At 33.4% G+C, this 116,986-nt stretch overlaps 1 protein-coding gene and 1 non-coding gene across 2 annotated transcripts; both read right to left on the reverse strand.

The window, feature by feature from the left end:
* Nucleotides 1-5,988: 5,988 nt before the first annotated feature.
* On the reverse strand, nucleotides 5,989-6,061 carry Trnar-ucg (transfer RNA arginine (anticodon UCG)). Its single transcript has one exon. It is a non-coding gene; the product is annotated as a tRNA-Arg (tRNA).
* A 28,417-nt stretch (nucleotides 6,062-34,478) lies between these two features.
* Nucleotides 34,479-85,224, reverse strand: LOC126781231 (transcription factor Sox-21-like). Its single transcript, XM_050506121.1, has 5 exons — nucleotides 84,995-85,224; nucleotides 74,449-74,708; nucleotides 62,571-62,765; nucleotides 46,357-46,499; nucleotides 34,479-35,139 (listed from the first exon to the last, which is right to left on the reverse strand). Exons 1-5 carry the CDS (start codon nucleotides 84,997-84,999, stop codon nucleotides 34,702-34,704), a joined length of 1,041 nt encoding a protein of 346 aa, XP_050362078.1. The 5' UTR covers nucleotides 85,000-85,224; the 3' UTR covers nucleotides 34,479-34,701.
* Between the last annotated feature and the right edge of the window lie 31,762 nt (nucleotides 85,225-116,986).

The raw sequence follows: 116,986 nt of genomic DNA on the forward strand, positions 1-116,986 counted from the left end.
TATAGCTATTTATTTCCTAATTAAAAATAAAAGCTTACATTATATATATATATATATATATTTTTTTTTTTTTTTATATTCGCCGGGAGGGCAAATGACTCTACTCCACCTGTTGGTAAGTGGTAGTAGAGTCCAAACGCGACGACGGCCAGTACAGACGGGAAAAACGTTCTGCACTAGCCGCCTTCGCCTTGCCGGCCCGCAAGATGCCTCTTCACGCCTCGTTTGAAGGAACCCAGGTTGTAAGAGGAGGGGAACACGTGAGCTGGTAAGGAATTCCATTTTTTGGAAGTGCGACAAAGAAAGGAGTTGCCAAATTTCTTTGTTCGCGATGGAATTGATGTCACAGTTAGGCGGTGACATCGAGAACCAGCTCGCGTGGACTTAAGAAGGAAGGGGGAAGCAGGAATTAGAGAGAATAATTCCTCAGAGCACTCGCCGTGATACAGTCGATAGAAAGCGCTCAGTGCTGCTATCTCACGACGCAATTGTAAAGGTTCAAGGGTGTTTGTGTTTGATATTTATATAAATTAAAAAACAGGCAGTCATAGGGACTACCGATTGAAGTGAAAACTGTAAAATATAATTGTCCAATTTCCACATCTATTGGCACTTCAAGTAATAATTGCATCCCTTTTTATTATATAGCTTTTTATTCATCAAAATACACAGTACGTCGCAATCTTCGTAAAAAATATTAATACAGCTTAAATTTAATAAATAATAGTTAAAAAACACTTATTATTTGTATTACTGTTAGTATTTACATAATTTTCAATAATTATTATCCAAAATACTTAAATTATTTGTGCTTTCAACGATTTCATTATATTAATATTAGCATGTCGGTGACGCGAAGCCACGAGTCTATCCATAACTATAAACCAACGCAACGTGCCTAAAGAAGTTTTCTCTTCAAAAAAAATGTTTTAGAAATTAACAAAAGAGGCCTCAAATGTTGAACTTGAATTCACCAGAACCTTCTTTATGACATAATCGAATCCTGTTCGTAGATAAACTATCGCTATCCAAAAGGATACGTAATAATTCGAGCTGGGTCGTAGATTTATGAGATTTTTCGATCAGACGGCCGTATGCCTCACCAAACAGCGGATATGAAGGCTTTTGACCGCGACGGGTGAGTGCGCTTTTACCCCGCTTGGAATATTTCATACTTGAGACGACGATATAAATTGAATTTTTGATATTTTTACATGACTTCGATCGAGTGTGAATTACATATCTTTAATATATCTGAATTTAAATTAGAATAGTATATGGCGTATCGAAGTACGCTGAAAAAATGATAGCGTAGTAGCTGTTTTCCCTTTTTCTGTGATTTTTGATTTATAATTCGAAAGAAGAAAACACAGTATTAGGCCGTAATATTTTTTCTTAAGTATTAAAACTTTATAGAAAAAATGCCATGGACAATTTAATCCTAACATCAAAAACCATCGTAACATCATCTTTACTTTCAAAAACCGCAATACCTTTCGGTCGATCGAATATTAAATGGAATTAAAAATACCTACTATATAAGTTACCAGTATGTAAGGTAAGAGGGGGGGTGGGGGGAGATGTTGTTGTTGGCCTATGTCCTTCCTCGGGATTCAGGCTTCATATTAAATTTCATCGTTCTAGACGTGAAAGCGTAACAGACAAACAGACAAAATCACTTCGCATTTATAATATTAGTATAGATGATAGCATGAACTGGTGCATGGCACACTAACTTGGTAGGGCTTTGTGCAAGCTCGTCTGGGTAGGTACCACCCACTCATCAGATATTCTACCGCAAAACAGCAATACTTGATATTGTTGTGTTCCGGTTTGAAGGGTGAGTGAGCCAGTGTAATTACAGGCACAAGGGACATAAAATCTTAGTTCCCAAGGTTGGTGGCGCATTGGCTATAAGCGATGGTTGACATTTCTTAGAATGCCAATGTCTAAGGGCGTTTGGTGACCACTTACCATCAGGTGGCCCATATGCTCGTCCACCTTCCTATTCTATAAAAAAAAAAAAAACAGCATTTCTCGGTTAAATCGTAATTCCAATTATCTAAAATTGGCGAAAGATAAACCCTATTGTTAGTCAACGTAATATGTCACGGTGTTTTATGTTTTGCACTATAACTCAAAACTCCTTGTTTTTCAACTATAACCAACTTATAATGTGGATAGAGCGACGAATATATGCGCTATTTTTTGGTTTCAAAGTTTGCCACGATTACGGCGACTGGCAGTTAATATTGTTTCAGTGACATCAGACGTAACCGATGTGTCCATCGGACGTAGTGACATCACTACGTCTAATGTATGTGAAGTCCCACGATTCGAGCCGTTCGCATTCCCAGGGAATCAGTTGTTAGTTCACCAGGTTTTTCAGAATTTGTACGAGAAAGCCTATCGACATTTAAATCGAAAGAGTTCACCTTACAGATTTTAAATCATAGCGTAGTTCGCAGATGAGAAAATATTGTTATGTAATAATAATAATTATCTGTCAAACGGTTTCCTAAGATTTTATAATGTATAGCAACCAGAGACCTGAACTCTTTAGTTGATTTTAGAAAAAGGGTCACGAGAATCCTTGGCCTATCCCAAAACTCCTTCCCTTCCCTCCTTCCCTCCCTCTGTGGTACTCCGCTGGTGATGCAAAGCAAAATCGCCATGCTGGGGATTGACGTTCGCTGCGACCTTAGTCCAAGGGATTACATCGAGGCTGTTATAAAAACAGCTTCACGGAAACTCGGAGTTCTGAACAAGGTGCGGCGCTTTTTCACGCCACAACAACTGTGCCTGCTGTACAAAACACAGGTACGGTCTTGCGTGGAATATTGCTCGCACCTTTGGGATGGCTCCGCTAAGTACCTACTTGAGGCCTTGGACCGGTTGCAGCGACGTGCCGTACGCATTATTGGCGACGTAAAGGTCACAAACACCCTTGAACCTTTACAATTGCGTCGTGAGATAGCAGCACTGAGCGCTTTCTATCGACTGTATCACGGCGAGTGCTCTGAGGAATTATTCTCTCTAATTCCTGCTTCCCCCTTCCTTCTTAAGTCCACGCGAGCTGGTTCTCGATGTCACCGCCTAACTGTGACATCAATTCCATCGCGAACAAAGAAATTTGGCAACTCCTTTCTTTGTCGCACTTCCAAAAAATGGAATTCCTTACCAGCTCACGTATTCCCCTCCTCTTACAACCCGGGTTCCTTCAAACGAGGCGTGAAGAGGCATCTTGCGGGCCGGCAAGGCGAAGGCGGCTAGTGCAGAACGTTTTTCCCGTCTGTACTGGCCGTCGTCGCGTTTGGACTCTACTACCACTTACCATCAGGTGGAGTAGAGTCATTTGCCCTCCCGGCGATATAAAAAAAAAAAAAAAAATTTTTGTACGATAAATTCCTTGGGGATGTCTACATCCGGACTCTTAGCCTTTCACTTTTCTATCGTCTTTGTAGTATCTGTGATATGGACGGAATCTGATTTTAAAATTTATAAACAAAGCCCTTTAACATTTGGTACAAAAGCCAGAAAGGCCGGAAGTGTTGGCCACGCTTAAAATTCTTATAACTTACATTATGTTTAGCTTTAATAAAATAATCATCTTTGTTTCCTAAAGTTTCATCATGTAGACATTTGGAGTCAAGTATCTATCAAGTACTAAGAATACGATCGGTGTGTGTCACATTACATAGAGAGTGAGGCAAACTTGTTAAAGTTAAATGATTTGTCAACTCAGACCAACTTGACAACTGGCTCACCGCGAGGAGGGTGACCCCAATAGCGACATGTCAATCTGAAAAAATATATATTTTGAGTTTAATAAGATAATTCGCTGTTCATTTGTATTAAGACTACGTAACATATGTATAACAGCGCCACCTGTGCTTAGTGGATGAAACTAGCGTAACTCATTATAATTTAAGGAGTATTCGTACTACATTACAGATGTCACTGTCATCGTATCATAGTTTCTTATTTACTAGGAAAGTTCAATAACTTTTAATATTTAAAAATAAAAACCAAAGTATTATTTAATAAGCGTAATGGTTGTATTCTTCATTAAAAATAGTTATTTAATATTTATTATTATTTGATCGCCAATGTCCAAAACAATTTTAAAAAAAAACCTTTGACTTTACAGTCTACTTATTAGGTTTTTTAATTTTACATTAAAAATTTAAATAGATTAATTCATTGAACATAATTATTCAGCAAATAAATAAAAAAAAATAAGTATTAGTAGTTCTAAAATAACAAATTTGAAATAGCTGCGACACCTATAACTTTATTGTAGAACAATTATACTGCACCATACTTTATAATTTGTAACGTAGTTTGTGCCGAGTTTAATAGATGGCGCTGTAACGAAATAGTTAGATATTTATTTTTGATAAGGATTAAATTAAGGTTTCTATAAAATGTACGTGATATTTATTTTTTAATCTATATTTAAATATTATACTGAACTCATTAATCTAATGAACTAAATATCAGTACCATTTGATTTTTTTATGTAACATGGTCCATATGTCGAGGAATATTAGAGGATATGTCGGATTACGTATAGAACTTCAGTCTACATCTAGGAACGACACACTAATCGCAAACATTAATCAATATTGCAAGCAGACATGTACCTATTGACCAAATTTTTATTTTTCATACTTAATTTTCGTGTAGTTGTCGTGTAAACATTAGGTTTTATAACCTTTTCACCAAAAAATCATTTAAATCAATGTGCCACTTAAATAGGATAGGCTAATGAACAATACCGAGACAAGTGTGTATGTGTGAGTAGCACGTAATGGCAACATTGCTTTAGCGATATATCCAGGTGGCCTGGTTCATTGATGGACACCCCGCCATATATGTATACGTTGCATTTCACATTCCACATGAGTGGTCGTGATTCGCCTCGCCACTCGATGAATTGTTGGGTGAGACATTAAATAACTACGATGTAACGAGTGACTGTTTACACATTCGCGTGTATTCACATTCAGGTACTCTAACATTCCAAAATGGACGACGGCGCCGTTCTAGCGGCTAATGCATAGCAGCGGTAATAATATTATAATTGTTAGCTTGATAAATTAATCATACTGTAATTTCAAATAAGTATTGAGCATTTTGTAAAGAATATCCGTGCCCATTAAAATAAGTCTGCATTATGAAAAGAATTAAATAAATTATAATTTATATTATTGTCATATTTACTACAAAACGTGATTTTTGCTTGTTTATTTTTTATATTGTATATTTAAATATTTCGTACTTTTATTATTTAGTAGCTCTATTTTGACTACCGGTTCCGAAAAATATTATATTATGATTAGTCAGTTGAGTACTAGATAAAAGTTCGCATTGTTTGGTTTTTTAAAAAGAGGAACGGTAATTTTCGAGTTGTGAAACAAGTTGTATTACCACTGTGGATAATATTGAGTTATATTAATATAATAAAACTGTTAAGACGGAGAAGTGTTTGTATTTTAATACCTGCGAAATTACAATAGTTATCATAATATTAATAAAAAATGTGTAGAATCTTATACTTAAATATATAAAATAATTATATAAATGTTGCTTGACGTAGTGTTTGCTACGAAATGAAGAAGACGGCTTATATGTAATGATATGATAACTATACAGAATTATTCGTTTTCAATGGTATTGCTGTCCTTGTATGTAACCGTTCTCTGATGAATCGTCATCAGAACTGTCTTGTAGTAGATCGCTATAATCGTAAATAAAATTTCATTATCTTGTCGCAAAAAAGATAAAAGTAATATATGTGATTGATTTTCCTAATTTAAATTATATATGTACGTTGTATGTAATTTTCCATTGATTTATATTATAACTGTCACATCGAGCTATTTTATGACCAGTACTAATCTTTAATAAATAGAAATCATAAAATATCAAATTAATTTTATTATATAAAAATAAAACATAACAAATGCAAAATGACACATGTTCCGACCGTGACAGGACTCGAACCTGCAATCTTCGGATCCGAAGTCCGACGCCTTATCCATTAGGCCACACGGTCCTTGAAACATGAATTGAAAATGATGTATACAATTTATTATTATTGATTTTTTTTTTATAATATTTGTATATATTTTTTTAAATATTTTTTACTTAACTTTACTTAATAAAGAATACATAATCTTCATTAACATATATAACTGCTACTCTACGAAAAAAGAAAAATTAACTGGAAATCAATTGCTTACAGTAGTTACACTAAATATTACTTGTTACTCTTATTATGAACATAAAAAAGTCCATGTAAAACTATTTAAAAATGCAAAAACGTAATAAAACAGCACAAACTGTAATATAATTTTTAAGCGCCATCTATGTTTTGGAAGTGAAACCAATACAATCATTCTGAATAATAATTCTTATCAATAGCAAGTAATTGTGGCAGCAGTTGCATAGATGGCGCTATTGACTTACAAAAACATTTCTTACTTTTCAAATTGGTACCATAATATGTTTAAATTATTATTATACTAATCAGAGTTATACATAAAAAAATATAATTTCATAAAGACAAATAAAAGATTATATATTTTTATTCTCATTAGTTATTTGAGGTTAAAAATTAAAAATATATTAAGCAATTGTTGTTACTTTTCAATATAATAATCATAATAATATCTTAGGACATTTTTTTCACACACGGCCATCTGATCCCAAATTAAGCTCGTACAGAGCTTGTACTATGGAAACCAGATAACTGATATGGTACATATACTATTTTCCTTTTGTAAATACATACTTATATAGATAATTACACCCAGACTCAGGACAAACAGACATGTTCAGGCACACAAATATCTGTCCTGGGTGGGAATCGAATCCACAGCCTTCGGCGTGAAAGGTAAGCATCCACCAACCACGCCAACCGACTCGTTATATTTATCAGTATTCCACAATTGATTGCACTTTAACACATTTTCTTTAGTGCTTAGCAATATAGTACATTAACAAGCTATTACTTACTACGAAGTAACTAAAGCACTAATACCTAAGCGTTTAAATCGGTAACCGGACTAAATTATTAGACTCCTCCGTCCCAGGTCGGCTAGCGCCTCGAGAGGCAATTTGTCGGGGTCGGGAAACACTCAAATGTGTTTGCCTCTTGCGTACCAGCGTACTCGACTCGCCAATTTTGCCATTTTCAAGTATCTTTTCGTCTTGAGTTCGGGTTACAGTTAGAATTTAGAAGGATTTAGCATTGAGGTAGTTTTATTTCTTCAAAACTATCGGTAAATTTAAATATAAAAAATATAAACTATTCATTGAATAAAGCACTCGAAGACGAAAAATTATTTTCTTACCAAGTAGGTAATAAAAAGTTGTCATAAAATTTCTTTATAATATACTAGATGGCGCTACATGTAAATGTTGTGCAGAAATATAATCGAATACTATTTTAATCTTGTCCGGAATAAAAAACCTATGTCAATATAATGTTATTTATTCTCTGATATAATCTTATTCCAAAAATAATTTCTTAGATCCTTCATTTTCTTAAAAATCGCTACCATGACAGTTGTCCTCTTACGTAATGACAGTTAATGGCCAGATTATAATTTTATTACAAGTCATATCAAACCGACCGAGAGCAATCAATAAAGTGCTAACACTATTAAAAAATTAAGACTTGCATAGTATTAAAATAAATAAATTTGATAAGCTTACTTAATTCTTTTATTTAAATGATTTTTAATAGACTTTGGTTTATTTTGTTTATTAAAACACTGAAGAAGATATCTACAACAGCCTACAACAGCCTTAGTTCAGACTTCAGTTCAGTTCAATTACCTAGATTCAGTCATAGTAATATTTTGATTAAATCTTGTTCCTTTATAATATCAACATTCTGACAGTAAGTATAGTAACAGCCTGTTAATGTCCCACTGCTGGGCTAAGGCCTCCTCTCCCTTTTTTGAGGAGAAGGAATAAGCTCCAACATTCTGAAATACCAAATAAAGATTGTTTACTTACGAGAGATCTTAATTCTAATTGTTCTAAGACAACGGAATTATATGAGATTTGTGTGATGATTTATTGTCCGAGTTAGAAATGACTAAGTAAGTTAGTGAGTTAGTGAATATAGTCACCATTATAATACCGCTAAATTAAATAGCGTATTGTATATAGTAAGTCGAGATGGCCCAGTGGTACGAACGCGTGATTCTTAACCGATGAACGTGGGTTCGAACCCGGGCAAGCACCTCTGAATATTCATGTGCTTAATTTCTGTTTATAATTCATCTCGTGCTTTTCGGTGAAGGAAAACATCATGAGGAAACCTGCATGTGTCTAATTTCATCGAAATTCTGCCACATGTGTATTCCACCAACCCGCACTGGAGCAGCGTGGTGGAATAAGCTCCAAACCTTCTCGTCAAATAGGGAGAGGATGCCTTAGCCCAGCAGTGGGACATTTACAGGCTGTTACTTTTTTTTACTTTTATATAGTATTAAAATAATAATATTCTGCGACATTATTCACACACGGCCATCTGATCCTAAATTAAGCACAGCTTGTACTATGGATACCAGGAGGGCAGCAGGTATTCCTTAAGTTCCAATTGAGGGCAGAAGGTTTTCTCCAGCTTAAAAACGCCGTAAATAACAGCGGGCTTTGATTAAAAATCATTCGATTCGAGTCGAAGCGATTTCTATGGTCTTTCTTTCAATCATTGATCACGTGCTTATCAATTTTTGGAAGTCTCCGGAGTAATGTTAAAACTAATTTATCGATTCTTATGTAATCTATATATACGGGTAATTGTGTCATTAACGTAGCGATGATATACATAACATAATACATAAATACTTATCTCTTGTTTCTGAAAATGTTAACTATTATTATTTAACTTTTCATTGGTTAATCCGAACGCGTTGAGTGATCAATGAGCGATCAGTTTTATTATTTATTATTATATTAGTATTCAGATTAAGTAGTAAATTGACTTTATTCAGCGGTTCAGGAATTGGAGAATAAAAAAGGTTTTAGCTAGGTACTTAATTATTCGGTAGATGAAAAACGCCGTACCTAACAGACATCTATCTTTACCTAAGTACCGACTTCGTAGGGATAAAATTACATCAATTAAATTTACGTATATCCTGCTTGGAAATCAACCCTTTTTTATTATAGGCGAACGAGCATATGGGCCACCTAAAGGTAAGTGGTCACCAACGCCAATAGATATTGGCATTGTAAGAAATGTTGACCATGACTTACATCACCAATGCGCCACCAACCATGGGAACTAAGATATCATGTCCCTGTGCCTGTAATTACACTGCCTCACACACCCTTCCAACCGTAATACAACAATACAAAGTACTGCTGTTTTGCGGTAGAATATCTGATGAGTCATCATATACCTACATTACCTAATGGAATGGGTACCAATCGATATAGGTAGGTAGGTCATTTCTTCAAGCCTACCTACCATTAGTCGGTATACATGTTTGTATACATACAATCAAGAATCTACCAATATACAACCCGACCGTCGCTCTTTATTTTTACATTAATATTTTTCAGTTCTATTTCACTAATTATACATTAAAATCTAAAAAACTTAGTAACAGTAACTTCAAACATAACCCTTCCTTCCACAGTCGGATAAGAAAACAAAGCAAGAGTCAAAATCGAATCACTGATAGGAACCACGTCGATCTAAATCCAATTGTCACGCTCACTTAAAAACGTCCTAGAATCTTTCACCAAGCTAAATCCAATCTTAAACCTATAGAAATAAGATAGAAATTTAATAAAGCACAGAATAAGTAGTTCCAAAGATAAGGTCCGAATTTTTTCGGTGCATATTTCAGCCCCGGGTGGTCAAATGTCTTATAGCTCGTTACCCAAGTCTCGGCCAATGGGAGATGCGTTTGGTGAGATGAAACAAAGCCGCATTTGTCGTGTGGGCGTGGCCTCCTTTGTTCGGTACAATGGGAAGACAGAATTCTCATTGTACCCATTGTGTGGGGCGATTGTTAGCTATTGTGTGGGTGTGGAAGCGAATCACGTCTGAAGGTGTGGTCGTTATGCTGAAACGGATTTTTTTTTTACCTAAATTGTTTTCATTGGTGAAATACATGTGTTATTAAATGTGTAATCTTACTAAGATAAAAATACGGATTATTTGTTTAATTTCAATGCAATTTTATGATATTCAATTAAATTGGATTTTATGTTAATTAATTTTCAGTATTAATCAAGAATTAATTAGTTATAAAGTCATTCGTTTTTTATTTAACTAACGTAAGTACCTACGTATGTATAGGCTTAACAATGACATTTATATACTTACATATTTATATTAAATAATGCCTAGATTATTTTACGTAGTACCTAAAGTATGTAATATATTATGTATGTAACATTACTTATGATTTGTAAACGATTTATGTTGCGACGAAGATTTTTGATCAATTTTTAAATCGCCAGCTATCCATGATCGGTCTACTAATGGCTCTAGGATGAATAGGCTCAATATAGATGTTGTTCAGAGGTGTACAATGATGATAGAAATTAGTGCTTAAAAAAGCATTCGCTGAGCAACGTTTTTTGTTCCGAAAATATATGTAGGTACCTAATAGAACTACCCTTATAATAAGATTTATTCTCGGAAAATAGGAACATACCCCATATCTTTAATTTAGGTATGAAAATGGTATTTAAAATATGGATCTACTTGTAAATATTTTATTTATTAATCCTTTATTATAATAACAAGTAGAACAAATAGTATGCAAAGGCGGCCTTATTACAGTGGCCTCATTTATAGTGATCTCTTCCAAGCAATCAGGCAAAAGTATATAAAATGTACCAACATTTAGTAAGATTTCGATATATAGGTATATATTGGTAAGTGCAATACAACCAGTCTAAATGAGAGATCTCCGAAACGATAGGTATACCCGATTGACTTAAAATTACTTTGTATGAATTTTATCCGTACAAAGTCGTGACGGGCAGTTTTTTTTAATTGTGTGTGACCAAAATTAGATCATATCCCGTGCACAGCTATGACGTAGATTATGGGATCTATCGAACAATAATACCTAACTCTAATAATACTATTTACTTATAAATATCTACATATATAATAATAATGAATAATGACCTCCAGACCGATTTCGGCCACGTCATCCAATCAAAGAAAAGTATATATAAACAAACTTTAGATTTACATATTTTATACAATTTGCCAATATTATACACTACGAACAGTTCTTGTATAATATATCTTTATTTATAATACAACAATTGAACACATAACTAAGTATCTCCACTTTAAAACTACTTCCAAAGTCCCGATAACAACTTCGCGGACATTCAAACGCCATTTTTTCACGAATGCATATTAAATATCATAGATTATTCGAGATTTCGACCATTGATATCGCGTCAATTGAATGTCAAATTGGTTTGTCTGTTATATTTTTAGCTGTACCTACCGAGCCGCACAATTTAATTTACCCGTAAGTAGGTTAGTCCATAAATATTCTACATGGAAATCAACGAATACGAAGATGTTTTTTTAAATAAGATTTATATTATAATAAGTATCATTTGACAAAAGTAAAAAATGAGTGTAGGTACAACCAAGTCTTGAGTAATTCTACCGCCAAACATCAGGTACTTCGTATTGTTGTGTTCCCGTTGCAAGTATCAGTGAGCCAGTGTAAATTATAGGCACAATGGATTTAATATCTTTGTTAGATCCGATGGATGAGGCTGTAGTGACGTTGTGACCGTCTTTCAGTGCCCTGTTTATAGATGAAGGTGACCAGTTACCATCAGGGACAATTGTTAGTTTTCCTTCCTAAAATAAATAATTTAGTTACGTACCTTTAAATCTTTAAAATTATTATGTATAACATTTATTTACTATTCGATAGTGACGGGTCATCCGTCACTATCGAATAGTAAATAAATGTTATACATAATAAGATTTCATATTAAAATAGTTTATAAATTGTTCAATAAAATACCTATATTTTTTATCGTGGTAAGTTATTACCTATAAAAACATTTGATGGACGATGCGTAGATGGAACTTTCCTTAATATTTATCAATTTTACAACTTACTTTTTAAATTACTTATAACGGAATATCAGAAAATAGACGTGAAAGCCTTATTTTCATTTCTGAATGAATTTAAATAATTATAAAACATTTATTTAGAAAACAATAACAGCCTCTGAAACGTTCAGCGTCTGATTAGTTAATAAATGATGTGTCTTCTTCTTTCAAATGTCAAATCAATAATAACAGAAAGAGATAAATCAGTGTTTATCAAAACAGTCGCTAATCAAGGTTTATAAGTAGGCCGTTATTAGATATACTATAAAAACGTAAGAATCTAGGTTTAGTTTTAGTTAAACTGAGATAGGTATATCTATGTTCAATTTAAAGATGATATCTTACACGAACGTAGGTGGCCGGTCGCCGGTTCCGTTCCCGGATCGATAACATTGTCTGGCTCAGTCGTTTTATTGCGAGCTTTTGTGCCATTTACATCGGACTTTATTTAAACATCCTGTAGTTTTTGAAGTAAAATCTATTGTATATATGTTTATATTAATTTCACTTGTTATCATGTTAGCCAATGTATATAAAATCTAGGAAGTTGATTAATCAATTTCTAATTTTGTACATAGATACGTTTGCGTTATATTTGGTTCTGTCAAGCTGTGAAAAGAAATAGTGGAACTCTTCAAAGGGTATGTGTGATCCCTTCGAGTTTAGAAAAACTTGTTTTGTTTGTCAAGTTCTATCATTAGAATATTTAATATTGAAATATAGAAACGCTATTCGTTTAACGATAAATAAATTGAATTGTTATAAGGTTTATCAGTAAATAATGAGCTACTTTTGCCCGAAGCCTTTCTACCATTATTAGAAGGATGTTTGGGTTTAGTTTAAGTTTACTTACGAAAAATGTTGAGTAATTAAAAAGGTTGCGGCTTGGTGATCGTAACGCTACAGATCGGGTTGGTCGATAAAAATGTTTTTGTTATATAAAGAAATTGTTAAATAGTTAATTTAAGCCAGCTTACATATGTAATATATACAATCTGAATCGTCATTTAAAAAATATCACTTGGATTACGAAACATAACAGTTACTAATTTATACAAATTCCAATAAATACATAGATAACAGATATCATCAATAAACATTCTTTTTTTATCATAAAGGGAAAAATGACTATCAAATTATAACAACCATTTCTCTTGATCCGTAATATGTATAGCTTTTACATGACCGGATATATCTTGTTGAATGGTCGCTTTTCGTCGAGAGCCCCTTCGGTAATCCTGTGGGTCACCAAGCTAAACTCTATTGCGGAAATCAATACGGCAAAACGTAATACGGATATATAATAGTTCTGGACTCTAAGGATATTCCAGCATATAATATATTATAATAGAATGTTATATTATTGTTATAGTGTCCTTTTTGCCTTCCTGGAATATTAAGTAGCTTGGGAAGCTGTTGATTTTGAGGCTTGAGATTGAAATGTCAAATCACTTGGTGGGTTAGGGCTTTGTGTAAACCCATCTGGGTAGGTACCACCCACTCATGTCATATTCAACAATCAAACAGCAAAAGGTACTTAGCATTATTGTGTTATGGTTGGAAAGGTGAGTGAGTTAATATAACTAGAGGCACAAGGGACATTACATCTTAGTTCCAAAGGTTGGTGGTACATTGAAGATATAAAGAATGGGTCACCTGATGGTAAGTGGTCAACATCGCCCATAGAAATAGTCACTGTAGAAAATAGTAAACATCCTATTAATGTGTGATGGGTGAGTAATACCTACCCAGACAAGCTTGCACAAAGCCACCAAGTAAATAAAACCCAATAGACACGTAACCTTTATTGTCCCGACCCGAAAATTGAATACGAATGTATAATCCGTAGCCGTTTAAACCAGTCACGAAACAATCACGTATAAAACAATGGCAATATTTTTAGTTGAATAATATTATCTTGCTCATCAGAAAAACGAATAACTTCATATTTACTGGTGGTAGGGCTTTGTGCAAGCTCGTCTGGGTAGGTACCACCCACTCATCAGATATTCTATCGCTAAACAGCAATACTTGATATTGTTGTGTTCCGGTTTGAAGGGTGAGTGAGCCAGTGTAATTACAGGCACAAGGGACATAAAATCTTAGTTCCCAAGGTTGGTGGCGCATTGGCTATAAGCGATGGTTGACATTTCTAACAATGCCAATGTCTAAGGGCGTTTGGTGACCACTTACCATCAGGTGGCCCATATGCTCGTCCACCTTCCTATTCTATAAAAAAAAAAAAATTCTCGTCTAATTTCCTTTAATACTTCAATAATAATTATTTTCAAATGAAATTTCCTGAAATATCTATAGAGAATACGGTTAGAATCGATCGTTTAAAATAATATGTACTTCGTAATAAGTACTGCATAGACGTCCGTCTAAAACAATTCAATTAATTAAAAAGCGAACTTCGAAGAAGCGGTTCCATCGGTTTTAATTATTGGCCCATTGAGCAAGGCCTGGCTGTGACGGTGTACGGTAGGGTTACCATTCGTGGAAATACACTAGATTAAGAATCAGGGCTGTCGATTTCATAGAATCTTTATTATTATATTGTTACGATGTTATTTATTTATTCTAGTACCGAAGCTACTCGAGGCAAGGTATCTTGAAGATCTCGACATTATTCATTATTCAAAATAAAATAATTATTGTGATATAGAAAATAAATTCATTATATTCACATATTTTTAATAAATACAGGCCTCTGCATATTCCACCAACCCGCACTGGAGCAGCGTGGTGGAATAAGCTCCAAACCTTCTCCTCAAAAAAAAAAAGGGAGAGGAGGCCTTAGCCCAGCAGTGGGACATTTACAGGCTGTTACTGTTACTGTCTGCATATTTGACAGATGATTTAAGCAGCATCGCGGATACATTTGCGTTCGTGACTAAAGAGAGAGGATCCTTCGGCCGCACTTCCGACAAGTGTATGCGCCCCCAGATGGGTGAGGGTTTGAAGCCCGCTTATGACGCCTCGTGCGTTTTTCTTTTAGTAGTTAAAGCCAGGCATCGTCATGCTTTGATTGATCTTCATGAATAAGGCGTAGCCACTTGGCACGGTCCTCAACCAGCTCCTCCCATTGGTTGCTTGTGATGTTAAACGCAACCATATCACGCTCAGCGCAATCTTTGAAACGGAGCATAGGCCGCCCAACATTTTTTAATATAAATACAAATACTTAAAAAAGACAAATTGATATTATTTTATTACAACTACACGTCACGCATAGAAAAGAAATAAAGAAGTAGGTACCTAGTTATTATAAAATAGGTATAAATATACTATATACAATACCTTATATACTTATGATAGATGCATGTATATAAATGATATTTTTGTAGACGTCGACTTTGTAACTGCAAAGTTTTGTCTTAGACTAATTGTTTCATGACTTGACAAATATTGGAGCAGCGTGCTGGAATAAGCTCAAAACATAATCCTTAATTGAAGAGAGGCCTTTGCCCAGACGTGGGCCATTTACGGACTAATAAATCTATTTATTGATTATTACGTTGAATTTTATTATCTTTAATAAGATTAAATATTGATATACGGAATTTCGAATTAACTTGAAACATTATTACAAACATTAGTGATTGATTTACTTGAGCATTTTCTTCGAAGTTGTAAGCTAAGCACCTGAGTATCTTATACATTTTGCAGACTCATTGGACAACAGATCCTGAAGTTCTGGGCTCTAAATGTAGGCGAGAGTAGGAACCTCTAGTTTACGATGTTTTTAATGATAAGTACAGCTTGCTCCGGATAGCACATAAAGCCATTCCTGAGTCTGATCTCCCTCCGATCGAGTCGAATTGCAGGATCGCAAAAAGTTTCACTTAAAATGCTTGTATACATGCTTCACTTATGTACATCATGTAAAATAAAATAAGAATAAGCTGTAAACACTACGGAAATACGTTAAATACTTATATATTATATATAATAATAATTGACTAGATTTTCTGAAGTGAAACTTCGCAAAATTCATGCGGAATAAGATTTTTGACGAGCCGGTTGGCGTGGTTGATAGATACTTGTCTTTCACGCCGAAGATTGTGGGTGGGATTCCCACCCAGGACATATATTTGTGTGCATGAACATGTCTGTTTGTCCTGAGTCTGGGTGTAAATATCTATATAACTATGTATTTACAAAAGAAAAGTAGTATATCAGTTGTCTGGTTTCCATAGCACAAGCTCTGCTTAATTTGGGATCAGATGGTCTGTGAATAATGTCCCAGGATATTATTATTATTATTATTATAGATTTCTCCGAAAGTTAACAATAAAAATGATGTCATATCATTGTTATACATTGCAATTATTTATTCGTTCTTAGCATATACAAATGTAAGCACGGATTCGATATCATCATTGGTCCTACGCAAACATAGACCTTTATATATGTATACTTACACGTACATACGCACTTACCTAACTTTGATAATTTGAAATATACGGAAGTTAAATAATCACACAAAATTTCAAACAAAAAATCGTCACAACTCTGCGTTTGCTCTGCTTTTTTAATAAAAATAGATTCTTTATAAATATCAAAATGGTAGCCCTAAGTCCGATATAATTGGCGCGTTGTATTCATATAATTGGCCGGTTGAGTCTGGGCCAATCAAAGTTTTCGCTACGACAATGCGCCTCGCAGCCTAATTGCCAATTGATTAAAAACAAACCCGGAACGTTGACGAGTTAAGAAATGTTTGGTTAAGCGTGAGCGGTCGGAACTTTTTTTGCTCGACTGATTACGTAAATTCTAGGCAAGTATTAGTTTTTGCATTTGAAAAGGCTTAATATAGTAGTAATAATGAAATTGAACATCTGATTATATTTTAATTTTATTTTTGTAGGTATAGGCAAGAATGAAGTCAATAAAAAGGTAAAAAGCATTCGTAAATATACTGGGTAGTATTTTTCATTTAATGGGTGCAGTATGAAAAAATATGGCGGCCCGTCGTAAAGAGGTCCCATTGACAACAAACTAGCTACCCATACGCCTAATCATTCGGCTCACTATAAAATAGCACCTGCTCGTTTATTATCGCAATATGCTACAAATAAAAAAAAAACGTAAGTCCATGAAAGAAGAGGAAGTGGTAAAAAAGTTTTTCGGTAACCCTATAAAACACCTTCGGGCCAGTTTGACTTTATTTTTTTTAATTCATTGACATTATTATTTGTTAACAGTCCGAACTCCTAAATTCTGCATTCGATTTTCAACTTTAACCTTTTCACTAATAAAATCCATAGACAATTTATTATACTTTTTATTGACGTAGACGATAACTGGCAGGTTGTAATGAAACTAATCGTTCGAACGAAGGAGGTGCAATAAAAAAGATCATTCATAACAAAACAAGATGGTGGCGAGGAATTTTCGGCTCCCATGGCTTTTTTGGTGTTTTAGATGCCCGTAACTAAATGTCCTTGTAACCATTTTGCGGTGACTCAGCATTTAACGATCAATGAGATGCTTTAGATAAAATAACTGAGCGGCAGCTATTTGAGGCATCCCATCTTTAAGTGGAACTGACTAATGGAAACTTTAATCAATAAAAAACCATTTGTTAACGCATAACGATCATCATTAATTAAAAACTTACAGTTATGTTAATAACATACGTATAATATGTTGTTTTGTTCGAGGACAATATAGTCAGAGTTTCAAGCTATTTTTTCACTAGCACTTTAAAACGACGAGGTTTGCAAGACAATGGCGCATTTACGCATGAATAGCATTCGAAACAAATGCGTTTCATAACTTTCATAGCGAGATAATAATCGCGACGGCACAATGTTCGGCGCACCTAGCAATGAAAATTTTAAATTTAATTAATAGCAAGTGGCGTCGTCGCCCGATTATATTATTACGCAGGCTATTGTGCGCGCTCCCTCCCGACACCCCCGCGATAGGGTAGTCATGGTTTATGTGTACGGAGGAAAGTCCTACACCCTGTTTTAAAATATTGTTCGTTTATTTAAAGAGAATAGAATCACTAATCCAATTATATTGAATTACATTACAACAGATATAAACACTTTACTCCCAATAACGATTAGACAATCGTATGTACGTTTTTCACTTTATTAGTAGTCGATATGGTGGGACTGCTCACACGCAAGCATTACGTAATTTATAGAAAGACATATACTGTCTGTTTCCATGCATCACATCGTAGAGACTAAATGAAGAACCGGGTGCAAAATTTGAGACTTCAAACTTTACTTTTTAACTTACATTCTAACCCCTAAATACAAATAAATAAAGGGATTGTATCTTATATATGTATTGTATGTATTGACTTAGGGACAATTCGTGAAATATCCTATTAATGTGCATAAAAATTAGTAATAATACTCTCATAGTTCGATGGGAGGTCAATTTCCTATGTCTCGAAAATTATCAGGCGCTAGACCACTTTATGCGCTTTTCGAAGCACGAGAGTGTATAACTGCTAACTTTTAAACTTCCTCTTACCTTCTTTTTATTGACTAGGTCCCAAATTAGAACCTCTAGTCATTTCCCCCAATGAGGCAATTCATAAATAAACTGTACTTTTTTATAATACAGGTAGGAGGATAAGAGGATGGGTTACCATGGTAATTGGTCACCACCGGCCATTGACATTGTCACCATAAGAAATATTAACCATTTCTTACATCAACAATGCGCGACCAACCTTGGGAATTTAGATGTTATGGTTCACTCACCCTTCCAACAGGAACACAACAAGCAATACTAAATATTGCAGTAGAGAATATGATGAATGGGTGGTAGCTACCCAGACGGGCCGGCACAAATACCACCGAATGAATATATACTACAAAATATAAATAGATTTTCATTTTCAAGAGAAAAAAAAAGTGTAACAGAGACAATCTCAGATTTGTCTGTATGATGGCGACTCTACCTCAGGGTACATGCCCCGCCCGAGACGCGTCGCGTTAGGCGCTTTGTTAGGCAAATCCAAGTCTCGTTGCTTATGTATTATGTAAGTATTACGGGGACTACAATCGCTTCAAAATAGATATAGAGTACTCTATTGTTAAATATGGCGTTTTGTTGGAATATTTTCGAATGTTATATACTGTGTGGGATTTGATTATAAGCTCTGGGCGGTAAAAAAGTATTTGATATGGGTGGTAAGTTTATATATTATATGTATATTTATTATAATATTTTTTTATTATTACGGACCACCTGATATCTGTTAATATCGCGGTTAAGTCAATCGTTATCGGCATTTGTTTTTTTTTGCATTGAGTTGTATTAAATAAGCTTTTCTTTAATTCTTTCGTTGATTGGTAGTAACTAGTAGTAACTACTCCTTGCAGTATCAGTGTCAGTTGTATCAGTTGGCAGTTGCCAAAGAGCTGGAACGTATTGGTACTAAGATGTTATATCGATTGTGTCTGTAAATATATTACGTCACGCTTAAGCTCGAAACACAGTAATACTAAGTAACTAAAATATCAATTGACATTATTATTAATGAAATATTTACTACCTTACTTATTAATGTTACCAAGCGGCTGTTTAGTTAAATACTGATGTATCTCTTTCTGTCATTATTGATTTGACATTCGAAAGAAGAAGACAAATTCTTTAACTAATCACACGCAGTACGAACGTTTATAAGTAAGGTTTTTTTTTTATTATTAATAGGCCAGCGTTTGACCGTTGACTTGCCTGATGTTAAGCATCGACACAGTCTAAGATGTAGCACGCTTGCCTATAAGAAACCTGTATAAGAAAAGGTCGTTAAATTCTAAATTTAAAAATCACTAAATATTTTAAATATATTTTAAAAGCTTTTAATCAATTTTAGCTGTTAGTATGTTTGGCTCAAATCTTGTAATTGAATTATATACTTACTTACTTACTAATTATATACTATATATACTTCCGTTAACTCACATTTATAATATTAGTAAGGGCGTGATAGTGTAAGTTTGGATGTTCGTTACTCAATCACGCAAAAACGGTGCGAAGAATATGTATGAAATTTGGAATGCAAATAGCTTATACCTTGACTTAACATATAGACAACCTAACATCAGAATCTTGAACGACCGATAAAAGTAAGCAATCAAATCTCAAATTAAATACAATTAATAATGTCCTGTTTAGAAATCAAAGAAAACTCTACGCTTTTCTATAATCTATATCTGCGGTATCATATTGCAGATATGAAGTCATTCTGTGTAAGTACTGGTGGTAGGGCTTTGTGCAAGCCCGTCTGGGTAGGTACCACCCACTCATCAGATATTCTACCGCAAAACAGCAATACTTGATATTGTTGTGTTCCGGTTTGAAGGGTGAGTGAGCCAGTGTAATTACAGGCACAAGGGACATAAAATCTTAGTTCCCAAGGTTGGTGGCGCATTGGCTATAAGCGATGGTTGACATTTCTTACAATGCCAATGTCTAAGGGCGTTTGGTGACCACTTACCATCAGGTGGCCCACATGCTCGTCCACCTTCCTATTCTATAAAAAAAAAAAAAAAAGTGATTTACGACTCCGAATAGTCATATGCGGAGTCGGAAATAACTTTTCATTTATACAATTCAATTCAATTTATTTGCTTTAAACATAATATACATGCTTAGTCACTATATTTATGACATGCAAATATTTTAACTTAAACTATAAATTTAAATTATTTTAATTTAATTATACAAATAGCAGTTGCGGCGCACGGCTGATAGGAACCCTCTATACTTTTCTGTACACGATAACAACGTGTATGCAAAATCTGTTGGTATTTTAATCATAAGTCCTAATCGTTTACATTTTTTTATTTATTTAATCATTCATTCATTCATTTATTTGTCAACGCCAACAAATATAAACAAGCCAAAAATCAACATAATTATTTAGGTAATTGCCTACTTTTTACAGGTTTAATGTAAATTACATAATAACTGATATGTAGAATATAAAACTGCTATAAACAATTGTCAGTATTCCCCTACGAATCCTATATACATATACACATATTACACGACAAACAATCCGGCTCGATCATAGACAACAGCCGTGTATAATGAACACAAAGCCACAATGCCGTAATTATAGCTCGTTTTCAGAGCTTCATAACGTGTGCCTTTCATCTTGAGTATGTGTGACAGCACTCGGATATAGAAACTGGATGCTGTGTAAACTATAGATTGTAATTTAAACATTAAATACGAATACAATAACGCCATAGATACATAAGAAAAATATGATTAGCAAGAGATTACTCAGTGGTAAGAACGCGTGAATCTTAACCGATGATCGTGGGTTCAAACCCGGGCAAGCACCACTGATTTTCATGTGCTAAATTGATATTTTTATATTGAATTGACCGTCAAGCACGAGTTGAATTACCTATATAACAGGTAATTCAACTCGTGCTTGACGGTGAAGGAAAATGTCAAGCGGAAACCTGCATGAGTCTAATTTCATTGAAATTCTGTCACGTGTGTATTCCACCAACCCACCCGCATTGGAACAGCGAGGAATATAAGATAGAATAAGTTCCAAACCTCCTCACAAAAGAAGAAGAGGCCTAAGCCCAGCAGTGGGACATTCACAGGCTGTTACTTACTTAAGAATAAATTGATTTTTTTTTAAAGTAAGTATAATTAATTAAAGAGAAATATTCGTACTGTTATTATTCGTTATCTAAAGACTTACCAAATATAGCTTTCAAAATTAGCAGGTTGAAGTGACAGTTGGTCAGACACGCATGTCAAACGACTGATGGCCGTTGGAATGACCTACGTCCAGCAGTCGAATGCAATTAACTTATCATCAGATAAAGATCACCTATTGGGAAGGTCGCAATTGCTCATACATACAGACATTTTAGGATGATATTAAACAGAAAGGTTAAATTACACTGGCTCACCCACCATACAAACACAACAGAGCAATACAATCTTTTACCATTTGGCGGTTTAATAACTGCAACCAAAACTAAACAGTGATGTCCGAAACTCTCAAATATCTATTGTAATATGCTATCCTGGCTTTTGTGACAACAATAAATATTTTGAACTCATGTATCCCACCAACCCGCATTGGAGCAGCGTGGTAAAATAAGCTCTATACCTTCTCCTCACAAAGGGAGAGGAGGACATTCACAGGCTATTACTGTAAACTCATTAAGTACTGTTGTTTATTATCTCAGGCTTGGAAGATAATTGACTATTATATTTATGATGGCAATTGAAATCATATTTATGTATTACGGTACGGTACAGGTTGGTGGCGCATTGGTGATTTAAGTGATGGTTAACATTTCTTCCAATTAGGTTTTCCATTTGCTCATCCACCTACCTATTCTACAAAAAAAATTGAGACAAAAAAATAAAAAGCCGTTCCTTCTATAAATCTTAAGCAAACACGTTTTCGTTTTGTGTTTCCTTCCGTAAAAGCGCGTATATGGCCTGACACGCAGTTGTGTCTGACTAACAAGAGTCAATAGCAAACAGGTTTATTATTAACCCCTGTATTTAAGTCTCATCTTTCATATCGGGTTGAGACAGATAAGCTATTATTATTCATACGATGTGTATCTGGCGCGTGTTGCTGTCGATTTTAATTATGTTTATAATCACGCCCCTTGTATCTTTGTACTCACCCCTGTAAATGAAGTTCACTGAAAGATGACCCAATATTGGTACCAGTCAAGCTGCTGGGAAACGTCTGTACGGAGATAATTATTATTTATACATGATGATTGTTTTCGTTAAGGAATATTTATAATCGACATTTCTCGTATTCTGTCAATTATTTCGTCTCGATAGACTTTGATGAGAGTAAGTGATGGTAAGTGGTTACCACCGCCCAAAGACCAAAGTCACTGTTGATGATGTTATATTCTTCGTGTCTGTGGTTACACTGTCTCACTCAACCTTTAAACCGGATCACAATAATACTGAGTATTGCTGCGTGGCACAAACATATTTAATAGACAAGTCCTACAATTTTGTTAAATTAATTGTTACACAGTATTCATACTTAATAAATAAAAACAAAATAACATATTAGCTTAAAGCTGTTTAAAGAACCGAGATCGCCCAGAGGCCAGGTTAATCTCAAAGAAGATTGTGGATTCAACCCTGTGCGAGAAATACCGAATTTTCATATGATTAATTCATGCTCATCTCGAACTCAGATGTGAAGGAAAACATCGTTAGGAAAACTGTATTTGTCGAATGAAATGTTGAAAGGTATCCACCAACACGCATTGAAGCAGTGAAATAAGCAACAAACCTTCTTTTCAAAAGGGAGGGAGTACTTAGCCCAGCAGTGATAAGTACACCAAAAACTACAAACTTTAATGTAAAAATAAAATTAAAAACATGTTAAAGGCTGTAAGTGACTTTACCTTTGGGCCATAAAATCACATAAGTATTTGATTTAAAAAAAATGTCAGCTCATAATTGTATATAAAAAAAAATATATATTATCGTTAAATCAATCAAAGTAAATTTGAACTTCGATTTAATCACACGTCAGCCCCAACAGAGTATTGTCAATAAACAAACATCAGTCAGTAATCAATATCACGATGAAAGAGGGTATAATCTTTAAGAAATATTGGAGGGTTTTAAAGTCCCCGGGGACGATAACAATAGATGTTTTTCGTGTACGTCGCCTGTCAACTCGGAAATATATGTGTTTTCTTATAACTCGGACGAAACTTTCAGAATCGATTTTCTCGTGACGACATTGATAATTTATTGTTGATTTTTGTTTACGTTTCATTTCTGTTCGAAACTTTGTTTTAGCGATTTATATAATTATACACAATATAATATTATAGTTATCCCAAAGGCTGAGTCTAGCGGTGCAGAGAGGCAATAGTGCCAGCGTCTTGGGTACAATTCCCCAGGACAATCTTTCAGACGGCGTGTTTTTGCTTTAAATTTCTAATGTGTATTTTGTTCTTTTTATTTGAATTTTTTATTTTGTAAAAATGTCTGTACATTATTAAAAAGATAAATAAAATAATATTATACACATATATCAAGAGGCAATTTGAGCCATGTCTACTCTTTGTTCAAATCAAGATAACTTTGTCTATTATGATGTATTTGCTTATATTAAGGTAACGAATACATTGTATAATAATAGGATTGCTTGTAGAACAAAATGCAATCCCTTTTTTTCTTTGTTCATTGGTTCTACTTATTTTGTTTAGAGAGAATAAGTATTGACGTGTCGAGTTTATCTTGGTCTTCTAGCACATTTTGTCGTCATTCATTATTCCGGAATAACTACGTTTATATTTTAAAGTATATTCTGTGATTCCAAGCAATTTATATTAGGTATTCTGAAGCTTTTGTTCGCGTCATTAGGGCTGACGTTATAATAGGGCCAGATCCATTCATTTCATTTAGGTTAATTGCGCTGGACACATTAATGGGTTGACAAGTACGTTCACTCCAACTTGCGTACTAACTTAACTTTAACTAGTTTAAGCCATAGCGTAGGTTTCACTTTTTTATACTGTGGATGAATGATTTTTTTTATATAGGTAGGCGGACGAGCGAATGGGCCACCTGATGGTAAGTGGTCACCGTCACCCATAGACATTGGTATTAAAAGAAATGTTAACAATCGCTTACATCACCAATGCACCAACAACCTTGGGAATTAAGATGTTATGTCTCTTATGCCTGTAATTACACTGGCTCACTCACCCTTTAAATCGGAACGCAACAATACCAAGTACTGCTGTTTTGCGGTTGAATATCTGATGAGTGGGTGGTACTTACCCAGACGAACTTGCACATAGCCTTACCACCTGTAAATGTATTTTTTTAACTTAATTTAGGAAGGCAGACTAACAAAAATAAAAGTATTCAACCGATGTGTCATGATTGTTGATTGTGTGAGATGTTCAGGATTAGTGCACAAATTAAAAGTCCCTCACTGTGGTATGGAGCGAACTATACTGGGATATATATTTGCAGGATGCAATTAGAAATACGTTAATATATAAATATTTACGTAGCTTACAAAATTAGCAAGCTGACGTGGTAGTGAGCTAGTCAAGCTTCAAGGTTGTTGAAGCAGACGAATCCTGGAATGGAGACCACTGATTGGTAACAACACCAAAAAGCACTCTCTAATCATAACGTACTATCTGAAGAATGTGCTGAAATGTATTGGTATCTCTACACAATGCGGAAGAAGGAGAAACGAGAGTGTGTGCCTAATTGTAAATGTGACCCAAGCACTGTAAGAAATATAAGTCAATTTTCACACCGTTACGAACACAAATACGGAACCTAAAATGTCAGCGTCTGTAATTCTAATTACATTACTAAGCTCGCCTGTTAAGTAAAAACACAACACTAAAAAATATTTTTCGGATGAATAAATGGTTAGGATTTGGTAACTTAGTACCCACCCAAGTGGGGCAGAGCAAAACCAATATTTATACATGGTTAAGATAGAAAACCGTCTAGATAGACACTGTCAAGTCAACTATAAAAAAAACCACAAATGAAAATAATAGACCAAATAACAATGCCACAAAATCGAATTAAGTTTAAAGAAAAGCCATTACACAATCAATGTCAACACGACCACAATTGCAAAATCACGTTTGACATTTTCCTGTCAAAATCAGTGATAACAGTTTAAAGCGCACGCGCCGCCACGTGACACTGACGTTTGACAGACAGGTCAACTGTCAAACACGAAGGCGATAAGCAAAACGGTGGTCAATGCTTTGTTCTAATAATTAACTTTTGGAGTCAAGTATTTGATATTACTTTTATTTTTGTTATTTAAATGTCGTTATCCAACTGCGACGAAACTAAAGAAGATAATGGTTTGTTTCTATGTATGATATACGATTTACGATTAGTTTTTTAATCGATATTTTACAAATAATAGATGTTTGTACAAGATATTCAAAATAAACTATTAAGATATTGAAGTAGACCCTTATTTCAATTACAAATACACATTTTAGAAGTCTGTTACACGTGAAGCTACCGAAAAGCGGAATATGGTTTAGATCCAAGAAAAGTCAAGAAACTCAATAGGTACTATAGTGTACAGTTGGATAGCCGAAGTCTGTGTATAGAGGACACATGCGCCCTTTTCGTCCGTAAGATGGGCTGCATTTCGACCCAAGCTCTTAGACTCCAAGAAGGCTCCTCTTGATTTCGTGGTATGCGGTGCTACAGAGGCCAACAGTATCTGTCGCAACGGATACGTTCAATATTAAATACCATTAAATATCTAGAAACCTAAATCAATTAGCATTTATAATTACATACCGTTGGAAAAAACGAATCCTTAAAAAAACAAACAAACAACTCTATAATGGCTGTCAACACAGGTGACATTATGTCTCAAGTTAATAACATAATATGAGTAACGGGTCGGAAAACAGTAGTTAAACAGCGAAAGGTTTCAATTTTCCCTGAGAATGAAACATCTGTTATGAGTGTCGACATACAAACTTATGTACAAATACTGTAACATACAATTAAATACGATAGCTCGCCGTTTTAATTATCGTTTATTAAATTTCATGTAATAATCCAATTTCAAATTACAGTACGATATAATTGTTCTAAGGAATATACTCGCTGTCTAGTCTGTGTGCCTATTCGAATTGTAGAAATACGATAGCTTACGTTAACTGTGATTTGTATGGAATTCCGATTTGTCACTAGACGGCGCTGTTTTCATTCCATACAAATCGATAGCGAATAAGAAAAAAAACTCGAACTAGGGTCACTGGTAGTAGGGCTGTGTGCAAGCTCGTCTGGGTAGGTACCACCCACTCATCAGTGGGAGTGAGCTAGTGTAATTACAGGCACAAGGGACATACTATCTTAGTTCCCAAGGTTGGTGGCGCATTGGTGATGTAAGCGATGGTTAACATTTATTACAATGCCAATGTCTATGGGCGGTGGTGACCACTTGCCATCAGGTGGCCCATTTGCTCGTCCGCCTTCCTATTCTATAAAAAAAACTGATCTGTTTACAGAAATACACTTTTTAATATTAATTATTTTATATAAAAGGAATTCCACCTTTAAGAGCGCATCTAAAGATAGCAAAATTTCAGATTTCACCCGCGCGTCCCTTACTCGTCTCATTATTTTTCTATATACAACGACCGGTAATATAGATTTACTTTCGCAGTTACAATGTTAGTAACAATATAATTTCCAAAGCAAACAGATTCTGTATATAATCTTGCTATGACGCATATTGTTTTAAATAACGGGTGAATTTGAATTAAATTATCATCGTAATAACCACCAACAAAAAAGGATTAAAAAGTATTGAACTTATACGTATTTTTTTTGTACATTCAATTATCCGTTTACAATTTTCTACATTCGAAATATGTCTAGATTTATTATAAACTAACGGTCCTGTAAGGACTCATATAACATATAACAGTTATTATATATAACAAGTATTGCTTTCCTTTTAACTACAGGTGTTTGATTTTAAGTTTTTATACCAATTACACGTTGAATTGAGAAGTAAATCGACGTGTATTTATTAGTCGCGATTCTGTTTGCATTGAAAACAATCGCAGCCTGCCTCCGACACTACATTCGTTTTGTTTATTTTCATTCGTTTTATCATAATACCGGGGAGTTAGCTCATTGTCAGTTGGTATACATGATGTTTTATTTAACATCGTCGTTTAAAAATATTTAAATTAAAAATATAATTTTAATTGTGATGTAATTTTGATATGCGTGTGATTTTACATTTGCTTATTTTGTAATACAAAGTACAGTAGGTAAATATAAACTAAAAATAGTACAAACTGTGTGTAATAAAACAAATTTGATATGTGAATTGAATATGAATACATACTTTTATTATAACCACGAATTGTTAATGAAAAGAATTTAAGCCATAGCACAAACGGTTTACTTTCCTTTTGGGTTACGAGTGTATAAGCACTAAGCTAAATGTACAAAAGTTTCTAATACTAAATTAAATTATATCAAAGAGAAAATACTGTTCGTCTAATAAATAATCACTCTGTATAATCTCACCTAACATTACGAGAGGGTTCGCTTTGTTTATGTTATTCCACCGTATTTCGCTCATAAAAGACAGCCCAGTTGTTTACTTTCTGCCAAATCACTACCCTAGTGCCAGGCACAATGATACCTATGCAGTGCATATTTTATTAAAAAACATAGGGACTCTTGGAGCATACTGTATATTGAATACAGTCAGGGTAAAATAGATCTTAATTACATACACATAAGGTTCCAGTATGAATATGTTTATATAGGGCACTTTATTATTTTAACGGGCTTAAAAAGCGGAATGAGTGATAATGACATTATAAATAAATAATTTTTTCATAACGTCTATGATCCTAAGTAAACATTTGATTATTTTTTAATTCTCTACACAGAAATAAATGTCTGGTCAGTAGTGTTATACGGTAGTGAGGCATGGACTTGAAAGTTTCAAACGTGAGAGTACTCTAGCGCGTCGCCAGTAGCCGGAAGTTACTGCAAACCGTCAAGAAGAGAAAAACCGAGTATTTGGGCCTCGTCTTGAGACACGAGCGATACCAACTGCTCCAAATTATAATGATGGGCAAAGTAGAGGGCAAACGACGCGTTGGAAGAAGAAAAAAGTCCTGGTTGAGCAACATCCGCGAATGGACGAAGATCGCCAGCGTGGAAAAACTATTTCGCTTGGCGCGAGACCGCGAAAAATTCGCTGAGCTGACGGCCAACCTCCAGTAGTGGAGAGGCACAAGAAGAAGAAGAAATAAATATAAAATACTTTGTGATTCAATTCACTTATCACTGTGTCACAATATTTCAAGTTATCATAAATGAATTTGCTTGCCTATCTTGGGCAAAATATATTAGATACTTATAAAGAAATCATAACATCTGTAAAACTAAATTACATGCAGATAAAATTATTATTATTATTATTAAATAGGCTTGATTGCGATGGTACGCGAAATGTTTTATTTTCTCCAATTTTGAAGCAGGAAGATTAAGGTTACATCGTCGTATATGTACGTAAAAATATTACAGTACAGTAACAGCCTGTGAATGTCCCATTGCTGGGCTAGGACCTCCCCTTCCTTTTTGAGGAGAAGGTTTGGAGCTTATTCCACCACGCTGCTCTAATGCGGGTTAGTGGAATACACATGAGGCAGAATTTCAGTGAAATTAGACACATGCGGGTTTCCCCACGATGTTTTCCTTCACCGTAAAGCACGAGATGAATTATAACCATAGCATACTATGAGAGAGCATATCAATGATATGCTCTCTCTTGGGAACATACATTGCTATGCAGACGATAGTGCATGGTGGATACCACGGACGCGCAGTGGCTGGGCGAGCAGAAATTGAGGAGAGGCGGAAGGATCTTATCATTGAACTCGATAGGACGTTAGAGCTTATCGCGAAATGGGGCTCTGATAATCTTGTTGAGTTTAATGCCAAGAAAACACAGGTATGCGTCTCACGGCGAAAAAGTCAACATTTTCCCCTCTTCCCTCCCTCTGTGGTACTCCGCTGGTGATGCAAAGCAAAATCGCCATGCTGGGGATTGACGTTCGCTGCAACCTTAGTCCAAGGGATTATATCGAGGCTGTTATAAAAACAGCTTCACGGAAACTCGGAGTTTCCTGGCAAAAACTGTGCCTGCTGTACAAAACACAGGTACGGTCTTGCGTGAAATATTGCTCGCACCTTTGGGATGGCTCCGCTAAGTACCTACTTCAGGCCTTGGACTGGTTGCAGCGACGTGCCGTACGCATTATTGGCGACGTAAAGGTCACAAACACCCTTGAACCTTTACAATTGCGTCGTGAGATAGCAGCACTGAGCGCTTTCTATCGACTGTATCACGGCGAGTGCTCTGAGGAATTATTCTCTCTAATTCCTGCTTCTCCCTTCCTTCTTAAGTCCACGCGAGCTGGTTCTCGATGTCACCGCCTAACTGTGACATCAATTCCATCGCGAACAAAGAAATTTTGCAACTTCTTTCTTTGTCGCACTTCCAAAAAATGGAATTCCTTACCAGCTCACGTGTTCCCCTCCTCTTACAACCCGGGTTCCTTCAAACGAGGCGTGAAGAGGCATCTTGCGGGCCGGCAAGGCGAAGGCGGCTAGTGCAGAACGTTTTTTCCGTCTGTACTGGCCATCGTCGCGTTTGGACTCTACTACCACTTACCATCAGGTGGAGTAGAGTCATTTGCCCTCCCGGCGAATATAAAAGAAAATAACCACAAATTAAGCACATGAGTGTGTGTTGTGTTTGAACCAAAGATCATCAGTTAAGATTCACGGGATCTTACCACTGGGCCATCTCATGCTGCAAAAATATTACATGTAAACTTAAATCAAACTAAAAATAATGAAAATGATCACAATTCTTATTTATATTATAAATGCGAAAAGGAGTTTGTTTGATATTAAGCAATATTTTTAGATAGATATCCAGAAAACCGTTATCTGCCTTTATTTTCTTACGGTAAGGATTTTTTATCTATAGATCTATAGATTTCTTTATTTCATCATAATAATTCTACAATCAATAAATTACCCAGGTTACCTTATTTTATCTTTCACGAAAAAGTAGTTTGAACTAAGTATATAACAAAATAAAATATGTACTTACATTAAGGTAATAAATAAGAATAAAGAAACCAAACTTAGAAATAGCAACAAATTTGGTATGGCCGCGTGAAATGTTGGCCAGAAAATCTCCTTAAAATAATAGTACAAAAATATTTCTAAAAAACAAAGCACTCACCTCCATTGGCTCCTGTCACCAGGCTGGTTCATTTTTCACTTAAATTTCGAGAAAATTCTACTAGCATTCGTACCACCAGCTATGCAGTAATGACTTGTACAGTAGTTTTTTTATATAATATAATCATATTTGGATTGCCGTTTCCATGTTTACCGAATCAAAGGGTGAGTGAGCCAAGGGTCATATCTTAGATCCGATGATCGCATCGATGATGGAAAAAGTGGCTTTTCTTACTTAAATTAGCAGTCTATAGGTAAAGGTGATCATTTAATATCAGGTGATCGTTTTGTTCACCTGAATTCCTAATACATGTGTATTCGAAATTATTATAAAGTATTTCTCGTTCAATGATATGATAATAGAGAAATGGATTATGCATTTATACGAACGAATTGTTGTATAATATTTATGTATTGTTTCGGTCATCGTTTGGCCCTTACTGTACGTAATCCACGTTAAAGATACCTTCTCATCAGCTGAGATTAGTTTCTCTCGTCAAAATATTGAACACAAAAATGTGTTGTTTTATTTTAGCTTAAACTCTTTTCTCTGTGTATGAACATAATTCAAGATCGCTAAGCGTGCTTAAAACATTAAAAAAAAACAGGCTACGGACGAAATCGCGATCAGAAAAGTACGAAACAAGATCAAGCTATCCAAAATCTTAGCTGCGAACTATTCAATTGTGTTTATCACTGTATAAGTAGAATGTTTTTTAAATTCAATTTATTATTTATTAATACGCAGGTGCCCAGACGACAGCAGTGCTCGCATGTCACCTTGAAAAATAATACCCACAACTTACCTAAAACTACATTCAAGTTGCTTAATTTAATTTTACTTAGCATGAAATTGATGGTGCTGCTTCCACGGCTTTATTTCTTAGATATAACGTGTATTAGAAATAAAATAGAAAAAATAACAAAACTATTTTATGTGCATTAGACGTAGATAGTATAGAATATAATTACTTCAATGTAATTCTTAAATTCGCAATTAACGGCGCGAAACGAAAAATGGCACTGACGCAAGCCTGTAGAGCCACACACATTTAATAATAAAATTTAATAATAAACCTAGAAATAAAACTATACATAAAAACTCGTTATTTGTTGCCGTAGTTCACAGCAAAGTCTGGATTAACGAATAGAAATATTGTTTTCACTAATCATGTTTCGTCAAAAATAATGACTTCATACGAAAATTTTTACTTCCTTATTTATTCCTTATAATTTTCATTACGTTTCATTCTTTATAAATGAAAACTACTGGTAATCTTAGGTCCTTAATTCTAAATTTTTTTAAATCTCTTACTACCCCAAGAAGAGTAAAAACAAATAAACGACTTTGATATTTAATTGAGGCGATAGAGGTATCTATATCGCGTATATATATATTTATATTGTATATAATATTCATTATGGATTTGTGAAAAAATGGCGTTTCAAAGTTTTTCGGAACTTTGGAGGTAAAATTAAAGTCGATATAAGTAGTTAACTGGAATAGTGTTGTAATATTAATGAAAATATATTAATTTAGAACTATGTGTATTGCATAACATAGAGAAACTATTAAAAACCGCGATTTTTTTTTATTTTTACCCCTATGGTTTACATATTTTTACTCCTTCTTTGTGATTATAATTCATCTCGTGCTTTACGGTGAAGGAAAACATCGTGAGGAAACCTGCATGTGTCTAATTTCACTGAAATTCTGCCACATGTGTATTCCACCAACCCGCATTGGAGCAGCGTGGTGGAATAAGCTCCAAACCTTCTCCTCAAAAAGAGGAGAGGAGGCCTTTAGCCCAGCAGTGGGACATTCACAGGCTGTTACGGTTACGGTTACTCCTTCTTCCATTGGAATAGGGTATAGGTACATTATATATACTTATTAATAAAACATACCTACCATGTGTTTTATCGGTGGTACTGTTTCGTGTAGACGTACTCATCATCTAATCTGCCGCCAAACATTGTACTGTATTGCTTTCGGCTTAAAAGGTTAACTAAATATTTTCGTTAGCTGAGTATGTCGAGTAGCGCCGGGTCCAGCGTTTATAGGTAAAGGTAGGTGACCTTCGTGTAATAATTTACCTTAATATAAAATAATTAATTTGAAACATGTTTCTATAATATGAAAACTGCGTAATCTTCTTATAGTTATTGTTTTATATTTTATGTTAAAAACCATTTTGACCAAAATTGTGTAGTTGGTACAAAAGGCGAACTCAAAATTACCTTTAGACTAAACAGAAATGTGTGAAGGGGTTACTAAGACCATTAAAATAATACACAAATAAATAATTTATTTATATAGGTCATGCTTAAAAGTAAAATTAAACAATAGATTGCGATTTTTCAAAGATTTTATTTTAATTACGTAATTTTTCAATAATTATATATTCTAGTTTCATTGTACATATTAAAACGCTATACAGAATTAAGTTTATAAATAATTTACATAGTCACTAAACTAGAAAGAGTCACTGGTTAGGTTTGTTTTAATATTTCGTATTAAAAATTGCAATTTGATATCAAATAAATGACAAACTATACACGATTACACTTCATTTTAAAATATCCAGCATAAACATCTACAAAGTTTTTACGCTAAAAGTTAAAATATAATTGCAAATTAAGAAAAAAATATTTGGTTAAATATCAAACGTTTTTTGAGTCCTGCTTTATTTCGTTATAATAATATTTACTAAAATATTTTAATGGCAACACTGTACCAGCGTCAATTGGGTTAGAGCCAAAAATAGCTTTTTGCAACTGCAGTATATTTATCCCAAGCCTGGGTAATTTAAAATTATTTTTCTTATCATATTTATTTCTATATATTCTAAATAACAATGTTCAACAGAATTTCTTATGGCATCTTATAATAAATGCAACGTTGAACGCATTAGCGTAATTTTTATTAATCGTAATTGAAAAATTATTTCGTCTATTTTCAATCTACTTATAACAAAACATTAATATAAATGTATTTTACAATATTTATTGTAATATCGAAACAAAATAGTTCAAAGCGCCTCCATTTCATTACAATTTAAAACAAATCAGTCTAAAGATCTGGATAAAAGCAGCCTACTGAAAAAAAAAATCAATTTTTCATAATATATTTAATATTAACAGACATTATTTCCTATTTTTCTTAGATCTATAATATTTCTATATACAGTATTTAAATTATAATAATTATATACGTAGTCGTTGTAGCTTGGACTTTTTTAAATTAGCAACAATTATAAGTGCTTATGACTGATCAAATCGTTCGGATACTCGTAATGGCATATTACAAACATCACTAGAGTATTTCAACTTCAAAACAAAGTTAAATGTTTTAGTATCGTATTTGATGGCATAAACACTTATAATCCCTTAAATATAACATTTTATTATATTTACATAACAACAATATACAGTTAAAAGCTTTTATTAATGTTTTAAAATTAGAATATTATAATTTAAATCTATAACAGAAATCAAGGAACTTTAGAAAAGGTCACATATCGTAAAAACAAGTCTGTGTGTGCTTTTACAAAATTTTATCGCGAAATAAAAATAATACCATAAACAATATATGTTACATGTATATGTGTGTATATCTATAACACTTAATTGGTTTTTTATTTCATAAAAAGAGAGTGTAGGCTGAATAGGTACTGTCTATTTACAGAAAAAATCGCTAAATCAACATTCGAAATTGAATTAAAATATCCGAACTAAGCGTCAGGTCAGAATATGACAGTCAACGGTCTCCGAAATTCTGGACCGCCTTGCGTACTTTGGGGATACTGACCCGGATATTGGGGCATGAGAAGGCTGGACGAGGTTTGGTAATAGGGAAGAGATGGGGACGGATTCGACCCTGATGAGGAACTGCCTTCAGCGCGATCCTGAGTCTTTTGAGTATCTGGGGATTCAGCTGTGGACCTCGGGGACAAGCTGGGCGCGGAATTAACCGTTGAAGTGAGTCCCGCCATGGCGACCGAGGCATCGTACATCTTACTTATGTCCATTGGGTAGGAGCGTTGTTGCTGCTGGTCCATATACATATAGGCTTTGGAGAGTGCGGCTGAATCGAGGTATCCTCGCGATGGATCAGGATACATGCTGTAGCTCCTGTATTTATCCTCGATCGAATATTTCGACATGTCCATCGTCGAACCAACCTGTAATAGAAACGATTGATTAGCTCGAATACAGCTTTAATAAAATATATAAATAAGTGTAGAGGTGTATATTTTCATTAATTAACTGCAATCTTTAGAATCAAACTCATAAAGAGCCTTGATGGAGCAATGGTTGGAAGTCGCGAATTTTAACGAATGAGTGCATCCATCAAACCGCAGGGCAGCAGTTGGAGCGAGCGAAAAAGGAGACCTTTAAACTCAATTTATACTTTTTTCGAGTAGACTTTTTTAAGCACTTGAATCATTGAACAACTATAATTAATCTAAAGCTACCACCGGCTTACAATGTGGATTCCATCAAGAAGACGGCAAGAAATTCAGTAGTAGTCTTTTCTACCAATTAAATAAACATGCTTACTACACAAAATAATATATGAATGTTTTTTTTTTTAATATATATATTTATGTAAAACTAATTAATTAATTAATTTATCGTAAAATGAAGTTAAAAATATTTTGCAGTTTTTAATAGAAGCGAACACCTTGCCCAAGAAGAATGTATTGACTCTGCTGAGTCTTAGATGCTTCTGGGTGTTACAAGCTTGTCTTTCTTCTTAATTTATGTGTAAAAAAAGTAATTGGAAAATCGAAGATGGAAATAAAAAAGAAGAAATAAATCAGAATCAAATGTAAATTCGCGATCACACGTAGAATCGTGCAAGTATATAATGCTGCGTTCACGCTTATGCGATGAAGGGACTAAGGTTTTATTCTCTTTGTATTCGTTATTTTTGTCGTATGTACTCAAAAGATTTAATTGATGATCAATATTTTTACTATCTTAATAGGTCTGTGATTAGTATATTATGTAGGTTTGTAGTAGCCGTCGACGTCGTAGCTGGCCGTCAGAGCGTCACGGTAGCATGCGAAAGCGATTCCGTGGCGCTTCTCGTTAAGACGGAAAGGGTACCGCTGGTTTTTTTGCTTTGTGGCTATTCCGATGTTCGGGGCGCACTCGGCGCCTCGGACACCGGCGAGCCCCGTAACGCGTTTTTCCAGCGTTAAAAAAAAGGTATGTGGTACTTGTTCACCGCGACTCGCATATGTCATATGTCCAGGCAACAAGTTACCTCTAGGTCTAATTACGTTACGATCGATTCATAGGTTTAATCGCGACGAGGTTTAATTAGACAGATTTAATTTCGCATTTATAATATTCTGATAAATAGGACACATGATTAAAAATTGTTACGTAAAATGATCACCCTTTTCAGAATTATAATAAACCTTTAGAACACAAATAAAAAAAAAACAGCTGATATAAAATGTCTGTGATATCGTTTGAACTTGAAACCATATCGTCAAACGCGTAGGCGAGCAATATTTTACAATCAATTATCTCTCGTCTAAACTATAAACATCACAAGTCAAAATATTGACAAATCATCACCTCTATTGATTTCATAAGCCGATTATAATATTTGTAATATATCCACAAATAAATCGAAACACTGAAAATTAAATACACTTTATGATACAACATTGTCACATGAAATAGAACCTTAAGCCGAGGTGATTTGAAAGAGAATCGTATGATATATTATATGTACATGAAAACAGCGTATTGTGCTTCAAACGGGCAGACACACAAATCTAACGTAACAAAGCGTTCGTATAATACTTCGGAGTTTTAAATTTTTTAATGAAGTGAGTCGTACACAATATTGTGAAGAAAATATGCTTTGACGCGATACACACAGAGCTCGCCGCTTGACGGCTCTTTGAATGATTTTAGATTTAGATTTAGTCGGATTATACTCTCAAAAACTCGAACTCAACATATTACATTAAAATTCAAACAGTATGTAATACATAAATTAACAATAGTACCACATATTCAATATATTTTTAAACGAAACGTAATTGAGTGTTAACTTTCTAAATGTAACGCTTTTGAAACGTTTCTTGATTACGTGGTTTAATTTCTTTTTTACGTACCGATTGGAACGAGTATTAAAATTTTCATATTTACACATTGGCAAATACACCGATGGAATATGCAAAATGGAACTTTTTACTGTACAATGAAAAGACATAAGAAATATATTTTTAAATATATGAATATTAAAATATCAATACATATATACAATAGCGTTTACGTTAACTGCGATTTCTATGGAACTCCGATTATTGTCACTAGATGGCGCTGTTTCCATTCCATTCGATAACAAATGAGTAAAAAATCTCTCACTAGACACTGTATTAATGTAAGAAATATTTATTCGTGTATAATTTTCTCCAGTTCTCCGACGCAAACGTTCGTGTGTCGTCCGTGTTAACGCATAACGTACGCCGGCGAGCACGGAGCACGCTAAATCAGGATTAGCCGGACACCGCGACATCAAGCTATGGGTTTACGGCCCTCGGACCTCACTTCGCCTGTATTTTATTACACTTGTAAGAATACTTCCAATAACTATGTTTTGTAAATAGTCTATGATATATTGATATGTACGGTATAAATAATTTTTAAATTTATTCAATTTTTATGAATTAAAAACGACTTCTTTGTTATATTAATATTCAAATGGTGACAATAAATTTAATAAATATTAGCAGTATTTAATGAGATGGTATTAAAATGACCCGTTTATAATTTATATGCCATATAATAATTATAGGGATTCAATACACGAACTATGTATGTCTGTTATAGTTCCTAATTTTCATTATATTCTCTGTATTAGTCAGATCAGCAAAAGACAATTATTTGTCGATAACAGGTGTATTATGTTCGTACTTAAGATGAACGTTACTGATGCAAACATTAATTGGTTGTAGAGCCTTGTGCAAGCCCGCCTGGGTGGGTACCACCAACTTATCAAATATTCTACCGACAAGCAGTAATACCGTTGCGTTCTGGTTGACATAGTATCTTAGTTCACAAGATATTGGCGCATTGGCGATTTAAGGAATTTTTAATACTTCTTGCAGCGCCAATGTTTAGGAGCGGCGGTGACCACTTACTATCAGGTGGGCCATTTACATATGTAAAAAAAAGGTTTATTTTTATTGTTTAGGCAAACCTACCTTTTTTGAAAAAGAGAAGTACTACTTAACTTATAATAGGCAACTTAAAAAATACAAGGCACTCCAGATTATACATATTCTACAGTTTTTTGTATCATTTAGAACATTAGTATTGGGTTTTTTTTTTCTATAATATGTATATTACCGGTATAACCGTGAAAGCTCAATAAACCAAACTATATAAACCATCGATCAAGATAATAAAATACGAAAATCACAATGCTTCGTTAAAACGCTACCATACCTGCCCGCGAAAATGCACTGTCACCATTTTTAATATCCGCCGAAGATGACGCAGACACCAGACATTACATGCGCTGGTTTCAATTCGATCTATGACAACTTATTTATAAACATATTTTTATTTTAAATTGTTTATTATTTATCTTACAAATAAAATAAATGGAGGTCTTCTTTTCTAGCTTTTTTTTCAAATAATTTAATTGCTACTAGAAACTATTACAGGTAATGCTTAAAAAGATCTTAATTAGATTAAACATAAACGATAAAACATATTGCAGTTAAACTCGGCGTACACCCTTGGGATAAAAAATCGTTTGAAATATCTATGTATGTTCATTTGTAATCATTTATATAAACTTTTACTGCTGTCATTATTTCATCTATAATAACAAATAACATATATTTTTATTAGATTTTTAAAGTGAAGTTTATTTTGGCGTGTTAAAGAGTAGCGATGTTTAATTTAAATTCATGAATCAATGTGGGTTTAGTTTTAAATTAAAATTCTTATACAAAAATGTGTTTAACTTTCTGTAATAATCAAGAGTTTCAAGAAAATAGTTTGTTTCAAAGAGTTTTTAGTTATTCAGTTTGTATTTATATATAGTTTTTGTATAGTCGAATGTCTGAGTTACCCAAATAGTCCACATGTTGATACCACGCGTTGAATGGTAGCTGATTATATTGTTTTCAACCGAGTTCGGGGGTTCGATTCGACACGTTAATCGAAAAAATGCGTTTCATTTCAGTCCGGAGTCTATTAAGGTAGCACAATGATCCTGATGGATCGGTCATCTATTACGGAGGTGATAATGTATCGTTTGGTGGACTATTAGGCAGGTTTATAATGAAGGAGAATCGTGTTAATATTTTTGTGATAAATTTTGTATATAAATTTGTAGTTAGGTTATATAAAATTATAAATATTCTTTAATTAAATAGGCTGTAAGTATTGTTGTTATTTTATAAAATAAATTAAATTTAAAGCTCGAAAACACTCAAGAAACTTAGCATACAATTTAACTAATCACCTCTTAAGCGACATTTGAAGGGTTTAAAGGTTTGCAAAGCATCTGGGGTATGCCTATAGTTCCGAGTGCGGGTTGCAGTGCCTAGCTTTTCAAAGGTATTATTAGAAATGAAGGTTAATTAGAAATAATTAAAAATATATCACACTAGCGACCTGTCCTGCTGTCCCGGCTTCGAACGAATAATATCTGCGTAAAACGTTTATATCGTAACACATATATATTAGTACACATATACAATACATAACTCTATTGGTTTGCGTGGCGCACGATAGTAAAGCTTCCAGATGTCTTGATTTTTTCCGACATCTTCAACAGCCATCATCTTTCAGCCAATTTATTACAAAGCCGTAATGTATCATACACCTAAACCTTCATGAGGAAGGTTTAGGATCACTCCGTCTATTTGTGAAAACCGTATGAAAATCCGTTCAGCAGTTTTCGAGTTTATCGCGTTCAGGCAGACAGACAAAATTACTTCCGCATTTATAATATTAATATATAGTATAGGTAACAAACCACTCCAAAATATATTTTCTTATTATACTTACAGAATGGTATCAACCTACCACAAAGTACCGATAAGTAACAGTAAACAGTAACAGCCTGTGAATGTCCCACTGCTGAGCTAAGGCCTCCTCTCCCTTTTGAGGAGAGGGTTTGGAGCTTATTCCACCACGCTGCTCCAATGCGGGTTGGTGGAATACACATGTCTAATTTCATTGAAATTATGCCACATGCAAGTTTCCTCGAGATGTTTTCCTTCACCGTCAAGCACGAGATGAATTATAATCACAAATTAAGCACATGATAATTCAGTGGTGCTTGCCCGGGTTTTGAACCCACGATCGTCGGTTAAGATTCACGCCGATAGGTCCTTATTTTATATTAAAGTACAATCAACATTGGTACAAAATCAACCCCATAAAACGTAATCGATTAAATCTCTATTTGACACACAAACTTGCGCAATTAAACTCCCCTATCCTCCCTTCCCTGCACCTCCTCGATCTTCCCCTGACGTTTAATCTGCAGTTGACATTGATGTGTTAAATACTAGGTTGCAATCTGTGATGAATAAGCGAGTCCATAGTCTTATTTGTAATTGTTTTACGAGAATAACTATAGATTTATTTTTATACATAATATATTTAAAATGTAAACTAATTACTTTTTTCTAATTAATTAAAGGTTACTTTTCTTTTTTAATTTTATGTATGAAAAACTTTTTTTATTCTATTTTTGATTTGTATATTTTGTAATTGTGTTTGTGAATGGTGTGTTCTCCTGTAATTGGTTGTGGATAGTTAGTTTTAAGTTAATGTAAAAAGTGATTTGAATGTGTGTTATGTACAACTGTTGGAGATCCAAATAAATAAATAAAAACTACCCTTAAATAACGCTTAGAATTCGTCTCTTTTTTCTTTAATAATATTATAAATGCGAGTCTGTTTGCTTGTAACGTTTTCACGTCTTAACTACTCAACCGATTATTGTTTAATTTTGGATACACGTTGTCAGGGATACGGAAAAGGACGTATGGTACCTATTACACACGCCGAAGACGGGGGCGAAAACTCAATAGAAATATGTATATACTACTTTTACAAAAAAAAAAAGTGAAAAATTGTCTACATACGAGTTTAACTAAAAATAAAAATAATAAAAAATATATATAAAAGGTATTAAAAAAATCTTTTTTCGTAATCTACGAACGTGAGAATGACATAAGTTATAATTAAACCAACGGCCTTACTTATAAACGTTGCGATTGTTTAGTTAAACATTGATTTATCTCTTTCTATCATTATTGATTTGACATTTGAAAAAAGAAGACAGCATTTTTTAACTAATCACTCGCGAAACAACGTATATAAAGTCGTAACTGCTCAATTTAAGCGGTATTTTTATTTCTCATTTGAGAAATTCTATCAAGAATATATTTAATGTAGTCTAATAGTACCGTTGATTCTAAATTATTAAACTAGTTCGTGACTGAGAAAATGTAATCGGTGCCGGAAGAACGGAAATATTTATTATGCGATATATTATAATATAATCGTAGAGAATAATAAACGAATTATCTTAATACTTCGACAATAATACAATCAGGTATTTGATTCATATCCTTAATACAACTTCATCTCGACTATGTTATTGAATAGGGTGGCCATGGTTAATTTTAAATAAAACTTTGTATCTGTGATTAATTTGTATATTGTTTAAAAATATATATCTTTTAAGTATATGTTCATAAAGTCAGTAAGTGCGGTTTTTTTTTATTTTTTTTTATATAGAATATTATATTATACTGGTGGTAGGGCTTTGTGCAAGCTCGTCTGGGTAGGTACCACCCACTCATCAGATATTCTACCGCAAAACAGCAATACTTGATATTGTTGTGTTCCGGTTTGAAGGGTGAGTGAGCCAGTGTAATTACAGGCACAAGGGACATAAAATCTTAGTTCCCAAGGTTGGTGGCGCATTGGATATGTAAGCGATGGTTGACATTTCTTACAATGCCAATGTCTAAGAGCGTTGGTGACCACTTACCATCAGGTGGCCCATATGCTCGTCCACCTTCCTATTCTATAAAAAAAAAAAAAAATATTAAGGTGGACGAGCATATGGGCCACCTGATGGTAAGTGGTAACCAACGCCCATAGACATTGGCATTGTAAGACATGTTAACCATCGCTTACATCACCAATGAGCCACCAAACTTGGGATCTATGATGTTATGTCCCTTGTGCCTGTAATTACACTGGCTCACTCACCCTTCAAACCGGAACAAAACAATACCAAGTACTGCTGTTTTGCGGTAGAATATCTGATGAGTGGGTGGTACCTACACAGACGAGCTTGCACAAAGCTCTACCATCAGATGAATCAGAGTCTAACTAAAAAGTCATCGAATGGATCATGATGCCAAAAACAACTCAAATACCTATAAAAAGAATTTGCTATTGATTATAAAGTTTAACAATTTCTATTATAATATTTATAAACAACATTAGTGGCTTAAAGAACAAACAATTAAGTAATTTGTTGTTTTGTGAAATCCTTTTTTTTTAATTAAGAAATCGTAATCACTTTGTTGTTCAGCTAACTTATAAAAGTAATTAAGCAATATCAGAATAATAAACATAAAAATCCTATAAACCAATACGCCCATGTCTCATGGTGTCCCTATGGAACGAATGGTAATCTCACCGTACCGACCCCCACTCACCATTGTTTACGGTCGGGAGCGGTGAGTCGTCACAAAATAATTAGCGAGGGATGGTACCCTTGCTTCGGATTACATCGCGTTTGGTGTGAAGACGCTTCACAATATTGGGGATAGTGAGACTTAATTACTTTGATAGTATCTTCAAGTATATATGGATTGAGACGTTGTTTATAGTAACACTGTGCTAATAAAAATCTTACGTCAGATAAATTAATTATTTGTAATTTTTCATTCAAATAACTGTGTCGCTACTGTTATTGGAAAAGTGATGTATGTAAACAATAGCAAGAGCTCAGGTGCAGGACAAAAGGCTTTATGTGCTTTTTGAGGCACGGGACTGTACATACTTCCAATTTTTAGACTCCGGACTGCTGCTGATATTCTTCGGCAGAAATATCCAATAACATTTTATTGGCCCGACTTGGGAGTTGGGACCTAACACGAGGCTCTTTTATATATATATTAGTTGTCATGGAAGTAGCAGCGGAAACCAGGATAAAATATGAATATAATTAACAGTCGTTTGGTTTTTGCCATTTTGTAAAGAAAAATTTTTCCATACGATTTTTTTGAAAGTAGCGCTAACGGTTACAACAAAACTAACGACTTCATAAACTTGCGAATAACACCAGGGTTTTTTTTTAATACGTAACTCTGGGGTGATTTTAAGCGAAAAAGTGGTGGATTCTATCAATCTATAAAACTTCTAGGAAGTTGAGAGTGCATAACTTAAATCAATGCCTTTATGAAACGATCGGTTATCTACATACTATTCCAATAGAAGAAGTAAAGATAAACAAAACAGATTGAAGTTTTCAGTGCGATTTCCTAATAGTTCTGCTATATTATGCACTACAAACAGTTCTTGAATAATATATCTTAATTTACAACACTACTCCGCTTCTTCTTCGTTTTCCCAGCCTAGTTATGCCAGGGTCCGCTTTCCTTGGTTGATCATAGCAGTCGGTGAGGATTTTTCGCTGCCAGCCGTCCATGGTTGGTAATGAAAAGTCTTGGAAAGCTATGCTCACTTTTTGCGAGACCGTTATCGCGCAAAAAGAAATGGCAGAAAGGGAGAGACTGGCAGCACGGATAAGGTGTAGAAGAGTAGGGCGCAGTCGGCGTAATAACGCCAAATTCCTACCTCCGTGAAGAATACCTTTGGGCATTGAAAAGGGGAAATTCACTGCCTGAAAAGTATAGAGTCCCTAGGACGAAAGTGTGCCAATTTCAACAAGTATGTAGCAAGAAAATAGGAGTTTTCGACAATGAAGGGTTATTTAATTGAACAACCGCTGGTGGAGTCGCGGATGTATACGTAAGTGTGCCCGGAACTTCACCCCCTGCGGAGCGAAGACTGACCGTGATGGTTTTAGTCGTTAAGAGTCCGACATAACCCTCTATCATCATCATCTGTGGTAGAGGGCATCCACGAGGATTTCCCCACGTATAAAAAAAGGGTCCGCTTTCCTACAGTTGTACTGACTGCACTTTGCCATATCTAAAGCATCCTCCTTGGTGAAACTCCACTTAACTAATTATACACATAAATTTAATTTTACTTCCAAAGTTTCGATAATAATATCGCCATTATTTTGTTAATATACAATGAAAATCAATTCAATGTTAAAGTTGTTTATATACTCCTCTTGTGGTCGGTATAGAGTATAGACTAAAAGTTGAAGAGCGACATTATTGTAAGTACTGAATGACTTAATTTTTCGATGCAAATTGAATCGTGTCCTACGTAAAGAAATATTGTGGAAAAACATGGACGTCTTTGACAAATTTTAACTATTTATAAACACGAACTATGTATTTTTTTATTAATTGTCAATACTATTAATTTAATTGTGATGTCTATATACACTTGAACTGTAAGAAATATAAGCCTTTGATCTTTTTGGTGGTAGGATAATTGGTCGACGACAAATTAGTTTTATTTATTTATAATAATTTATACAAATTAGTTTTATTTATTTATAAATATTTATAATAAGCCGAGATGGCCTAGTGGTTAGAACGCGTGCATCTTAACCGATGATCGTGGGTTCAAACCCGGGCAAGCACCACTGAATTTTCATGTGCTTAATTTGTGTTTATAATTCATCTCGTGCTTGACGGTGAAGGAAAACATCGTGAGGAAACCTGCATGTGCCTAATTTCATTGAAATTATGCCACATGAGTATTCTACCAACCCGCATTGGAGCAGCGTGGTGGAATAAGCTCCAAACCTTCTTCTCAAAAGGGAGGGGAGGCCTTAGCCCAGCAGTGGGACATTAACAGGCTGTTACTATATATTTATTTAACTCTTAACTGTTAACACCATATCACATAGTTTAAAAATAAGTCGTGTAAATTGAAGAAAGTGTAAAAATTATAATTTTATACCTGAATTCCTGCCGCTATTGGCAAATTGTTTGCAAGGACTTCGATATATACATCCTAAAATAAAATAAAATAATTAAGCTACCGCCTTCATATATTTTTTTACTACACATGGGCACATTACGAATCAGTTTTTACGGTGTTGAGTTCGGTAGGCGTATCGAATTAGTAATTTTTTTATACAACATCGAATTTCGCTAATGCAAAGAGTAAACTCATTCCCGCTTCATTACACGCGTATTATTTTTTAAGCCGGCGCTTATTTCAAAATTGGAACTTATTAGATCACATGTTTTTAACGGTTTTATAATTTCCGAATTTCGACGTCTTATTAAAAGGGATGTATAACTTTTTCCGTATAAATTGAATTTGATTACCGGTTTTAACGGTCATTTTCGAATTTTAAAAATATTTTTTCTGTTTATGTTTCGATGATATTAGGATGATGATGAGGATTTCTTTACGCGTATTATACGGTTTATTAACTTTTATTTCCGTTTCATATGTTATGAAGTTGTTGTGATATTATTTTAATTCTGTTTTAAAAGTGATTACTTGTGTCGAAATATGTTTTTAATCTGTGTTATGTATATATTGTGTTATTTTTGTTTTTTAATAAGTTAGTATTTTATTTAATTTATTCCACATATTTGATTCAGCTAACTTAAGTAAATTAAAAATCGCGTAAGAGTAAACATGAAGCTGTAGCCTTCAAGTATATATCAACACTTTGATATATAAAAGGCTTTCAATATTTTTTTCAATATTATTTGAACTTAATATAATAATAATAATATCATGGGACATTTGACACACGGCCATTTGATCCAAACTAAGCAGAGATCGTACTGTGGAAACCAGACAACTGATATACTACATATACTACTTTTCTTTTGTAAATACATACTTATACAGATAATTACACCCAGACTGACAGACATTTTCATTCACACAAATGTCTTTCCTGAGTGGGAATCGAACCCACAACCTTCGACGTGAAAGGCAAGTATCTACCAACCACGCCAACCGGCCCGCCAAGTATATTTTTTAAGAATATTTAGTGCATACTCATTGTGCTACATATGAAGTAGGTACACGTATATATATTATTATTGGGATAACATAGCGTAACTAATGAATTTCTTACAATGTTTTCTATGAAAATTATCATTTATCATAAGCAATGAGGATTTAAAAAAAGACTCCTTGAATAAGGTGGCATATCCACCTTATTTTTTGATATATATAATAATAATAAATATTGTTATATTAACCTGAGCATTTGGTGTAAGTGCCGCTGATATGGCGTTCTGTTGTGCAGCTGCCGCGGCCGCAGCTGCCATGCTTGCTCCGAGCGGACCGTACGCTGCGCCGTAGTAGCCGCCCATCGCTTGTGTCATACCTCCACCGGCCATTCCTGGGGAAACAAATTATACTGCAATCCTTAAATATCTCGACATATTAACTTATATATTTTCAAGTTAAGAAGAAAAGAGAAAGCGGTCCTGAACTGTTTATCTTTGCCTTATTTATATTATATAACACAAAACACTATTAAAGTCATATAGGAAGACTTGCTCCACATATCCTTCGGAATTGATATTAAAAACTTTGCGAAAACGCCAGTCGGATGGGACCTGATAAAGCCATATAGGCAATGCAATTGATGGGGCCTTTGTCCCATTACGTATATAGATCTCTATATATTATTATTCAAGCCAAAACAAATTTTAACACTAATCAAGTCACTAATGTACAAATTACATTACAAATTGTTTGATTATTTAATAAAAACATTAAAGCTAAGATCTTTGTAAAACATAAATGGAACTTATTCAGACAGGCCATAGCGATACCCACGCCCCTCCCACGTGTTTATCCACCTAACACGCAGTTTTATCATCTATGTATTCTTGTATTGTGTAATCTTATCAATTAAAGGGAAAGGTGAAATTTAATAAAAGATCAGCTGATGGCATCGATTGTACGTTCGTACGCACGACCAAAGATTACTCTTTAACTGTCAACCGTATTGTGCTATTTTTCTAAGAGCAACACCGAAACTCATCGCAGAAATGAGAATGTGATGTGCGACATTGACCGTTATAATCATAACATTTCAAGGATATACGCATCAAAATAGTATATCACCAGAAGTCGGTTGTCAACATATCACTGGTAAGTAAAGATGTGAGTTCTTATAGAATAGTAATGCTTTTATTTCAACTTATTTACATATTTTAGGTTAAACTGACATAATGTTCTTACTTATATAGACATATAATCCAATAAAACAAAGTTATTTGCGTCAGAAACGTTATTTATGAAACGTTGCATTCAAACTCGACCTTGATCTTTTAGCAAATTGCGTCCAAAAAGGTTATTAACAATTGAAGAAATAAACATCTAAACATGAACTATAGAATTAACTACTAACGGACCCACCCACATTTCATCCCGTAACGGAACTAGCCCCAAACTAAGGCGCATTTAATAAACACCTCTAAGGAACTGACCGTTAGTTAATAGTACTCGAGGGCCGTCGGATTATTCATGGCACAATGAAATAATTAATTGGTGCTCAAATCGGAGTTCCCTGCCCGCCATTATGAATGTGCCGAGCCGGAGTCAATAGACCTCTGTCCATTACGGAGGCCACTTGCACACTGAGGTGTTAAGTTGAATACAGAGTTTGAACCTATTCAACTATTTTGTATAATGAATTCGATATCATAGATACACAATTACGCTGCATTGTATGAATAAATATTTTGTTTAAAGTTAAAAAATAATCATATCATATAATAAATGTAGAAAAGCTTAAATATTTTAAATATGGCGTCTTTTATGCGCCATTTAAAATGTCATGTGACGTCATAAAGTTTATAAGCACTCACTATATAATATATTTTTAGTAACGATTCAGTATAGGATTTATTTACATACAAACGATGAGTGTAGTCTGATAAAAAATATCGAAATGTTTCTTTATTTCAATTTAAAATCATAACTGCCACAGATAATGTAACGACAATTATTTACAGTTCCATTTTTAAACACGTAGGTATTCGACTTTTTTTTCAATTCTCTTTTATCTGTTGTTCACGAGTTTAATTGATTTCAATACATATTGTATAAATTTTTACTGTTGTTTTATATATTAAAATATATACAGATTAAAAATAAAAATTAAACATTTATAAATTATGATATCAGAGGCGAAGATGATTGCTACAAAATCCTACACAATTAATTTAAATGTTATCCGGACATACTATTATTCAAAAAATAATTTAATAGATTGATTAATTGCGATCCGCAGCTCCCATTCCATATTAATTATAAATTGATAGACGCAATTTACGATGAATGTAATTTAATTAAATATGTAGCCATCAAATAACATTTTGAAAATTTGAATTAATATTAATGTATAAACGTGTTAACATAATCTGTGACAGCAATCGCGATCTCGTTACGTAATCGAACACTCCATGTCTTCCCGCGCAAAAGATTCCAATTTTAAATAAAAAATATATGAGACACCCCTCATTGTAGTGACGTCAATCGGACCTACAACATATTATAAAGCGCACAAATCTTGTTCGAAAGCTTTTTAATACGACAGGCGCTATATTGTAACGCAATTGAGTCCAAAATCGCTTAGCAATCTATTGTGGACTTGTGGGAATAGCTTGGCTCTGGAAGGGCCGATGGAGATTTTTTTTATTATATTTATAATTAAATTCGTTGTCATCTCTCGCCGTATTCTGATGTCTTCGTCTGGTATTGGCGTGAATAACGATGAATTTTCTCCCCGGACTTTTTCAAGAGTTTTATTAATTTTCAACACACGCTCGACTCGGTGTTTTTTTAAATATTTTTAAGAATGACAGCACCATATCCTAAATAATGAAACCTCGTTCGGTGAGTGTAGATAGATGTCAATGAAATTTTTGAGGGATTATTATTGGAGTTTTAATATTCTATTATTGATTGAGAGATTTCGAAAACCACATATTTAATACACGAACCAAAGGATGTGCTAAAATATAATTCGCACATCCTCGTTTTAGTACCGTAAAATATCAAAACTGTAAATAAATTGTGAAACTATTAAAGAAACATTTGTTGCAAGCTTTCACAAGAGAATGTTCTTTCAATATAATACGGAGAGACAGTCGGGCCAATAGTCCATTTCATGCTAAGTGATAACCAACGCCTAAAGACTGACACTATAAAAAAATGTTAACCATTCATACACTGCAAACATCAACCAGAACAATCTTTGATATATCCATTGTGACTTATTTGCTTTTACACTAGCTAGCACAACCTTCAAACCGATTTACATCAATACGAATTATTAGTCTTTGAAAATAGAATACATGCTATGTGAGTACTCCAAAGAGCTTGAAGAGCCTTTAATATAAAGATTGATTACAATATTATCGAGACAATTCAACGAAAGAAAATAACTTTTATCATATCAAATGAATGCAAAAGAGTCCAAATTCAAAAACCGAATGTAAACAAACCTCCCGGAAATCTTGAAAGTATAAACTGTAATTTCATCCGTCGTCCACCCTAAGTCACTTACAATGCGTCCATTTTCGCCGTCGCCCATTCAAGTCCATAATGACCTTCCACAAAATATATTAATACGTGGATATAGCCAGGTATTGTGCATACAAGATCGATTCAGAAAGGTCCGACATGGAGAAAGGGATTTTCTTTCAGCCCTCGTTTTGTATATTTCAATGTGTTAAATTTCACGGAAAACTAGTCATTCTTTAGCCTTCAGATGTTTCCATATGGTGATTTAGCGTTACTTTTACGCTAAAAGCGTTTCGTGTAAGTTTTTTTATTCGGGATAAGATATAAAAAAAATGTGCTGAAGGTTTTGAACATCGTTTATTACATTTAACAGAAAAAGTAACCATGTCCCTCTAGTAAGAGTTATATTGTGTGAAGCTCAACGTAGAATAACCTAATATTTATTGAAGTTAATTTGATTATAAATTTTGTTTTAAGGTTATTTAACTTCGTGATATGATTTTTACAACTACCGACATTATAATGATTTAACTTTTGTATAAAAAGCGATGTATTTACAATAAACGATCATAATTATCGTTGAACTTGAACGGGGTGGCAGAGTTGCCTCTTTAATGAATATTGTTTATAACAACACAACACTTCTTTCGCTATCCTGGCTCACCTTCTGTTTCAATCGGCAAATCGTAATTCTGAGATTTATATAAATTAATTCGTATTTCAATCATATATTTAAAAATATCAATAGAATATGCAGCAATAATGTAATATAAAACACTCACATATGTACTATTGTTATCAGGGACACGTGACAACGAAATTTTTAGCATCGTTTTTTTTTATCAGTATAGATTTGAATCCAAACTTAATCAAAAATGGGGGAAGCTGTAGAACTCAGTAGGAAACCTGTGTCCCTTTGAAGAACTTTTTCAACTTCACATAAAACTTTTACAAATAAAAATATACCGCTTATAAAATCACAAAGCTATTAGAAGCAATACGTTGAAAGACGTACAATAATTACGCAGGTAAGTTAAGTCTAGCGTTAATCAAAACCGAAAGCTTAATCTTAAAAAAAGCGACGAAAACACCGATCCAATGAAACTGACTCAAACTTTTCGCCGAGCACTCTCACGGGCCCTTTACAAAGTCGAAACAGAAACTTCTATCGTTCTTACGAAGTCTGAAGCGTTTAATTAAAATCCTTTGATGTAGCATTTTTGCGGCATCGTCTATGGTAAATAACCCTTTATTGAGCGAATTAATTGAGTTTTTGTTGGTATTGTGCACTGCGTTCGCTATTTTTGGTACGTTAATGGAAGTGACCCGAGTCGATACGGCTTCATCGATTTCATTGTTAAAACTGATGCAGTGTTTATATAAATTATAAACATATACACCTATAGCAAGGCACACATACAAAATAATGTAATAAAGTGATTACTTTATCAAGTATCAATACATTGTTTAAAACAATATATATAAGCAGTTAGTTCTTACAGAATCGCACGACTGGTCTTTGTATTATTAATTTAATTTCGATTTGAAGTTGATACTCAAAATAAGTATCACAACAAGTATAGCAAGTGACAAGGCATTTTTTATGCTATATCGTAGATACACCCTACACGTTCCGAATTAAAAAACTGTGGTTAAACGGATCGATTAGCTTCAGTTCCGCAAATCATAAGATTTAAATGGTCGGCGAACCTTAGTTGTTTTGAGGAAAATTGTAATTACATTTGATTATTGTTAAAAATAAAGGACCTTAATACACCTACCTTATTATACCAGATACAATTGTATCAGAACACTATTGGAAAGTGCAAGAAGTTATTTTTCCTTTATTAAAAATTCATTGTTTGTCTGATAGTTCTTATTAAATTTATATAATTGTTAACTTATTTATAATCAAAACTATACTTTATTCACTTTCAGGGTAACATTTTAAAAGATAAATTATATTAAAAGTTACTACGGATTTAGAATGCAAATGATCTAACAAGAAGCGAGTAGAAACTGAGATACAACTAAAACATGATAAGCTGAAACTATTGTTGAAAAAAATCAATGAATCATAAGTTTTATTGTCAATTTCAGTATGAGACTTACTACTCACTTAAATAACTACATATATTTATTAAAATTTCAAGGCCCTATTAAGAATTCCCAATATTATGATAACGTGCAATTTTTGTTATTATAAAATTTTCTATTTATCAAAATTATAACGATGTTACAGAAACATAAAACTAAAAGTCATTTCCCAAACCAACAAATCGAGCGTCCGCACTCTCGTGGGCCTCGCGCTCGACTGTCATGTAAATGACGTCACGTGACCGGAAGCAGTTCGGCGCAGGGGTGGGGCTTCCGGCAGCGCACGCGATTGGTCACTTCCGTTCCGTAACAAACTACTGGTATAATATGCTAATCGTGATGCAGCGATTTATTGGATTATGTCCATATATTAAGAACGATAACAACAACTGATACAAAACAATTTTTTTTGTGTACTTTACAAGTTTATTTTCAAAAGAGCCTTCACAGAAGTTTATATAGTGATTTATTTGCGTTTGCATATGGCGTATATCAAGATTGGTTTTCCAGATAGCAATCGAAGGATAAATACAATTTAGCGTTGCCTTGAAACAGTTATGTACATCTCTTTATCCAATCAGTAGCGGGATATGAACATCTAAATTTTTTTTTTATTATGAAACTCAAGAAAACGACAGAGCTTTTGGTTAAATAAATGGTGAGTGGTTTACTTAGACGTGCAATGAAATTGTGGTAGATAAGTGATATTAAAGAAATTTATAAATTTGTGATTTTAATGCACAAGGTGTAGGCATTCAATATAAGCCTATTACTTAGCTCAAGATGATAATTACGTATGCATTATAAAAATATATAATATTCTCAAACTTTCGTGAACAAAATTTTCTTTTCCTATAATATACAATTCCACAGTGAGGTTGGATGTTTGGATTATATAAAGAACTTATAGGTCTTTATGGTACAAAAGGTCACTTTTAGTAGACTCGTATTTATTACGAATGACATGCGAACTAGAAATTATGTATGTTCGACATTTTACTAATTGCGATCTTTATTATACGTATAATATTACCTGTAATAATTTTCATCTAAAATATTGATATTAATTAACATACGAATTTGTAATAATATTTAAGTAAATATAATAAGATTTTTTTCAGTGCAAAAGGGTCCTGTGACGAGACCTCGTTGTTAATCTACTGAATGTTTTACACTGTGTAATATTTATTATATAAATCTTATGTATTAAATGTCGCATGCCAATAGATTTTATTTACAGTTTCACATTTAAAGCAATGAATGAACTAACGATACCTAATTTTTTGTTAATTAAGTAAAGAAATCTAGATTGGCGGCTTCGCCCACGTGTTATTGTACGTAGTACGTACATACGTAGTAGTATTGTATATAAAAACGTAGCATATCCTGGGGTTCAAGCTCGTTTCATACAAAATTTCATCAAATTCGATCGATTGATAATATGCAAAAACAATGATGGTGTTGATTGTTTCTTGATCTTTCTGTTGACTTTCAAAACACTTATAAAAATCCATTTATTGAAAGACAAATATTTACAAAGTTGTACATTAATTATTATTTATTATTATACGCAATAATATATTATAATAATAAAATATAAGTTTTTTCAATAAATACAATTTTTTTCATTATATAAACAATGTATGTGATATGAATAATTTATTAAGAAATTGTTTTGACTATAATAAAGTTTTTGTTTTCTGTAAATTTAATAACAATTAATGATAGGTTCATAAATAATTAATTATTTAATCTTACTTATATTAAGGTAATTAAGCTGTATTACAGTATCTCTTTCTGTCATTATTGATTTGACATTTGAAAGAAGAAGACACAATATTGTTAACTAATCACCTTTATATAACGTTCTACGGTAAATAAGGCTTTACTTTACTATTTATATTTTTTCAAATATTTGTACATAAGCCATCCTTATGATCGTATAAGTTTAACTGCCTCGTTGGTCTAGTGGCTACGTGTAAAGCCGCAGAACCGAAGATCCTGGATTCAAATCCAAGGTCGGGCTAATAAAAAGTTATTGAGTTTTTTGTCGAGAATTCTCAGTAGCAGCCCGGAATCTGGAGGTGGGTACACTCCCGTGCCTCGGAAAACCGGAAAGAGTTCAGGCACAGGACCAGCGGCTTAAGGTCCTGTGCCTGAACTCTTTCCGGTCGTGTCGGATTGCCGTTCCATCGGATTATGTGAGTTAGGGAATAGAGAGTACACCTGTGTTTGCGCACACACTTGTGCACTATAATATCTCCTGCGCAGTTGGCTAATCTCTCATGAGATTGGCCGCCGTGGCCGAAATTGATCTGGAGGACATTATTATTATTATGAGTAAATTACAGGCACAAGTGACATAAAATCGTAGTTCCTAAGGTTGGTGGGCATTGGCTATGCAAGCGATGGTTGACACATCTGACAATGCCAATGTCTATGGGCGTTGGTGACCACTTACCATCAGGTGGCCCATATGCTCGTCCGCCTTCCTATTTTATAAAAAAAAACAAAGATGAATATATTTAACTTTGCCGATCAATAACTCTCATCAATATCTCAATAAAATACATTTTATATATATAATAAAAAGAGTGGAGTTAGTATTCGGTGATTCTTATGTAGGTAATTTAATTAGTGGAAAAGAGTAGGTAACCTACTGAGTTTTACACAGACGTGAGTGCTTTAAGGATTTGAGTCAATGAAAATTGAGCGAATGAAAAGTCACGTGAACTCTACGACATCAAATTTAAATGAATACGTATACTGAAAATGATTATCATATCTCGATTATTTTTTTAATCCTGAGATTGTGATGCTGGCTGGTAATAAGCATGCAGGTACATTAAAATATGCCTGATAATATAACAAAGTAATTAAAGATAACATACAACAAAGCCACGAATTACTGGCTGTGTAGATACAAATACAAGAAAAAAAAAAAAAGAAAAAATCCTACTTAAATAAAGAATACTTATTTGATTTTCATTTTCATGTATCGACTGTACCTGCAATAGTTAGGTTAGTACATATAATGATATCTAGTATTGGTGGCAAAATAATTTATGTGATAGCTACCCGAATGGGTTGCATAGTCTTATCGCTAGTATTTTTAAACAGTTCATATAATACCCGGTAAGTATGTCGAATGCTAACCCAATTATGTGGTATGTCACAATAGATGGCTGTGTGTTCAGTTGTTCCTGCTTGTTAGAATAATAACGTAATCCTAGTTGCGAGCCGTCTCATGCGAGGTGAGCTGTGAACGGATAATTATTTTATAGTTTAGAGTTATATACACTCAAAGTATAATAAATTTTATTTGGTTTACAATTTATCTTAGCTTGATTTCATTTATTCTTAAAACATACTGCTGATGATATTATAGTGACAGATTTTTACTACGCCAGCCAATCTCAAGAGATTAGCCAACTGCCCAGGACATATTATAGTGTGTGCGCAAACACAGATGCACTCTCTATTCCCTCTCTCGTTATACGATGGAACGACACGACCGGAACGGAGAGTTAAAATTGTTTGGAATTTATGTAGTAGTATTCTGTGCCATTTTGGTATTGCTAAATTAAAAAAAAAAAGTTTAACTTTTTAAATAACTGAAAGTAACTAAAACTAACGCGCCAATTTTGATATTATTTTAAATAATTAAAACAGTTTTATAAAGGATCGCTTATCTCATAAAATTATATACTAATTTTAATAAAATATTGTGATTAATTTATAAATGAATAAATAGATAATCATAACTGGCAACCCTATTCGAATTGTTGAAACAAACAATATTTTTTCGTACGTGAAAACGTTTAATCATCTGTGTAAACTTGAACAAGTTAGTTCTGAATACAATCACGGGGACAATAACTATTGTAATATTTGACCAAACCTTGTAGTTAATTAGCATAATTATTAAATTCTTTACTTTGTGTATTTAGACCTCGAATTTCGTTATAGCGTTTACAACACAGTCAAGGAGAGTGATGTATTTATTACTAGTGTTTGCCCGCGGCTTCGCCCGGTTTTAGGGGAGTGAAGCTGGGGTGTGGTATAAAAAAGCCCATGTTTTTCCTCGGGATTCAAGCTTTCTTCATACCGAATTTCATCAAAATCGGTTCAGTGGCTTAATCGTCAAGCGTTATAGATAGTTACTTTTGCATTTCTAATATTAGTATAGTTTATTATGGCTTTTTTTAAATGATACTTTGTTGGACACGTTCTTTTGTACTTGTACTTGTGTATTTGTACTTGATACAATAAGGCGAATGTAGCATTTCCACTTACTTAAATGTTGTAAGTCGACTAACAGTGACATGCTATTTTGATGCGTGTATCCTTCAAAAAATAATCATATTTTTTGAATATAGTCAGTATCGCATATCCCATCTAACATATACACGATTGTGTTTATTTTGCTAAAAGTAGAAACTAAAATTTTAGGTAATTAATTCGAGTGTTATCTACAAATTCATTATTCAATGATCCATAACGTCCAAACCAGATCCAGTCTGTATCTAAGATGTTGGTTTCTTCCTTTGTAACAAATAACATTAATCATGTAGAGAAAATAAAACTATCATAGAACACAATATTTAGTGTTATTTTTTTATGAAATTAATAATAAATTATATAAATTCCTTACATCGCCAATACGCCACCAACCTTGTGACCTAAGATGTTATGTCCCTTGTGCCTGTAGTTACACTGGCTCACTCACCCTTCAAACCGAAACATGACAATACAAGTATTGCTGCTGGCAGTAGAATATCTGATAAGTGGGTGCTACGTGCCCAGACGGGCTTGCACAAAGCCCTACCACCAAGTAAAGAATTTCATTCGAGGGTTTCAAGTATGTTCTTGCACTCACCTAGTATGTAATAGGTATGTAGCCTGACATATTACAAGTTGTCAAGTAGTAGAAATTGATTCATTATTGAAACAATATTTCGTCATTATAAAGAAAAAAACATCTTTAACTTAAATAACAAGATATTTAATTTAATATTTTTGAGTTTGGCTTTTTGTTATATTAAACAGTAAGTATTCCACCAACCCGTATTGGAGCGGCGTGGTGGAGTAAGTTCCAAACCTTCTTAAAAAACGGGAGAGGAGGATTTAAGCCCAGCAGTGGGACACTTTCACTGTTACGGTAACAACTAACATATATTAAATCGTAATAAAAACGTTATTTGTCGTTTAACAAAAATAACATCATTAGTCTGAATTAATGTCACGAAAGTTACCCCTGATTGGCAGTGGGCGGAGACGCTGAGTGTGTCGCAACCCTGTTTGCGGGCACGTGACCGTCGCGTGTTAAGTCCTTTAGTGGACCTCTCGACGACCTCTTATATTTGAACTTATAGATTTTTAACAGACTATTGTTTTTTTTCTGATAAATCTTAATAATTTATATTGAAATGTATTTATTAATATATTATGAAAATAACTTGCTTGCTCTATTATTCTTATTCTTTTAATAACTAACAAATATTAAAAATACCTATAAAATTTAAGATGTGTTCATTCCTTATGGCCCTAATAATAATGATAATTGTACTGATATGTGTATTGATAAAACTGTCCCACTGCTGGACTAAAGCCTCCTCTTCCTTTTGAGGAGAAGGTTTCGAGCTTATTCCACCACGCTGCTCCAATGCGGGTTAGTAGTAACACATGTGGCAGAATTTCAATGAAATTAGACACATGCAGGTTTCCTCACGATATTTTCCTTCACCGTCAAGCGCGAGATGAATTATAAACACAAATTAGACACATGAAAATTCAGTGGTCCTTGCCCTGGTTTGAACCTACGATCATCGGTTAAGATTCACGCGTTCTAACCACTAGGCCATCTCAGCTTATAAATCGTAATAATTTAATATTAAAAACGTAATCATTTCTTAATATTAACAAATCTTACTAGTTAGACACAATATTATAGACGTTCAAAGCGTAATATAATTGTAGATAAGAATTTTGTTAGACAATAAATAACATACTGTTATTTTCTAATAAAAATGTATATAATAGAAAATACAACATGTACATATGTATATTTCAAAATTACTGGTCCACCACAGTCCATAAAACTGATTTCACAATCTCGAAACCGTGTTTAATTCACCCCCATTTAATCCCGCTATAAATTCGCGGTGGTAATTACGTTAAAAGCTATTTGGTTCCGTGTGTCGCGACCCTTAGTTAAGGGTAGGTCCACACGTGTCGACCACGCCTACGTTTAAACCGCAGGAATAAAACTAAATTGTTGAGTGTGATAATTTTATATCACGGGAGAAGGATAAGGAAACAGAGTTTAGGGAAGTCGATCAAGTTGAGTTTGGACTTTCGAGTTTGATACACTGGTGAAGCGAATTTATAGTGACCCAGGATTTGAGCTATAATCTATATCATAATAACAGTCTGTTAATGTCCCTCTGCTGGGCTAAGGCCTCCTCTTCCTTTTGAGCTCCAATGCGGGTTGGTAGAATACACATGTGGCATACTTTCAATGAAATTAGACACATGCAGGTTTCCTCACGATGTTTTCCTTCACCGTCAAGCTCGAGATGAATTATAAACACAAATTAAGCACATGAAAATTCAGTGGTGCTTGCCCGGGTTTGAACCCACGATCATCAGTTAAGATTCACGCGTTTTAACCACTAGGCCATCTCGGCTTAATCTATCTATATCATACAATCAATCAATTCAAATATTAGTAAAAAACAAGACAGAAAGTTAAAATATTATATCATATTTTAATTAAGTTAATCGTTATTAATAAACTGTCTGATTTTATCTGTGCTCTATGGATAAGATCAAAGTTTTTAAATTAAATAAGGTTTCAGAGTATATTAAACCTACTTTATAAAAATAATAAAACTCAAGTAGATGCATTTCGAGCTCCACTATCACGTCATGCGACACTCAAATAAAACTTTAATACTCCTAAACATTGAACACAGCACTAAACGCTCGAACGATTACCACAGAGCATTATTTATACCTACCCTACAATACCACAAAACATCCCTTAAAATTCAATAACATCCCTTAAAAGCGGCATCTTTCAATAAACATAATCGCGTGTCAGAAGCCTAACCCCGCGTAAGAGCGAAATTTGACGCACCCCGAAGTAAGGGTTAGTTTTTCCTATTGTCGCCTCCACTTTGACAGTGAAAACTGTCAACTGTCAAAAGCAGTCAAGGAGGTTTAAACTATGCGTTCTATTTTCGAACGCGTCTCATATTTGAATCTTTTGTGACGAGCTACGGGGGGCAATCTCTTAGTGCAACCGTTGGGTCAATTTATTTTTAAGAACCGTTTTTAAATCAATTTTTTATATATCCATTGCAATTTTACCGAAAAATCGATTTTTTATTTCGATGTTTTAAACTATGTTTCAAGTATAGCTTTATTCTGTGATGAATGAATCTAAGACAAATGTACATATTAATATGTTTCAGCGACAAATATGAACAGCATCACATACACTTGTCACAGAGATCATTCTCTTATCTCGATGATATAATCGAACCACGAGTCTATTAGTAAATACATCGAATAGGGAAAATGGCTCGCTTTTATAACAATAATAATAAATGTTCATTACAATGAGACTTCTTGTAACTTGTCTCCAATCCTTAGTTTAGGAGTCACGGAAAAAAATCGTGACCGTAGGCGTTTTTGTCGCGGGGCTAGTGACCGGGCTCTCTTTAGACGAGACCACTACTTGAAACCCTATACTCGCGTCACATTACATTCAAATATATTTTTCATATTGAAGTGAGTGTGATGGGAGTAAAATTTAAAAATCGAATCTTAGTGCAATGATTTTATATGTTTATATATAAACATATGTTTGATTGAAACATTTGTGACGTAAGAGGTTTCACTTCTGTCAATGTTTTATCTTTTTCACTGGTGTTTTCTGTTATTGCAATCATGAAATGGCTAAATAAAACAATAAAACCAATTTAAAGCGACAGTAGTACAATAATAAATAAAATTAATTCAGTAATTTTGTAAATTAAATAAAATATTTACGATAAATAGTATTGCACCTTCGAATACAAATTATCTATGTGAATAAATACTAGATCTAGAAGTTATCTATGTATCTTGTGCTACTAAACGTAGTCGCAGATTTTAACGCAATTATAATTGTATTTACCATTTAATAATTCAATTACGCGGATGCTTTCAAAAATTAAACTCTTCATACTTAATGTAGAATTAATTTAATACCGAAGTTTAAAAATAATGCAAATTACAAGTATTTATTCTAATTTTACATTTCATATACATTATTATAAACAAGCGGGCGTCGAACTTGATAGTAGTTTTATTTTAAAATATTTAAACGAAAGTATCAAACGAAGCATGACCGTTTGGTAAGTGACGGTACCGCCGCTGTTATAAAATCAATGACGTCGAGTGTCATCGTTTATCGATTTGTTCTTTTTATTGCTGTTTATATACATTTCGACATCTTGTATATAGCCGGTAGTAAATAATTGACATAAATATAAATTCAACAATGGTATGAGTTTTGTTGTGTGTATGTAATTATTATATAATGTAAATTGTAAGAGCTTCAGAAATTTATAACTTTCGCTGGTTATATGGACTCCCTGCACCATTTTGTTGAAACAGTAACCCATAATTGTCCCACTGCTGGGCATGAATGTCTCTTAAGTTCAAAGCATATTCTACTCTTGCTTAAAAGCGTTTTGATAGATACATTTGTAGCAGAATTACATGCGACGCCGAACACTAGGTGAATTACAAATACAAATGAAGTACATTAAAACTTTATAATGGACATGTTACCTCGTCGCGACTAAACCGACCATTTATTAAGAACGGGTATTATTTGATCTGATTTTGATAGCCTGAGACCTGGATAAGGTTGAAGTGAAAGAAATTTGTGCGTTTTGTAAGGTTTCCGGCATCGTACATTAGGTGGTGCGGGAGTATCTGATAATAATACACGCTTGCCGGGCAATAGCAACTTTTTAGTAAATATGTCGATGCTTCGTTTAAAGATTCAATTCATTTTACAATTTCAAACGAAGCACAAAAGTCCCTTTACAAGTAAATTTGTTTCGAAGTAACTCGAGAAAATGTCATCGATTATTCCAGAAGGAATTCTAATAAAAACTTTATACATTTTTACCAACTTTTACACAATTACACACAAAAGTCAATGTCAAGGAAAAAAAAATCTTAATTATATTTGATGTAAAAACATTGAAGCACTATTGAGAAATATAAAATGTTTTTGAATGTTTACTTGGTCGTTGTGTTCCGGTTTGAAGGGTGAGTGAGCCAGTGTAAGAAAACACAACAGCCAATAACATCTTACATAAGTTCCCTAGTTTGGCGTTGTAAGGGATGGTTAATTATTTATGATAACGCCAATGTATATACATATAATGTCTATAGTGTACAGCAATAAAAATAAAACTTATCAAAATATTCTGTCATCCCAAAATAAAATATGATAATGCATCAACCTCAACCGAGATCAAAGACAATCATTTCATGATTGTCTAGAAGACTTGAGCCAAAACAGCCTAGTTGTTAGAACACCTGAATTCCAACCGCAGGTTGCGGGTTCAGAGGAAGCCAGCACTAAATTTTCATATGCTTATTTCGTTTTGTTTTTGAGAGCAACTTTTTGATCCATCAACTCGCATTGAAGTGGAATAAGCTTTAAATCTCTTCAACGACAGGCGATCTTAGCTAGTTTTCTTTTGATGAGACTCGACGTTTTTAGTTAGATAGTGTTTATTTTATCAATTAATATACAGCTCTGTCCTTGATTAGGTCTGTAAGTCGAAGCCGAGATGGCCCACGTGAATTTTAACTGATGATCGTGGGTTCAAACCCGGGCAAGCACCACTAAATTTTCATGTGCTTAATTTGTTTTTATAATTCATTTCGTGATTGATGGTGAAGGAAAACATCATGAGGAAACCTGCATGTGTCTCATTTCACTGAAATTCTGCCACATGTGCATTCCAGCAACCCGCATTGGCCTTAGCACAGTAGTGGGACATTCACGGGCTGTAACTATACTGTACTACTAAATTTGTGAAGAAATTAAGAATTTACTTCACCACGCTGTTCCAATGCGGAGATCGAAGGGATTAATTACAAAACACGAACTTCGATTTAACTCCACATCTTACTCTTAGCTATAACTGCTTATTTTGTTGTCCATCCAATTTTATTAAACAATCATATCAAATCCAAATCGAAATAATTTAGGTAGGAAAATTTTACGATTACTAATTTTACGGAAGAAGTAAATAAATACAACACATTATCTGCTATTTCAACCAATCATTTTAAGCCGTCATCGTCATCACCAAGTGGGTTTACGACAACTAATGATAGGTCCGTAAAACACTATGTATGGTAACATTGTATTCAGAAATTGGATTGAAAAAAAAAACCATTGATATAACATTGTCAATGCAGCGATGTTTTAATTTAAATACTTATTTTATGACCTCATAGATAGCGGATGAAAATATTGACAAATTATTATCGTCGCTAATAAAGCACATTCGCTTTAATTATTTTTTTAAAGATAATGTAACTTTTGACAAATCTTACAGATGAAATTGCTAATCGTTTAGATAATATTTTAAGCAAAATCTTTGAATATTAGGTGCATAGTTCAAACCTCATAATTACGCTGTTTTCTCAATCAAAGATCTCAAATCAAAAGAACATTTATATAAAAGAAAACAAAACTACAGTACTGAGTACATTCGCTTAGTTTCGTACAGTTGTTTATAAATTGACTTACCAGCTCTTAAGGCATCCATTGGTACACTGGGGTAAGGAATCGAGTAGGGGTATCCCTCCTTCCTCAGTGTTTTGGGTTTCCTCCGCGGTCGGTACTTGTAGTCGGGATGTTCCTTCATGTGCATCGCCCTGAGCCTTTTGGCTTCATCAATGAATGGTCTTTTTTCGTCTTCTGTTAGAAGCTTCCACTCTGCACCTGGGAGTTAAGTTAATATATTAAATTTTTTTTGTAGATTAAAAAAATCAAATCTAAAGAAAAAAGCTTTATATGAAATATACAGACAAAATAATTGCATACGGATGCTACATAGTAATAAAGTAAAATTGGACATCTGCAAATTTTAAATTAAAATTATGAATAATATTGAATTAATGTTTAATTATTACTAGATGTCTCTGTTAATTAAGATTTTTAAAAAGTATATCTAACCGTTTCTGCAACTCGTTACTCGTTTTTTACATTGTTAAAATCATTATGATATAATTAAAACGAGAATAGTAATGACAATGAACTACTATCCGGCTTTGTTAGAAAATGTTATCACAAACATTTCGGCGACAAACAGACTGAATGCGCTATTCAGTCCGCAACTATTATGACAGGGAGACAAAAAGAGAAAAGTAATTTGCTCTAACCATCCCTCATTGCGGAGACAAAGCCTTTGATCGATACAATATAATCGAAAGCACGAACGACCTGTCTCCCAACTCGATTCAAGAGACCAACCCTTTGTCTCCCCCCATTTATAGAAGGCTGTATTCATCGCATCGATACCGTGGAGGGGCGCCACCGACCATTCAAACAGACAAGACAATCCTGATTCAGCCGAGTATAAAAGCGAAAACAATGTCGCCAACATAGAAAGGAACAATCCGGTCGCAGGACCAAGTTTCGTCCCATTCGCGCACGTCCGAATTAACACAAGAGAGAGCGGGATAGCGAGAACAATGGCGGAAAGCGCCGCCTAATGACGAATTTGCGCTTTTCATTCCGCTACAGAAGTTTTTCCCGGTTCCTCATTATTGTTGATACTTCGGGGAGGGTACTGTTGCTTTTGTCGGCGGGAATGATAAGAATCGTGTACTTGCCGACTTATTATACGTTCCGTCAAACGAGACGCTGTTCAATGATACCGAGATGCGGAGGTCCTTTGTAATTTCCTTTCAATCACGTTCATATGTACCAGAATCAGATATTTATATTAAATTTTCTTCTTTAAACTTTTGTATATTTCTTTCCATTTAAAGTGTAAATTAAATTTCGAAGTGGAATTATTATATCAGAAAGCAAGGCGATAAAACATAAAGCCTTACAATATAACGTTGCAACAAATATACGTTGCAATTTCACGTATTCCAGCAAGATCATGTGAACTATTTATACTTTGTACATGCACAAGCTTCGTGTAAGTATTAGACATAACATGCCTGTGTAATTTGAATCTAAACAAACAAAGTATATAATTTGTATCTAGAAATAATATATAATTATGATTTGAAGAGAGTGAGTCCACAACTATGCGTGCTATATAAAGATGTTTCTTAACCAAAGAAAGAATATTCTATCTATATGGGGATATGAAATAATTATCTCAGAAGTAAATATCACTCTATATTACGCCCAGTTTCAATAAAGTTCATCAATTCAAAAGCGTAATAGTGAACAGATCAAAGAAAGGTATTCGATAATATTATATATTGGTAATAACGTGATTTGTTTAATGCTATGCTGTAAATCAGTAGATGTTAATTATAAACAATATTAATTTCCGATATTGTTTATCATTGATTTTATCATTCGGGTATCGAAAGTGCAGCAAAGGGTTCTATGCGATTATGTACTCTTGAACGATTAGACAAGTGCGCAGGAGTTATTATAGTTTACATGTGTGTGTGCAAAAATAGGCGCACTCTGTATTTCCTCGCTCTTTTAATCCGACATAAACAGTAAAATGTTCAGACGCGGGACCAACGGCTTCGTGTTCCAATTTATCGACAGAAAATACCAATAACTTTTAATTGGCCTGACACGGCTTTCAACCCAGTACTTCGGGATTTGCATTAAAACTTAAAAGCTAATCACTAGACCAACGGAGCACTTTTACAATTTTATTTCTATGTGTAAGTTATTATGGAAAGCTGTCAACATTTAGTAACACACATTCTTGATATGTTTATTATATAAGTACAACCAACGCCCACGTATGTAGAAAAAATTATTCACTTGACCCTTTTTAACAAACGAGGTAGGTACTTATAGTGTTTAAATCTAAAAACATTCGGACTTTACAAGAGAAATATTATTTTTAATTTAATTAACAATCACTGATCGCGAGCGGCACGTGCCTCGAGTGTTGCCACTCTACAATAATTATTTCCTACATCCCGCCTCTACGATAAACAAAAGCTGGCAACATTGAATAATGATCGCAGTATGCAGTAGAAGCAGAATGTAAAATGAATTTCAGGTTTTTTTTTTATATAAAACAAATCTCCTTGTGCCATTTTGTTCGATTTGTCTAACTATTTACTCATTAGGTATTGTCAGGCAGAAATTACAGATCAAAACGCAACTAAGAACATTCGAACAAACCGCTTTTCATTTTAAACCCATGTAACAAAATGTGAAAATGAATTTAAAAATTATTAAAACAAATCTAAGTACGTCTCAATTGAAAATGTCAACGTAATGAAATCATCTTCCATCCCGTACCATTGAAACTCATCAAGAAGTCGCAGAGCATCGTTAGTTACGTTTTACATTACGTACCATTGTCAACGACAATCGTAAAAACAAAAACGCGAGACAAAAAACAACGACGCATGTGACACACTCGCGTATATAACAATACACATCGCGACAAAGGAGTTTCCTCTCAGCGTTGTATTAAAACGACCATTGTGTTCAGAATCGGACGAAAATGCTCTTCATTACGCTGAAAGCTTGTGTGCCTTGCGACAATGGGGTGGGGGGAGTGCCCCAACAAAGACGAAGGAGCCCACCCTTTCGTCCGGAAAATTGAAATGGTAAGATGTTATTTAGGTCATGATTTTATTAAATGTTAATAGATATTTTTTTTCGGGTGTCTCATCGAGGGGATATTGTGTTGAAATTGAGGTTTGCATTAGTAATGGAAGTCAATGGATTTGTAATTTCAATTAGATTGTTATAAATTATACAATTATATACATAAACTTGGGTTTTAATTTACAATATACAATAGCGGCTTTTTATGTAATCCAAAAGGACAGTGCTCTCCTGATAGAAAGTATTCTACCATCGCCAAAGGACATCTGCAGCAGCAGGTGCGTTGTCGGCTTTTATTTTATCATTAAAAATATAGTTGTATTTATATTTTAAAAGAACTTATTAACAAATTCACGTTTAAAAATTTAATACCTACACAATTTTTTTATTTTTGAGTAATTTATTGACATTTTTATAGGTATGCCAGCTGTGCCTCGCGGTTTTAACTACATTACACATCGATTAGACATAATTATATACCTACTTGTCTGCTTTCTACACTTTCCTACTCACTAAATAAATGGAATGTCTAACGCTTAACCGTATAACGTTTAACCATACAAACTCTCCGCGCGGTTTCACTCGCGTTAAAAGTTTCTGCTAAACCCCCCCCCCCCTCACGTGGGTGATGTTTTATACTTACTAATATTCCAAATACGGAAACGAGTGTGTTTGTTACGCTTTCACGACTTAACTATTCAATCGATCATCACGAAATTTTGCACTCACGTTGTCAGTTGGGACATTGGAAGAAACTTGTAGTCTATAAGGCTTCAATCTTCAATGAGCAATTTTCAATTTAAAGAAAAGTATTAAATCTTATATTCATTTTAAAGTAACTTCAACTTACTATCATTTAACTATTTTTATATACATATTAATATCATTGTACCTATATGATTATTACAAAAAAAGTAACTAACAAATGTCACAAATGTGAATTCAATTCGCAATGGAATTCATTTTAAAACACAATAAAGTACTTAAGTAAAATGAAGACATGACCTGTGCATTTCACAAAGGTTTCGTTAAAGATACATAGCTTAAAGCGCTACTAGTATTTCATGTAACATGTTACACTTGACGGTACCTTCAACACTGAAATATTTACTTTAGAGACTTCTTTGTCGATTTCACTGGCGGTAGGGCTTTGTGCAAGCTCGTCTGGGTAGGTACCACCCACTCAGCAGACATTCTACCGCAAAATAGCAGTCTTGGTATTGTTGTGTTTCGGTTTGAAGGGTGAGTGAGCCAGTGCAATTACAGGTACAAGGGACATAACATCTTAATTCCCAAGGTTGGTGGCGCATTGGTGATGTAAGCGATGGTTAACATTTCTTACAATGCCAATGTCTATGGGCGTTGGTGACCATTTACCAGGTTGCCCATATGCTCGTCCGCCTTCCTATTCCATATAAAAAAAGACGAGATTCATTTTAAGCATATGTTTACACGGATTATTTTAGTAAGAGCCTGTAATGTCACATTGCTGGACTAGTATTTTCTTAAGGAGGTTTCGATCGTATATAATCACGCTACTCCAATGCGGGTTGGTGGATACCCTCTTGGGATAGATTTACATACGACACACGGATGTTTCCTCACAATGTTATCCTTGACTAAAGCACATGAAAATTCTTTGCTTACCCGGGTTTGAACCCGAAATCTTCAGCTATGATTGACGTCTGGTATATCTCGCAATTAAAAACAACCTTCAATTAAAATCCACGCTCACTATTCACTTAACCATCGCCTCTACGTAACAATGACTGAAAAATATTTAAACAGAATTCATATACTTTAGCAGTCGGACCACGTCAATGTAAGAGAATACAAAAGGCTGTAGTAATTAAACAAGGGCAAACAAACGCCCCTTTTAACAACAAGGAAACAACAGTATTTTTGTTGCGTGCCCCTGACAGCCTGCGTCGGCGTGATAACGCGCCCTTAGTTTGAGTACCTATGTTACTGAATACAGTAATAGCTGTACTTGCCACGGAACTACGAATGTTCGAAATAGCATCAAGCTTTGTCGGAAAAACGGTACGTTCTTTTTAAATCATAATTATTTTGGTAATGTTTTTGGTGTTTAAATTCGCTTTGTAAACGAAATCAAATTGACAAAATTGATGCAAAAAGATATGTTAAATTTATGATAAAAATAATAGTTACTGAGCTTCATTCTGTTCTTCTAGGTATAATATACAATTCGTACTGGTAGTAGTTTTATGACAGTATTGTAATAGGACTATTGAAAAATGTTTAGGAGAACAAACACGAATAGAGTGTATTTTGATCATGTCGACATCGATTTGTGTAATTAAGTTGAATAATATTAAAACTAACCTCGGTATCGATGACAGTACCTACCTATTACTACAGTCATTTACTGTTCTCTGAGTAAGTACTGTCGCTTGTTTGAGAAATTGTAATCGAGTCATTTACCACTTCTATAGTTCCAATACATCTAAGGTACGAATGATACATAGGACATGGTGTTTTGATGCAATGCTCGCTCGGAACATTTACAATACACTTTTATTAAGTCTAACTACACTTGGAATGTTTTTAGTAGTTCTTGTAATTCAGTGTAGATAATACGTTACATTTTGTTCAGCTTTTAGAGTAATATATATATATATATAGAATAGGAAGAGCCGAGATGGCCCAGTGGTAAGAACATGTGAATCTTAACCGATGATCGTGGGTTCAAACCCGGGCAAGCACCACTGAATTTTCATGTGCTTAATTTGTGATTATAATTCATTTCGTGCTTTACGGTGAAGGAAAACATCGTGAGGAAACCTGCATGTGTCTAATTTCACTGAAATTCTGCCACATGTGTATTCCACCAACCCGCATTGGAGCAGCGTGGTGGAATAAGCTCCAAACCTTCTCCTCAAAAAGAGGAGAGGAGGCCTTTAGCCCAGCAGTGGTACATTCACAGGCTGTTACGGAAGGTGGACGAGCATAAGGGCCACCTGATGGTAAGTGGTCACCAAACGCCCTTAGACATTGGCATTGTAAGAAATGTCAACCATCTTACATAGCCACCAACCTTGGGAACTATGATTTTATATCCCTTGTGCCTGTAATTACACTGGCTCATTCATCCTTCCAACCGGAACACAACAATAACAAGTACTGCTGTTTTGCGGCAGAATATCTGATGAGTGGGTGGTACCTACCCAGACGAGCTTTCACAAAGCCCTACCACCAGTATTATAGTTAATATAGGATATTAACTATGAGGATTGAAGAAACTTTTTCATTTATTCATCAGTATATATATAACATAGGAATATTAGACGCATTCCGAAAACAAAAAAATCTATTATAAATCGATTCGGTATCAGTTACCGACATAAAAGTTCATTTATACCGAAAACAGCTCCCGTTCTTGCCGAACAAAACGCCTATTCTATCAGAACACTCGCTATAGTGTATTTTAATAGATTCCTTTCACACAATAACTAGTTATTTGCGTCGGCTATACATTCTTTACGTAAAAAATGAGACTTTTGAGAGATGTTCACGGGTTTCTTTATACGATTATAAACTGGTTCGCTATTGGACATGCCTTCGCTCCACACCGGATAATAGCCAATGGCGTTTGATGCCACGGTGTTTTAATTACTGCATCTGTCACGAAAAAAAACGTTGAGAACGTTTGAAACAAAAAATCGAAAGTAAAAAGCTACATAGAGCGAGGAAAATCGTTGTAAATTGGAAATCGACATGTGTTATGTAGAATTATACGGGTGTGGGTTTATTTTTTACTTTATAACGATGAAAAAGTTTTAATACTTATGACGAACTTTGATAGAGAAAATTAAGTCTTGTTCGTGTTTTCTATTTCTATTTATGAAAAATTTTCGCTGTCTTAAAATATATTTTAATAATATGTTACATAAAAAACATACCGGAACAAAGAATTTCTTATTACATACATTCGATTCGTAAATAAAATGAAAATAAAATAGAATTCTAATATAAAAAAACGGTTATATATAATATTATTTAATGTGAACCGCAAAAATATTTTAACAAAAAAATATTAGATGTTACATTATCGCAGTCGTAAGTATAAGTCGTGATTCCAAACAAGTCTCTTACATATGTAAGAGTGGGGCGTATTATATGCAAAAATTAAATTAGCACACCTATTTACATATTGATTGCTTCTAGTAGCTAGCTCATAATGACCGACAGACCATAAAAGCCTAGAATTAAGAACCGGGTCGGGCGAATGTTAATATATAAATATTTCCGACAAGATCTTCGTTCTTACTCCCGTGCCCCAGAAGGCACACATCTGAACTCTTCGGTTGGGTCAGATTGTCGTTCCATTCCAAGAGTAAAGGGAATAGAAAGTGATTCTGTGTTTGCACATACGTTTCTGAACGATAGAATATCTCAGTTCAATCTCCGTTAAGAATAACAGCCCTGACGGGAATCGCCCAAGACCATCAATAATATTTACATCCTAACTAATATTATAAATAAAGATAGTTTGTTTGTCCAATACAAAACGGATCATCGTGAAATTTTACATATACGTTATCAACGGTACAGAAAATGACATAGAGTACCTAACACCTTCCACTACCCCTCACGCGTGCAAAGCCGTGGGCGGAAAATAGAAATAAAATATTAAAAATATAATAAAAAGGTATCGAGTGTGACGTAATCATTAGCTAGTATTATAAGTAGTTTGTAGAATAAAAGCGATTATAATGGTGTTTTCTTATTTAGAATATCATAGTACGTATCAACTTGACTTCTAAATACGAAAAGATATAACAAAAACAAGCATTAATCGCAATCGTCTCACGTGCAAGGGTTGCCAGTGTCGATAAATGAAAACCAATTACACGAACTACAATCACCGCCCCCGCCTTAATTAATATTAACTAGTAGTCGAACGTGTAACGCCCCTAACAGTTGGCAATACAATCGCTGAGGGTAGGTAAATGCAACAGACAGCAATGAAAACAAACAACACTACACACGGCTTTCAAGTACTGAGAACTAAATGTTTGTTACAATACACTTCATACATGAAATCTATTTATATATAAAAACTTTATATAGGTAAGTAAATGTACCTACCGACAAATTTAATTTCTAGTACTTAGAATAAAACTTGTCAACAGTTTATCAAAGGTAAGTAAAATAAAATTTTGCAGCACCTAAGCAAATCATATTTTTATCTGTATAAGTATTCAATTTTTAATTATAAAAAATTAAGCCTTTTCAAATTTTAAAATTAAATTGATATATTTTATGGGTTACACGGTAGATATATAGTTAAGTGGGTATATAATTTATATTCCACGCACATAAAAAGTAGTTACGAATACCATTTCAACGAGCTCACATCGAAACAAAACTTCATTATATAGGTAACGATTAAATATCCAGCAAGAGAGAACTAACTAGGCTAACGTTAACTTGAATAACAAACATTTTATATATCGTTGTATTTATACCGTCCTTAAGCTAAAAAAACTAAATCAATCAATCAATCAACAGCCAATCGTTGTCCACTGCTGAACAAAGGCCTCTCCCAAGGTGCGCCAAAGCTCCCTGTCCTCCGCCTTCCGCATCCTGTTGGTGCCCGCCACCTTCTTAAGGTCGTCGGTCCACCTGGCTGGAGGGCGCCCTACGCTGCGCTTGCCGATTCGCGGTCTCCACTCTAGGACTCGTCTGCTCCAACGGCCATCGGTCCTACGACATACGTGACCAGCCCACTGTTACTTCAGCCTGCTAATTTTGCAAGCTATGTCGGTGACTCCGGTTCTTTTCCGGATAATCTCATTTCTGATCTTATCCTTCAAAGATACTCCGAGCATAGCTCGCTCCATAGCACGCTGAGCGACTTTGAATTTGTGGACTAGTCCCTATTGATTCTAAAAACTAAATACTTTACTTTTATATATTACTTTTATAATAGGCAAATTAAACAATATCCGAGTCACATTGTGAGCTAACCCTTGATGTTAATAACTAACTATGTATTATATTCGTACTTCACATACGACCTGTCCGTGTGTCTAACGTGCTCGGTAAAAAGATACGCCAGCATTGTTTGGCGATACCTTTGTTGAGCGCATCGACATTTGTCGGGCGACATTTCGATTGGTTTCGTAAACAAAACGCGTTTTGTGCGTCGATTTATTAATGCCGATAAACAATGAGCCGTACGCAATACGCACCCGATTATTGACAGGTAGCGAACAAAGGCACGACATTGTTTAGCGGATTTTATACTAATGAAATATCTGCCAATAGGGGTATTTAGAATCACCAAATATTATAGGCTGAGATTTGTTTTTTTATCAACAAACAAAGTTATCATTGGTCTCTTTATTTGATTACATATACATACATATATTTAAATATTAAAATTATTCGTTGGTAACAATACAAACTCTTTCGGACAAACTTTTCCAATACGACTCGTCCCTTCAGCTTTCAGCAGAAACAAGTAATTTCTGCCTACAAGCGTCCCTATTCAGTATCCAAAAGACATTGTATGCATAAAACATGCGCTGTTTGAACAGGACAATACAAGCACTGTCGCCCCAGCTCCGTTCGTTAAAGAAACACAATACTCCCATTCCAACTACAGTTAGAGAGAGCACAATGTTTCGTAACGCAGGGTATTTTCGCAAGACAGTACCAACATAGATTATTCAAAGGAAACTATGAAAACATTAAGTACTCGTATGTATCGTGAAACAAACGAATTAGATTTAAAAAAATGTTATATATAGATCACTGTGTTCTTTATGTAGAACTTAAATTAAAACGTCTTTACACGATTATGTACTGTGTAGTTATGTAAAACAACTAGTTTTTAAATAAAAGACAAAAAATAGAGATTTATTAAATAAATACGATTTTAATAAAAATCAGTATAAATTGAATTTTTAATCATGTAAAAATGTATTAAAAATATACACATAGGTACATGTAAACCTGCGAAATCATGCTACATAAGAGTAGGTAGTGTTAAAAAAGGAGGGAAAAATAGAAAATGGCGTTTCCTCTCGCCGTCACCGCCAGAATGGCGGCCGCGGTAGGTTTTATTTTTCCATACTCTTCCGCCCGTGTCTCCCCTTTTCTGAACATTTTTAAATTCTCTGTTAGACGGGATTTTGCTTACTTTTGGTCGTTGATTAATTCGGTGGCCGGTACCCCGCTGTGTCGCTTCTGCCGGTTGATTGCGCCTTCGTTTTTTTTACGGTGAGCGCATTTTTTTTTGCTCTCCGTGTTTTGATCACGACTTTAGAAGACATTTGTCAACTGTGCGCGTCTACAGCCGTTCTTTATTCGTTTTAAGCATTCATTGAGTTCGCAAAAATATTGTCGCTTTAACCATGAAGGTCAACTGTATCGTAAAAGTTATTGAACTGCTCGCAGGAATGACACGAAGCCTTAGTTTGACTCATTGGGGTATTGTTATTTTTGTAATTAATTAGTTTTTTTTTATTTTTATGTCGATGTAATTTAATTGTAATTAATTATTAATTATATTTCATTTAGTAATAATGATTCTTTTCAGTAGAAGTGACAGATATTAAATTTCAAACCTACGAATCTCAATTCAGTGCTTGGAAGAGTTATGTTTATTTCTGCTATATCAAGTTCAAATCCAATAATAATAAAACGAATATAATATTGTAAAAGTTCTTAATTTACATATATATAGTGTAGGAGAATTGAACTGGCGGTATTCTAAGAGTCCTATTCAGCACAAAGGTGAGATGTAAATGATCAATTTGCAATCAAAATGAAGCCTATATAAACTTGAGTACAATGAAGGATGTTATTCAATTAAATTAAACCAATTTATGAATATAACTCGATTCGAAAGGATTAATAGCTACGATTGATATTGAATATTGGTAGGAAGTGGTGAGTTCCAACAATTTATATATCCGTTTTGAGATAAGCCAAACGAGCTGATGGGTCAGATCTTAATTTTATCTGTGAGAAATGCTGCCAATTTGCAAACTTTGGGTACCAATATTCGCATCGATTTGTGTTAGTCTAATGTAATAACTTCCTGACCGAATTACCACCATGGCTGTCAATCTCAAGGATGATTACAATACGCAAATCGCACATTTGCGTATTGCAATCAACACCGGTGCTGCTATTTTAAACACGAGTGATCACGACTCGTTAAGAAACACAGTACATTGCCAATAAAACTCATGACCTTCGTATGCGAAGGCCATCGAAGCAGTTAAAGTAACCTCTTTAACGCTAAAAATGGTGGTAGATGGTGCTCTGATCGATTTTATGTCTAACATTCTCTGCAAATATAAAAAATATATAACTAAATAGTTTAGTGTAGAATAGGAAGGCGGACGTGCATATGGGCCACCTGATGGTAAGTGGTCACCAACGCCCATAGACATTGGCATTGTAAGAAATGTTAACCATCGCTTACATCACCAATGCGCCACCAACCTTGGGAACTAAGATGTTATGTCCCTCGTGCCTGTAATTACACTGGCTCACTCACCCTTCAAACCGGAACACAACAATATCAAGTATTGCTGTTTTGCGGTAGAATATCTGATGAGTGGGTGGTACCTACCCAGAAGAGCTTGCACAAAGCCCTACCACCAGTGTTTGTTAACACCTAAATAACCCATATTGTATTAACTTTTTTAAAAGAGTTATTTTTATATCATAGACAGACACTTTATTTATTCGTATAAATTCGTATAATTTATAAAAAAAAAAAAAAAACTCTTGCTAAACGGTAAAAGAAATCATCGTGTATTCAAAATTTACTTTTATAATACAACATTTATTACATAAAAAGGCTTACCTAATCGTTTTGAGATCTCAGAATTATGCATTTTTGGATTATCTTGTGCTATTTTCCGCCTCTGCAGCCTCGACCATACCATAAAGGCATTCATGGGCCGTTTTATGTGTTCTTCTTGGGACTTCTTCTGATGCGTCTGACCGTTCATGGCTGATATCGCTCCCATTGTACCAATAGCTCCCATAGCTGACATGTGGCCCATTGGAAAATGTCCCATGGTGCCTCCATATCCGGCACGGTCGCACATTGCACCAGCGGCACTGTGAAAATATTAAACATTATTTGTATTAATAAGAAATTGGCAATGTTTATGGAATAGTATTCTTAAATAGGTGATCTTATAAATAGCTAGCTTATATCCTATATATTATATTGAATAAATAACATATTATACATTAAAACTTTTCCTAAAAAAATATGCATTTAAAAACAAACACTCCATCCAAATCGGTTTAGTGGTTTGGATAAAATCGCGGACATAAATACATTAATACACGTCGAACGGAGAACTATTAACAAAAAGAATATCATTTACAAAACAAACAAAACTATTATTAATTTTTTTGTTCAATACACTACAATATCTATTACAATTATCTATTTGCTTTCAAATTGTAATTAAATGTTAAGTTTGTCACTTTTGTAGGAATAATTTTTGGGAGAACGAAGTTTATTATATATGATTAACGATATTGTTATATATATTAATGAGGTTACTAGCAAATATAAAATAATTGTAGCAAATTTACAGCTGAAGTATTCATGTACTAAGCTACTCATATCTGTTATGAGCATATTTATAAACATACCGACGTTAACATAGATCTTCATTACATTAAATACTAATGATAAAAACACAAAGCGATGCAAAATTTATAATATAAGTACCATATTTATAAATATATTGAAACTATGTAGATCTGATTGGTAAAAACATAGTTCCAAAAATTGATTTCGTTTTAAAACGATTAAAAAAACTAATAATCCATTACTGATCTAGCACACGTTTTAGAGCATTATCAAAAGCCCCCCACACACTGGAGAACACCACGTGCGCCGTAACAATCGCAACTTTTAATATACCAGCGACAATTACTGTGATCATAAAAGTGGAAATTATTAATATCATACGCATTAGAAAGAGGGCTCCCTTTACAAATTGGCTGCTTATGACACGGGAGGAATGCTTGTTTCTGATTGGTCGGATTTACGTTTTAATGATTTTACCTGTTGGGGACTCTTATTCTAATACCTTTAAGTAAGTCGACTTCTCGGATTTTGTGTAGGCAACGTAAAGTGTAACTTAATTGAGTGAAAAGGGCAAAGGAGAACAAATTATATTTATATAAGTACCGAGGTACTTCAATAAAACATACGAAATAATATTACAAATGTTTAAGTGAGTTTGTTGGTTTGTTACGTGAAACGTTTCAACTGCTCAACCGATTATCATGACATTTTGATACACGTCGGCAGGAGTACAGATAAGGATATAAGGTATCTGACACCTCACCCCCTGCTCTCCTCTCACGGTTACGTTCATTATAAACGGTAGCATATACTACTTTATAGGAAGTGATAGAAACCCTGCTCTTCGTTTTGTTCTTTGTATTAAATTAATACATCTTAAAATAAATTACAATTAGTATGTTCAATACGGATAACAACACTTGAAAGTCTTAGATGATTCAGATTGCTAGAATCAATTATCCCTTGGCAAGTTTAATCAATGATAAATATACCAGTTGCAGAGATACAGACAATAAAATTAAATATTTAACAATGACCTGCATTCAAACGGACTTTCGAAAAAATCAAATCATTGTTTTAACAACCAGCCGTTTATAAGGCAGCAAAACATCTAACCTCAGAATTGTAATAGAGAAATTGGCACACCGCTAATTAGATTACTGAAGCCATCGAGAATATCATAATTAATTAAACAAAACTAAACAAATCGAGTGGTTAAGTAAAACGTGTTATAACTAAATTAATGTTGAAACCGTGTGGGTGTAATAAATCCCCTAAGGGGTTTGAAGGTACAGGCACTACATAACAACCGAAATGTGTTTTAACATATGCATAAATATCGTCACCCTTGAAGGGTTGAATCAAACTAATTACTCATTCCGCGGGTATTACTATTTGATACGTTTTGTTTTCTAATTGTTTTAGGAGGAAAATTTAATTTATACCTGTAGTTATGTTCTGGATTGAACTTTAAAGTGTTTATGGAAATGAATTACGATTTTTTTTAAATAAAGTATGCGCCAATTAACCGAAAATAAAATGAAATATGGTATCACTGACGCTTTATTTACTGACACAAAAGAAATAAAGCTTATATTTCTTTTGTGTTATCTATTAAATTTTAACATTAAAAAAATAATAATATGGTAATACTTGACACATATCCAATAGATGAAATTGATTTAAACATCGAATTAATTCTAATTAGATTCCGTGTACATTGAAAACATCATAACGTTGGGTATATCGTTTGCTCTACAATTTCCTTTTTCGTCTTCGACTACCCGTTTTACTTTTCTGAGAATAATGTATTTGGGTCAAAAAGGTTCTGTTTGTCCACGGAATATGTCAATATTTGTCACCTGCCTCCTGTGCGATTCCGTCCCATGCTTATGTTTGGGAATATGAAATGGAGGATGAAGTAACTACGCCAGATTCCGTAGTGTAAGTACTACGAATTTACCGTGATCACAAACAAAATCCTTTTCTATTTTGTAACTGACGTACCATAATATTAAATGTAGGTATTGTAGCACAAACATTCAGCTTAAGTTTTAAATTTAAATATAGCTAATTATTTTGGTTGCGTATAGTTCATCGGATTAAAAAACAACAATCCCTTATATTAACGTTTCTGAAGAACGAATTAATATTATAACATAGTAAGGTCCAAGGAACCCTGCTACAAAAACGAAATGCGATAACTACTCAAAAGCTTGTCTAAATTCCCCAAGTTTGATCTTCAAGACAACGCACGTAACGATTTCACAGTAGTCCGTGAATTCCTGGGCAAACATTCACATCGAGTGACGCAAGATTATATTTATATTGTAAAAGATGAAGCCGTTTTATTTTAAAGCAATATCACCTGATAATATGATTTAATGATAACTATTGTTTTGATTTTAATATCATGTGCGATTGTAGTTGGCAATATTAATAATTTTAATGAGCCAAGATTGCCCAGTGATTAGAACGCGTGAATCCTAACCGACGATCGCGATTTACACTCAGGTAGGCAACACTGAATTTTCATGTGCTTAATATTTGTTTATCATGCTCGGCGGTGAAGGAAAATGTGAAGATACCATATGTAATTTACTGATATTCTGCCACATTTGTATCCGCCAACCCGTATTGGAACAAAAGGAAGAAGCAAACCTTCTTCTCGATAGAAGAGGTCTTAACCCAGCTGTGGGACATTAACATGCTCTTACTTTAATCTAACCAAAAGGTTGTTATTTGTTTAGCTGCAATTCTTATTTTATATACAGGCGACGTCTCCAAAATGTGTAAGTATAAAAACTAAAGCGATGAACTAAGATATGAATTATATACTGATATTTCACAAAACATAAATCAAACACATTATTGCGATACTGATATATATCTAAACAATGGTAAATAAGGTAAAGTCCGAAATCAACGCCGCTCATATATGCTTACAAGTAAGTCTTTTAACCAAACAAGCTACTGTAGTTAATGAGACAGGAGACGCCGCCGTCGACCGCTCTCTTTATGTAACCAATTAACAACTTCGAAATACCTCAACTCTGGATACGAAGCATTCGTAATTTTTTATCAATATTTATTTATCTCATTTGTATCTGTTAGTGTGGACATCATCGTTTTCTTTATGAATTCTGTTTTACCGCGACTTGTTAATAATTCGATTTTAGGTTATTTAGAAACAAAGATAGGTTCGCATTTAGTTTATTTTATTATCAACGGTTTAGTTCACATTATTTTTGTTAAGGATTAATATTGGATATTGTAGAAAATGAGCTAAATTAACAGAATCGAATTATTATTATTATGATTTTTAAAACGGTTATTTATTATGTACGATTATCAATTTGAAGAACAACTGTAGCCTCGGTGAGTGCTATTATCAATGAATCTCTAACAATGGAAGCAACGTGTTCCATACTTACGCATAAAATTAAACTGGCTCATCACACCGGAACAATAAGCCTTGTAGCTTTGAAGTAAAACATCCAATAGGAAGATTGAATTCATTAAGTAAACAAAATCAATAAACACTATTATGGAGAGAAAAGCCGAGATGGCTCAGTGGTTAGAACGCGTGAATCTTAACAGGGCAAGCACCACTGAATTTTCATGTGCTTAATTTGTGTTTAAAATTCATCTCGTGCTTGACGGTGAAGGAAAACATCGTGAGGAAACTTGCACGTGTCTAATTACACTGAAATTATGCTACATGTGTATTAAGCCCGCATTGTAGTAGCATGGTGGAATAAGCTCCAAACCTCCTCAAAAAAGGAGAGGAGGCCTTAGCTCAGCAGTGGTACATTCACAGGCTGTTGTTATGGGGAGTTATTCTAAGTACGACACATTCATTAATGTTTCGCAGCTAGTACATATAGCGTCTAAGACACAGGCTCGGCCTAGTTAAGCCCCTTGTACCCATTGAATAGGAACGTAATTATAATGTATCCATAATGCAATGACGCTAAATGTGTACATTATTGTTTGTTAAATTAAGATACTAGAATAGTAATTACATAGATATAAGGGTTTACTAAAGATGGACACACATGACTATATACGAGGTAGATGTGAAAGAAGAGGCAATCTTATAACAATGTCTTCATATATATCTTTAGATGTATAAGAAAATACAGTTGGTATTAAAAAAAAAACCACAAAACATACTGGTTTTTAACCTCAAATTGACTTTTTCAACGTCGGTCTCGAGATAAATTCTAAGACTTATTAGAATTTACTATTAAAAACTTAGTGCTAATATCTATTGCTAATATCGAATCAATGATAGCACATAGATATATTGCTATATCTATGTATATGCTATCATTGATTTCAATTAAGATTCAGCTTTTAACCCAATAGGTTATTAACTTGCACATAATAATGACTCTCAAAATTAAGCTGCGTGTTAAATAAAGAAATTTCAATTAAATTCAAATCAAATGAATTATGTAAATTCAGCAGAAGATATTTAAAGTGTTTTTTTTTATTTCAGTAACAAAACACAAGTATTATTGCCAATAGTTTTTATTTATTGTCACTTGACAATTAGATTTAGTTTTCGTGTGCTTTTGTTTATAACTTATCTCGTGATCAACATCGTGAGGAAACCTGCATGTGTCGGATGAAAATCAGTCACATGTTTATCTATCAACCCGCATTGCAGCAGCATGGTTCAATAAATCACATACCTAAAGAGAAAATCTATTACCCAGCAGTTGGACATTTAGGTCCTGGCTGTTAATTTAAACAAATACAGTTTTACTTATAAAAAACGTTGGTTAATCGGTTTTATGATGCTTTGTCTTCTCCTTACCAATGGCAAATCAATAATGAAAGAAAGAGAGAGTGCTTAACTAAACAGTCGCCAAGCAACGTTTAAAAGTAAGACTGTTAGACTTGAAACAGAACTATGTTTAAATGAAAGATTCATATTAGCTACAATAAGAAATTTTAATACAATTCAAACAAGATTAACTCAAATCAATCAAGTTGTTATGACATATTATAATCGTATGAACGTGAATCGTATTAGTGAGTTTGAAGTTAAATCATGTAAGGTCGGTAATCCGATGCGCAAACGCAGACACGATCTATCGTTTACTTTCGGCGAGGCGAGGCGGCGGCATGTACAATGCACATACAGATTATATCCACTAATATCAATCCGCCACGACTACACTTTAGTGAGATTTAAGGATTAATTTAAATAATAAAGTATCGGTTTAATTGCTATGTATCAGAAATGTTGAATTTAGCTAATTTTATTAAAAAATATTTTTGCTTAGAATAAAGATTACAAATGTACTCAATCCTACAACGCAGAAAACACAGAAATGTCAAAAAGTGATATGCGATATTGACCATTATAATCATAACATTTCAAGAATACACGCATCAAAATAGTATATCACCAAAAGTCGGTTGTCAAAATTTCACGGGCTTCAAAACTCTTACAGATTCGCGGTATAAGCGTCTTTATTTAATCCAACTACCTATCTAGAGCTAGAGCTGTTTAAAAATGCCGATAATCACAAACTGTAGTTATTCATGTATTTAACTCTAAAGTTATAAGACAATGGACGTGTACGGGATATTCTATTAAATAGTTTTTTTTTCTTATTGGTAATGACTGATCGATTCCGTTTATACTGAGGATTTGTTACCTACTCTTGGAAATGGACACCAGAGCGAAAAGGCTTTACATTCAAGCGGTATGACATAATTGTTTATCCTTCAAAACAAAATACTTAACTTTATAAAACATAATTTGTTAGAACAGTGCGTTATTTAATAAAATTAAGAAAGATAAAGACATTTAACATTTTATCCAAACAAAAGAGATCTTTTGTTCAAACGTTCAAGTTGTAATACCAGTCATTACAAATAATGGATTATACAATTGACATACCTACGGAAAAATATCTTAAATAACATCTTATGGCAGATTTAATTACTAATCATGAAATAAATCGTCACAACAGATATTTTTAAATTACGAAAGACTGATTTAAATACATTCTCAATGCTTATCTGTGCAAGGGTCGATTTGACCCCGCTGAAAAACAAAATTAAATATCACAAATTACTAACAACCACTTATTTAACTTTCAATAAACGTGTGTGAAAATAATATAGGTTAAAATAGGAGTTATCGAAGTGGTTCCTGAATCCCCGATCGAACTTCGGCAAAGGAACATTACTGAGCAATAATGCGCAAATGATCTTTTTATTTCCACTCTCAATGACCAATGGGACGGCAATCCGCTAGGACCGTCGAGATCAGGCATAGAAACAACGACTTTACGTACGCCGGTGAGCACGGCAATGTAACTCTGCCAAGCTTCTAACTACTACTCAAAACTCATTAACTTTTTACTGGCCCGACTTAGTATACGAACCAAGGAACACGAGATTTGAAGATTTATGTTATTAAGGACAAAATAGCAGAATATTTGAGAACGCAACTAAATGACGTTTGGAATTAATATAATAAAGCTAAGGTTGTTATATAAGGGTGGCAGACCAAATAACCCGATAGTAAATGGTCACTTTCGTCTATAGTGTGACTCAGAAAGAATATAAGACATTTTCAATACTGTTAATGCGCAGTTATCCATAGAATTTAAAGATGTATTGTCATTTTAGCCTGTAACTACACTCAAGTCACCCTCCACTCATACAGCCGCACAAAATATTAATGTTAAATTTGTCGGTGAATTATCGTGAAACCACTTAAAGGGACTTTTATAGAATCTTATAACGGGACTAATGTTTCTAATATCATTCAAGTGCTACATTTATTTATATATTATAATATTTTGCCCAGCAGTGGGATATTAACGAGTATTATGTTATATTAAGGGTCAATAACTTAACTTTGAATAATCGAAGTGTTACCGTCGGTGTTTCAAAGCCCACTCACCATTGTAAAAGTGTAAAAATAATAAAGGTCCTTTATGATGCCTGCTATAAATATGCAGCGATTGTGCCTTCATTACACGTTAAAGAACCTAATTGGTTATATAAAACACTGGCCGATTTCGATTCACGTGAATTTTGATTAATGTTTGTTAATTTTGTTTTTTTTTTTTTATTTAGATTGGCAACAATTTATTCTTTTTTCAACTTGAATACTGCTTGCCTTTGAGTATTTGTAATAGTTCTATATAGTTGTATATATCTATGACGTATATATGAGTAAATAAGAAGTAGTCGAAAGACAAAAAGACAGACAATATTTTCTCTATTTTTGACCTCTTTATCGATTTCCAATGAACTCGAAATGAGTTTCATGTATTTTAAGACATTTTACAATTAAACTAATAATACAAATGTAAGTATACGTATATGTTCACTATATCACGGAATGAAATGACATATGGAATAATGTTAGGTATATAAAATATATTTCAGTAAAGATATTAAACTACTAAGTAGCTAGAATTTTTAATCTTTTTCAATATAATCATGTAAAATATCGAATAACAGGTAAGTAGATATATAATTTTGGCAAACTGTCTCGATAAAAACCTGCGACTCGTTATAAAAAAAAAAACCATTTAATCGTTTTTTTTATGATAACTGATCTAGGTGATTAACGTTTGCGTATTAGGATTTTCATAGCTATGTGCAAATTGTCTCAACTCCTTTGTGTTCAATTAAGTTGTCCAAATTTACGACGTAATAGCGAGAGTTCCGTGGAACTGCTGTTAACTGCTACTTATGTGTGACTCCCTTCGTCTGTGAAGTGGTAAAGCGGAATTTAAACTTTTGACGAGGTTTGGAGCTTCTTTCACCACGACGCTCAAATGCGGATTTGTGGAATAATTTGACAAATTCTTACCCGGCACATGCAAGTTTCCTCACGATGTTTTTATTCACCGTTAAAATTAAAACTTACAATACAACGGACCTATAGAATTAAGCAAATATAAAAGACTAATAATTTTGCTAATTGAATTTAGGTTACCCAAACTAGGTAGGTTTTCAATCATTTCATTGAAATTAAAATTTATAATTGAACAAATCTTATATATACTTATTTCTTCTCCAATTTCGAACAACCATTATCAAAATTGAGACATAATAAACGCGGTCAAAGTCCCTACAACTTAAATATCAAAATGTAATAAATAAAAACAGTTGATTGTAAATCGCATGGGAAACGTCGGAAAAGGCAAATTATCTCTGACTATAAATACTGTAACATAAATAATAAATACAGCCTACTCTAATCGAAGACGGAAGATAAACAAGCTTAGATTTACTTATTCCATACGATTTGCCAACAGCTCTGCTATATTGTTCACTACAAAGATAATTAATACATCTTTGCTTACAATACACCACTATCCCATTTAATTACTTAAATCCAATTTTATTTTACTTCAAAAATTTCGATAACAACTTCGCAGATATTCAGGACGCCATTGTTTCGCAAATACATAATGAAAATAGATAATAATCTCGACCAACGATATCGTGTCAATTCAATGTCAAATTTGTTTATTTGTCTTTATACCTGTAATTAGAATAGGCAAGTTATAACATTAATACAGTAAGTAGGTGCATAGTCTTTGTCCTTTTGGAAAAAAATCTACAACAAATAACCTGGTGAATAATAATCTGGTGGTAGAGCTGGTGCAAGCTCGTATTCTACCGCAAAACAGCAGTACTTGGTACTGTTGTGTTCCGGTTTGAAGGGTGAGTGAGCCAGTGTAATTACAGGCACAAGGGACATAACATATAGTTCCCAAGGTTGGTGGCGCATTGGTGATGTAAGCGATGGTTAACATTTCTTACAATGCCAATGTCTGTTGGCGTTGGTGACCACTTACCATCAGATGGCCCATAAGCTCGTCCGCCTTCCTATTCTATATTAAAAAAATCACTTCTATAATGTGAAATGACACATACAAGCATTCATAAACCTGACCATTTTAAATATTGCTATAGGTTTTTTTAAGCATATAAGGTAACTAATTTTTATTATTACCATAGAACTCCATTTGATAACTATCAAACTCTAATAAGATACAAATAAGAAAAATACCTTAACATTTATGAATAATAAGTAAGCACTACAACTCATTTGCCCTTCTAAAATGTCCTTCAAACTTTCTCAAATATAAACCAATACGGATCATGGATATTGTTAGGATTTGACCTGATTTAAGAATAAAGATCGTCAAACAAAACAATCCGTTAAAAATATTAGTAAAACACATTTAACGACATATTACGTTAAATAAAGTCACATATTAAAACGTATTATTATCAGAAACACATTTCAAACATATTTTAAAAGTAATTGACATTTATAACTAAATATACAATATTCTTATTTTATTTTTAAATAGTTATATAATATATAAATACACGCAGGTTTATGTGTTGAACGTATCGAATATTGTCGTTATTTTCTTTTGTTTTCTTATACAAAACTGTATTATTATTTTACACAAATGTAAGCCGTTTTATTTAATATTAATCAAAACACAATATTCATTCTATTATTAAAAGAAGCTAAGCTATCTTTCCTTTACATTTATTATATTATTTATATTCATTTATTGTATTTACCAGGTATTTAGGAAATACTTCGTCAAATTAGTATTATTTCTCTTAAAACTGACTATATTTTTAATATGTCACAAAAACAAATTAAAAAAGAGATTTAATTAATTTTAAGGTCATTGACACTAACCGAATCAATTCTAAGGTACACAATCAGGTGTATCTAAGAGGCAACTCAATGATTCTTACATATATTCAAGTACTTTACCTCATCAAGTGGCCGCTGGCACGTTGGTGTAATTCTAGATCCACGATGTAGCCTTTAAACAACTATTTAACTGAACAGTTCGCCTGCACTGCACACGATAACAACACTGTTCAAAATTCAAAACGAACTCAACTTTATCATTACTTTATTCATAATTTTATCAATCGAATAGCTCAATTATTAACCTTATCGATAAGAACGCGTATCGCGAATATACGGCCGTCGTACGTACGCCGCTCGGCACAATGGCGACAATCGACAATCGTGCGGCGCGACTGCGGTGACGGTGCTCCTAACAAATCGAGTGATAAACCAGCGCGAGCCGACCAATCGGAGGCCGTCAATACGCCCACGAATGCGGCCTGAGTGCTGCTATTGGCCAAGCAACTGCCATTGCCTTACGGATGTTATTATGCAGAAGAAGACCAACTGTTCGAAATTCAAAATAAGAATTTAAGCGTTTACCAGCCGAGTCACAATGCAAATTGGTTGCGCGCAATGCGCGGTGTGGTCTTCCTTCGCTTTGTTTTTGTATGCTTCTCGTTTTGTTATGCATAAATAAATGCATGACTCTTACAATTATATTTTACATTTAATGAAATGTTATACACACATGTTTGTTATTTATTATAACATACTAGGTATACTAAAAAGATATTTTCAGTGTTTTTTTTTATCTTATTAAATATGGGAAAAATTACTTGAAATAGAATAAAACAACAAAAGTAATTAGATCAAAAAAGTTAACTTACGTACTTACTAATATAATTAAAGTTATAAAATACATTAAAGTATAATAAAATTGACAAAGTAAAATGTAAATAATAGCAAAACATATTATGTGTACCTAATGGTGCCAATTAAAATTGGACATAGGTAAGTAGCAGCCAGTAACATCCCACTACTAAGGTCTCCTTTTCTTAAGGAGAAGGTTTGGAGTTGATTCCACCACACAGCTCCAGTGCGGGTTGGTGGCTACACATACGACTTAATCTCATCCTAAACATGTACCTTTCCCAATAGATTTTCTGATTTTTAATGTTTTCCTTCATTGCCTAGCAAAAGATATAATTAGTATTTAAGCACACTGACATGATGTGATGTGATGCTTGTCTGGGTTTGAACCCGCAATCTTCGATTAAGATTTATATTTTCTTGACAATAATCCATCTCAGTTCTTAGAATAAAAAGAAAAAAAAAAACATTAATAGTGTAACACCTTAAAAATAATATATAATAATATAAGCTTTCAAAATGTTTAAAATACACTAATTGCATTTTTATTAAATATAAATAAATAGGTACTTTTGAACAATAGTCTTTTGTTCTAATATAGGTACTGTTCTGTTATGCTGTACTGTACTGTTCTCTTATTACACAAACACTAATTTTTTTTATATACATGTACATAGGCTTTATTTTTTTTAATTAAGACATACATACATATATACCTCTCTTGTTTTGATGATTTCATTACATTACATTAGATTATATAGTTAGTTACGTACTTACTTAGTTTTAAACTGCTTGGTAAAAGCATATGGATGTTTTAAATACTAACTTCACATATCATATATATGTAATGACAGTCCTTTGTGATCAAGGAATGCATTTTTTTCAACGAACTTGGTTAGAAATTTAAAAACATAACACAAGTGGAATGTTGTTCCCGACGTTACGATACGATATGTAATAATAATAATAATATCTTGAGATATTTTTCACACACGGCCATCTGATCCCAAATTAAGCTTGTACAGAGCTTGTAATATGGAAACCAGACAACTGATATACTACATATACTATTTTTCTTTTGTAAATACATATTTATTTAGATAATTATACCCAGACTCAGGACAAATAGACATGTTCATGCACACAAAAATCTGTCCTGGGTGGGAATCGAACCCACAACCTTCGGCTTGAAAGGCAAGCGTCCACCAACCACGCCAACCGGCTCGTCATATATGTATTACCAATTGGGTATATTATAGATATATTGCATTACAATTACTTATTAAAAAAGGTATTATTATTTACAAGATTTATTTACCATGATAAATAAGCTTACATTTAATATTTTATTGATTTTCATATAAGATATAACATACATATAATTAATTGTATTATACGATTATTATATATGTTGTATGTTATTGATAAATGAGTTGCTTCTGAGCTTTTCTTCTTAAGCTATTACGTTTTTCATTCAAATACTATGTACCATGTAGTAGTATAATTACTTAGAAAGACCGATTTTTAAAGAATACAACCTACTTAAATAAAATATATTTAAATTATGATTTGTTTTTAAAATATGTTTTTGTTGATCCATATTGTAACTTATTTAAGGTTCATAAGTTATTTAGATTACAGTTGGTACGTAAACAAAATAAGTTTCTTTCTTATGTTGGTTGGGTAAAAGACACTATTTATTTAAATATATAATTAATTTATTTTTCAAAATAAGAAATGTAGTTATTTAAAAAATGTATGCGAAATTTAACGAATTTTAAGATTTCAATTTGAATACTCGAACCATTTTCCCACAGCGCCGAGAAAAAAATCCCTACATTGAATATCGAAATGTTCGTTATTACATAAGAGGTCAAGTAGTTTCTCACAAAGAAATATTGAAAAATTCTCGCATCAATAGACGTCACATCGGAAGCTAGATTAAAGAATAACATCTAAGAATCGATCCACCCATACATAGAATAGGGAGCGGAGACAACTTGACTACCAACCGTTGAAGACACAATAAACTAACTCGAGAAATATTAACATATGTCCATCATCCAAAATATGATCCAATAAATTTTCAAAGCGTAATGCAAATGAGATATCGATACGAAATACCATTACAAATTCAGAACACCGAAAACGTCATTCGTTTCAAATTGAAATTTGATGTTATAGAAAATCGAAATCGAAATATGCAAGGCCGTTTAAATTATGAATATTACACAATCGGGGTCGATAATTGAATTGTAACGTGAAATGTTCGCGACATGAGGGCACTGGGTCGCGCCCCACGACCGGAGGTGTTTTCGACAAACCGTCACAATGTGCGGTCTACAATGCACCATACGCAAATTAACTGCTACCATACAATTTTTATCGTCAATAAAAAAATATCTATTCATTGATTATTCACACACGGTACATGTGCCGGTATAAAAGAAATTTAAACGTTACTAAATGATTTTTGCATATGGAACGAGGCATTTTTGTGTTCCATACGAATGTAGATTTCGTGACATGTGTAATTCAGGTAGGTTTGAGATTTTTATTGCTATGTCAGTGTGATTTAAATTCGATTGTTGGATTAACACTGAATTTAACAGACCGTTACGAATTTGCTCATTGATCGTATGAAAGGAATAAATAAATTAACAACATTAAAATGACTTACTTCGTATACTTTACGTTTATGATAGTATGATATTATATTATGTTCAAGGGTTAAGTGCTTTGTTCGGTATAAATAGAATCAAGTCACACATAAGTTTTATTGATTGTTATGAAATACATAGCTTAATTACCTATCTATTGTTTTAAATTAATAGACTGACACAAAAATAATCAATTATTTCGTGTTAATACTTAATTCACCTTGTATTCAACTTTGATGAAAATATCTTACAAGTGACAGGCTCGAGTAAACTCTTACAAGCTATTTAAAGTTATGTTACAAGACTATTAACAGAAAAGCCATCACCGTTTCGAAATGTAGATGTAGTTTCGGAATGAAGAAATCCAGTATATATAGTTACACTTCAATGACATAGGTGTGGCAATAATATTTTCATACTTACACATTACATTTATATAATCTGAAGTCTGAAGAAGACTGAGAGATATGCCATAAAAAATTTATAAATTTGCAAAGATAATTTCACTTGCATGTTTTTCTACCAATTTTATGAACTACCTTACTAAATAGACTTATTTACTATATGATTTAAGCATTCTTATCAAGAGTAGAGACATTAGACCAGATTACTGTGTATACCATTTTACTACAATAGGTACCCATATGGTTCGTGTTGTTATTAGATTTATTATTACTTTATGTTTTCTGCTATTGTAATTTGATTCTTGATCTCTTTGATCTGTGATATTTATTGTCTTAAGTGTAAGTCGAGATGGCCCAGTGGTAAGAACGCGTGAATTTTAACCGATGAACGTGGGTTCAAACCCGGGCAAGCACCTCTGAATTTACATGTGCTTAATTTCTGTTTATAATTCTTCTCGTGCTTTTCGGTGAAGGAAAACATCGTGAGGAAACCTGCATGTGTCTAATTTCATCGAAATTCTGCCAAATGTGTATTCCACCAACCCGCACTGGAGCAGCGTGGTGGAATAAGCTCCAAGCCTTCTCCTCAAAAAGGAAGAGGAGGCCTTAGCCCAGCAGTGGGATATTTACAGGCTTTTATTGTTTGTGTAATTTATTAATCCAGATTTCGAATTAAATACATAATATTTCAAATAATTTATTATGTTTATAATTTTTTAAATAAACCAGATAATTTCATAAAATTGTATTGTAACATGAAGAGTAACAAAACGATTATTAAAAAAAATATTAGCATATACTTGCGAACATATTCGAATAAAAAAAATATGAATAGATCGGAAATTTATGATAATCAATACGAATCGATTTAGAAATCTGTCGTGCATTGTGTACCATTATGTACTGCAAATCCGTTACAGATCGCCTTTTAAATGCAAATAAAAAAAAAAGTTCTTTTTTTGTTGGTTCTTTCTTGCATAAGAAGTTACAAGTGATGTGAAATTGATCGTTTTGTGTTCTATTTTTGATTCTTGTTATAAAATCGATATTATACTCGTTTAATTTAAATGAATAAAAATTATCCTTAAATATTTTTGAAGTTTAAATATTCACCCTTTTCGATAAAATATTGAGTCATATTCTACTTACCACTTACCTATATATAACGATAATACGACCTGATTTCTTCACCCACATATTTTAATACAAATATCATATTAAAATTATGTTTTTCTTTCAATTATTTAAATTAAAATTTTAATAAGTTCATATGTTTTATATATATTTATTGTACATATATATTTAAAATAAAACTCAAATACCTAAATGATGATGTCCTCCAGACCGATTTTGGCCACGGCAATCAATCTCAAAGGATGAAAGATCTAATGCGGAAAACATTATAGTGCACAAGTGTGTGCGCAAACACAGGTGCACTCTCTATTCCCTCTTTCATAATCCGATGGAACAGCAACTCCGATACGACCGGAAAAAGTTCAGACACAGGACCAACGACTTTACGTGATTTCCGATTGACGTTGCATCAGAAGAGCTTCCATGCCGTAAGTTCCAGAGCGACACAGGACTTCTGAGTTAGGGACGTGATCCTGCCACTTGATAAGTAAAATTGAACGTGGACACCTTAAGTGATATGCGTCAAGTTTATATTTATATTTATATATAATATATGTATTTATAAGCCGAGATGGCCTAGTGGTTAGAACGCGTGAATCTTAACCGATGATCGTGGGTTCAAACCCGGGTAAGCACCACTGAATTTTCATGTGCTTAATTTGTGATTAAAATTCATCTCGTGCTTGACGGTGAAGGAAAACATCGTTAGGAAACCTGCATGTGTCTAATTTCATTGAAATTATGTCACATGTGTATTCTACCAACCCGCATTGGAGCAGCGTGGTGGAATAAGCTCTAAAACCTTCTCCTCAAAAAGGGAGAGGAGGCCTTAGCCCAGCAGTGGGACATTAACAGGCTGTTACTGTTACTGTAATATGTATTTATACTGACCCATGTGGATTGATAAACCGACGCTTAATATTATAGTCAAAACAAGATTACGCGCGAATCAGACACTACTATTTACTTTTCTCACACTAGTGTCGCGCTTGTCGATTATCGATGCCAAGTGGCCATGTCGTGGAGTGGGCGTGCGATTGATGCATAATCTGTGACGAGTGCTCTTTATCTGATCTTTGTTTGTAATGTTTGTTGGTATTGTCATCATTAATTCAGTTATTTATTTTTTTTGAAAATCGAAGCTGTTGTTATAATATTCTATATTCAAAATGTATTGTCTTGTAATATTGATTCTATTTATTTATTTAGTTACTCGGATTCGCACGGGTAGACTAACGAGAAACATACCTACAAAGAAAAATATTGGTTTTGTTTTTAGCAAGGAATCTTTGTCGTGGACTAGGAATCTGTTCAAAGAAAAAGCTCATCAAACATTCATCTCAATCGGATGATTTGTTTAGCAATAGAAGACAAACATATTAAAAAAAAGGTTTTTATTTGGATATTATTTTACTTACGTGTATGTATTTTAGTTAACAAAACTACGAGATCACATCATCTTATACCAAAGACACCACTACTGGTTACCACAGATGAGCGAATCGCTAATTCAATTAGTAAATAACAACGTCAATAGACAACGCAGTGAGTTTTTGCGTCACTCCAATTTTATTCATATCCGTATTGTGGGCCCCCTTTAAATTAAATACCTTTTGATTGTCGATAGAGCGTAAGATCCGTCGCTTAATCTCGGTTGATCATTTAACGTGTCCGATTGAGGGGCCTCGGATGATGCTCGCAAAAATAGGGGCCTGGTACAAGTGAGAAGTTGTTTAATATGAATTATTGCATATTTGTCGCATGTACTTTTAAATTATGACAACTTATAGCTATTTAATATTTAAATGCTTTGGTAGCTCAAGCCAAATATTTTAACGGTCATAATGAAATTACAATCAAGTATGTATCTCAGTAGAACAGTGTTCGAAGTTCAATAATTCAATATCGAACGTTTTTTTTTTCAAATTCCGAACGCGAAGTTAGCTGGACCATAGACATATGAATGAATTATTAATTATGCCTTTCCATATCAATGTGACACTAACCATGTATGTATTTTGTGCCTGTTTACAATAAAGCAATCAAAAGGATTTGGCAGAAGAACAATTAATATAAGGTATCTAGCAAGATAGATCTGTGGCCTACCAACAGCTAGAAAGTAGAAGGATAAAAAATTATAACCAATCAAAAAGGTTTTATATTATTGTGTAAGTAAAATCTATAGAGTTATAGAAAATAAATCTAAACCCATCATTTACTTTCCGTATTCGTTTTTCAAATTGAACCAAACACCAATCATATTGCGAAGGTGGAAATAATGAAACCTTATTACTTTTGTACTTAATCTCTATTGAAATTTGAATTATATTACGTGGCAATAGAATTCAAATTAATACGGCAATTTTTTATTAGTATTTATTTGTTTAGGTGCAATGATAATATCAAGGTATCAGCCGTTAAGTCGGTAGCTATTCTGCGTGTTAAATCCGGTGGAACTAAGTGGGTTCTGTGTGAAACCAGAAAACTGAGATTGTATTGCATATGTCAATGAATACCTATGTATGTTTAATTATAAATCTCACATAGAAAACAAACAATGCCGAGATAGGCCAGTGGTTAGGACACTTGAATCTTAAGCGATGATTGCTGGTTCAATCCCTGACAAGCTGTGCTGAATTATCATCATATTTTCAATTTTGTGTTTATATTTCATCTCGTGCTGATTTATTTTTAACAACGTTAATAAGCCCGCAAGTGTTAGATGAAATTCTGCTTCATGTATATCCAACAGCTGGAGAAGCTTGGTGGTTTTCTCATAAGCCTTCTCTTTAAGAGGGGCGCTCTCCGTCTGCTGTGAAACATCTTCAGGTTGTTACTTTACGTTTTATACAGCACGGTTAAGTAAAATGTTTATTTAAAACACCTATAATATGACACATATTAAACAATAGATAACAAGAAAAAAGTATTATGATAGGTTTTGCTTAAAATCCGTTCTTATTAAGAGTCTACGTCGGAGAAGGAGTAACTGTAACAAATTTCAAGTCAATCGAGCGGGTAGTTTAGGAACCCTCGTGTTGAGTGGTATTTTATTTTATTTTTATTTTTGTTTTATTTTATTTTTAATTATTTTATTTTATTTATTTTTGACAACCAACAGTAGATACATTAGATAGACAGTTAAATATAGGTTGAAAAGGTTTTATGTCAAATGTTCTAATTATAGGTTATCACATCATTCATTATAAATAGTCATTAAATAAGTTTAATCGTTAAAATTGTCAAGTCCATAAAAATACAAATAGATTAACATCATTCAAATTAATTAAAATATTGTGAAACTATTAATAAATTTACGATTGAATATTTATATAAACTTACATATAATTTTAGAGAACAAAGGAAAAACAAAAAACAATTTTAGAGAACAAAAAAAAAGTCATAATACTATATAAGTAGTGAATAATAAGTCAAATTGGATCGATTGATAGATGGTTCAACGAGGGCAACTGTTTAGGTAAAACAAAATGTTGCATTTGAACTGAAACAGGCTATTATGGAAAATATCAAAATCAGCTATTAGTTTGGAAATGTCATTGTATAAATCTATTTAAGTATGTATTTACAAAAGAAAAAAAGTAGTATATGTAGTATATCAGTTGTCTGGTTTCCATAGCACAAGCTTTGTACAAGCTTAATTTGGGATCAAATGGCCGTGTGTGAAAAATGTCCCAGGATATTATTATATTGTTATTAAATCTGATAAAACTTTATACCCCATAAGTGATTTTTTCCCTAATTGCGTCCTGAATGTTCCTGTGAGTTAAAGATTACCTATTCGTCTTGTCATGTTACGAGATAAATTAAATGTTAATGTGGCCAAAAACTCGGGGCTATCAATATTATTATTTAAAATATTGTATAAAAAAGTAAGAAATAAATGTGTCCTCCGGGATTTAAGACTTATTCTGTCAAAATGTTTAAGCCTCTCACTATATGAATGTTGCCAAATTAATATAAGGTACTCAGATTATATACCAGTATCTCACTTATATGAGATATATATATAAGTGTATACATCATATACCTACCTTGTATTATATTAATTAATAAAAAGCCTCACACTGGGCACATGGATAATGCTCTGATTGATGGTAGGTAAGTTAGATTTCAGTCAGGTTTACATGCCTACTTACAAAAAAGGTCACAATCATTAGCTTGGACTGACTCGTGGTCGCCATACCGACCTCCAAGTCCTGCTCCCCAATATCGATTAACATTCTGACCACGGAATGCGATTGCCTTCATGTCTTCGTAAAATATATAACCCCTAATTCTCTAAATATTTCGGTATTGTTCATAAATCATTTAATACATAATTTACTTAAATTTTATACACCGAAATTACTATCAAATTGATAAATAGGTGTGTTTGTACATATTTCCTTATTAAACATATTATAACTTTAAATTAAATTACAAAAGTATATACTATAAACTAATAAAATTTTAGTGTCAATAATTTTCAACAATAAAATTATAAAATTTGATCACATTAAGTACTATTTCATGGTATTTTTTATTACAAAGGTACGTAAGTACTTTACTTATTACGTTTTTGTATACAAAGGTAAACATATATATTCACCATATGATAAGTCAATGAGTTAATTTGAATACAATAACGCAAATTATTACGTAAGATAATTTGGTACCAACCAAGGTTGATTACATAAGAAAATATTATAAAAACAATTTTCGTATATTTTTATACTAACAGCAATTTGCCATCAATAATAACTGAACTATTTTGATATTTAATTCGAGTTAAGAAATTACTATAGAATATATAATAATTCCAAGTAGGAACATAGGTGCCGTTAAATTTTCACATGGCAAAGAAATCGCAGTCCATCTGCTTTCCTTTTGAAATAGCAATAATCACGTAAAATCCGGCCATTTCGTTAACACGCGAATAATTAAAACCCTTTTGGCTCCATTCACGCAATTTTATTATCAATGGCAATTTACAGTTATAATTCCACGCACATGGCAACTCCAGCTGTAAATATTCAATAGATAACGATCATGTATAGAATACCACTTATTTATATCGAGAGTACTTCATTAAAAAAAATGAAAGGTATCATCGGATAGGATCACACTTTCTTCCGTTTAAGTGGTTTTGACTTGACAATAAACATTGTATCATTAACTTAAATCCTATCCATTTGAAATCAATGGAAAAACAACCTTATTTGAAAACTTTAAATCTGAAAATTGAATGGCTAACATTAAATGGTCAGTCGATACCGGATATAAAAAAACTGGTCGTATTTAAAGTCGCATTAACGAAGATAACAATCAGATTGGAAATGCAGATTTGCTTTTTCTGAGACAAGGCTGAGTGCGGTTAGTCTTTGTCACATTGAAAACGTTTAAAGTTCTATGGGAAAAAAAGTGTTCGAAATTGAAAACTAGTTTTGTTAACAGATTATATAGTCGATGTATTACACATTCGAGAGGATTATCGATATCATTCACTCCAAAATTCTCACAGATATATCACACGCCGACTTCTATTTAATGGCATACTTTACAATACGTTAACAATACGTTTTTAGTTAAATTACTTTTGGTAATTTGTATTAAGTAACTAAAAAAGTAAAAATAAATATTTCGCACACGTGAGCACAAATTAAAATTATCGCATGATTAAAATAAAAATAATAAACTACATTTTTTTTATATCTATATACGGCAATGTAACTTTGTAACACGCTGTATAATAATACTATGTATACTATTTTGACCGACAAACACTATTATCATCAATACTATGAATTCTGGCGGTACTCTATTAAGAAGAGATTACTGATACCACAATACGCAACAACACTGGCTATGAAAATGAAATCCTACTTTTATGAAACATTCATCAATTAAAAATGAACCTTATCATGTATACATAAGACAAATTTTCGAATGTATGTAAGTATAGCCGGTGTTCGTGTAAAGGCTTAAGGTTGCATCCAACTTTACGGGAAACGTCATTTTAGAAGATTTTGTATTCGTATGAACGGAAGTGAAGATCAAATGTACAAATTACTACTTTTTGACACAATAGTGATAAGTCCAGACGTGTGCACTCATTCATCAGATTCTTGGAGACGATCAATGATGTCTACAGTAGCAAGAGCCTGAGTAGCTTTGTTAATTAGAATTGTATCCATGTCACTAAAAGAGCAAGGGAAGTACATTTACATTTATATTGTTAGATGATTTCAATAGATAATTAATTGAAGATTAATGATTATTTTATTAGGAAACTTATTAGTTAGTATTTTACTCGTATTTACTAATACATACTTGCGTACAGTATAGTAATGAATAAATATTATTAAGTCGTTACTTAAAAATAACTATAGCATAACGGGGTGACCTGTTGGGCTTTGTTCAAGCCCGTCTGGGTAAATACCACAGTATTGTTGTGTTCCGGTTCGAAAGGGTAAGCCAGTGTAACAGGCATAAGGGACATAATGTCTTAGTTTTCAAGATTGGTGGCTCATTGGCGATGTTCCGTACATATTATGCTTATGCTTAATATAACTTACGGTGGTGGAAGAATATGTGATGAATTGGTGATACCTACCTAGACATGCTTGCACAAAACTCTACCACTTAATATATTTGTATATTAGTATGCGTGTATAGGTATTTCAAAAAATATAAATTATATTTAGTCGCATTATATCTTCTGAACATACTAAACAACATGAAACAAACAAACTCATCAATTTTACGCTTAAAATATAGATTATGTTCGCTTATGACAAAAAATTGGATGAAGTCTGTATGACAGAGTTTTCTTTCGCTGAGATTATTTGAAGTGCCAACTCCAAGGGTTGTCTAGAATCAGAGAAATATATAAAGACAGTGCTGTCAACAGTTATGTATAGATTTCGATAGTATTTGTCGTTGATAGTTCTGTCAACGCTATCAGCTGCCCAATGGAAGTTCTCACGGAACGTGACGCGTCTCCGTGACCTGTCACGCTGATCTTAGGATTTCGTATGGTTAGGGTTGCTACTTACGATTGGCAAATTATTATTATTTTTTATTTCACTTCTAATGTCTTATTTTATTATTTGTACATACTAATAAATATAAGTAAATTTTTGAATTGTTTTTTTTTATTCATCGATTTATTTTTTTTGTACATTTTTTTCATTCAAATTTAGACAATAGGTAGGCAGGTACTTTTAGGTACTATTTGTGATTGGCTATAGTTTTACCTTCCTATTTAATATACAATTTACAAATAATTAAAAAATATAATTAGAATATATAATTTATTAGACGTTGGATGATTTTGAAAAATAAACTGACAGCCCTGTGATTTGAAAACAGGAAGTACAGGGGTGTGATCATGACCTCAAGTTACCCACGTACCCTTAGCACAATCTTGTATATTTTTTCATTCGTTTTTTTCCTACCATTGTGTTAGTATGTGGAGCATTACACGGCAATGCGAATCGATTGCAAAAAAACGCAATAAATATCGTACAATTGTATTTAAAAGGGTTTTAAATTTAATATCGGTTCGATTGGGGCTGTATTGTTGATTAGACAAGGACCGAGAGAATTCTTTTTATCATTTAAGTCTATAGGTATCTAAGAACACAATAGATATTTGTCGATAATTCCGCTATTGTACTTGTTTAGAATTAAAGTTTCTTGTACAATATTATATAAAACACAGTAATTTATATAAACACGTTATTTACATAATAGCTGTTATGCTAGGTTTAATAAATGGTATATTTTTTAATAAAAAACTTAAAAATCGAATTTCTATATTCCATATAAAATTATATTCTATAATAAATTCGAATTAGCACAGATTATATTTGTATTCATTAAACAGATAAACTAAACAAAAATTTTAAAATTTCTATCATTCGAGAGTATTTTTGTAACACGCAAACACACAAATCTATGCATTTTAATGTTAATATATTCGTCATTGGCACCTTTTATTTAATCCACTGAACTAACTGTATTTATTCTGATTTATGATACTGTTTTATGGTTTAGTGTAGAAATGACTTCAAAAAGTTCAACTAGATACTAAATCTTGGTACTTGAGACATATTATTATTATATAAATTTGTAACTTACAAATCCGCAAAAAAAACCACATGTAGGTGCCATAAATAAATTTAAAAAAATATATTTACTTAAATATAGTTTTTAATAATAAATATTTGTAGCAGGCCGAGTATGTTTATTATTATTAAAAATAATATTTATATGTGATCAGATTGAATATAACGTTATCTATTGAGAAATGCTTGATCATATTTCGGAATAAAAACGTTTGCCGTAATTAATCGAACGCGTAGAAATTACGTCACCGACATTTTAAATTATATTTTAAACAATTCGTTGAAAGCAAGTAAAGTCGCATCTAATATCATAAAAATAATTAAATAATCAACACACCGAAACGCGTCTCCATTTTATAATCAGGTTTATTCGTAATTACTGCATCAATATGGTAATGGTATCAGTTAATTTCGTATCGTAACTATGTTTCGGAATTTAATACGTTAATTTGTGAAACTTAGCTTTATTTAACGAGCGAAAGCGGAATTAGCCGGTTTGAATTGGTTATAAAATACATAAAACTAGTTTTTATTGCCTAATTCTATATAGTATACTTATAGAAATACGAGTATATAGATTACAGACAAAGAAGGTGTCTGTTTGTACATAAGTTTTTCTTTTTTATTATAATTAAATCTGATATGTGTAATGCGAATGTAACACGATGTACACAGCAATAGATTATAAAAATTTCAAAAACTCTTTCTTCACCATCTCTCTTCCACGCTAAAACCATCAAAAGTTATAACCACAGACTTAAATATTATCAAAACCTCTTTTGTAAACAGCAGAAATATGACAGACCTTATATTTCTGCAAAAAATAATACATGACGCGATAGATTTTTGTAACTTTTTCACAAAAGTTTCAAATTCGTACGAACGCATATAACTCATTTGCTATTTATATTGGAATATATATATATATATTTATATCGGCCCTGTGTTTTAATATTTTTTGCTTATAGTACAAGTATATACAAGCTGTATTCTCATATAAATGAAGGAGCACAATGTGTGTCTCTTTTGCCGGAGACTCATAAAATAAGTGGCTGCGCAAATGGTATTTAGATCAATATTAAATAATGACAAATATTTAAATATGCGATACGTGTGTTGTCTATCTTGTGTTGTGCTGGTGTTACCGAATCCAATGCAGGAAGCCGTGGAGCTCGAAGCGTTTTATCTGCAGTCGGTAAGACTGTCATTCTGCGGATGTCATGCAACGTTACTACCCGGAAGTCGCTGGGTTTTCATTAAAATTTGGAAGGGTTATATCTTCAAATCTAATATTAATTGCGGACATTGTTTTTGTTATAGAATATGTCGTCATTTCTCTGTATATACCAAAGTGCATCACTATATACAGAGAATTATTATTATATTCCCAATGATGGATTTCTTTATATCTGAAACCATATTCTTTCGATTCCGGGAAACAGAAATAGTTATTCGGTCAGATATTAAAAAAAAAGTATGTACTTCTTCATAGGTATGCATATCGACAGATAATTTTATTCAAACCAATGGTCATATAAATACGAAACACTAATCGACATCTTATATTAGAATAATATTAACATTTAAGCAAATGAATTCATTTATAAGCTAATCTGAACGTTGTTTTAGCATTGATAGTTAATTTATTTAAAAAAACATCGTAAACAAGCCAATTTTTATTTACAGAACAATTTAAAATAAATTCGATTTTCGAAACTATGTCAGGGACCATTTAATATAAAATAGGATTTCAATTTAAAATATAAAATCTCCTTCGATCAAAAATATTAATAAACATCTGTATAAAATAAAAAATATTGGTGTAATTTATCATTATTCTAGTTTTCGTCCGCGTTATGGGGAAGGAAGCAGGTACGGGTATTGGATAAAAAAGCCTATGTCCTTCCTTAGGGTTAAAGCTTGCTCCATACCAAATTTCATCAAAAACGGTTCAGTGGCTTAACCATGCAAGTGTAACAGACAGACAGTTATTTTCACATTTATAATATTAGTAGAGATTCTTAATTTTTTTATACGTCTTGAGTACGAGAAGGTGAATTTTTTTAATATAATAATAAGTTTTTTTTCTTTACAATCATTTTCGGTGCTAAGACATTTTTTGTACTTTACCTTTTAGAATGTATTAAGTTACATTACATGATTTTTTAATGCTTTAAAGAAGTTAAACTTCTTGAGGTGCGATGAGTATATAACTTCAAGGTCGAACTGAGGTGTTTCTGTCGCGATAAGGCTTCTTCTGTCACGTGTCCTGAGTCGGAAATGCTTTATATATTTATGATTATTTCCCTTGACACGTGTACCGATTGTAAAGTAAAATATGCCCTCACCTTGAGGAGACGCTCTCAAACATTTATTCCACCACGCTGTTCCAATACAGGTAAACAAATGTGGCATGATTTCAACGGACACATGCAGGTTTCGTTAGGCACAAGATGAATTATAAAAACACATTAAAAAACAGCAGTGCCCGGTTTGAGCCCATTATTGTCGATTCGATTCTCTGGGCCACCTTGTTTCGTATATCATTTGGACACTAGCGGCCACTTATAAGCGTTGCTTAGTGACTGTTTAGTTAAACATTGATTTATCTCTTTCTGTCATCATCGATTTGACATTTGAAAGAAGAAGACAAAGCATTGTTTAACAAATCACCCGCTATAATGTTTATAAATATGGTTATTAGTATTTGTTATAACGTAATATATTAAATAACGAATAGAAAAATTCTCATCCGATCGGATTTATCCGAAACATCTAGATGATTTAAAAAAACGGATATTCAACGAATAAATTTGCAATAACAGTCTCGTGTCTTCATTTCGTTTCGTGGGGTTAACATTTTTGTCTCTTTCTGTTATTGTTGTTTAGACAAAGAGGAGGTTAGAGTGAAAGGGTGATTTTTATTACCCATAATGGATAGGATTTACACTAACATTAGGGGAAAGTGGGCGTAACTGGATGTCAAATGTAACTAATTGCTTGGAAGATATTGGTAAAGGAATTGATATGTAAGTAACGTCGGATGATAAATATTTAAACGTGTCTGTTTTGTGTCGTTAATATATCTTAGAAACATTATAAATGTCAAAGTTTGTTTCTCATAACTCATTATAGAACTCAATCGTGAAATATTAGAAAATGATATGCATATATAACATTAGGTAGTAGGACTTAAATCCCGTCGTCGCTCGTCGCCCGTAGGTACATTAGATATTCTAACGCTAAACAGTAATACTTAATAGGTGCGTTCCGGTTTGAAGGCTGAGTAAGCCAGTGTAACTACAGGCAAAATGGTTATAACATTTAGTTCCCAAGGTTGTTGACGCATTAGCAATGTAATGAATGATTAACATTGCTTACGTCCCCAATGCTAACGTCTATGGGCGGTGGTGATCACTTACCACCAGGCCCGATTGCCAGTCTATAACATAAAATAAAAATAATAATAAAATATTTAATATATACAAGCATCAAAAGCGTATCACCGTAAATCGTTATAATAAAGGCAACGGTAACGATAATATCACACTGAAAAACTTTTTTTACAACCTTTTAAATATATATACGGCCTCAATATGCTTTACAGAGCCTTTGAAATCATTAAAGCAATAATAAAATACGCTGCTGTTACTTATTATGTTATTTCAAGTAATATAGCCTTAGAAAGAGCTGACATTTCTATAGCAAATCATTCGTGACGTCGTTTTACCTTGCGAAAATCATATACCCCTTAAGTCAGTATATAATTATATGTTTATGCTTAAAACTTGGAACTGATAAAGTATATTCCAGGGTAACTAAAGTATTCTAAATATTCTTTTAAATAACAGTGTCCTTCATATGGTAAATGGTCTTTTCACACTACTCTTTTTGTTTGGAGAATCGAGGCTTCCCCAAATTCATATAGAATATTTTTATGTTAAATATAACTAATACCAATAATGGTGTTTATAGGACCGCGTGTAATGACGTTGGTTCGGTCTTTATTTCGGTTCTATCTCCAGTCGTTTCGTAGGTTAGTGGATTATAAGAGTGAGTGAACAGAGAGTGTATTTGTGCACAAACACTTACTACCTCGTTGGTTTAGTGGCTAGATGAAAGGTCACATGCCCGAAGGTCCTGTGTTTAAATCTCAGGTCGGACCAATAAAAAGTTATTGGATTTTTCTGTCAAAAATTCATGCATGAATAGCGGCCCGGAGTTTGGAAGTTGGTAGTGTGTACACTCCCGTGCCTCGGAAAGCACGTATAGCCGTTGGCCCTGCGCCTGAACTTTTTGCGGTCGTATCGGATTGCCATCCTGTCGGATTATGAGAGTTAGGTGGCCGAAATCGATCTAAAGGACCTGTGCACAAAGATCTGCACTATATCTAATACCATCAGTGCAGTTGGCTCCACATATTAATGTTAAATATATATATATATAATCAAAGCGGTTTTGAAATTCGAATTAGTTGACGGTCAATTTCTTTTACATATGTACTTATTAACTGGAAGTTAACTTTAAGGAAAATCAAAGTCAATAAAATAAAAATATTTATAACGTTTGTAATGAATATTTTTCTTATTTTGCAAATCGAATTTTTATCACGTGTAAAAAAATATTATCGATAAAATATTAATTGACGCGACATATCGCTTGTTGCTTCTTAACGGGTGTTGGAAGTATCACATTACATTGCAGTTTTTTTTTTTCAAATATAAATATACGATATACCAAACTCCTAATTGTGTTGTAAAATATTATAAAGAGATACACGACGAATATTAACGGATAAGTTTTTTTTAAATAATAAATGTGACATTAAATACTGTTTTTATGATTTTCATTGTAACGTGTGGTTAGTTATACATTTTTTATGAAATAAGTACTTGGATAACAAATGGGCCATCTGATGGCAATTGGTCACTACCGATAGACATTGGCGATGTAAGAAATATTAACCATTTCCTATACTGACATTTCGCCACCAACAATATTATACTCTTAAGCAGTAGAATATCTGATAAGTTGCACCCAAACGGACTTGCACAAGGCCAAAAAAATTAAAAAGTGAAAAATAATATGAGTACCGAATAGCAACTCATAAACAACGTCGTACAGTAATAAGTATTAAGAAAATAAAACAATACATAGTTATAATTATTTACTTACATAAATTGTCATATTTAGGATTCGTTTAGAATGTATTTTAAGATCTATTGATTATTGATAACTATTGTTTATCTTGGTTGATGAGCGGGTTACCAAGTAACACGAGCGGAACGGTAGCATGCGCAAGCGATCATGTGGCGCTCCTCGTTAAGATGGAAAGTGTACCGTTGGTTTTTTAGTGATCCCGTAGGGGAAACGCGTAATGCGTTTTTCCAGAGTAAAAAAAAGAAGAAAAGGGTACCAAGTAACAGGGGTATAAACTTAGCGTAGGGGCATTGCAGCTAGCTTGTAATGCTTTAACAGTCATTAATAAACCATTTTTTTAATGATATTGATCCATCAATGCGCCGCATACGATGGAATCTAAAGTATAACACCTTCCTCTAGTCCCTTACGCATTACACTAACTAACTAACCCTACAAACCGGAACACAGCAATACAATACTTGACAATATTTGACAATAGAATAAGTAATGAGATGCTATGAGCTGTAGAGCTAAACTCGCCGTAGAAAACGGTCGTGAAATATCAGAAAGCGATATGCAAAATCGACCATAATAATCAAGACATTTCTAGAATACACGCGTCAAAATAGTATATCAACATTTCACGGGTGGGTATTGAAGTGTGTTCTTACAGAATGGTACTGCTGCGAGGGCTACGAGTTAAGCCAAATCTAGTATCAACTTGTGTCTGATGTACAAGTAGCTTTCCAGACATCTCTTGATGCTGTCCCTGTATACCTAATAAACATCTTGTTACCATTATTTTGACAAGTAAAGTTTGATTGCAGCTAAGTATACATTCAAAGGGCTCCGGTTCTCAAAGAATAAGCAAGGACCAGGCTAACCGTAGCTAATTAAATTGCTTCATACAATGTGATAATAATAAATAAAAGATGTTTATTTATGGGCTGCGTTTTAAATCTCTTTTTATGGGAACTGCGGTCAGTGGAGATTAACGGTGATTTAGCAGGTGACGAGGGGGCTGAAGTGGTGTCAGCTAGGGTTGTCACATTGCTGTAAATTATTTGTCTGAATGTAGATGGTTAAATAAGATTAATTAAATTGATGTTTCATCGGTTGGACTTAACAAATATGACAATTTTTCAATGAATTTGTTTTGTGAAACTTTAGAATAATATAGTTCATTAATAAAAAATACCTATTTAATAACAATATTGTTGACGGCTAAGAAAATATAATTAATTTAAAAAAAATCTTGTTAAAGATCACATAACTAACATAACACTTACAGATAACAAAATAATCGACAACCCTATTTCGTTGTCCATTTCAGACTTATTCAATCCGGTTCACCCGTTCACGTCCGGTTACCAAACAGCTAGATAAATTATAGGACAGGTCTGTTTTGCTAGCTCATTCTTTGATCCCTTCTGTTAACAAAAGATTTATTGTATAAAATCTTTAGACAATTGTAAGATGTTTAAGTTTCGTTTGTACTTTAACTTTACTTAATATGTCAATGTCACTGTTTTTAATTCAAAACTTAGTACAACGATAAAATGTTCACACTATCAAGTATTAATCGCTACGGTTCTTAACGTCTAACGATCCCTTTACAAAATTATCGAACGACTTGATAAAATTTCAAGGTAGATTTTATGTGCAACGTTTAATATGTAACGTTCGTACAAAACCGCTTTGATGCATGTAAATTTATAAACGTAAAATACATTTATAAAAAATAAATTGAAGGATTTTTCGTCTCGTTTCTTCTTGTTGGTTTGTCAACAATAAATTCGACTCATCACAAGCTTATAAAAAATATCACATATGGTTACAATACAAAAATTGAAAAGTCACCATACCGTGTTCCCACGTACGTTCGGGAGCAAGGTAGGGAAACAAAAATGCCTCCGACCCACTCCGTTAATAAAACCCTCAATAAAGGAGCCCGATCGCCTTGCGATGCGCGGGCGCAGGTGAGCGTAGTATATGGAAAAACCCTGAGAAAACTCTCAATTATACAGTAATATAGAAACTAATTTTAAAATTTGAACAACGTTTGTTTATTTATTAGTTTCTCACCGAATGTTAACAACCATATGTAGTATGTACATATTCTTATTAGAAAGTTAGGTAGTCTTATTAAAAAAAAATCTTGCAAGCAATTACAAAGATTTGTATATGTAGAATTGAACATAAAAAAAATATATTTTATTTAAGTTATTAATGTGGTGGAAATCATCTAAAATTTTACATATACTACATCAGTTTAATACCAATATATTCAAGGAATATCATTCCTCACACGTATAAAAAGATAAAAATGTAATAAAAATATAACCCTCATCGAAGATAACACTTCATAATGACGTGGGTCAGTGCGGGCGGCCAGAACAAACAAAAATGTACGCGCGCCATGTTTTTTTACCGTTTCATTCAAAAGCCAAAGAAATGAGATAGTGCGGCCTCTTTCACGCGTGGGTGGTGACCGCGGAGAAGAGGGAGACGGAAGAAGGATCATGGGACAGGTAGGTGCCGTGGTGTCTGACACAGCCAGACAGCACGGCACCAGTTCTGGTATTTAAAATATTTGAATAGATTTTTTGGTTTATTAATTCGACTATTTGTGAATGATAAAGATCACTAGTACAAAAACGAAAATCGACTGTTATACTTAAATAAAAAAGTGAATAAATAAAACTTAGTCATTTTTCTATTCCCTTCATTAAAATGTTAAAACAAATTTAATTTGTATTATTTAAATGAATACCATTAAAAAAATGTTCCTTCAAGTCTCATAATTAATTGGTTCTCTGTTTAAAGATTGTCTGATCGCTGCCTTAGCGATATAGCCTGTTGCTCTTAATAAATATATAAGGGGGAATACGAAGTTTCTTTAGCTTTTACATTATATAAGAGTATAATTATATTTTGTACGCTTCATTCTTTGATATAAATATATACTGTAGTCCTTTTATTGTGTTGGCAACTTCGCACTGTTTTTAGGTATACAAGTGACCAATTTGACTTTTTCCCCTTCCATCAACATAGCATGGTGCTCTAGAGCTTGTCATTCTTTAGAGATAATTATAAATTCACTTAAAATTTTCTTCTTGGGATTTACGTTGGGCGGGTTTTGATATATCTTCGAATGAAGCGTACTCATATAATATCGATCGAACTCCACCTTGTAAGTTCGTTTGATGATATATTATTGGCTACCCGTCCCGGCTTTGCTCGGGTGAAATAGGGCTTCATATTGAAGGACAAACATACAACAAAAATATCTATATAAATTTAGGTCACGACCTTCTCTGGCATACGTAGAACACTTAATTAAAGTTTCATCACAATGTGATTAATAGCTTAGGACCGCAAAGAGGACAAACACACAATTTGATTTTTAATTATTAAGAAGAGGAAGACTAACAAAACCAAGCAGACGTTGTACTGTCTGTATATATGCTCATATATATGATATATACTATTATCAAAGCGGTCGGTTGAACGGTATTGATGTGTTGGAACACCATGTTTAGGTGAGTTATATTAAAATTGCTATAAAGAATAAAGCATTCTTAAGAAGGGGTATATAGAAAAATTGTTAATCTATTATATTATTTTGTACGGGTAAATTCAGGTCAATATATAAATAAAGCAGTATATGCAAGCTACATCATATATTCAAGGGTTGTGTCTGATAAAAAACAGAGAAGCATAGATTTTTCTCTGTGGAACAAAAATCACGAAGTGTCTTCTAATATTTACAATTTTCCGATTTATATTCGTTACTCTATAGGTTATTGAGAAAAAAACTGGATAATTAATTATATTTACAAATAATTTAAGGCTGCCTCTAGTTTTTTTAAGCCGTTTCGTTTAATACTTATAATAATAAAAAGATTTATAATACAATAACAGCCTGTTAATGTCCCACTGCTGGTCTAAGGCCTCCTCTCCCTTTTGAGGAGAAGGTTTAGAGCTTATTCCACCACGCTACTCTAATGCGGGTTGGTAGAATACACATGTGGCAGAATTTTAATGCAATTAGACACATCCAGGTTTCCTCATTTTTTCCTTCACCGTCAAGCTCGAGATGAATTATAAAACCAAATTCAGTGGTGCTTGCCCGGGTTTGAACCCACAATCATCGGTTAAGATTCATTCACCACTGGACCATCTCGGCTTAAATTTCATCTCGGCTCAAAGTTCATCTTTAGTGGATAATAAGTTCCGAAATGTTTTCCTTTTCTATTTATATAAAGATAAGATTTAGTTTTGCTAAGCATATTATTGAGGCTAAATTAATATTTCATAATGTATGAACGTATATGAATTCTCATAATGCCATTATTGTAACATTCTCTGTGGTATAGTTGCAACAATCTACGTAAGTCAATGAACTATAGAACATATGATAATCAAATTACACGGACAGAAGGGCAGAGTGACATCTTTGACCTCGCATATGGCTTTGTTTACATGTAACACATTGGTAACTGCCCTCCTATTACTGTAATCATTTTGTCAACCAACCAACCAACTTCTAATTAGATTTTGTTGATTAATTACAGATACAACAATTAGAAATGATAATATCCTGGGACATCCTGGCACATTATTCACACACGGCCATCAAATCCCAAACTTAGCAGAGCTCGTACTATGGAAACCAGACAACTGATATGCTACATATACTACTTTTCTTTTGTAAATACATACTTATATAGACACCCAGACTCAGGACAAACAGACATGTTCATGCACTCAAATGTCTGTCCTGGGTGGGAACCGAACCCACAACCTTCGGCGTGAAAGGCAAGTATCTACCAACCACGTCAACCTGCCAGTCAAATTAAACAAAATTATTTTAATTTTCATTGCTGCAAGAAAGTAGATGTGGATATAAATGTTTCATTTCATTTAATTACACAGCAGTTGAACTCTGTCAACTATATCTAAGATGGTAAGTCCCTAGTGCTCTTAATTACACTACCACACTTACCTTGTAAACCAAAATAAATCGACACATCATTTTACCATAATCGGTTTTTTTCCTCAAATTATCTTCAAATAATACATCGAATTTGATGGCAAATTTTTCAATGATTATATATTGCTTATTAAACTATGACAACCCAATTGAATTTGAGAAATGAACTGAAAATTTAATGATGGGATCAAAAACAAAAACTCAGGCTTTCTTTGCATATTCAAGGTCTTTGATTCAATAATTGCAAACTTTTCTTTATCAAGAAAAAAATTACATAGATAAAATGTAATGACTAGCTTATACGAAGTCTTCGGTTCACGTATCAAAAACGTGATGATGGTTATTCTGTCTTCCAGACCGATTTTGGTCACGGCCATTGTCAACTGCGCAGGCAATATTATAGTGCACAAATACAAGTGTGCTTTTTTTCCTCATACTCATAGTCCTATGGGTCGGACCAAAGATACGGCTTTACGTGCGTTTTATTAGTCCGACCGGGATCGAGATCTGCAGCCTTATTATTTAACCAACGAGTCAGTTATCCAAAATATATTTATGTTGTCAGTAACTGTATGACCGACTTCTTTTCAAAGATATAATTTCACTTTCAAAAATACTGACCTTGGTTTCACTAAAATTCGTACCTAAAAATTCTGTGCGAAGTTTAAAACGCAAATGTATTTATATCCTTTATAAAAACGTAAGCATTCACAAATAAAACTAGAATTAGAATCTACAAACAGTTCAATGACGCTTATTCAATGGTTTCAAAGCTAAACTGCACAAGTGGAGCTGAGGGCCTTTTCACATGCGTCTTTTGATCTCTGTGCAAAAGCATAAAGTATTTTTGGAACAAACTGGCTCCCTCAATGTGTGAGGGCCCTTGACTGTGTTCCGATGCCGGTGTCTTTGGTGTCCAGTCAGGTTGTTAAATCTTCAAAGGGACGTTTGAAATATGGAGGAATATCGGTCATTTTTTACTTATTTAGATTTGAAAATTTTATTTATTTATGATGATTTGCTATCTATTCGTTTTATTCTTTAAATTTTAAGGTATACTTCTAATTTTGGGATGTAAATTATGGATTTTTTCTAATCAGGTAAATTTTTCCTTGTATAATATCATTTTAATATATATAAATATTGATTTATTTAGTATATAATAATAATAATATGTATTTTATTGCGTATAAGTATGTAAATATTTGTGTTTTAAAAATACTCACAGGTTGGTTGCTCTGGAAGAGATGTATTTTTATATCCATTTTCTAATATATTTTTTTGGGGGACAATAAATTATATATTAAAAATAAGTCTTATTAATTATAGAGAACGTTAAAATCTGATTCAGATTCATGATGAATGAATTATATAATTGCTCGATTTTACAAAAACCGCAACCGCCTGTCACAATTATATGTTGTTACAATAATAGAATGAAGTTGAAGGATATAAATAAACGTACTAGCTACAGTTAACTGCTTCCCACTATACGAACGAAGCTACTTTTATTATAACAACTAGTATATTATACAATTATTTTCATTCTTAAAAATGTAACCGATAAATTTATGATTTAGTTCCTCAAGCCCTATTAACAATTCCTCTACAAAAATATTCTCCCACATAACAATCGTTCTATAACATTGAATATTCTAATGTAAACCAGTTTTATTCCTATCTACATCCCTTTCTAAACTAAAGGTATAAAACGAAAGAGATGTCAGTATTTTCTGCATCTTTTTCCTTTATTATAAGGACAGAAAAAGACAGAATAACATTTGGAATGACAAAACGTGTTTGAAATCCTGACCGCGGGCCGTTTGCTTTGGTTCGTCATGGTCGAACGCCTTGATCAAAGGGGGTGAGGCAGATAGACATAAGCGATAAACACTGTCATATTGGAGACTTGAATAATTTAGATGCCGGTACATTTTGATAATAAATTTTGACATTACAAAATATATTTATGGATGTAAAATAGGAGGAAGTTATAAAAATTGTGTCAATTTTGTTATAATTAGTCTAAATTCGTTAAGGTGTTGATAAAAACAGTACATTCAATCAAAACTAATGAAATCAAATAATCACTTTGATTCAATAATCAAAAAAAGAAAATTTTAAGTTTACATAATATTGGAAATACATACCAATTAATTATATTTTAATTTTATCTAAAAGACGAACAATATCACCAAAAGCCAAAAAAAGTATAAAGCATCACCGTGATATGACGAATGCGTACACATTCTTAAACGACGGATAAAGAAACATGAATGGAGCGCATCCTCAACATTAATATCCTAGACGTTATGGAACCAACCATTCATCCTAACAAATGGCCGAAAAACGCCACGCATTATTTATCTATCCCGACGCATGTTCGGCGATATTAAAATACAAACATGAACAATGACACTTCATTGTTGAAAGAATAAAAAAAATCCACGAGGATATTTATATTCTACACCTTCGTCCTCACAATGGATAGGCGGGCACCAAAAAAAAGTCAATGAACACTAATGACAATGGTGTTCTCCGAATTACTGGACCGATTTGAATTTGTGAAACTGGTGTAAAATTCGAATCTTGTTGTCATTAAATGTATTAATTTATAGTAAACTTCGTTTAATGATAACTTTTTCAATATTAGCGTAGTGTATGGTAATCATTATTTTCAATTTCACGCTTGTTCTGAATTAATTCATTTATTATGTAATCAAAATATTGCTGAAAATAGTAAGATCTTTTTTAATACCAAACATATTAAAATTCTTATATACTTTTACCGTATTATTGATTAAGTTTCGTCTTCGTCTTTTGTAGAGGAAGTAGTCTAGTCTATTTTGCGTGTGGTCCATTAAAGTTTCTAATGAATCCTTTGCCATTGAAACTGCAAGCACCTAGCCGACAATTACATTGCTCACAGAAACAGCTATTCCGTTATTAAATATAGCAGTAGACAGTCGTTCTATTGTCGGTGGTCTTATTGTGGCGAGATGAGTTTGGAAATTGAAATTTAATGGAAATATCAAACGGAACTCAACAGACTTCTTTGGCCGTATCTCTCGAATAAAGCCATTTCAATTGTAATGAATCGTTTTATATTCATTTATAGAATGAGGAAAATTAAACTTTGTAAATATTGTATTTATTAAGTCAGCTGTATTCTTTATGTTATTTGTTAGAAATAATTATTGAAAAGAAATGTTTATTATTTTGAAAATTAAAGCATTAATGAAAATATAATAATTTTAAGTTTTTGCATATCATTTAGAACAAATGATTGGTGCTGTTGGTCACAATTGAAAATTCTTATTGGTTCTTATCATAAGGCTGTCTCAGAAATTAGTATTCCTATGAAACTATTTCTTGTTGGATCGAATTAACATTATGATGACGATATCGTCATCATAGCAGAGTCGCTGGAACAACTCACCGAAATGCTGCGTAGCCTAGGCGAGTCTTCCCGGTGTGTCGGTCTCGGTATAAACTTGGACAAGACCAAGGTCATGTTCAATAGGCATGTCGTGCCGGGACCGATATACGTCGAGGGGAAACCTCTCGAAGTTGTTAGTGAATATACCTACCTAGGACAGATAATACAAGTCGGTAGGAACAACTTCGAGAAGGAAGCCGATCGAAGAATTCGCTTGGGATGAGCAGCATTTGGCAACCTTCGTCAAGTCCTCAAGTCGTCTATACCGCAATGTTTGAAGACGAAAGTCTTCAACCAATGCGTCTTACCTGCCATGACATACGGTGCCGAAACGTGGACATTAACTGCGGGACTAGTCCACAAATTCAAAGTCGCTCAGCGTGCTATGGAGCGAGCTATGCTCGGAGTATCTTTGAAGGATAAGATCAGAAATGAGATTATCCGGAAAAGAACCGGAGTCACCGACATGGCTTGCAAAATTAGCAGGCTGAAGTGGCAGTGGGCTGGTCACGTATGTCGTAGGACCGATGGCCGTTGGAGCAGATGAGTCCTAGAGTGGAGACCGCGAATCGGCAAGCGCAGCGTAGGGCGCCCTCCAGCCAGGTGGACCGACGACCTTAAGAAGGTGGCGGGCACCAACTGGATGCGGAAGGCGGAGGACAGGGAGCTTTGGCGCACCTTGGGAGAGGCCTATGTTCAGCAGTGGACAACGATTGGCTGTTGATTGATCGAATTAACATGTAACTGAAATGATGACTCACGATTCGTCAATTTTGTATATCTTATATCTTAAGCCGAGATGGTCCAGTGGTTCGGACGCGTGAATCTTAACCGATGATCGTGGGTTCAAACCCGGGAAAGCATCACTGAATTTTCATGTGCTTAATTTGTGTTTATAATTCATCTCGTGCTTGACGGTGAAGAAAAAACATTGTGAGGAAACCTGCATGTGTCTAATTTCATTGAAATCCTGCCACATGTGTATTCTACCAACCCGCATTGGAGCAGCGTGGTGGAATAAGCTCCAAACCTTCTCCTCAAAAGCGAGAGGAGGCCTTAGCCCAGCAGTGGGACATTAACAGGCTGTTACTGTATATCTTAACCTTTGTTATATCTTAACACTATTTTTTTATGAAAATTTGTATCTATAAATTTTAAAGGCAATTTGACTATTTTCAATTAATATAACGCGTGTGTCTTACAACGGTCCAAGCAGTGATCGTGAATTCTGTAACTTTTTATTAGCCCTCATCACCAGTTTCACATTAATGTCAAGTGTTTCAATTTCAATTAACATTATTTATAGACATTTTTGAACACATTACTTATGAACATTATAAATCGTAAAATTGTTAGTTAGTAGAAGCAGGTGTTAGGAAGCCTATGTGTTAAGTCAGTATAAGCTATATCTATTCCTAATTTCATCCAAACACATCGCTGTTTTTGCGTGATTGAGTAACAAACAGCTAATCACTTGATGGTAGGACCTTATGCAAGCCCGAATCCACTAATAAGATATTCTGTCGCAAAACAGCAATACATATTAGTTGTGTTCCGGTTTGAAGGGTGAGTGAGCCAGTGTCACTACATGTATAAGAGACATAACATCTTAGTTTCCTAGGAGTGGTGCATTAGCGATGTAAGGAAGGAATGATTATTATTTCTTACAGCGGCGATGTCTATATACTTGCCCTTAGTTAGACTATTTACCCGTCAGCCTATGTATTTAAAAAAAAACATACGAACTTGCACATTTATAATATACACAAGCTAGGTATAATACAGGAACGTAACATATGTCGTGTGTACCTAAACGGGAATTTAAAAATCATTTTCAAGTATTTAATTATCAAAATACCATATCGATAACCAAAATCAAGGAAGTCAACAGTCGCGAAAAAAGCCAGCAATGTTCTTACATACTTCTTATCAAATAATTAAAGAAATGACATTATCAAATGCTAAATATGTAAAAAGTAAAAATGCAACAAAAAAGTTACTACCTATTAATTAAAAATAGAACGTTTAAAAAATGTGTTATTTTGTATAAAATGTGATGATTGCTTTCATCCACTCTTTCGCAACAAGGAGTCATCATGAATACAATTGGGTTACTTCTATTATTCATAGTGAATACAGTTTTGGCCAAAAATATGTTAAGATACAATCTAGAACAGGCGTCTGAACATTTTGAAGAATTTTTAAGAAGTTTCAACAAGGAATAAGACGAAAAAGAAAAACGGTGTGGAAATATTTGTAAATAATTTAGAAGAAATCAATCATCTAAATGAACGAAGCGACAGCGCTGTTTATGGTAACTTGTTATAACGTGCCAAATAATAAATGTGTTTTTTCATATCATTTGCAAATTAAAACCTTAAAAAAACATTGTACCTGTTAAATTAAAGCTAAATTTCACGAACTGAACATTTTAGGCCTTTCTTTTTTATGTATAGCATCGAGCATACGAGCAACTTTCGTGATTTTTGTACCATAATTTAACTGATATTTAGTTGTTTGTATTGTTAAATAAATAAGTATACTTCATTGATGTTAAGTACTGTTTGATATAAATATCCTGGGACATTTTTCACACACGGCCATCTGATCCCAAATTAAGCTTGTACAAAGCTTGCGCTATGGAAACCAGACAACTGATATACTACATATACTACTTTTTTTTTTGTAAATACAAACTTATATTGATAATTACACCCAGACTCAGGACAAACAAACATGTTCATGCACACAAATGTCTGTCCTGGGTGGGAATCGAACCCACAACCTTCGGCGTGAAAGGCAAGTGTTCTACCAACCACGCCAACCGGCTCGTCTAAATAACAATAATAAAATTTTATTTTGAATGTAATTAGATAGTTAAAAAAAAATATTTTGTTATTTTTTATAGTACGAATTTAGTAGTTGTGTAAATATTTTAAAAAAATATTATAATAAAAAAGCCGAGATGGCCTAGTGGTAAGAACGCGTGAATCTTAACCGATGATCGTGGGTTCAAACCCGGGCAAGCACCACTGAATTTTCATGTGTTTAATTTGTGATTATAATTCATCTCGTGCTTGGCGGTGAAGGAAAACATCGTGAGGAAACCTGCATGTGTCTAATTTCACTGAAATTCTGCCACATGTGTATTCCACCAACCCGCATTGGAGCAGCGTGGCGGAATAAGCTCCAAACCTTCTCCTCAAAAGGGAGAGGAGGCCTTAGCCCAGCAGTGGGACATTAACAGGCTGTTACTGTTACTGTAAATATTTTAATAAGTTTTTGACAAGTAAATGTCCAACAGTAATCAATGAGTTTGATGTTTTTTTTCACCATAAGTAATCGAGGTATATTTCGGTTTTTATGCAAAACCATAATTGGTATTAATATATATATTAATATAATAGATCGAAAAACCAACGTCTTTCGACCATTCGCTTCCACCACCACACCAACCCACAATCATCGGTTACGATTCACGTGTTCTTACCACTGGGCCATCTCGGCTCTATGGGAATGCTATGTACACTTGTAATTGACATGCATATTAGATTTATTATTATTATATAAATTAATTTGTAAATCATTTGTGTGTATGTAGCAAGCGTGCTTTTACAGATAAATAAAAAAACGTTAAGTAAGAGTTCTTACTCGATACGTGTTAATGGGTTAATGGTTCCTTGGGGCACATGAACGATACTTGCTTTTTAGACATTACAGATTATTCAAATCATTTCCAATATAATATTTAAATGGCACTGATAATAATGGTTAATGATAATATATGATTCAAGGTATAACGCAATTCAGTGATTTAACGAATGAATAGTTTATACAACTGTACACACACACACATACACAAGGCTACAAGAGTAAAAACGATGATGATTTTGGCTACAGAACAGACTCAGAAGTAAATTTTAAGTTAGATGATATACCGACCTCATTTGATTGGCGTGACAAAGGAGTGGTCACTCAAGTGAAAGATCAAGACAAATCTTTCCTGCTGGGCGTTTAGTGTTATCGGTAAGCTTGAAATCTACTGCTTTTTAATTATACGAGTTATAAGAAACGTCAGTCCTATTATATATCCTATATTCCTTGATAAATAAATGACCAGTAAACTTGATAATAAATGAAAATATTTGTGGGTGTAATTATCTATATAAGTATGTATTTACAAAATAAAAGTAGTATATGTAATATATCAGTTGTCTGTTTTCCATAGTACAAGCTCTGCTTAGTTTGGGACCAGATGACCGTGTGTGAAAAATGTCCCAGGATATTATTATTTCATATAAAGCATTGTAAACAAGAAACAAGATTCCTATTGCAGAAGAAGACATGTAAACAACTTTAGATTGTTCTTATTGCTTTTATTAGTTTTTTTGCATGTCTCATTGCCTTTATTAAATTTTTAATTTTCATTATAATTATGTTAAATCATGTAAATGTACTAAACTTTATAATGTATGTAATATTTCGTATTTCATTGCTTGAAGTATTCTCCTTAATAGGTAATAAGGAGAATACCTCAAGAATACATCTAGTTTTAAACTATATCTTTTTTTTTCTTTTTTTTTTTAATGTTGTATCGGTGTAATTACTCCTGGAGAATCTTAATAAATAAATAAGCTTTGTCTTTGAATTTTCATAACATCATAATTCGAGATTTAAACAATTTTTGTATTTATCAAGAATACGTGAAACTTTTTTTTTTAATATAGTACAGGCGCTGTTAAATATCAATGTGTGTTTGAATAGATATTTACTATAAACAAAAAAAAATTCAGGTAATGTGCAAAGTGCCTATGCAATTAATAAATAAATAATAATAAATATATAATAAATAAATAATAATTGAATACAACACACAATAAATCTGTAATTTTGTCTGAACAACAATTGGTGGATTGCTCCAACTTTTACGATGGTTGTTTGGGCGGAACTGCGGAATATGCGTGCTAGTGAGTGTTTTAAAATGTTATATAAGTGTAGTGATATCGTCTGATATAGTTTTGGCTCACTTGTTGCAAGTGATATTGCTTTCAATAAATATAATGTTTATATATATTGTACAACGACACGAGTTCCGGTTTTAGTTAATATTTGTTTTCTTTAGCTACTTACAGGAACAAGGTTCGATGACCGAAGACAGCTATCCTAATACAAATAAATATGGTAGATGTAAATACGTTACAAATAAAATCAAAATGCCAAAAAATACCATCGGAGGAAAATAAATTAGTGGAAGCATTAATAAGTATTGGACCACTGTCTATAGGCAGGTTTGAACATAAAGGGATAGAAATATGACGTATATAAGAGGATGTATGCACGGTCAATTATTATT

Source organism: Nymphalis io, chromosome 3 (assembly GCF_905147045.1).
Source record: "Nymphalis io chromosome 3, ilAglIoxx1.1, whole genome shotgun sequence".
NCBI lineage: Eukaryota > Metazoa > Arthropoda > Insecta > Lepidoptera > Nymphalidae > Nymphalis > Nymphalis io.

Bases quoted from the DNA above. Each gene is read 5' to 3' on its own strand.
- LOC126781231 (XM_050506121.1), bottom strand. The intron at 62,766-74,448 runs GTAAGCCTTTTT...CTTAACTCCCAG, and splicing joins TGAGATCTCAAAACGATTAG to GTGCAGAGTGGAAGCTTCTA. The intron at 35,140-46,356 runs GTTAATATAACA...TTTCTATTACAG, and splicing joins CACTTACACCAAATGCTCAG to GTTGGTTCGACGATGGACAT.